Source organism: Hyaena hyaena, unplaced genomic scaffold, assembly GCF_003009895.1.
Source record: "Hyaena hyaena isolate Hyena2069 unplaced genomic scaffold, ASM300989v1 scaffold_88, whole genome shotgun sequence".
Taxonomy (NCBI): Eukaryota; Metazoa; Chordata; class Mammalia; order Carnivora; family Hyaenidae; genus Hyaena; species Hyaena hyaena.
In genome coordinates, this window is record NW_024080720.1 from 1,878,264 (window position 1) to 2,004,561 (window position 126,298).

At 45.5% G+C, this 126,298-nt stretch overlaps 5 protein-coding genes across 13 annotated transcripts; 2 read left to right on the top strand and 3 right to left on the bottom strand.

Moving 5' to 3' along the window:
- Window positions 1-5,112: 5,112 nt before the first annotated feature.
- EARS2 (glutamyl-tRNA synthetase 2, mitochondrial) lies at window positions 5,113-27,451 on the bottom strand. Of its 4 annotated transcripts, XR_005528771.1 has the most exons (10): window positions 27,249-27,425; window positions 24,334-24,489; window positions 21,222-21,411; window positions 17,457-17,929; window positions 15,975-16,083; window positions 13,393-13,546; window positions 13,148-13,278; window positions 7,046-7,181; window positions 6,305-6,589; window positions 5,113-5,360 (listed from the first exon to the last, which is right to left on the bottom strand). XR_005528771.1 is itself a non-coding variant. In XM_039234385.1 (9 exons), exons 1-9 carry the CDS (start codon window positions 27,385-27,387, stop codon window positions 6,506-6,508), a joined length of 1,569 nt encoding a protein of 522 aa, XP_039090316.1. In that variant the 5' UTR covers window positions 27,388-27,451; the 3' UTR covers window positions 5,113-6,505. The 4 variants fall into 4 exon arrangements, 3 of the variants coding, with proteins under 3 accessions (XP_039090316.1, XP_039090315.1, XP_039090317.1); XM_039234385.1 differs by having other exon boundaries at window positions 5,113-6,586; window positions 27,249-27,451; XM_039234384.1 differs by having other exon boundaries at window positions 5,113-6,589.
- Window positions 27,452-27,566: 115 nt separating this feature from the next.
- On the top strand, window positions 27,567-43,048 carry UBFD1 (ubiquitin family domain containing 1). Of its 2 annotated transcripts, none has more exons than XM_039234388.1 (7): window positions 27,567-27,813; window positions 28,005-28,337; window positions 29,273-29,481; window positions 32,220-32,285; window positions 32,442-32,547; window positions 36,404-36,486; window positions 41,495-43,048. In XM_039234388.1, exons 1-7 carry the CDS (start codon window positions 27,789-27,791, stop codon window positions 41,540-41,542), a joined length of 870 nt encoding a protein of 289 aa, XP_039090319.1. In that variant the 5' UTR covers window positions 27,567-27,788; the 3' UTR covers window positions 41,543-43,048. The 2 variants fall into 2 exon arrangements, with proteins under 2 accessions (XP_039090319.1, XP_039090318.1); XM_039234387.1 differs by lacking the exon at window positions 41,495-43,048 and adding an exon at window positions 39,181-39,578 and having other exon boundaries at window positions 27,572-27,813.
- Window positions 43,049-49,129: 6,081 nt separating this feature from the next.
- Window positions 49,130-60,159, bottom strand: NDUFAB1 (NADH:ubiquinone oxidoreductase subunit AB1). 2 transcript variants are annotated; one of them, XM_039234430.1, is made up of 5 exons: window positions 59,959-60,159; window positions 52,070-52,186; window positions 51,056-51,143; window positions 50,032-50,131; window positions 49,130-49,287 (listed from the first exon to the last, which is right to left on the bottom strand). In XM_039234430.1, the coding sequence occupies exons 1-4, from the start codon at window positions 60,124-60,126 to the stop codon at window positions 50,040-50,042; spliced, it is 465 nt and encodes a 154-aa protein (XP_039090361.1). In that variant the 5' UTR covers window positions 60,127-60,159; the 3' UTR covers window positions 49,130-49,287; window positions 50,032-50,039. The 2 variants fall into 2 exon arrangements, with proteins under 2 accessions (XP_039090361.1, XP_039090362.1); XM_039234431.1 differs by having other exon boundaries at window positions 49,130-49,901.
- Window positions 60,160-65,869: 5,710 nt separating this feature from the next.
- PALB2 (partner and localizer of BRCA2) lies at window positions 65,870-93,992 on the bottom strand. 4 transcript variants are annotated; one of them, XM_039234454.1, is made up of 13 exons: window positions 93,796-93,992; window positions 91,638-91,697; window positions 91,400-91,502; window positions 88,427-89,911; window positions 84,725-85,392; window positions 84,295-84,363; window positions 81,512-81,673; window positions 79,103-79,188; window positions 77,056-77,217; window positions 75,677-75,793; window positions 70,801-70,888; window positions 68,332-68,480; window positions 65,870-66,358 (listed from the first exon to the last, which is right to left on the bottom strand). In XM_039234454.1, the coding sequence occupies exons 1-13, from the start codon at window positions 93,841-93,843 to the stop codon at window positions 66,151-66,153; spliced, it is 3,405 nt and encodes a 1,134-aa protein (XP_039090385.1). In that variant the 5' UTR covers window positions 93,844-93,992; the 3' UTR covers window positions 65,870-66,150. The 4 variants fall into 4 exon arrangements, with proteins under 4 accessions (XP_039090385.1, XP_039090384.1, XP_039090387.1 ...); XM_039234453.1 differs by having other exon boundaries at window positions 84,725-85,539; XM_039234455.1 differs by lacking the exons at window positions 65,870-66,358; window positions 70,801-70,888 and having other exon boundaries at window positions 68,365-68,480; window positions 84,725-85,539.
- Window positions 93,993-94,124: 132 nt separating this feature from the next.
- DCTN5 (dynactin subunit 5) lies at window positions 94,125-114,459 on the top strand. Its single transcript, XM_039234452.1, has 6 exons — window positions 94,125-94,276; window positions 95,049-95,117; window positions 100,988-101,106; window positions 104,450-104,561; window positions 109,638-109,740; window positions 113,060-114,459. Exons 1-6 carry the CDS (start codon window positions 94,229-94,231, stop codon window positions 113,155-113,157), a joined length of 549 nt encoding a protein of 182 aa, XP_039090383.1. The 5' UTR covers window positions 94,125-94,228; the 3' UTR covers window positions 113,158-114,459.
- The last annotated feature ends 11,839 nt before the right edge of the window (window positions 114,460-126,298 follow it).

Genomic DNA, 126,298 nt, shown 5'->3' on the forward strand with positions numbered 1-126,298 from the left:
GTAAATAATTGGGGGTGAGAAATATCTGTGAACTGAGCATTTCTAATAAATGAGCCCCTATTATTCCTCTCCAATCTCCAGGCCTAACAGCATCTGGCACACAATGGCTATTTGTCAAATGAATGAATACAGGATTGAATGGATTCAGTTTAGAGGGGTTCTACAGGTAAAGGCGGCCTCCCTTCCTTGACTGGGCTGTCATGCTGCAATCAGGATTGGGGGAGGGGTGGCAGTGGGCAGAGCTGAGGGGACTCTGGCCCAGAGGGAAAGGCCATGACCCTAACATTTGGCCCAGCTATCCAGGATGAGCTGGAGATCCCCAGGGCATCATAATGAGCATGAGTGCCAAGACAAACTTGTACTGACTTCTAAATTAAAAAAAAAAAAAATTCATATCCTGTGATTCACTAATGAAAATAGTAACCACAAATGATGCGAAGTTCCTGCACGCTGCAAATCGGTATTCTAACTAAACATAGTGACTTTGGTAAAGCCAGCGCCTGTGCACTTGACTGCTCACCCTGACCATTCAACTCAATCAGAGGCAGATCTGGTCTTTTACTCAACAGTATCTGCTGAGCCCCGACTATGTGAACCAGCGCCATGCTCAGCACTAGGGGTACAATGGTGAAGACAGAAGAGGACCCTGTTCTCGTGGACTCTCTGGTCTGACACTAACAAATAAGTGCGGAACTGCTTATGTACACAATTACTTATGCGATCAATTCCTATCGTGTGGTTTGGAAAAGAATAGGCTGCTGCTGATTAATTACAACAGGAAGACCTTCTGGGAGGAAGTCAGAGGCTTCCCTGAGGTGACAGCGGGCTGGGACCCGAAGGCTAAGAAAGAGGTGACCAGGCAGAGCCAGAGGAGAGCAGGTGGACACGCCTTCCAGTCACAGAGAACAGTAGTTACTATGAAGGCAGGAAGGAGACGTGTTAGAGACCTTGGGGAGGCTTATGTGGCTGGAGACCAGACGAGCATAATGAGCACTGAACACCCACTGCTCCCCAACCCAGCCATGTACCTCATGGAAGAACTGGCCCTGCCCCCAGCTCTGGGTCTGACTGATCTGTGAGGATGCCTCTCCTACTTCCCCAGAAGTTCAAGAGTGGGGAAGCAGAGCCGGAAGGGTGCTTGGAGAAGTCCCCTTGCTTTTAGTGAGAGAGACACACGGAAAGCCACTATCACTGATAGGGCATGAAGGAGGAAGTGCAGAGAGGCCCAACCACTGAAGTCAGCCAATTAATTGCAAGCAGAATCAATCGACCCGAGGCTATTGGCTAGGGCCAACAGAGCAGAGATGGAAAGACCCTGGGTGCTTAACTGATGTCACTGAATGTTTAATTAACCAACCCTAGAGCCTGCCTTACCTCTGAACTTCCTGTTGCATGAAATTCTAAATCTTCCTTTAAGCCTGTTTTAATCTGATTTTTTTTTGTTGTTTTTTGGGTTTTTTTTTTGCATCAGATGGCACCCTGATGTCCTTAACCTGGCAAAGATGGGCCATTTGGAATTTCCCTCTGCCTGGTTTCTCGGCCACTTTGACGCCCCCTCAACTCCTACTCTTAGTTCCACTGGATCTTAGCCAAAAGGCCAAGAAGCGGTCCCCTACCCTTAGTTCCAATCATGCCCACCTTTGTGAAGTTCCCCTTCCTCCTTCTGCTTGGAATACCCTTCCAATCCCCACAGACCTGGGAAACTCCTAGGCATCCCTTAGGAGCCAGTTCAAAGGTCACTTTATCTGTGAGGCCTTCTGGCACCTCTGAACAGGTTAAAAGCCTCCCACTCTGGACCCTGCTATCACTCAGAGAGGCCTCACTTTCCAAGTATTCATCACTCTGGTCCCTGGGAACATAGGAATTGTGTCATAAGACAGATATATTAACTGATGAATACACCACATCCAATTTGAGTCCCCACTGTACATCCTTCTATATTGAACTATTCCATTTGTCCCCACCCTTTAGAGTCTTTGTCAAAAGTCAGTGTCTCATAGAGGGGTGCCTGGCTGGCTCAGTCAGTGAAGCATGCAACTCTTGACTTTGGGGTTGTGGGTTCAGGCCCCATGTTGGGTGCAGAGATTACTTAAAAATAAAATTTTTATTAAAATTTTTAATATATTTTTCATTTATTTTAGAGAGAGAGATACAGAGAGACAGTGACAGAATGCGAGACGGGAGGGGGAGAGAGAGAGACACACACACACACAGAATCTAGAGCAGGCTCCAGGCTCTGAGCTGTCAACACAGAGCCTGATGCGGGGCTCGAACCCACAAACTGTGAGATCATGACCTGAGCTGAAGTCAGATACTTAACCGACTGAGCCACCCAGGCACCCCAAAAATATTTTTAAAAAAGTCTATGTATCATAGATAGATGGATTCAAAGCAAGTTACAGGCAGTGGACCAGACTGTTAACTACAATTGCAAATCTTGCAGGAGAGAAGCTTGCAATGAAAGCGATGCTGGGAAACTAGGAGAATTTGGCAGAATTGGACCAGCTGATGCCTGTCACTTCTGAACACACTAGGCTGACTGATGGGGCCTAGTCAGCCCCATCATAAGATCTTCACTTGATTCCCTACTACGTGTCAGGCAATATGCCAGGTACCGCGGTTATAACCAAGAATGAGACAAACTTCTGCCTGTCTTAATCTTAGGTTCTTTAGCGTAGGACAGGCAGTAAACATGTGCAACTACACTAGATAAGTTCATGTAGTAAGAAGTATTACATATAAAACATATCAGGAGGATTAAGGCAATATGAATGAGAGTCCAAATTTGGCTACAGAACAATGGTAATTTTCAAGAAAAGATTCCAGCTGACCCAAGTGAGGCCAGTCAGATTGCTCCTGGGAATCTGGGCAAGGAATACTCGTTATCCAATTGTTGAAACAGGTCAGAGCGAGGATTCACTTTTAGGGCTGCAGCAGTTGCTGGCAGAGTGAGAGAAAGCCAGCCTGCAGGGGGAAGACAGAGCAGAAGACATGTTAGAAACTGCAGTCTCAGACGGACTCAGTGGGTTTACAGGTACAGATTCAGTTTCTTGTAAGGGTCAGCTGGAAGTACTCCCCTCTGGATCTCTGAGAGTCTTAACTCTTCCAATAAAGCCCTTTTGCAGCTTAAATTAGTCTGAGTGTGTTTCTAGGCTTTGCAACCAAGACTGCCATTTCTAAGAATGAAATTACTGGTGGTGGAGAAGACAGTAACAGACACCATAGAAATGAACTTTACATACATCATCTATTTTAATCCTTAGAACTCTGAGACACGAACAACTGTTACTCCATTTTGCAGACGAGGAAACTGAGGTAAAGAAGTTACAGTAAGTAGGCAGTAGAACTGGATTTTGAGTCTAGACAGTTGCCCTACGCAGCCTTTACCACTTCACCATGCTCTCAAAAGTGCTGGGGGATGGACTTGAGGTTATTTCAGCTGTGTGAAATCCCTTCACACACGCCCACGGTCCTGAGCAAAACCCCAAGTCTGAAGACCCAGGCTTCCTCCAATTGAGGAAGTGGCAGCAGCTTTATCGACTCACGAGTCAGAGTTTCTCGTAACTGTCCCGTGTGTCATAGAAACAGCAGCTCTGATATCACTCAGTGAAGAGTTGAACTTGGACTCTGGGTTGTCATAAGCCTGAGTTTAAATCCCTGCTTTGCCTCATATTATAACCTCAGAAGAGTTCATGAACTCTTCTGAGCCTCAGTTTCCCTACCTGTAACACAGATATGAGACTACCTCTCTCATGGGGTTCTGGAAATTGAATGAGGATGGACTACAGTGTTTACTGGCATAACGTGAAGCATAGCAGTGGTCGAGACTCACAGGCGTGCACAGTAAGCCCTAAGGATGAGTATCCTGCGTCTCCTTCTGTGGGAAATACGCGTGGTTCCTTCATTACCCCTTCTTCCGGAAAAAGTTTCCTACTTCTCCTTGGGAATGACTGCATTGGATATAATCCTTGCGGGTCTACCTATTCCTGGCTAACAAATGGCAACACAACCAGAGCTAGTGGTTCTCTTTAATCTCTGGTGTCTAAAAAGTCACTCTCTTTATAAAGTTTTTTTTTTTTTTACTTTATTTTTATTTATTTTGAGAGAGAGAGAGAGAGAGAGGAAGGGAGGGGCTGAGAGAGAGGGAGACAGAATCCCAAACAGGCTTTGTGCTGTCACAGCAGAGCCTAATGTGGGGCTCAAACTTGTGAACTGTGAGATCACGACCTGAGCTGAAATCAAGAGTCAGAGACTTAATTGAGCCACCCAGGCGCCCCAAGACACTCTCTTTTTAGACTCTAAATCTTTTATTTTATGTTTAAAAAAATTTTTTTAATGTTTTATTTATTTCTGAGAGAGACAGCGTGAGCAGGGTAGGGTGAGAGAGAGAGAGAGAGGGAGACACAGAATCTGAAACAGGCTCCAGGCTCCGAGCTAGCTGTCAGCACAGAGCCCAACGTGGGGCTCGAACCCACGAACCGTGAGATCATGACCTGAGCCAAAGTCGGACGCTCAACCGATTGAGCCACTCAGGCGGCCCTAGACCCTAAATCTTTTAGGGGTGCCTGGGTGGCTCAGTTGGAAGAGCATTTCAGTTCTTGATCTCCGGGTTGTGAGTTTGAGCCCCACCTTGAGGGTAGAGATTACTTAAATAAAATTAAAAAAAAGAAATCCAAATCTTTAGCTGCGACATCCAAAACTAAAAGGGAAAACACAAATGGGGAAACAACAGTTTTATTACAACAGTAATAGAAAAACCAGCTGGGGGTCAGAGGTCCCCGTTGAAGAACAAGACCGGCCATTGGCTCCTGCTGCCCTGACAACCAGAGCGTCCCTGGTTCCCGCCTTTCCCAAGCCCCGATTCTTCGGCTTTTCTCACAGATCCCCTGCCTCTCCCACAGACTTACACTCCCCATAAACTCACAGTCTCCAATCAACTTATGTTCGGCAGAGTTGGTTTCTATTGCTTGCAACCAAAGAATTTTTATCTAATGTATTTTTTCAAGCAAAGACTAGGACTCCGTAATAACAAACCCTTAATCTCCTTTCCCTAGTCCGCTGGGCAAAGGGCTCTCGATCGCTGGGTGACAAATCATCCTTAAACCAAGTGGCTTTAGACCATAAACATTTATTATCTTATAACCTCTGTGTGTCCGAAATTCAGGAGTGACTTTGCTAAGTGGTTCTGGCTCAGGATCCTTGATGAAGGATGGACTAACCACCTGACCGGGGCTGGAAGATCTGCTTCCAAGATGACTCGCTCACACTTCTGTGGGCAGGAGGTCTCAGTCCCTGTCCCACGGACGATCCAGAGGGCTGCCCGAGTGTCTCTGTGACGTGGAGGCTGGCTTCCCACAGAGCTAGCGATCCAAGAGGGCAAGAGTGAAGCCATGAGGCATCACAAGTCGCCCTACTCAATGTGCCTACTAGGATGGAGGAATGCCTGGGGGACATTTTGGAGGCTGGCTGCCACACAGGGAAAACGTAGAAGCCTCAGCAGGGTCTTTTATAAGTAAAAGTTAAAAAAAAACACATCTTATTTCAGAAACCCACAGACAACAACTTACAAGAATGGGCAGGACGGTATGAAGAAAAAGGTGTAAAACAGGCAGGACAAAGGTCTCATTTAAGGACCAGGTCTAGAGAACTAGAAGAGAGGAAGAGAGGACCTTTAGAGAAGGAGACACACAGTGCCCGGCGCAAGGACAAAGCACAGTGTATCAGAGTGGCACAGAGCGCAGTCTCACCCTCGGCAGACAGTCACGTCTCTTACAGGCACCAGAGAGTCTGCCACCCAGTTCAGCCCGCTTGTGTCACTCATCCTTACTGCTCCGCGTCCAAGCAGGGCCTGAGAACTGCCACCTGGGAGTCCTGGGAGCTCCGAGCTGTGAGGGGCTAAACTGCATCCCCTCAACACGCCTATGCCAAAGCCCTAACCCCCAGGACCTCAGAACGTGACAGTATGTGGAGACAGGACCTCTAAAGAGTACATTAAAACTGGGCCATGACGGTGGACCTTAATCCGATCTGACCTGGGTCCTTACAAGAAGAGGTCTGAACAACGAGAGACACCAAGAGCACACATGGACAAAGGACTGTGTCAGGACACAGGGAGGAGGAGGCCATCGGCAAGCCAAGGAGAGATGCCTCTGGGAAGCCACGTCTGCTCACACCTTGAACTTGGACTTCAGACTCCAGGACTGTGAGGAACTAGCTTTCCCTTGTTTAAGCCACCAGTATGGGAGCCTGAGCTGAATATGACACAAGCAAGCCCTCTGGACAGTTCCATGAACCAGCTCCTAACCTGTGCCGTGTAATGTGGTGTCAGAACCAAGGACGAGGTGAGAGGAAGCCATAAATGCACTGGATGCACCCAGAGACGGTTTCCACTCAGGGTCCTACTGTGAGCTTCCTGATGGGCCCCAGGCCCTTCCTGTTTTGCTCCAAAGGCTGTTTCCATGCATGTCCAGGCTTCTAGGGCCATCTCCATTGTCCTATCTTGTCTCTAGCTGGAAAGCACCTTCTGTATTCGTTCCCGTACTTCCTTTGCTCCCAAGGACACCATCATCTCAGCTACCGGGGGTCCCTGCTAAGAACAAAGAGAGGACACGTTGCCTTATCGCCTTACGCTGGGTAAAAACCAATGCCCAGCCTTGGTGTGCGGGTCATGTGCCCCAGGCCACGCCCAGTCCTGCTGCCTGCACCCGAAGGGGCACAGTCATCACTGTGGCAGTTTCCTTTTCATGGCCGAGGATGGCGCCCAAGAGCCTGTTTTCCCGTGGTGATGTCTACTGCCTCCCATTGACTGCCCGCTCCATGCAGGTAGGGAGAGTGCATGTTTCATTCACTACTGTGCCTACTGTACCCAGCACAGCGCTTGCACCTAGTAGGTGCTCTGTAAACACTATCTGCGGAAAGGCTGAAGGGAGTGATCATGTTCCGTTTGTCTTTGTACCTCCAAACCAGAACATGCCTGCCAGTGAATGTCAGCCAAACAGATAAATGAGAGGCTTCAGGGAACAGTCCAGCCCATCTACCCACTTACCCGCTGTCCACTGAGGGCCACTCGGAGGACTTGCATAACGTTACTGTGTTTGGTCCCTTCCAGACCTTCTGATACCTTCTTCAGTTTTCCATTCAGCACGTCCTGAGTTAGGTTTATACTGGATCCTTCTAAAAGCCTAGAAAAAAAAGAGGGGCACCTGGCTGGCTCAGTTGGAAGAGCATGTAACTCTTCATCTCAGGGTTGTGAGTCTGAGTCCCATGTTGGGTGCAGAGATTACTAAAAAAAAAAAAAAAGTAAACTTAATAAAGAAAGAAAGAAAAGCCTAGAAAAGAGCCAGTCTCTGGGGGGCTGCATGGGTCAGTGGTAAGTAGGTATGAGGGAGGATTTCTGAAAATTAACATTCACAACCAGTGTTCAAGCCTGCTTGGGTGAGAAGGGAAGGAAGGTTCATACTTCTCAATTTGAGGGACCACATACATACATAACCCAAGTACAATACAGGAAAACTCAGATGGTATCACAATAAGGGGATTTACTAATTTCTACCTCAAGGTCATGTGCTTTCTATGCCTCAGTTTTCTCATCTGTAAAGCAGGGATAATTGTGTCTGCTCCTCACAGGGCTATGGTAGGACTAAGTTCAAACTTGTTAGGCACTAAGTACATTGCTTGAATAGACAGTAAGTGCTCTGAAACATTAAATCTTGTATTTCACTTAGAAATTAAATATTAGCTAATATTTGTTATATGCAAGAGCTCAGAAACATTGCCAGAGAATCTAAAAACAAACTCAGGAATGGGGTAGACATAGGATGGAAGAATGAAGCCCACTAGGAAATTACTTGAAACACAACTTTAGGATCAGCAGAGGGGACACTCTTTGGATGGAGGTTGGGGGAGTGGGTGGGTTGTAGCACAGAAGGACAGAAAAAAGACACCAGGAGACCCCAGCTCCAGTAAGAGTACTGCCACCAACCTGCTACAAACGTTCTCTTATTTTAATTTTTTAAAATGTCATTTTTGAGAGAGAGAGAGAGAGCGCGCGCGCACAAGCAGGTGAGGGGCAGAGAGAGAGAAAGAGAGAGAGAGAGAATCAGAAGCAGGCTCCAGGCTCTGAGCTGTCAGCACAGAGCCTAATGTGGAGCTCAAACTCACAAACCGTGAGATCATGACATGAGCCAAAGTCAGATGCCTAACTGACTGAGCCCCACAGGCGCCCCTACAATCATTCTTTTAGAAAAATTTTTAGGACAACAACCATGATCCTGTACTCCCCACTTGTCTGCATTCTGGGACACGACAAAATTTAGGCCTTTCAAATCTGCCACATCCATGGTCACCTTTATGAACTCCCCAATAAAGTCATAGGCGCCACCTTCCCAGATGGGGAAAGGGTGGCCAGGAGCAGCACCTTGCACAGCTGCATGAAGATGGAGGTGACCCCAGCCTGTGTGCACTTCAGAAGGTCTTGCACTGGGACAGGCTGCTGCATCTGTAGGTGACAGAAGTCGGGGACGTCAGCCACCATGAAGCAGTTCTCAAAGTGGAAAAGGGTCACGGTGCCGCCTGCCCGGGCCCACCAGAGCACAGGTTGCTATGTCAGCTAGCCTGGCGCCTACCTCTTGCTACAGCCATTCCTTGCCCACAAGTTGAAGCACTTAAAGATCTAAAATCCAATAGGCCAGGGGCAGCTGGGTGGCTCAGTTGAGCATCTAACTGTTAATGTTGGCTCAGGTCATGATCTCATGGTTCGTGGGAGTTTGAGCCCCACATCGGGCTCCACGCTGGCAGTGTGGAGTCTACTTGGGATTCTCTCTCACTCCCTCTCTACTCCTCTCCAGCTTGTAGGCTCTTCCTCAAAATAATAAACTTAAAAACTTTTTTAAGAAACAAGCATAAATGTTTAAAAAAAATAACGATAAAATCCAATAGGCCAACAGCTGCTCTCTGCTTTGCTGGTAGCCAGCTGAGATCTCCTCTCACCAGTGTGTTTTGAGTGTCAAGAGAGATTCTCCAGCAAGAGCTGGACTTGCAAAAAAAAAAAAGAGAGAGAGAGAGAGAGAGAGAAATAAAATAAAATAAAAAATAAAAAATTTCTGAGCTCCTGGAGGGGCACCTGGGTGGCTCAGCTGGTTAAGCATCTGACTTCAGCTCAGGTCCTGATGTTGCAGTTTGTGAGTTCAAGCCCTACACTGGGCTCTGTGCTGAAAGCTTGGAGCCTGCTTCGGATTCTGTGTCTCCTTCTCTCTCTAACCCTCCCCTACTCACTCAGTTTCTCTCTCTCTCTCTCAAGTAAATAATAACTATTGAAAATTTTTTTAAATTTCTGAGCTGGAATAATGGACAAGAGCAGGATGGGTGGGTCTATTTTACAGCACCTTCCCAGTTCCCCTCAGCTATTATGGAGACTCCAAACTGGAAATGCTGCAGAGGGCCTGGAGAGCTTCACTGCTGCGGCTGGTCCACAATGCCAACTGAGGTACTGCCCGTGCACACTGGGGTCCAGACAGCCCCCTGCTGATGATGGGCTTCACGTGGAGGGAACTGTGTTCATAAGTCACGTGAAGAAACTGCCTCTTGGTACCGACAGATTCCCTTACTAACTCTGGTATCTGAGCCACTGAGTTTCAACGGGAGGCAAAAGTAACCATGCTTATTGCGTCATTGACTCAGCCACATGCTTACTGTTACTCTCACACCAGGAGACAAAATACAGAATACATAAAATTTAAGATGGAGGGGGCACTTGGCTGGCTCAGTCGGTTGAACGTCTGACTCTTGATCTCGGCTCAGTTCATGATCTCACCGTTCACAAGTTTCAGCCCCGCGTTGGGCTCCTCACTGACAGTGTGGAGCCTGTTTGGGATTCTCTCTCTCCCTCTCTCTGCCCCTCCCCAACTCACAGCCTTCCTCTCCCAAAATAAATACATAAACTTAAGAAAAAATAAAATTTAATGTGGGAAATGGGGTGCCTGGCTGGCTTAGTCAGTCGAGCATGCAACCCAATCTCAGGGCTGTGAGTTCAAGATCCACGCTGGGCACGGAACCTACTTAAGAAAAAGTTGTTAAATTTTACCTTGGGAAAACATAGAACTCTCCTCTATGCCTCTGGGGGGAAGTAGGCTGTAAGGAGCTGGTAGAAGAGGGACAGGCTGCAGGCGGCCAACAATGGCAGCTCAGGACACATTTGAGCTGGCCTAGAGCCTGGTGTGAGCACAGAAGGGACTTCTAGAAATCTGGCAGCTTCAGGACACTTGGGTGTCAGTTTTCCTGTCCTGACTGGGAGCCCCAGAGTGTCTCTGAAATCTAACCTCATGGCAGGGATGAGGAGTTAAGGTAATGGTCCCGGTGAATTAGAACTAAGAGCTCCTATTGTGGATTCCCCTAAATTAAAGGAGTATTAATAATAATGACTCGGGAATTTTTCCTAGAGATATAATTGCAAGCCTGCTTAATGTCTATACATGGCTATTCACTGTAGCATTGTTTGTAACACAAAATTTGGAAGCAATCCCAATGTCTATTGACAGGAAATGAGCTAAATAAATTATGGCAAAGTGGTATAATAATGGCATAAGTGCAGCTGTAGAAAAGAATGAGGATTCTCTCTAAGGACTGGGCAGATCTGCAGATATGTTAAGTGAAACAAATCAAAAGATGCAGAACAGTGATACTGCATTTTTGTGTAAAAAAAGAATAATTATTTAGATATAATTAAGAAGGGCAGTAGTGTGCAGACGGTTCTGGAACTGGGCAGATGGGGGACAAGGATAAAAACAGGTTTCCCAATGTCTACCTTTTTTACACTTTCTAGGTTAAAAATTTTTTAAAAAAATATTTGTTTATATTTGAGAGAGAGACAGAGGGTGAGCAGGGGAGGGGCAGAGAGATGGAGACAGAATCCAAAGCAGCTTCCAGGCTCTGAGTTGTGAGCACGGAGCCAACGTGGGGCTCGAACTCACAAACTGTGAGATCATGACCTGAGCTGAGGCTGGATGCTTAACTGAACGAGCCACGCAGGTGCCCCACACTTCCTAGGTTTTAAACTCAGGTTTAAGAGGTTTGAATGGGGGCACTCTCTCTCTCAAAAACAAAAAATGTTTGAATGTGTTCATAATCAAAATATCAAATTTCAAATTCTGAAAAGACAAGAACGGAGTTACACATCTGTATCACCGAATACTCAGCCATTACATTAAGGAAACTGCTAAGTGTGACTACATTTCTGTTGGGGGCTGGAACAGGAGGGAACACAAACTTTTTGCCATAGACCTTCTTGTACCATTTGTATCACACTGCACTTTTTGCCACATGATTGTTCTCTTATCATTGCCAAGTGTTTATTAGGACAGTATATGGAAGGTTTCTAGGTATCAGGCATTGTTCAAGCATATGGCCTCTAGGCCCAGCCTTGCCTGGGTTTGAATCCCTGCTCCTCCAACTTAGTATTATTTTAGACAAGTTACTTAGCCTCTCCGTGTCTTGATTTTCTCACCTATAAAATGGGGATAACATTGTAACCAGATGCTTTATTAGGTGGCTGTGAACTGAAGCACATACTCACATCCACACACACCCAGTGTACGTACGTATACAGACCTAACAAATAAAACACATAAAACAGCACGTTGCAGGCATGTGTAAGCAAACACTTAAGACCTACTTTAGTCTTCACACAAAGGTAGGAGGAAGGAAGTAAAACAGACATTGGGGTTTGCTGCCTAGAATCCATCTGCCTTTCTCCTGATACCCCAAATCTCCTTGAGGAATCACCTGGCTCCTTCTCAGCTCATGTGCCCTGGCTGGGGGTCCATTCAGGGCCCAGAAGCTGAGGAGCTAACCTACGCCGACTGGCACATCACATTCTCCATGCCTCATGGACTGGTTTGGAGAGGAAAATGTGGCTAATCGGGCTCCGTCAGAGTTCGTCTTCAGACACAACCGAGGCTCTGTGATGTTAGAGCTGTCTTACAAACAGGTCGCAGACACGAGATGCTGCTATCCTTTCTCCCTCTTGTATGTAGTGATAAAAATTTTTAACCAGCCTCATGGCTGCCAAGTTAAAAAAAAAATTATGTTTAGGGGCGCGTGGGTGGCTCAGTTGGTTAAGCGTCTGACTTTGGCTCAGGTTATAATCTCAGTTTGTGAGTTTAAGCCCTGTGTCAGGCTCTGTGCTGACAGCTCAGAGCCTGGAGCCTGCTTCGGATTCTGTGTCTCCCTCTCTCTCTGCCCCTCCCCTGCTTACTCTCTGTCTCTCTCTCTCAAAAATAAATAACATTAAAGTTAAAAAACAACAACAACACTACATTTTCCAGACTCCCTTGTAGCTTGGCATGGCCATAAGGCAAGTGTTCTGGCCAGCGAGCTACGGGTGGAAATGAAAGTATAACTTTTAAGTCAGGCCCGTAAGAAGGAGTGTCCCGTCCCCTTCCCTCTACCCTCCTTCCTCTTCTGGCTGAAGTGTGGATGGTCTATGAGCCACCGTGCACCATGTGGACAAGAGCAAAATCTAGGGACACCAGGACGCTTGAGATATGGGAAAAGCTCTTTAGCCCTGGACTGCCACCTCCATGTGGGATAAGCACTGTCATTTCTTTTGTCTGGTAGAGAGTCCCGCCCTCCATCTACTCGACACAGAGTCTCTGCAGAAAGAGTAGCCAGCATTGAGAAGCGTGGAACAGAAAGTCAAAGGGACAGAAAGAAAAATCAGGTCTTGGTGACATGATTTTGGCCCCTGCATTAGGCAGGGCTTAAGCCAGCTTTGGTCACATTTCTGTTCCTTACAGTTAAGACTGGAGTAGCATCTCTACCTTAGGGGTGAGGAAATGGAAGCTCAAAGAGGTGCAGTAACTTGGCCATGGTGACGCCAGCTGGGCAGGAGAAAGAACTAGGTTAAGTGGCAACACTGGGAAGGAATCAGGTAAGCCTGACCCCAAACACACTGCCCCCCTCTGTGGAGGGTCTGGCTCCTCTGGGAAAGCCCCCCCTGCCACAGAGAGCCAGTCAGTGATCATCTCGCCAAGACCCTCTCACTAGCCATGGGTTGTGCGGCAGGCCCCACAGCCAGGCCTGGAGGAAGGGGACCCTGGGAGCGAGAGGGAACTCAGGCGCGGAGCCTTGAGCTTGGCCTGTAGCAACTCACCCCAGCACACGCTCGGCAATCACGTCCACCTTCTCCGAGATGGCGCCCAGCTGCGCTCGGCTCACGGCAGGGCGAGTCCACAGGTAGGAATGTGCCGGGGAGACCAAATCCCGCAGGCGGCAGATGTGACCCTGGGGGAAGAGGCAGTTGCTGAAGACACTGCGGACGGGGCTCTGACACACTGGAACAGGGAAGAAGGGGCCGCCACCCACTCCCGCAGTCTCTGGGGCTCCCCGATGCCACACCTGCCTCAGCAGGATGATCCTCTCCACGTAGGCTGGGTCCAGGACATCCCTGTCTTGCAGCTGGCTGCCCAACGTCTCCTCCACCAGGGCCTGCAGCTTCCCCACCAGCTGGCGTCTCTGGGTCTCACTGCTCACCAACCGCCGCAGGTGCAGCCTATAAGAGAAGCCAAGGGACTGTCCTGCCACTGGCATTCCCAGCCGCCCCAAACCCTCTCCCGAGGGGAGCAGGCAGGGTCTGAAGAATGATACATCATATGAGCCGTACCTCCTGCAGCCCAGAAACAGATTATACAGGAAAGGGATCTGGCCAAGGTCTAAGTCAGCCCAAGAGCTCCAGGCAACTCAGATACCCTGTTGTCAGTGTTTCTAACATAGTAGCTAGCATTTTAAACTAGGAAGGAATCATATAAAAATAGAGATATCTGGTTTCTCTTGGGAAGTCAGAAGATCTGGCTGCAAAGGGCCCTCGTGCCCCACACTTCAATGACGGGAGCAGAGTGGAGGCTGCCTGGTTTGCAGGCACGGAGCGCTCCAGTTTGCCAGGGCCTCTGCTCCCCAGTGCCACTCCCCAGGCCTGCTGCCCTCCCCTGTGCTGGCTGCCTGGCCTCAACAGGTACTTGACTTTACAACGCATAATCTACAAGTGTCTGCTTCCTTGCAAAGCTTCAAGCATGAGGCTCTGGCAAAAAAAGGCAGAGATCAAGAACATGGATTTATAGAATCTGAAGTCCAGAGCGCAGAGCTGTTTGAATCCAGGGCTCACAGTCAAGAAGTTCAGATTTTCTTGTAGGTTCAATGTTCTTTCCGGAATTCTTCTAACTTCCTTTTTCCCTGTCTTTGGAAGTAGCAAAGCTTCTACCGAGTCCTCAGTCCCCTCCCTGTGCTGCCCTGGCATGGAAGGAAGGCAGGTGGCAGCAGTGGGGGCGTATCTTCTGGGCTCTGGAATTGGGACAAGCCTGAGAATCAGGCCAGCGCTGTGAGAGGAGGTCTGCGGCAAGTTACATGTTTGTCCAGAGCCTGAGGAGGCTCACATACACTGTAGGAACAAGTGGGGGCCTCTGTCACAGGGCGGGTGCTGTGCAGACTACATGAGAACTGTCTGGAAAGCACAGAGCAGAAGGCAGCTGGGGGCAGGCAGGGTGTCAGGACTGAGGCTTCCGCACATCAGGCGTGGAAGGATGGGACCCTCTGCGAAGCTCTCTGGAGCACTCACTGCCCCAAAACATAACAATTTTCTTAAAAAAGAATTAACAGCACGTGCTGAAAGTGTCCCCAGGCCTCCTCAGCAGCGAGGGGAGACAGTAAAGAGAAAGCGATCAGGAGACCCTAGTAGCCACATCTGAGATAATATGCAGAAGGTCCAGCGCCTGGGAGACAGGAAGCGCCAAATAAACATCACTTACCATCACTACTTCCACCACGCTCGTGGTGCTGCTCTGACAGCCACTACTGCTGCCTTTACTACTATTACTGAAATAATCACAGCAGTGGCTTGATGCCAGAAACACTCCAGTTAATTTAAACGTTAACTGCTTCAGCTGTGTTAGTGGCGGTCCCAATATTGCATCTCCTCTCGGATCCACACTGAGCAAAGCCCACCTCTGTCCTCCTCTGGCTACCCTCGTGCTTCGGGGAGGAGTGGAATGGGTCATAAAGTATTTCCCCGCCCTGCCCCATTTCCTTGATTCCCTATAATCAGAAAGGTAGGGTCCGAGTTGTGCTCGCTCGTGAGTACCCCTTTCAAGGGATGCCGGGCATTCGCTCTGTGAACAGGCCGGTTATGGAATACTGCCCTACGTGTTGGTTTCCTCCTATGCAAAATAGAGCAAAGTCAGACAACTAACATGATGTCTAATGCGAGATAAATGAAGTAACAACATTCAACACCTGTGGTCAATGCGAATTCTCTGGGCTCATGTAAGTAAAGCATAGAGGAGAGCCTGTCCCCTAACCAGTGCTCAAGAGACGGCATCAATGAGTCCCTTGTCCCTTAAGTACATATCTGTCTGCTGGCTTTACCACCAAGGCCCTTAGATGGAATGTCAACAGTGATCTAAACTGTAACTGGCTTTAGAGGTCTGAGTGAAGAGCTACGTGAAATGTAAAACAGGTGTCCTGAGACAGTGCCCAGTCACTGTGCTGGTTTGGGGTGGGGGGAGGTTAATTCCAAGGTGAAGATGCCCCATTTCTCCAGGTCATGGCTAACAAAATCCATGCAAGGGACAGCCAGGAATAATGGTGATGACAGAAACAGTACCTACCATTTACTGAACACTTTCTATGTGCCAGGGGGTGTGTACAGTACCTTGATGCAGCATTTAATTTAACTGAACTCCTACAACTATTGCACAGTGTAGGTACTGTTATTAGCTCCATTTTTGAGAGGAGAAAACACAGGCTCCAGGAGGTTAGGTGACTTACATGCTTTGCGTTCACAGACCATTAGGTACCTGAGCCCACAGTAAAAATCAGGTCTGTGTGACTTCAAAGCCCACTAGACCCTCTGCCATGGGCACCCATCATCAGCAAGAAAGCCCTTTTCTACCAGCACCGCTCCCCCCGCCCCCCAGGTCCCCACTCACCTATTGAATTCCGGGAGCTTCTCCAAGTCCAACAGGGCTGAGTGGCAGGTGACCCGGGTCAGGTCAAACTGTGTTATCAACTCTGGCAGGGTCCTGCCCATCTGGTTCTCTGCAAGGAGGCAGGCCCAGCCTCAGCCCTCTCCCTCACTTTTCAATCACAGAGGAGGCTGGGTGAGCACATTCTGGGTTCCCCATTCTAATCTGACCCAAAGGATTCAACTTCTAGATCTTTTATATAGATCAAGGGCCTGAAGGAGCTTTCCTTTGCAGAGAGGGTCCTGTCACTCAGGAAAAACAAGTTTGAAAAAAATCGGGCTGGGGCACCTGGGTGGCTCAGTTGATTGAGCGTCTGACTTCAGCTCAGGTCATGGTCTCACGGTTCGTGGGACCCCACATTGGGCTCTGTGCTGACAGCTCAGAGCCTGGAGCCTGCTTTGGATTCTGTGTCTCTGTCTCTCCTCCGCTCATGCTCTCAGTCTCTCTCAAAGTAAATAAATAAACATTAAAAAACTTTTTTGAAAACAATTGGGCTAAACCAACTCTCACTGCAGGAGGATTGCAGGGACAGCACGCTCACTGCCTGGCTGTGCCCCAGAAATTCTGACCCCACTAGTTTGGGATGGGGTCCAAGCATCAGCGTGCTTCCTAAGCTTCCCAGGTGGTTCCAAAGCTCAGGCAGCACTGAGAATCACTGGGCTTGGAGCCGCTTCTCCAGAACAGCAGCCCCGTACCATGTGGTGGGCAGGCATCATGGCCAAGCCTAGACCTAAAGGGAGCCTCTGCTATGTCTCTTACAGACTATGTGACTTTAGCAAGTCATCAAACCTGTCTGAGCCTCATAATCCTCTTATAAGCAGCAGGGATAAGTAATCCTCTTAAGGATACTTTAAGGAGTAAATGAGATAAGAGCAGAGTAAACAGTAAACACACTATCATTGCCACATTTCCAGAAATCCCCTCCATGAAGAGGTCATCCTAATTTGCTGCTTCTTTAAACTTTGGGCTCTAAGTCTTGGGCCAAGGATAAGGGCTCAGCTTGGAAGAAACTAGGGTCATAGCAGCTTTAATAATACTGTCGGAACCCACACTTGCCTTAGTGGGAGTAATATAATTGTAATAATCATAAGATCTACGGTTTTTGTGCGGAATGGCAGGCACTTTGCTGGGTGCCTCATACTCGTGAGCTCAGTGAATCCTAACTTAGCCCTAGACGCTTATCCCTGTTTTACAGAGAGACAGGTAAGGCTCAAAGACCGTAAGCTCCTTGAGTGCAGGGGTTACATCTAGCTTGTTCACTGTTATAACCCCAGCACTTAAACACAATGTCTGGCTCACTAAACTTCTCTTGGAAAAAGAATGAACTTATGCAAGGCCATGCAGCTGGTATATGGCACAGAGTGGGCTGAAGACCAGGTGGGCCTGAACCAAAGCCCCCGCTCCCACTGCTCTGGTCCCACTGTGACCTCCCAGGTGGGCGGGTACCTGCAAACCCCGAGCCACAGTTGGTGATGATGTCCAGCAAGGCGTCCGGCAGGAAGTCGGCAGCAGCAAAATGCTCCAGGAAGATGTCCCCTTGCCTCTTGGACAGCTTGCTGCCATCCTTGTTGAGGAGCAGGGGCAGGTGGGCAAAGCGAGGTGGCTGCCAGCCCAGGGCCTGGTAGAGAAGCAGATGCTTGGAGGTGGAGACGAGCCACTCGGAGCCCCGCAGCACGTGGCTGATGCCCATGTGGTGGTCGTCCACCACACAGGCCAGGTGGTATGTGGGGAAGCCGTCACTCTTCAGGATGACCGGGTCCCCCTCCACACTGGCCACTTCATGCCGATTCCAGCCATACACTAAGTCCTGGAAGGCTGGTGCCTCCCCCTCCAGGCGGAAGCGGATAGTGGGCTTGGGGCCTGTGGCTAGCTTCTGGGCCACTTGCCCCTGGCTCAGGTTCCGGCACCGATTATCATACCTGTTGGGAAGCAGAGCAGCGTAGGAGTTAGGAGTTCCGGAGACAGACTGAATTCCGTCTTTGTCTCTGCCAGGTGGATGATCTTGGCAGGTCACTTACTTCTCTAGCTCTGTTTCCAGTCCTGAACAGGGAGTGAAGCGATATATGGGGAAGCCCAGTGATTGGTAACAGTGTGGCAGACACTTGCGCCTGCTTCCCTGCCAGCCTCTCCCTCTTCTTGCTAAGGAGGAAATAGCAAAATGCCTATGAGTCCCGGAAGTTGAATCACAGCTGGTGTGGCCAATCATGCAGTCCCATTCCCCTGTGCCAGCAACTGGTCCAGGCCAGACCACTCCACTCACTGAGACTCAGAGCAAAGCACATGTGGGGGCCGGGGAGGCTTAGGCTCTGGGGAAAGATTTCCTTTCCAACTGAGAGCAAAGAGCCACAAGAGAAAAATTCCATTTTTATTCTCAGCCTTCCCCCTCCGTGCCCTTCAGATGCTGTCCTACGAGGGCAGAAGGCTTGGAGCCACCGCAGCCACTTGCAACTAACGTGAGGGGGTAGGACAGGGGAGGCACGGAAAAGCCACAATAAAGCGCTGAGATCTTAAAGCTGCTCGTTTTATCCTTGAGTCACCCACCTCCAGACTTGGGCAGAGTAAGTGACAAATGTCTGTGTGGTTTATGCCCTGGCTACTCCAAGTATGGTTTGTGGGCCCCCAGCAGCAGCCTCACCTGGGAGCCAGTCAGATATGCAGCATCTTGGGCCCCAGCCCAGACCTGCTGAATCTGAATCTGTGTGTTAACTAGATCCCCAGGTGAATGGTCTGCATAAAACATGAGAAGCTCGGATTTGTCCCCCACTCTTTTTTTAATTCTTTATTATTATTATTTTAAATTTATTTTTGAGAAAGAGAGAGCGAGCGCACACGCACATGTGCTGGTAAGGGACAGAATGAGAAAGGGACAAATCATTCTCTGCTGACAGCAGAGAGCCCAATGCAGGGCTCGAACTTGTGAATCGAGAGATCATGACCTGCGCCAAAGTCAGCCACTTAACCAACTGAGCCAGCCAGTCGCCTCTACTCTTTATTTTTTAAGTAAACTCTACCACCAATATAGAGCTTGAACTCACGATCCTAAGATTAAGAGTTGCATGCTTCACCCACTAAGCCAGCTGGTGCCCCTCTTAAAAGGGGTGCTCTGTTACTTACTCCCCCAAAGAATCCTGACACAAAAATGTAAAGCTTGAAAACATACTCCTTGACACAGAGCTAAGTGACCAATTAATAAATGGCTGCATGGATTCCACAACAGAACTTGACTGTAATTTTAAAAAATAACCTTCTACCAATGGACAAGTACATGGTTTATAATAAGAAAGTAAAGCTGCAGTGAATGCCATGACCTCATACAAACATCCAGTGCTTGTCCAAACAGCTCACTGAAATTGGAACTCAGCGGAGGGGGAGGGAGGCTATGAGAGTTTGATTCTTGACCTCAAGGATGGGAGTTCAAGCCCCACACGGGGCATGAAGCCTCTCTGAAAAAGGGACGGAGCACCTGGCTGGCTCACCTGGAAAAGCATGTGACTCTTGATCTTGTGGTCATGAGTTTGAGCCCCACGATGGGTGTAGAGATTCCTTAAATAAATGTATACATTTTTTGTTTTAATTTCTTTAAAAAATAAATAAGGAAGTAAGTAAACTGGAACTCAAGATGTCCTGATGGAAAGTACTGCCGATGGAAAGATGGTGGTCAAGGGCCACAGGGCAGTATTGATCTAAGCTCCAAACTGGTCCTGCAATTCCTCATCTGGGAAGATCTCCAACAAACGCCCTGCACACGTGCACAGCAACGTCTGTCAACACGATCCATCCCAGCTCTTTCGTTCTAACTACAGATTAGAAACGGCATCAAGTCTCATTAGTAAGAAGCTGGTTAAGGGGTGGTACATCTGTATGGTGGGAAACCATGCAAGCATAAGAAAAATGTGTGGGTTTGTACAGACATCCTCAAGATGGTAAGTGGGAGCAGTAAGCTGCACAATCTGTGTATCGTGTGCTGCCACTGGCTGGGGAAGAGAAACAGGATGCATTTATCAGGGTCTGCGTTGAGTGTCTCTGGAGAAGACCTAAGAAAATTCTAGGGGCACCTGGGTGGATCGGTCAGTTAAGCCTTTGACTTCAGCTCAGGTCACGATCTCACGGTTCATCAGTTTGAAGCCCACATTGAGGTCTCTACTGTAAACACAGGGCCTGCTTTGGATCCTCCGTCCCCTTCTCTCTCTGGCCCTCCCCATCTCGCTTGCGCGCTCTCTCTCTCTCTCTCTCAAAAATAAACATATGGGCGCCTGGGTGACTCAGCTGGTTAAGCATCCGACTTCGGTTCAGGTCATGATCTCACGGTTTGTGGGTTCGAGCCCCATGTTGGGCTCTGTGCTGACAGCATGGAGCCTGGAGCCTGCTTCGGATTCTGTGTGTCTCTCTCTCTGCCCCTTCCCTGCTTGTGCTCTGTCTCTGTCTCTCTCAAAAATAAACATTAAAAATTTTTAAAAATAAACATTAAAAAAAGAAAGAAAGAAAATTCTAAATGCTGTTATTTATGGAAAGGGAAATTGAGGGGCCAGAGTCAGTGTTAGGAGAGATCTTTGCATACATTATCTCTCTGGCCCTGAAAAAACTTTACTTACTCAGAATAACAAATACTTGAAATTACTTTACACGTTACTACTGCCCGAGAGCCAGCATGGTAGGCAGCTCTGACACGGCCCCGGTGATCCCAGCCTCTGGTGTTTCTGCCCGTGTCATCCCCTCCCTGGAGTGTGGGGCTGGACCTAGTGACTTTCTTCTTGGGAACAGAATGAGCAGAAGTGACAAGATGTTGCTTCCTCTATTCAGTTACAAAAAGACTGGCTTCTGTCTCGCTTGCCCTCTTTTGCTTTCTGTCCTCCTTGCCCACGGCGAGGCCAGCTGCTATGCCGTGAGCTGCGCTGTGGACAGGCCCACATGGCAAGAGCTGGTGTCTCTGGACAACAGCCGGCGCGGCCCAAGGTCTGCCAGCAGCCTCATGAGAGAAATGGAGGCGGATCCTCTGCAAGCCCAGCGCTGAGAAAGCCACGAGCCTGGCCCAGACCCCGACTGCAGCTTTGAGAGGCACTCTGAGCCGAGGGAGCCAGCCAAGCTGTGCCCAGACTCCTGACCACAGAGGCCGTGCAGGGACCATGGTTTGGGGGGAAACCTGTCACGCAGCAAGAGCTGAGGAACACACGCGACTCCGGGGAAGCAGCCGCGACGGGCTGGGGCTCTCACCGGGGCGTCTGGTGGTTCCTCAGGGCCTCCTTCTTCAGGAGCTCCAGGCGCTGCGGCGAGCAGAAGCAGCGGTAAGCGGCGCCGGACTCCAGCAGCGCCTCCGTGGCCTGGGCATACAGCTCCAGTCGCTGCGACTGCTGGTACGGCCCCGCCGGACCTCCCCGGCGGGGGCTCTCGTCAGGGCCGATGCCTGTGGCACAGCAGGAGAGAATGCTCACCAAATACCGATAAGGAACATGCTGACAGCACCGGCTCCCCTGCCCTGTTCTGTGTGCTTTATGCATGTGGTAAAGCTTTTAATCCTCACCACAATCCTCAAGGTCGTTCTCGATTTCCCTATTATAGGTGACAAGGTGAAAGAGAGGGTAAGTGCTCAAGGTTGTGAGGCCTGAAGGATAAGGACTCACGGGGCTGTACCGCCTCCATAGTCCACGCTCTCAACCGCACTTCCTCTCCAGCTGTCCTTTCCCTGGAAGAGCTGGCTCAAGGGAACGAAGTATGGTTCAGGGCATAGCCCTGGCTGGACGCCTGCTTCCGTGCCTGAGACGCTGTGACAAGGGATCCTGAAGACATCAGGGCTTCAGGGCCAAGCACCTGGCAGGCAGCTCTGATGTCCCATGACATCCCCCATGCCTCAGAACCGCCCTACCAGGTAGATGCCATTGTGACCCCCATTCGGTGTGGACACTGAGGCACAGAGGGTGTCTGTTACATCACTTGGCCAACACCAAGCGGTACAACCGCATTCAAACCCAGGCTAGCGGGCCAGAGAATCCATGCTTTTTGCCACTGATTGTACTGCCTCAGCTTCCTTCCCTACAAAGCGGAGCTATGCTCTATCACATGGAGCAGCTGCAAGAACGGGACCGGTTTGTACTTTCAAAGTGCTCTGCCCGAGGCGCGCACACACAGAACCACAGCAACGGGTGCTGCTAAATGAAATGGGCTCTGCTGCAAGCCACAGCTCCAACCCAAGGTCTGGCTTCCTCAGGTCACAAAGGACGGATCTGACCAACACACACTTCCCATAGAGACAGAGAGAGGGGACACGGAAGAGCCGGATGGTGGGGTTTCTGCCCTCAAATAGCTTTCAATAAAAACCACGGATATGTTGACTTCAAAATGGTGACTTTCGTATCAGGTGAATTATATGTCAATTACACACAAAGAGGGTGACTCCTAGATCAGGAAGCCACAGAAGCCAGCCACGGCTCTGCCTCCCCACCATGCCAGGGAGGAGGCTGCGCTGAGGGGCCGCAGGCCTCACTCATGCAATCGTGCCACACCAGGGGCTCCAAGGGTAGGACTCGTTCACCTCTGGACCTCTTGTTCAGACAGTGGCTGATATGTAGCAGGTGCTCCGTGAAATCCAAGTCCTCATCCCGGCCTGCCTGGCACTGCATGGTTCAGCTCCGGACAGCCTCTGTCGCTTAATCTCCAGTCCCTCCGCTTGTCACTGTGTTTGGGCCACAGTGGCCTCTTTGCTGCTCCTCTAATACACCCTATGCTTTCCTTCAGCAGGGCCTTCACATCTGCTATTCCCTCTTTTTTCTTTAAAAAAATTTTTTTTAACCTTTATTTTTGAGACAGAGACACACACACACAAAATGTGAATAGGGGAGGAACAGAGAGAGAAAGAGACACAGAATCCAAAGCAGGGTCCAGGCTCTGAGCTGTCTGCACAGAGCCAAACGCGGGGCTCAAACTCATGAACTGTGAGATCACGACCTGAGCCAAAGTCAGATGCTTAATCTATTGAGCCACCCAGGTACCCCGCATTTAAATTTTTTTAAGTTTATTTATTTTGAGAGAGACAAAGACAGCACAAGTAGGGGAAGGGCGGAGAGGGAGAGGGAGGGGGGTGAGGGAGAAAGAGAGAAAGAGAGAGAGAGAGAGAGAGAGAGAGAGAGAGAGAGAATCCCAAGCAGGCTCGAAGCTGCCAGGGCAGAGCCCTATGTGGGGTTTGAACTCATGAAACCATGAGATCATGACCTGAGCTGAAACCAAGAGTTGGATGCTTAACCTACTGAGCCACCCAGATGCCCTGCCTCAGCTTTGAACAGTCCGCACAAGTAACCACAGGGCTGGCCCCTCACTTTATGGGATCCCTGCTTTAATGTCACCTCCTCAGAGAAGACCATCCTGTCTAAAACAGCATCCCTCCGTGCCAGTTCCCTAACCTATTAACGTTTTCTCCACAGCACACATCAGCACTTAACATCAGGGGTGAACATGAGCTAATTTATCTATCTTCCAGTTACTGAGGACAGAGTCTCTGTTCGATGCTGAAACATGACCTAAATTATAATAAGTGAGCTCCTTGAATGAATTCCTTTGCTCAACTAATCGTCTGCCATAAAGTTCTACAATAGAAGGTGGAAATGAAATCAGTTTCTGCCCTTTGGGAACCCAGAGTCTAGTTAATACGTTACGAGGAATAAAATACACATCTCATAAAAGTCATGGTATTTTTGGTATTCTTCCTTGGAGAGCTTAACTGGTTCCACCTGTCCTGACAGGTAGGCAATTGCTGACCCAGGGAACACAAACACACGCCTCCTTGTCTTCTGGGGTTTAGCGGTCCTCCAAAGTAAACGTCCCACAAGGAGACTGACTTTAGAGGCTGTACACATTTTGTTTGGCTCACACAGTGTGGTTTAAAAAAAAAAAATCTGAGGTCACGTTTAACAATGACAAGCATTCATTAAAAAAAAAAAAAAGTAACAAAAACCTGAATTTCTGGCTCCTCTTGGAAGTCAGAAGGCTGGACAAGCCGGGCCAGCATTCCCACATGGGAACAAGGGGCTGGAGCTTTCTCCTGCTCGCCACAGGCCTAGCCTCTCCCACTCCATCTCATGCTTGGCCTGTGTTTCCCATCAGTTCCCAGTGGCACCTGACATTCTAAGATGAGAACACGAACCTCAAAACAGCCTCAGAGCTTTTCTTCAGCATCTTTCTGGAGGGGGAGGGCACATGCCTCCTGAGGCAGCACAAATATACCCATCCCTCCAGGAACTCCTCATTGTCCAGCTTGGGCCCCGTGAGACCTACTGGCTCCTTTCCCTGCTCCCACTCCCCCCTCGGAGAAGGGTTTCTTCCCTGCCCGCCTCACCTGCCCACTCTAGCATGTCCTCAATATTCTCCGCTGCTCCGGGCACAAGACGGGTCTGATCCGTGTCTTCGAGCCTGAGGATGAAGCTCCCCTGGTGCTTCCTGGCAAAGATGTAGTTGTATAAGGCAGTGCGCAGGCCACCCAGATGCAAGAAGCCTAGTGAAAGAAGAGAACGGTTCAGACAAGACGGGGAAGATGAAGTGACATGCCTCCACCAGGGGCAAGTGAGCCCCGCTTGTACCAGGATGTCCCAGCAAATATCAAAGCTTAGGACATAGCTACTCCCGTCCCATCCTTCCGGCCAGCACCAGGACACCCAGACTGCCACAAAATGTGTCAGGGGTGCTCAATCCGTTTAGGCCCCCATCCTGGAAATAGAAGACCACCCGTTTTAGAGCATGAAATTTTGTAAAGAAATAAAAAAATGGGGGCGCCTGGGTGGCTTAGTCGGTTAAGTGTCTGACTTTCACTTAGGTCATGATCTCGCGGTTTGTGGGTTCGAGCCCCGCGTCCGGCTCTGTGCTGACTGCCAGCCCAGAGCCCGGAGCCTATTTCAGAGTCTATCTCCCTCTCTCTCTGACCCTCCCCTGCTCACGCTGTCTCTCTCTCTCACTCTCCTAGAAATAAATAAAAATATTAAAAAAAAAAAACTTAAAAATAAATAAATAAATAAATGGAAAAAAAAGACTCCAACTCTTCCTAACTGTACCCACTGTTCTACTTAGATTTGCCTCAAGGCCAAGTTTTACCCAAACGAGGACAGAGGATTATCCACTGAAGCCATATCCAACATCCACTTAACATGTACAAATTCAATGATGTGCTTGGGTAAAAAAAAAGCAATAATTACACGTTAAAGATACTGTGCAATTACATTCTGCATATACTCTTATGGTTTTCCCCTTTTTAGCTTTAAATACTAATCACAAGTAATATTTGATTCCATTATTCTTTCTTTGCACCCAGGCTTAAACTCCAAAGGCTTTACCTTTCCATCATTCCTGACTGAAGGCTTAAAACGAAGCATTTTCCCATTTCCCCTTACCCTACCTTCATTGGTCCAGGCCATGGCCCTGTCTCCATAATGAGCTTTTCTGCATCTACAGGTTGAGGCAGAATGGGACACAAAAGACTCTTCGAGTCAGGCAGACTCCTTCAACACTGATTATGTGTGACCTTGAGCTAGTTATCACAAGGCCACCACAAAACCGGTGGTCCCCAAGACAGAAGACAGGGGTCCAGCAGTTGAAAGCAAGACCTAAATCAAATCAACCTGCATTTAAATTCTGCACCCACCATTTATCAGTTGCTATCCCTTGTGCACTTTACTTCATGTGTATGAGCTTCAATCCCCTTATCTGTTAGGATTAAAAAAAAAAAAGAAACCTTCCTTATAGGGTTGTTGTGACCTAAATGCTGATCAAAATATACCCTTCACTTAATTTTAGCTATTAGTGATCTATGTTGCCTGATAAATCTTTTATCTGTCTGTAGTCAGCAGCCCTTTTTCTGTATGGGCTTTTCCTGCAAATCAGAAAAGAAAGGAGAACTATAATCATAACGGGGAATGTTGTTTATTAAGCACTGAGTACCAGACCTTGCTAAGTGCCTCAGTTGCATCAGCTCAAACCCATGAGGCAGGAACTATTATTTGCCCTGTTTGACAGAGGGTAAAACTCAGAAGCTCAGAAAGGTTATGCAATTTGCCCATGTCACACAGCTAACAAGTGGCAAAGCTGGCAATCTGGACCCAGCCAACCTCAGACCCTGCCTCTCAACCACTATTTGAGCGCCGTGCAAAGCCAGGTGCAGACACTTGCTGGTCTGGAAACTGCTGCCAGTTCATAACCAATTAAGTACAGAAAGTGAGAATAAGTATTTAGAAACTTAACAATTTGACAGAATAATTTTGTATCTGGTAAATTCAATAGAAGTAGGCTCACATGTTGTATGGTTTTAATACCTGTTCTTTTTAGTAACTCATTCCTATTGGTTCTATAAAAATACTGATCCATAATCAATTGGAAATTAAAAACCAGTTCTGTCGCAATGGCTTCCGAGGCCCGCTCTACACTCTGCTGCCTGCCAGGAAAGACGCTGTCACTGTGCAGCTGGGATCTTACCACAAAAGCTTACATGTGGACCCAAAGGTTCTGACTGAGAGGCATGCTCAGGGTGGAGAGGGCAGAAGTTAGCCTCCATGAGAGGAAAAACAAAAAAAACACAAAAAACACAAAAACAGGAAATACAGGGGACACCCTGACAAAGCTCTCCACGAGGGTATAAGGAAGAGCCTCTGCCTAACTCTCTGGCTTGCCGAGCGCCAACACTAACCACAGGGCCTCTGTACCTGCCATCTCCTCTGCCTAAAATCCTCATACAGACTTTATATATAGACTTCACATACGTAGCGAGCTGCTTCTTGTGTTCTGGTTCTCAACTCAAACGCTCCGTCCTCAACAAGACCTTTCTCGAGCTTCCTAATAATCCCCAGGTCCCTTCTCTACTTCACCTGTCTTGTGGCACATGTGACTCAATCTACAGTTATTTTTACACGTGTTTGTCCCGATTATAACGTATACTATAGGGCAGGCTTCTTGAGAACAGGACCCAAACGTTCCTGGGGACCACGGCATTCAATGCCTAGAACAGCACCTGACACACAGTTTGTACCCGATACACGTTTATTAAATACATGAAAAACGGGCCGAAAGAAATGATACAGTACAATAAACACAAAAAACTTCCCGACAAAGTGAATAAGTTTCGCTCGTGGGCCTACTCCTGCCCCTGTAAAATAAGGTCGCGCTGCCTGCCCAGTCTGACTCGACCGGAAGGGATTCGTTCGGGAATATTCGGGGGGCGGGCACGGTACGGTGGACCTCGACCTGCAGCGTCACGTCCGCCCAGGTTACCTGTGGGGCTGGGGGCGAACCGCACCCGCACTGCAGCCCCGGGATCAATGCCCAGGCTGGCCTCGCGCCGTCCCACGGAGCGGCCCAAGGCCGCGACGGGCCTCGCGGACGGCAGCAGCCTCTTCAGGAGAACCGCCATGTGAGCTGGAACCGCACACGTGGGCTTCTCGGTGCATCACTTCCGGGGACCCTTCCCAGCCAATCCGCGTCTGCCACAGAGGGAGCATCCCCGCCCCTTAAAGGCGCAGGCCTCCTAGCTTTCAAGCCCATACTCCCCAACGCCTCTCCAGCCCCATGTGGCCTCTAGGGGGCAGAGCCCATCGAGGGGGCGATTTCCCGGACCCGCCCCCCTCGGCTCCCGAAAGCTAAAGCGTGGCAGGGGCCGGGCTGGGGAAGCGGAGGAGGCGGGTCTCCATAGAAACGTCCACCTGTTTCCGGCCAGGCTGTGCGAGATTAGGGGCTGCTGCGGGGGCCAATCTCAGCTAGCTAGTCTTTTCCCGGCGGCCTCTGCGGGAGCGGTGGGTGTTGTACACAATCATCATGGCGGCTGCCGGAGCCCCGGATGGTGAGTGTGGCGGGGGTGGCGGGGGTGGCGGGCGCCCGGGTTGGGCCCAAGTGAAGCGGGCCTCCGGGAGGGATGCGCCCCGGTCCGGTGCGGAGTAGTCTGGCTTGGGAGCGGAGGTCCGGCAGCGCCCGAGCACGGTTCGGTCCCAGGCCCAGACTGCGGCGAGCGCCCACCCCCTAACCCCCTTGCAGGCATGGAGGAACCTGGCATGGACACGGAGGCCGAGACGGTGGCGACCGAGGCCCCCGCGCGGCCCCTAAACTGTTTGGAGGCCGAAGTCGCGGCGGGGGCGGCGGCGGCCGAGGAGTCCTGCGCCGCGCGAGGCAGCTTGCAGCCGGCCCCGGCCCAGCCCCCTGGGGACCCCGCGGCCCAGGCCTCGGTCAGCAACGGCGAGGACGCGGGCGGTGGCGTGGGCAAGGAGCTGGTGGACCTGAAGATCATCTGGAACAAGACTAAGCACGACGTGAAGTTCCCCCTGGATAGCACAGGCTCCGAGCTAAAACAGAAGATTCACTCGATTACAGGTAATCGTCGTGGCACTCACTGTCAGCGACAGCCAGCCTCCCTCATCCCGCCTGCCGATTCCTAGTGCTTGCACTGTGCTAAACCCAGGGCTAGCCACTCTTTCTGCATCTGGATCTCCCTCTATGCTTAGAATAGTTATCCAGAGCAGGTACTAATATGCCCATTGTTAAGATGGGGGAAAATGGGACCCACAATCGTAGAGCTAGAAAGTATTTGAGCTGAGATTCAGGCCCAGGTCTGACCCTTAGGCCCAAGCTTCCAAGCAGTGTTGCTGGAAACATCTCTTATGAAAATCGTCTGAGGTACATGTTAAATTTATAGCTCCTAGGCCTTTTCCCCTAGAGGGTTTGATTCAGTGGATCTGGAATGCGTCCAGAAGTTTATTTTTAGCAAATACCTTGGGTAATTCTCACAAGGGAAATTTAGGAAACATTGCTATTCACTATCAATGCTGGCCTCTTTATAGATCTCATTTAGATTTTAGTTTTGTCTTGTTTACAGCACTTTGTCAATAGAAATGATTTCTTTTTCAAAGTTTTCTCCAATAGCCTGAAGTTTCTAAAAACGACTTAGTCCTTGTTGGTTTCTGTATCTCAAAGGCCTATAGTCTTTCACTTAGTATTTGTGTGAGTAGAAGGGTTGGGGAAAAGGTTGGAATGAATGATAGCTAATACTCGATTGAACAATTATTGAATATCAGAGGATGCAATAAATGTTCTGTTTGTTTTACTTTTAATTCTTAAAAGAAGTCCAGGCAGAAGGAACTACTGCCATCACAATTATAAACTTTGGGAAACAGACTCAGAGAGGTTGTGAGTTGCCTGAGCGCACAAAGATGGTGGAGTATTCATTTCCAGGTCTGTTGCCACACAGCCCTGGTCCAGGTACATTTTTCATCCCTTCCTTTCACTTTCTCCTCCTACCTTTTCCCAAGGTCTCCCTCCTGCCATGCAAAAAGTCATGTACAAGGGACTCGTCCCTGAGGATAAGACGTTGAGAGAAATAAAAGTGACCAGCGGAGCCAAGATCATGGTGGTTGGCTCCACGATAAATGATGTTTTAGCCGTAAACACACCCAAAGATGCTGCCCAGCAAGACGCAAAGGCTGAAGAGAACAAGAAGGAGCCGCTCTGCAGGCAGAAAGTGAGTGTGTTATGTGATTGCTCGTCCTGGGAAGTTTGAGGCTTTGTCCTCTGGAGCCTTGGCTGGTGATATTCTCCCTAGAATAAGCTCCTTTTCGGACAGGGCCCATGATGGAAATTTATGGCAGCAGTTGGGTGCCGCTGGCTGTTGAGTGGAGGTGACAACCACCTGAGATTTGCAACTTTGTCTCATCTGGCGGGTCAGTGTGTCTCAAGTCTACTTACTTTAGGATAAGGCCTTTGGAAGGCCAGGTATTGAAAGGAATCAGTTGTGGGTTTCTCTTCTCTATTCAGTGCCAGAGAAAAATGCCACTGTTGGAATGAACCCCCTGTTTTGTATAAGTGCTTACATTTGTTTTTTGGTTTGTGGCTTCCCTCAAGTCAACAAGCCGTTTCTGGATAGGCGCAGAACTCAACAGAGGTTCCTCTAAAACTGACTTTTTCAGGAAGCCAAACAAAGCTGACTAGGAACATAACTACATTGGCTTTGGGTTTTTTCCCTCCTGGGCCATGAAACGGGGGCCTGATTTTTTACTTTCTTTGTTGCCCATGTTCGTTGGAAGAGATCCAGCCTTGTTTTGTGCTCATTGTAGCCACTAAAATTCTTTTTGTAATTAGGGAGAGTGAGAGTATTTCCCTGGAGAGGGGGTTGGGTGGAAGAACCGTCACTTGCAGCCTTACTGTCCAGCAAACCCACTCATTGTCCTGATTGTCCTGGAGCCTCTTGGCCACTCGTCCCAGCAAAACAGATATTCTCAACTTAACCCGTGTCCTGAGTAGAGTAGACCAGTTTGAACCAAGATTAGTTTTAGCGACCATGCACCAAGGCATGTGGATCATAGTGTGAGGAGACAATTTTGTGTACCAGATCCCTAATCCTCTGTATGTGCTTCTAAAAGCTGACCAGGCATCTAAACTAGACCAGAATTACTGTGAACATTCATGTTTTGCCATAGAAATATTCATGTGTTCGGTGACCAGCTGCTGCCTCAGATCCTACAGAGGATAACGTAACACACAAAAAAAATTTTTTTAATGCTTATTTAATTTTGAGAGAGAGAGAGTGGGGGAGGGGCCGAGAGAGAGAGGGAGACCTAGAATCCAAAGCAGTCTCCAGGCTCTGAGCTGTCAGCGCAGAGCCCGACGAACTCATGAATTCTGAGTTCATGACCTGAGCTGAAACCAAGAGTCAGTCAGACACTTAACCACCTGAGCTACCCAGGCATCCCCTGTGTAACATATTTTTAAATTATATTGCTTTTATAAAGCCTGTTAGACTTTTGGGTTTATAAAAATTTAAAACACCTGTCTATGGGGTTTTAGCTAAGGAGTCGTAAATCTGTGTTTACACTTAAATGGTGTTTGCTTGGACGTTTTCACCCTCAAATATGAGATCAAAATGTAACCAATTGAGTTCTTTTCCGATTGTCTGTCTTCCTCTCCCACATACATGAAATTGTCAAATGGGAGCATGTCAGAAGTGGGTGTTCCCACTGGTTACACCCTTGGAGCATTACACGCTTCTTAAACATAGGTTTTGAGTTACTCATGGTAGTTTAACAGCCTTAGAAGTGTTTTCCTCAGTACACGGAAAATTCTTCCAAAAGGTGCTTATGAGGTAGGAGTCGAATTAAGCTGTTAATCTCTGCTGCTTTGTTCTGCTGATGCTAATTATGAAGCCTGACGTGGCCTAATGAGAGGGAGGGACCCATTCTCCTGGCTTTTTATCAGCTTGTTGAGGAATCTGAGGCCAATTTGTACAGGGACCCTCTGCTAGCAGTCTGGCACTGTTGAGTTTAATCCCTGCAGAGGGTCTCTGCCATGTCAGGGAGGCTTCGAAGTGGCCACCTGGTGCTTCACTTTGGTGGTATTATTTCCCTTCACCCACTTGCTGCTCCACCGTTGCAGCTTTTCCAAATAGTGAGCAAATGACAGCCTATAAAGTCCCAGGTGGAGCGGAAACAAGCTTGGGCATTGGGCTGGTTGAGAGCTGCTTTAGAGAGCCATGAGCCTAAGGAGAACCCTTAACAGGCTGCCTGAAACACCCTGGGGGGCAGGGTCAGGGACTTCTTAATGTCAGTCTGTAGAGCCATCAGCATTTCTCTGGGAAAGGTGGCTCTCCAGGCTTTCTGTTTAGTTGGGGTTAGGGTGGGACAGCCAGGCAGATGCAGGACGCTGAGTTTCCATTTGTTGCAGAAATGCCCGTCTAGGCAGGTAGCTGACTGGTCACCAGTCTCCTGATCAGTTTCTTTGGGAGGTTAAGTTGACAGACATGGCTGTCATTTTGTACTTAACGAGGAGAACACCACCCTTTGTGGTTCTCTCTAGCTTGGTGTTTATTCCTTTCAGTGGCAGTGTTTTTGTCAGAGAAGGGGAGTAGAGTTCACTTGAATTAGCAATCTGGAAACCCTCGTGCTCCAGAGCTCTGGTGGGTAATATATAGCAGCTGCGTAAAATTGATTAAAATTGAGAATTCAGTTCCTCATGTCTACTAGCCACATGTCAAGTGCTTAATAGCCACAAATGTCCTGTGGCTGCTGTTTCAGACCGCACAGATACAGGACATTTCTATCGGAGACATTCCTGCCTCTGCTCTTTAATGTCAAAAGACCCATGATCTGTACGTTAAAAGCTTTTGAGCCAAAATGTCAAGGTTTTTTTTTTTTTTTTTCTCAGAAAGGTAGTGAGATGACTAAATGTAGTCAACTGTTTCATTTAATTATTTCTTCTGACTTATAGCAACACAGGAAAGTGTTGGATAAAGGAAAACCCGAAGATGTGATGCCATCTGTTAAGGGTGCCCAGGTAAGCCAGACTCCTTTGTGAGCATTCCGAGAACGAACCAGGCCCACCTTCTGACTTCCTGAGGTTCCTGTGATCACATCCTCACATCCCGCCCCTTGTCCTCCTGTGTCGCGCCGTGTTTCTGGTCCGTCTCTCACTGTGCTCCCGTGCCTCCAGGAGCGCCTGCCCACGGTACCGTTATCCGGCATGTACAATAAGTCTGGAGGCAAAGTGAGACTCACCTTCAAGCTAGAACAAGACCAGCTGTGGATCGGCACTAAAGGTAGGTTCCTGCTCACGGCCTCCTCCTGGCTCGCCGCCGTGGGCCCTCGGCGGCGCTCGCTCTTGGGTGCGACTGTGCTCCTCCTGAGATCTCTCTCTCTCTCCACTGTGCTTTGCGTGCCCCTGGCTTTTGTCTTTGCTTTTAGATGCTCACCTTCTGTTTGGACCGTTTTCCCTCATTCTTTTCAGTCTTCTGTCAGGGCCAGTCCTTCAACAGTGGCTCTTCCCATGCCCCCAAAACCAGAGGTCCCAAATGTGCGGTCTGAGGGCTGGGCCTGGTCCACAGACCAGGGTTTTTTGGATTTACATATGTTCTGTAAAAATCAAGAGATTTCACTTGATCTCATGTGGGGGTTTTTGGACTTCTCTTGAAAAAAAAAAAAACAAAAAAACAAAAGATGTAGCCATTCTGGACCTGCATTCTCACCTGGCAGCCATCAGCTGGAGACAAATGGTAGTTTCAGATGAGCCTCCGTCCTCACTGCCCCATGTGCCTCCTGTAGAGCCAGCTTTGTTCATGTTTGTCACCTGCCTGGCCCCTGGAGGTCAGCGTTTGTCCCCGCACCAGGTGCATTTCCCTAGTACCGTGGACCTGTCCCCACCCCCCTCACCTGTTTGTGCTCTGCCTGCCTCCACCTCCCCCTGCCTGTGCCTGGTGGGGCGGACTTGCTGCTTGCTGTTGGCTGGGAATTGTTTCTGACTGTCCTCCCCCTGAGTTCCCCCAGATGGTTCAAAGTCTTGTCAGTTACGCTCCAGGATGATCTGTGTCCCTCCCCCCTTTTTTGCCACTCTGTTGTGCCAGTTAGAACTCCTAGCGTCTTTAAACTTGGTTTGTTAAAGCAAGTTCACCTTTCCCTTCCCTGTCTGTGTTCTGTTCTGTCCTGCCCATCTTCCTCACTGGTTCCCATGCTCAAAAACCTATGGCTCTTTCAGGCCAAGTTCAAATGCTTAAACATAGTGTCCAGTGTTGTCCTATTCTGGATCTCGCCTTCTGTCCCGCTTGCCCCATTAATATGCTGAGGGTTTCAGCTGCACCAGCCTGCACTTTCCACCATGCTCTGCACAGCCCTGCGTCTTTGCTCCTAGGGGGCCCTTACCTGGAATGCCTTCTTCCCATTCCTTATTATTAATAACATCTTCTGAGGCCCAGTGAAATGTCCTCCCCTAATGAAGCCTCCCCTGGTGCCCAAACGAATTGCTGCCGCTTCTGTTCATAGAGCGCTCCGTTTACATCCCCAGAGCACTCATTACTCTCTGACTTGTCTGTCCCCGTTAGATTCCTGGAGGGAACCGAACATGCCTAATTCACCTGTTTCTGGCCAGCACTGTAGGTATTCAGTGTTCGAGGTAAATGCTAAAGAGAAGTTTAGGGGTCCCATCACCTGAGGTTACCTGGTTTCAGGGACAGGCCATTTAGTATGACTGCTTAACGTGGGACCACAGCTTAATGAAAATAATCAGCGGGGCGATGGGGAGTGAGGTGTGTTCCCCTTCAGAATGTCAAAACACGTTTTCTTGTTTGTAATCCTGTCCTGGTTCTTAAGGCGAACAAAGACCGAAATGCCAAATGCTTGAGTTTTCTAACAATTTTATGATAGCTTGCTATATATTCTTTATTTCACATTCAACTCTAACTGCATGGTCAAAAGCAGGTTTTGCAGAATACATAAGGGCTCCCCAGTTTTCCCAAGGGCCTCTGGATCCTCTTTAATAGATCCTGCCCTTCCTCCAGAGCCTGTCACAGCATCGGTTTTCTTCCATTGTGAGCTGCCCTGCCTCTGTCACATCCTTACTTGTTCATGACTTAGTAGGTGGTTTTGCTTAGTTCTCCATCATGTGTTGTTGACTTGCCCAGATCCTGCCTCTTCCTCGATTTCCCCTTTCTCTTCTGGGCAGTCCGATTGAAGCAGTTGCTAAGGCTGATGCAGAAAGTCCCTGACAGCCAGGAGGACAGGTGCTGGCAGGGGAGGCTGGCGGAGAACTAAGTCTGCAGGTGCCTGTCGGTGCCTTGGGGAACCCGTGTGAAGAGGCTGTGTAGGAAGGCTGTCCTCACTGGGCCCCTAAGCAGGATGCCTGTACCTGTGTTGGAGGTTTTATATCCGCTCGTAGGAGCAGCTGCTTTCCTGCTTTGTCATGAAGGCAGCACTCTAGAAGAATCTCGGTATGTTGGGGCTTCAGAGCTGTTGGAAGCCTCCTTATTCACCAGCCTGATTTAAGAGTGTGGCCAAGACCCCTGTTTTCACAGGGTGACCAGGGCTCAGCTTTTTACTCTCACCCAGACCACTGCATCGATGTATGTCACGCAGTGTCCTCACTTGCCCAAGAGTCTTGTCATCTGAGTGTCATAAGCAGCCTCCCCTCAGGACAGCTTGTTCTGGGAGTTGGCTACCAGCCGCCGGCTTCATCTTTCCACTGGCGAGCAGCCACCGTGGAGTGACCGTCCCAGCAGCTGGTTGGCCTCTTTGTTGATGGGGTTCGTTCCAGAGTGACGCTCAGGGGCCCCTACGTGCAGCTTAAACTCTCTCTGCGGAAGCCCGTGTAGGAGGCGGTCCTCACGGCTCTGGCCCAGTGGCGGGAAGGATGAGCTTCAGGAAGGAGACATGGGTGGGTGAAGTCGCCAGGGGGGGTGTGTGCCCTGGCCGTAGGGGAGGCCAGTGGGATCGAGCTCATTGCTGTCACTAGGAATGTGGGCCCAGGCTTGACTTTTCAAGAGAAGCCAGAAATGTATCTTTTTGTGTGAAATCTCTGGACATTTCAAGATGGCTGGCATTTGAAAAAGTTTCAGTCTTAAAGACTGCTGCTGGTCAGGTCCTGCCTGTGGGTCACTGTTTTAGGACCACTGAAAGTCCCAATGTGAATGGACTGTCTTCACATCCGTTCTCCCCACCCCCCATTTTTCGGCCCACAGAATGGAAATAAAATGCCTCCAGTCACCAGCCATCTGAGAACCCGGGTCCCTAAATTCTAGATCTGTTTTGTCAACTCATCTGTTTGCAGGTTCTGCCTTTTCCAGTTTTTCCTTTCTGCAAAGGCTGTAATGAGTTTTTTCCAACTTGATATAACTTTGCTGAGAACTTGCCCATCCCGCGCTGTGTCTGCTGCTCCGAGAGGGTGGGTTCTTGTGCAGGACTCTGCCCCTCCTGCCTCCAGGCCCCACCCTGCGGCTCGTGGCTCACTTCCTGCAAACTCCTCACTCCTGGCATCCCTCACTGCCTTCTCTTTCTTACCCGCCACCCTTAAACTTGCTGCAGAATGTCTCAGCCTCCTGGGATAAGTGATGTCTTGAGGGTTAACCATGAAATGTCATAAATGTTTTAAGGGAACTTCTTCAGGTGTGTGTATGGAGGGTTGGGGGGCCGGGAGAGGGAACGGGGGTGGGAGGACAAGTGACAAGGCGGATGGGATAGAAACTAGTCTGACACCCCCGAGCACGCCTCGCCCACGTGAGCCACAGGGGCATGCTGTTGCCTCTCTTCTTGTTCCTCTTGACTGTCCCTCCCCCAGGTGCCTAAGACCTTAGCCGTTGCTGGGCTTGGGCAAGAACATTGCAGTGGGAATCCTTGGGTGTTTATAAATTGCCAGGCTTTTAAAGATAACACCAGGAAAGCACTGTCTCTGCTCCTGGGACCTTTAATATGTCATTGCAAGTCCCATCCCCCGTTTGCTCCCAAGAAGTTCCCAGCTGCAAAGCAAAGCTCTGGGAGTGCTGGTCGGAAGACTGTCCCATCGTCCCTAGAGCACATGGGAGACTTGAGATGACAGTAGATCCCAGAGCCACCAGCCCTGATGAGGGACTGCAGAGTCACAGGAGTGGACAGGAGGGCCTTTGAGTAATCACTGTAATCCCTCTCAACTAGAGCGGACTGAGAAATTGCCCATGGGCTCCATTAAAAATGTGGTCAGTGAACCTATCGAAGGACACGAAGACTACCACATGATGGTAAGTAACCCGGCGTGGGTTGGCCTCTCACTACACTTCTCGTCTAGCAGGGAATGGGCTCTAGCTGAGCTTTCTTAACTGAAGAAGCAAACTTAGTATTCAGAAGACGCACAGTTTTAAGACCCTCACGTTTTCTTCACCTACCTAGAACTTAATCTATTCCTGAGTTTATTTTGCACCCCCCACCAGTTTAAAGGGAATATGTTTAATACCTTTACCTTTACCTTCCTCTTATTTGTAATATTTTGTCTTTAGACCAGGAAAATAAATACAGAGAGGAGGATTGGCTTGTGGGTTTTCATTTTAACTTTTGTCCTGCGTATTAAAACAAAATCTCCCACCATCTTGGGCGTTGGTGAGGACGCCAGGCAGTCCCCTTCTGTGATGGTGTCGCTCTCAGGTGGCAGCTGTCAGGTGGCTGAGGGCCCTGTGAGGAGGATGGGGTCTGTGGTCATCATTCTGCATGGAGGTTTACTCTCGAGAGCAGGCTCTTCTCTCCTGGATGACATTTGGAGGCCTTCCCCGAGTTTGTGCAGAACAAGCCAAGAATCCAGTGATGCGGTAAACGGGGCAGCTCGGGCAGACCCCTGAATTCTCCCAGCGCTGTTATGAGGGGCCACTTTAGAAGTGAAGTTTGATTACCAGAACTTGTAAGTTACTAGGCCCGGGACCTTACCTGAGCCAATAGTAGGTAGGGACAGGGCTGCCTGCCATTCTCCCATCAGAGGAAGACGATGTTTTAGTTTCCTGCTAATAGCACTGTAGCTGTGTCAGCCCCATGGGGATAAGGAGCAGCTATGGCTTGACCTGCGAGGTGGTGTTACAGAATCCCCTGCAGAGGGAGGTGTGAGAAGATCCCAGAAAAAGGGGGTTCTGGTGTTCCAGAAGTTCTCTCTGGGCAGAGGGCAAGTCCACTGGCTCTGGGGGAAGTCAGTCCTGTCCCCTCTCTTGGCTTGTTGGTGCCTGTCCGCTCCGAGGCACTGAAACCAGGCCACCATTGGGGTTGCAGTCCCTGGGCCACAGGGCTTCTGGGTGACCTGGGAGTGACCTCGTTACTGGGGCTGCTGTCAGGCCCTCTGGCAGCCCTTCCTTAAAGGATTGCAGACACATTTGTTCTGCCTACTCAGCTGTTTTTTCCATTTACAAAGTTGGATTCTAGGTTTTTTCAGCTGGGCCCCTTCACTCCCTTTTGAAATTTTCATCTTTCCCATTTTGCCTGGTAGCATTTACAGCTCTGGTTTTTAAGCAGCCTGGTGAGAGGGATTTCAGACAAGTTGAGTGGTCCTTTCAGAAGTTGGTTTGGGTTTTTTTTTTTGTTTTTTTCTTTACTGTTTATTTCTTTTTGAGAGAGAGAGAGAGAGAGAGAGAAACAGAGCATGAGCAAGGGAGGGGCAGAGAGAGAGGGAGACACAGAATCCAAAGCAGGCTCCAGGCTCCCAGCTGTCAGCACAGAGCCCCACGCGGGGCTCAAACCCACAAACCGTGAGATCATGACCTTAGCCAAAGTCAGACGCTGAACCGACTGAGCCACCTGGGCGCCCCTCAGAAGCTGGCTTGGATGACCAATGCCTTCTTAACTCGGTTTAAGTGTTTGTTTCTCTCTCAGGTCATCTCTGGCAGAGAGTAGTGCTCCTAGCCCCTTCTCGTCACTAAACACCATTAAGTGGCATCCTCACCTCTAAGTGAAAGGACTTTCCTCATTTTTTAGATGCCATATCAGTAGCTAGATTGATAGTATCATAGTTCACATCAGAGAAGGATGGCTGTGCTTTTGTTCCCAGAGAAATGTTTAAAAAGGCAGAAAAGAACAGAGAGTACCATAACAAACCCATATATCCGTCACAAAGAAATGATCACTGTGAATGGCTTTAAACTTTTTTTTTTTTAAATAAAATCTACCAACAGTGAACACGTCCCCAGTGTCTCCCCCTCCCCCATGACCACGAGCATGATTTATCATGTGGATCCTTCCCAGCTCTCTACGCTTCTATGTTCGTATAAATCCATGGACAAGATACAGTACTGTTTTGTGTTTTTTCAGTTTTCATAAATGGTCTCATGGTATGTATCGTTCTGCAACTTGATGTTTTTGGTTCGACATCGTGATCTGTTTGTATTAACTGTAGATCCAGTTCGTACCTTTGAAAAATGATCCCGCATTCATACGAGTAGGCCATCACGTCACTTTTAGTTTTGCGTTCCCTTACCGATGGACATGTAGGTTGTTCCCGGGTTGTCCTCAGTTCTGACAGTGCTGCTTTGAACCTTCAGACCTATCTTCTTGTGCATGTGTGACAGTTTCTCTAGGGCAGTGGTTGTCAGACTGGTCTCTGGATCAGTAGTATGACATCACCTGGGATCTTGTTAGAAATGCAGATTCTCAGGCCCTGGACCTCCCAGAATCAGAAACTCTGGGCGGGGGGGTGGAGCCCACCAGTCTGTTCTAATAAGCCTTCAGATGGTTCTGATGCACACTCAAGTTTGGGAGCCACTGCTTTAGGATCGGCTATGCTTAACTCGCCCACCACTTTTTGTTTTTTTATTTTGTTTTCGGACAGGAGAATGCTCCCCGTGTGCACAGTTTTCCCCTTCCCGTAATGAATTCACTTCTCAGCCCTCCCCCGTGTGTGTCGTGCTGCTTGCCTAGTCTCCCGACCTCTGAAGTACCGCTTGGTTTTCCTTTTTCCCTTCCAGGCGTTTCAGTTGGGCCCCACGGAAGCCTCTTACTACTGGGTGTACTGGGTCCCAACTCAATATGTGGATGCAATCAAAGACACTGTGCTGGGGAAGTGGCAGTATTTTTGAAAGCACTTTCACCTCTGGCCCAGGAGACTGACCCAAAGTGAAGGACATTGCTGGGAGAGGCCTGCAGCATCCCTGGATTTCAGAGTTCTGGGACTTTGTTCAAAAAAAAAAAAAAAAAAAAAAGCTATATCCAATCTAAGGCGATGTGGTGACTGAAGCCAGAGGTGATGTACTTTCACCATTAGCTTAATTTTAACTTAAAATCACCGGTTCCCTTTTCTTGCAGTCAGCTTCATACCATTTTTAAAGTTGATACGGTGGAAATCAATAAATCTGAATTCCGAACATGTTGTGTGGAATACTCTTAAGTGTGTTTGAGAGTAGATCTACCAATTTTGTTTAGAAAAGAATGATATAAAAAGCTTGCTGGATTCCTTTTTTTGTTTTTTGTTTTTTTTTTAAGGTGACTTCAACTGAAATATTTTCATAACTCTTTGGTTGCAAACATTTGGACTGCGTTGTGATGAGCTGGGCTTTTTCTTTTTCATATAAAATTGTATGCAAAACAAGGGGGGTTAGTAAGCCATATTTTTCTGTCCATCGATTCAGATTGAATTCTTTTCCCATTTTTATGTTCTCGCTTCCTAGATTTGAGTTTTTGTTTTAAAACCCAAAGATGTCAGTTCCTGTTTTTGTACCTCATCAGGGCTTCCTCTCCTGGCCTCCCTCCCACGGTGCTGCTGCTTGAGAACGCGCGGTGGGAGAGGAAGAGCTGTTTGGTTGAGGGCAGGGAGCTCTCGCACTGGGCCCCGATCTCTGGGGAGTTCCGCTGCTGGTGCCGTGGTTGTCTGGCGGCCTCACTGATTTGGCCTCGAGGCCCAGCCCGGCGTGAGTGCACACCTGGGCTGCGCTGCTCAAAAGCCACAGCTCCCAGGCCAACCAAGGCCTCTTCGAGGAGGATCTGGAAGACGGTTTCCACAGCCATACAGCCACAGGCCCAGATCCTTCTTTCTTTCAGATTTCCAAGAAATTCTTAAGCAGTCCAACAATTATTTCAATTATGCTTCTCCATTTGGTCCTTCTGCTCATGCGTTATGTTCAAGTGTCCTTCATCCCAGGGCCAGAGATGCTACCTTTCTCAATAAAAGACATGTTGACCTGGTGGGTTGGCCGATGTATTTAACATCGAAAATGGGATAAATCGCTTTTGTGAATTAGCTCACCCTCTTCTGGTTTTAGCCCTTATGTTCTTGGTACACGTGAGCTTCTGTTGTCTCCTTATGGCTTGATGGACTCTGACACGAGGGCAAGTCTCTTGGTGAATGATCCCCTCTGTGCTCTTTGCTTTTCCCCTGCTGGCTGTCTTCGCCGCTCTCTTCTCCCTGGCTGCAGGCTCTCATCGTAAGGTTTGGCGAGAGATTTTCCGGACTTCACATTTTGGATTCTAGGCTGTTCCCCCTCATTCTGTGAAACGTAATTAGCATGTGTTCGCCTAAGATGACTATTCCTTGTGAGCCAGTTAATGATGATACTCTACACCCTTCCCTTCCAAGCTGTAGTTCAGGCATCCAGTCCATGTAGACAGACTCGTGCTTCTCACGGTATAGCCCGTGCCTGGTTACGCATCTGGGCAGGGAAATCTACTCTTGCTTTTTTGGGGGGCGGGGGCATACGTACATTAAGTGAAGTGTCGCATCCAAGAAACTGCCTGTTTGTCATCCCTTGAAGAAGGAGCAGTTGCTGCAGCATTTCTGTCCTTGTTGGCCTGTGGTGCCTGGAGCAAAGGGCTTTTTTGCTACTTGTCAGAGCCTCCCTCTGCGATGGACGGGTCTCTGCAGAGGAAATGATCACGTAGAGAGTGGGGTGGCCTCTCGGTGTGAATACTGCCCTCTTCGTTGGCCAGCGCCCCTGTCCTGGAGACGTGTCCTGACAGGGCCACACGCCCACTTCTGTTCCCGCAGAGCCGGTGTCTCCATCCCCAGACTGGCCTCACAGTGCTGCTCTCCGAGGCCCTTCCCGCCAGCTCTCCTGTGTGGCCTGTTTGGTGGCTGCCCGTGCCGTCTGTCCTCCTTCCCTCCCACTGAGAGTGTGCGTCCCTTCGTCTCCCTGCTCCCCAAGGGCCAAACTGCTTCTCACTCAGGCTGCTGTCATTTCTAGGCAGGACCAAAGCCTGCGTGAGCCTTTTTGTTTTACGTAAAATGGTGCTTTTTTCCTTACTTCGAGATACTATATATAATAACGTCAACGACATCTTTTCATACAGAGCCGTTGGAGTATTGCTTTATGGAGCTCAGTAAATTTGCTAGAATGATCTTGAGCTCTGGCTCCTGACCCTGTCTGCATGGAGACCTTGCTGGGAGCGCTCGGGAGAGCAGAGGTGGACAGCATCAGAAGCCGCTGGGAGAAGTATTTGATTTAGATCCGTGTCTGGGTCACAGCAGTATTTACGGGTTTGTCACTCGGTCCCATGAGCGGTCTCTCCTAACCTTGTTTATGGTCCAGAATATACTAAGTCTGTGTTAGCAAAATGAAGTACTCATCCCCCTTGGTGGCATCAGTGTTCATTTTTCCTCAGGACTATTTCTGTGCAGCACCTTCCCTGTTGGAGGGGACTAGTTCCTTCCCTGGGGCGTGTCCTGCCTCCCCGTGGCAGGGGACTTGCAGTCAGGTGGCCTCAGAAGGAGCTGGTTCCAAGGAGGGGCCCGGTGGGCAGGGAGCAGGCTGCGGAGTCGCCATCTCTTCCGTGCCGGGCGCCTCCCGGGCCTCCAGAGGGGCTGCTTCCCCAGTGGGTCTTTGCCACAGACATCAGATCTCTCTTCCCTCCCCGAGGCCACTTGGCCGAGTAGTGGTAGGGTCACTGCTGCCAGGGCTCCGGCCCTCGCAGCTCTGTTTCTGTCAGTCTGGTCAGAGAACTTAGAAAAGCAAACTGGCGAATTGCTGGAAGTCTCTGGTGTGAAGTATTTTAATTGAAGCTGGGCCTTTCGCGAGTAGCGTTTGCTCTTTGCAGATGGGATTGCACTAAGGATGCCCTTGCGGACACAGTAGGGGCCGCTGAGGCTTCCGTAGGTTCCTTCAGCGGCTGCTCTGCCTGACGAGGGCCAAAGAGACCAACTCTGCCACTTTGCCACATCTCAGAAAAGTTGCCATGTTTCAGCCAGAAGGGACTCGCTTTCCTCTTCTTCCTTTAACCATGTGCCTGGAGGAGCCGTCCTGGGCTCTTGCACTTGGCCCACCCTTGCTTTGCTGGGGCAGCGAAGGGGAAGGGATGGACTCTGCGTGCCAGGGCCGTGCGAGGGCAGGCCTGCTTTTCACCCCATCTTCTGAGGGAGACCTCTCTCTTGCTCCTTGCTGCTCTGTTCACGCCTGTTGTCTTGGAAAAAGGACAGTCCCTTTGTCTTAAGGCTTTGTGAGGAAGACCTCTCCAGTTAGGATTGGCACCTGTTTGCTTCCGAGTAGGGCCGCAAGGCCTCTCTGAAGTTACAGGCGGTCAGGAGCCCTCCGGAGTGCAGAACATCTGGCACATCTCCCTGCCAGGCTGGGTGGTTCTACTGCTTTCTAAATTTCTAAAAATCTCTTTCCTTTTCTTTCTTAAAGAGTTCTGCACAATTATTTGACAATATACGTAAGTACCATGTTTCCTTGTGGTGTGCGCTCTGTTCTGGTTTCTGTTTTTAAATCAAATGCCTGTTTGGGAGGAGTTGAACGTATTTAGTCTATTAGATTTGCGCTGCTGGATTTTTTTTAAAGTGTAACCTTGACTAGCTGTCTTATTGTTTATCCTGTAAGATTAGTCTATCAATTAAAGTTTGATAATTAATTGCGTCTCTTCCTTCCAGTTTTTCATGCGCCTAATCCATGCTGGGGATTGACCAACATTTGGGACTGGGCCCAGGGCCTTTTTTTTTTTTGCCATAGAATTCTCTTATTTATTTGGTTTTAAATATATCCATATTTGTTCCTGTGAAAAAGAGTCAATACAGAGATCTCGGTCTGTTTACTATGTTAGCCAAAATGACCTACTTGTCAGACATGCTTGGGGTAAAGCGGCCCACCTTCTGTGCTCTGGCCCCCCAGGTGTCGGAGGAAAGCTGCCTCCCTGTCCGTGTGCCTTCTGACTCGTGCCTCGGGTGACTTCAGCTGGGCATGTTTAATAAAACACTGAGATGGAATGCGGCGGTGGCGGGGAGGGGGGTTGGGAGGGGAAGAGAAGATATAGTTCCAAAAACAGGACAAAAACAGGACAAAAACAGTCCTTGGCATGAATGAAGAGTCGTGACAGTTTGTCAAAACTGATTTTGACCCAGTACCACCCATGGGACCCTCTCTCATCTGCCCACTGTGTAAATGTTCTGGAAGGTTCTGGTCTCATTGTGCCGCGCCCCCTCCCACCCCCCTTTTTCCTGCATTTTCCCAGCATCTCAATCCTGAAGCAGTGCTGTCAGGCTCTTAAGGATCTGTTGTATGGGAGAGAGGTAGACTGGGGCTGTGCATGTGCTGCACAGGGGCTGATGCCCACCTGGAGAATCTATACAGAGGGTGCTTCTGGATTTTATCCCAGTTTGGAACGGTTATTCCAGGCACCTTCAAACTAATAGGATGAGCGACTGTCCTCAAATGGAGAATGAGATAAATTCCAGCTGGACTGTCTACAGTAGGAACCCCATGAACTAGTCATTGGAGCAGGAGGCAAGGTCTTCCTACTCTTGGCTCAAGACGTGCTCTGCTTGGCCCGGCCGTGCTGTGGGAGGCTGAGCTCCATCCTGCCCATGAGCTCTCTGCCAACACCACTTGCCTACTTTGAGCCAAATTAACCCCTCCAGCTTTCTTTCCCTAGTTTATCAAGGCTAGTTTTGATCTGAAGCCTTCATTAGCCTATCTGAGTCTCCTGATAGAAGTTTTCCTACTGTTCACCCCATTTCATAACTTATAATTCTTGAGTTTCTTCTGTTTTACCCCTTCCCCCTTATCTAATGTTAATCCCTCACTGTTCTCCCTTTTTTTTAGTTTTGGAAATTTTCAAACCTACAGAAAATTGCACTTTTCACCGAGGTTCACCAATTGTTAAAATATCAACACCACTGCTTGCTTTCTTCTACAGACACACATGCACTTTATTTTGCTGGAACACTGGACAGACATTCAGACCTAATGACACTGAGCACTCACCTCCTAAGAATCACACTGCTGTACCTGAGCACAACACCATTGTCTCATCCAAGAGAGTTCCTATCAATTCAGCAGTATCTGACATACAGACCAAAATATCTTCTAGAGCTTTATTTTCCCAACTCCTAATCCTTATGTTTTTGCTGCTTTACCCCCGGTCTTGTGTTTCTTCGGTACCCACTTAGCTTTTCTGCTGTTGCTAATCTTGGTTTTTCTCTCCCACCTTAATTTCCCCCATAGATTTCTTTCATCTTCATCTTCACTGTGATCCCTGATCTCTAACTTTCTTGCCTGAGCCTTGCACTACTTTATGTCGTGGGTTTGTCAACAGTTGGCCAGAGCAGGGCTCTGGAGGAGGTGTGCTCAGGGCAGCAGCACCTCACAGAGCAGAGTCCTCTCGGCCACTGTTCCCGTTCCCTTCCTCCATCTAAGACTTACAGACTCTAGGGGTCCAGGAATCAGAACTCTTGGTTTTTGGTGACAAACCTGATTCACATGACATAGGCACTGTGATTCGGCTTGTGTAAATGGAAAACCCAGGGTCTCCCACCTATGGCCCAATGCACGCACTCAAGTCAGGCTGTCAGGTGTCTGACCTACTAACTCCCAACTCTGCTTTGCCAGATAGCGCTCTCACTGGGGGCTTGTTGCTCTGCCCTCCACAAACACACAAACGTGGTAACTTTGGCGTGGAAATCCGAGGCATGTGCTAGTTGACTTCATTCATTGTGAGTCTGGGGCTTTCACATACTCCAACCTGTAGAAAACAGAGCAGCTTTGGCAGACCACCAAGCAAGGTTTTGATCTCTTGCTAAATAAATGTCAGGCCAGTGCTACTTGGAAAGGGACTCACTCCAGACTGCCTTCTGGTCCTGTGACATTGGCTTCTTCGAGTCTTACCATGTGCCAGGCAATGGGTCAAATTATTTATGTGTGTTATAGTCAACACTTGACTACATCCCTCATCTTCCCAACTTTACCCATTAGAGGAGACAGGTGCAGCCAAGCTAAGTGGCTTAGCCAAGGTTGTGTGCCCACCAGTGAGGGAAGCTACCATCCAGAACCCAGTTTTGCCGGTCACCAAAGTCTGAGCTCTAGATACGCACCTTATTGTTGAGAACCCAGGCAGGTCCTCTGCTACTTTTTCTTTCATAGATTTTCTTCTTTCCCCAGCTTCGCTAGATATCTTAAGAGCACTAACTTGCGGCTTAGCTAAATACCTTAAGGGCACTAACTTGCGTCTGTAAATTCTATTTTTAAACTTTGAACCCTGACATTTGCTTTTTAATTGGCTACTATGTAAAAAATCAAAACAGTAAGTAATCCAGTACTTGATAAAATTCCAAGTGGTAGGTAGTCTCTCAGTTCTCAGTTCCGATCCATCCTTCACTTAAGGTTTACACATGGAAGCATCCATTCCCGAACTGAGAGTCAGTCATTGCCACTTAAAACCCTTAAGGCTGGGGGGTTTAACTCAATGGGGGACTTTGCAGCTGGAGGGAACCAGCATGGTGGGGAGGGGGGAGCACCTTGCAAACTCAGACTCTAGCCCCGTGACTCCAGTCCGGAGTTTTTCTTGAGCCCTGCTGGTTACTGGTCATTTGCTTGGGTATCCCACAAACAAATCCAACACAGTCCTCAACTGAAATTCTATCCCCCTTCAAGCTGATCCTCCTCCATTCCCTATTTGAGGCAGCAACTCCAACAGCACTCAAGCCAGACACTTCAGGCAGACCATAGGCTGGCTGCCTTTTTCATCTGACCAAGTGTTGCCATTTTTATTCCCACAAGATCTTTCCAGTCCATCCCTCTTTATCCCGTCCCCCAAATCTGCATTCTTCTCATGGGCCCTTCCAGTAACTACCTTGTCCATGCCCTCAGCCCACCCTTTGCGTAGCCGCCAGCATCTGAGGCCAAGTGTATCTGTGTCCTCTGCAGAAGATGCACCCACTGCCACCGAGTTCCTTAACCAGGCTAAGGCCCTCTTTAGGGACACAATCCCCGCCAGGGTCAGGAGCTGCAGGCAGCCCCACCCTGCAGCAAAGTCCCACACTGAGCAAATTGATGTCCCACCTGCCTTGGTACATGCCGCTCGCCTGCCTGCCTGGCCAGCTCCTGCAGAACGTTAGGAACTCTGCTCAGGCTTCACTGCCCGCCGGTGCCCGTCCCAAGTATCGTGCCCCCGCTTCTGCTCCGCTCCTCCCAGTTTCCACAGACTGTTAAATATCACTTTTATATTTTCATTTATTACACAATATGTGGTATTTATAATTAAAGAAATACTGATTGACAGAATTAAGCCCATGTATTCCTACCACTTGGTAATCATTAACATTTCAGTATGTGTTTTAAAGAAATGGGATCATGATAAACATCGATCTTCCCATATAGCTGTGTAAAATTACTATTGAGCTAGTCTTCTATATGTTACACGTAGCATGAATTTTTTTTTTTTTTTAGTTTGTCAGATTTCAAACTGAACTGTGGAAAGAATAGTACAGTGAACAGGCATGCACGCACGCACACTCCTGTCACCTGGCCACCAGTTGTAAACATGCTGTGTCACTCTTTTTTCTCTTCTTGTGCTGAACCATCTACAAGTTAGCCGGGGACATCTTGATGCTCTACCCGCAGGTGTCAGCAAATGTCTGTTCCCTAAGAATAAGTTCAGTCTACTACATAAGGCTGTTAATAGACCTGACAAATTGAACATTGTTTTGTCACCTATATCCAGTCCAGTTGTCCCCTGAACATCTTGATCTTTCCCCCAGTCCTTTCAAGCTTCACATTTCATGAAGCTGCTGTATCTCTGGTCCCCTTTAATTTAGGATAGTTGCTTTTTTTTCCCCCAGGACACTGATTTTTTTTTTTTAAGTCCCACCTTCTCAATTGATTTCCTGGTGATGAGATTCAGGTTGATGATTCCAACAAAACCTGGAGGTGACGTCTCTCAGTTCATCAGCTAGGAGCAGCGGCGCTTGTTGGCACACCGCTGGTCCCGAACAGGACGGATCACACGGATTCTGTCTGTCTGTCTGATGAGATGGGTAGCTGAGGGCGGGGAGCGTGCCCAGGCCCCACCTGGCAAAGTGTGTCCCATCCATGGCAGGGCCATCACTGCTTCGCTGGCTGAATGGGCGCACGTGCTGCCTGGAGGACACACAAGACTGAGGAGTGACATGGCAGAACTGGAGACGGAACGAGAAGCAGGTTAAGACCAGCCTCACAGCCATCATCCTCTCATCAAAGAAACTGCCCACAACAGATGCACAGATCCTCAAAGATATTTGCAGGAGGCCGTTAAAGCAAAATGCACACAATCCAGTTGATGCTGTTTTAATTCACACACTCTGGAATACATTTAGCCAGTTCACTGCTTACCTGTGGTGGCACACGAGTCTCTCAAAGAATTTTCCAGCCAAGTTCTTAGAGTAGAAACATCTTTGCTGTTCACACCTAGATCCTAAAGTAGCATTACCAAGGAATTATCTATGCATGACTCAGTGAGCTTTTTTCCCTGATTCTGGCGCTTTGGAGACTTCCCACAGCCCCAGAAGGACGTGAACGGGCACTGGTGGTGTATGGTGAAGACGGCAGCAAAGCATTCAGTGCCAGCCCCGCTAGACTTCGTGACCTCAAGCAGAAACAACCACAGATGTGTTTTTTGGCAAAATGTGCAGCTGCCGAGGGGCTGACATAACCGGAAGAACGATCTACCCCAGATGTTAAAACTGTGGTTCATCCCAATCAAACTAGCCGCCTGCAGCCTGTTTTCTTCCCTTCCAGCTCTCCAGCACCCAGTAAGCAGGCAGTCTCTTCCCTGATCAAATGTTGCTGTTAACAGTGAGGATGCTCCTTATGCTCCAATCTGGCATTTCTCCAAAACTCGTAAAGTATTAAAACATACATATACGGTGCGGTGTGATGACGAATGCCTGCCTCCTGTTCCTGAAAAAGCAGGCCTGTCTGCCAAATATACTGAGAGCGGCAGCACAGAAGGCACTGGTGGCACTGGGTGCCCCAAGGAAGGAACCAGGCCCAGCCAGGACTCAAGCTGCCTCCTCTCTCAGCCAAAAGATTCTCTCCCAGCTGAGGGTCCCTCAGCCTGTACGCTTCTTACACTACTTCCTATCTGCCACAAGATCTCACTTCCCCCACCTACAAACAAAACGTTCTGTTAAAAGTGGAGCAGTTACTTTGGCAGGTCTCACACGAAATCTCATCAAGAGCCAGGCGACTGCTGGCTTCAACCCCAAGGACCTCGCACAGTGTTGTTAAGAATAAAAGGAACAGCACTGGTACTTACTGATACAGGACTTACAGACTGACTTCTGTGTCACTCTGACCTTCCAGGAGGAAAGAGAACTTTCTATCCTCCCAAAGTATTAAATTCTATTCATTTGGAAAGAGATCCACAGGACAGGGAGAGAAAATTAGTCACACACGCTGGTGTCAGCCGATACATCTGATAATCAAACTGATGGAGGCCAAAAAAATTTTTTCTGAGGCAAAAAGTACTTTTATCACTAATGCTCATTCCTTAAATTACTCATTAAAATTAAATTACTCATTAAAAGTAATGGGAAAGAAACTTATTTCAAGTACAATGCTAAAGTTTTCTTTAATGCATGAATGCCAAGGACTAGCCAGACACACCTTTAAACTATTAAGCAAATTCAGTATACACAAGTACTTTTTATAGACACTGAAAAACTGAAGACTGAGAAAAATGTTGGTTTTACAGATTTATTTTCAAAGGGAAAAACACACAATTTAAATACAAGTCTAAACAGAATTATTCTGTCAAAGGTGGCAATGGCCAAAGCACGTTCTCACTTCCAGACACTTGCCAGCATCTTCTGAGTCTTCTCTCAATGAAAAAAAAGGGGTCTGGCAAAAACAAAGCAAATTCAATGTTTCTTTTTGGTGCACTGACTTTCAGGGACTTTGAGGTGCTCAATCCAGGGTAACTAAAGTTACATATAGTCAATCACTTGATTATCCTAGAGTCTAAATAACAATAGCTAACATCTACAGACAGGCTTCTTTACCATAAAGCAGGGTTGCAAGGGGCTTGCACACACCACCAAATTTCTCCATAACAAAAGCCTCAGGTAGGTCCTATCCTTATCCCTATTTTACATATGAGGAAACAGGCTCAGAGGCTAGACAGCCTGCCCAAGGTCACCAGGTTTACAGACCCGGACAAAGCTGAGAATCAGGTCCAGTGTCTGACTCCAGAGTCCATCCTCTCACCCAGGAGGCCTCTCCTGCCTGATTAAGCGTCAGGCCATCTCACAGCTTCTGGGACAGCAGGCTGGGCTGGCTTCGGGTGGGTAACTCCGCTTCTGGGTTACCTTACTCAGTGTTTTGTACAAGTCTGCTTTTATGAGGAGCGCTGACAAGGAAGTCCTGTCCAAGAATGAATTGTTCACGGCCCGTCTCAAGGATAAAGATGATCACTAAGGCCGGCCCCCTTTGAGTGGGAGATAACCAGAAGGGACCTGTGTTTTATAACCAGTGAAAATCTGTCAAGCGTTTCCAATTTTTCCATTTTCCCCCAAGTCTTTACTAAAGAACTACAGACAGATTAATTCTATGGGAGAAAAACGTTCTGTAAGTCAAATCATTTACCTGATATTTTATTCATACACATCCTTCTTATCTGCAATGTAATCTACAATTTCTTGTGGACACATTAACTTCTCAGCATCTGTATCAGGGATTTCAAACCCTACAATGAAAATGTACAATGCATGAGTGTAGAAAAAATCCTTTAAAATTAAAAGCATCTAATGCTTCCTTACCACCCACAAGTGCATCAAAATTTCCCGGCAACCCTGAATCCCATTTAAGTTATGGGTCAGTTATGTTCTAGACAACAGTCATATAATATTGTGTATAACAGCTGGTTATTTTTTTTAAAAGATATAATTCATATGATAGGAAATCCACCATTTAAGGTGTGTATAATTCAATGGTTTTTAGTATAGTCACTGTACAACCATCAGCATTATCTAATCCTAGAACATCTCCATTACCATGTTCCCATCCTACCCCTGATCTGATCCCACCAGTGAGCATAATCTGTGAGGAGTTTTAATTGAGTTCTCTGCAGGACAGCACAGAAGCCCCGTGGCTTCATTCAGGCAACTTAGCCAAACACTGTGCTGTGGAGCCTTAAAAGATCTCATGTGCACAACTGTCTGAGAAAGTCGCATGACCTGGGAGCGTGCATGCAGGACACCAGGCCTGTGCGTGTGCGTGTTCTGGGCACACCTACTTACTGATCTGGGCACGGCCACTTGGCCCTAGCTCATGGGAGGTGCCAAAGGTGTGTTCACCTTCTCCACAGGTGAGGTTCTGCTTGAGGTTGAGCCCCCACCTCAACCACCCAAGTCCATCCTCCCCCATCCCTTTCCTGGTCACTCAGCCCTTGGCACCACACCAGGCACCCTGTAGGCCCTGCACCAAGTGTGTTCTAATTGAGGACACTATCCCTAGCACTGACTTCACCTGATGCTAGGTAAGCAGGCGTGCATGTTGGGGGGTGCTATTTCTATTTCTGTATTTGATTGAAATCCCAATTCAGACTCCCAGCGTTTTCTCCACCTAAATCAAAAATTACACTGTGCAGACCCCAGACTTAGCCTTTTACCAAATTCGTCCTCCATGGCCATGATGATCTCCACTTGGTCCAAACTGTCTAAGCCCAGGTCTTTCATAAAGTGGGAATTTACCGAGAGCTGCAAGAAAGGAACACCAAATGCAAAATTCAGTCCGTGATGACATTTGTTTCCCAAGATAACATGTTATCTTGTACCAGGGAGGTGACAATGTCACTTAGTCATTAGAAGAGGTTTCTTAACATAAAGAGGCCATATTTTAAGTAGTAATAACTAGCATTTTATGTTTAACCTGTGCCAGCATTATATCTTAACTTATTCAACCTTGTTTTCAAATGTCAGCAATATATACAAGGTTAACGATGGATTTCACTTTATGTATTTTACTAAGATCTTTGATTTTTTTTCTGAAAACCTATCCTGGAAATGTATGTACAAAATGGTGTCTCTAATAACACTGCACTACATATCTGAAAATTGCTAGGAAAGTAGATCTTAAAAACTGTCATCATAAAAAAATTTCTATAACTCTGTGTGGTGATGGATGTTAACCAGACTTAACTGTGATCAATTCAAGATATATATCATGATGTTGTACGCTTGAAACTAACATAATGTTGTAAGTCAATCAGACCTCAATAATAAAAACCCCACTATCCTACCTATACAGCATATTCAATTTATTAAAGAGGGAATTTATGTACCACTGTGAGAAGAAACGCTAGCGGCTAAATTAAAAAAGCAAGGTGCAAAACAGTGTTTACAATATTCTACCGCTTGGATTTTTTAAAAAGGGTAGGAGATAAGGATCACATAGTACATAAAGTATACATACATGTACATACACGTGCACACTTCCTTGTGTATGTACTGAGTATCTCTGGAAAGATACACAAGAAGCCGGCTCCAGTGGCTGCCTCCCAGAAAGGGAGCCATGTGGCTGGGAGTCAGGGAGACTTTTTACTGAATATCCCTTTGGACCCTCTGAATTCTGTACCATTGATTAAATGCTCATTTAAAGAAAAACATTAAGCCACATCAATTACCTTTTCGGGGTCAATCTTGTCATAGAGTTTCAAGACATAAAGAACACGGTCCTTGATTCCCTCTAACGTCAAAGGGGGCGCATCGCTATACTGGCGGCATAACTGCGTGACTGGAACCTAAAGCAAGGGCAGGAAGAAAGCAGTCTTGAGAACCTAACACGCCTCAGGTCAGTGCACTGGCTCACAGATGCCTTCCATGGGGTTTTCAGTGCTTCAGAGAGCCGCACAGTCTGATTCTAACTCTGGCCATTAGGCCACTCAGGGTCACAATGCTGGGTCGTTGCAGAAGCCCTAGCAGTTCAGCAGCATACAAATGGGCCTCCTTTCCCCTCAGAGCCAGGACTTCCCTCTTGTCTGGCCCAGGGAGACTGCCTGCCACTAAAACCAGGTAGGGTCTGCAGGTAAGTGGAAGTCTTCTTGTGGCCTCTTCTGCAGGCCCACCCCCACCCCCCAGGCACTGCCACCTTTAACAGGCATGCCTGAGGTAAAGTAAGCCACCTGGGGGCGTCTGGGTGGCTTAGTCGGTTAAGCGTCTGACTTTCGCTTAGGTCATGATCTCGCGGTTCGTGGGTCCGAGCCCCGCGTCGGGCTCTGTGCTGACTGCCAGCTCGGAGCCTGGAGCCTGTTTCAGATTCTGTGACTCCCTCTCTCTCTCTGACCCTCCCCTGTTCACACTGTCTCTCTCTCTCTCCTAGAAATAAATAAAACATTAAAAAAAAAAATTTAAAGTAAGCCACCTGGAAAGAGCTGTCATGGTAAATGGAGAGGCAGCTCACTCTGAGGGCCACAGAGCGGAAGGTCTAAAATGGCCCTGGCAGTGATTACTCTGACATCGGCCAGAGCAAATGAACCAGCCACCAACCCAAAGGAGGTGAGGGAGCCCGACAGTCCCTATAGTCCAGTCTGTTTCTGTTTCAGGGTCGGCTTGCCTTACTGCCACCTGTAAAACCATGAGGCTTTCTGGTTTCTGCCATGATGGGAGTGGTAGCTCAAATGTCTTTGGTACTAGCCTACTTGATATTCAGCTAGGTATCAGTGTCTTGGATGGATTCTTTCACCAAATCTGAAAAGAAGTCCAACTCACAGCTCAGCAGGCTTAATGCTGGGGAAGGTACTATGCAGAACAAGAGACACAAAACAGCTGTCTGACACTTCTGTCCACGATGGAAGTCCCTAACCTGAACTACTGTGTTTACCTTTTATTTTTTCACCTTTTCCTTTATGTTTTTTATTTATTTCTGAGAAGGAGAGACAGACAGCGTCAGGGGAGGGTCAGAGAGAGAGGGAGACACAGAATCCGAAGCAGGCTCCAGGCTCTGAGCTGGCTGTCAGCACAGAACCCTATGCGGGGCTCGAACCCACAAACCGTGAGATCATGACCTGAGCCAAAGTCGGACGCTTAACTGACTGAGCCACCCAGGCACCCCTGTGTTTACCTTTTAAAGTTTATTTTATTTTTATTTTTTAAAATATTTTTATTTATTTCTAGGAGAGAGAGAGCGTGAGCAGGGGAGGGTCAGAGAGAGAGAGAGAGAGAGACACAGACTCCAAAATAGGCTCCAGGCTCTGAGCTGGCAGTCAGCACAGAGCCCGATGCGGGGCTCGAACCCACAAACTATGAGATCATGACCTAAGCGAAAGTCGGACACCTAATCGACTAAGCCACCCAGGCGCCCCTAAAGTTGACTTTAAATCAGCAGTTTGGAGTTCTTAGGCAATTTTCCAAAGAAAGTGGGTTTGCGTGTTGGGGCTCAGGTCCCGGAGACTGACGGAGGTCTATGAAAATCACAATTAAAAATGCTGCTGAATGAACCAAACCCATATATGCCTCTGAATAAGAGTATCTATCTTGCAAAAAAAAAAAAAAGAAAAAGAAAAAAATCGCGTATTGAAATCAGGTTTAATCAGCAAGCTATAAAGAAATTAGATGACTTAACGGAGGACCATGGGGGAGAAGAAGGGGGGTAATGGTGGGGGAGGGAGGCAAACCATGAGAGACTCTTAAATGATGAGAACAGAGGACTGATGGGTGTGGGGGGTGAGGGGGAGATGGGCATGGAGGAGGGCACTTGTGGGGATGAGCACTGGGTGTTATATGGAAACGAACTTGACAATAAACTATTTGTAAAAAAAAAAAAAAAAAAAGAGATGAAGAGCTTTACCGCTATTCACTCTAAGGTATTTCTGAGTACTTTCAGAGTTTAAGAACACTTACTAGTTTTGGCTAAATGTGTATAGTGTCCTTTCCTTTACGACTGCAGTGTGGGTTAAGGAGACCGCTGCTATGGGACCATCTCTGGGCATACTTGTCCACAATCACTAGAAGTCTCCACAAGCCACAAGTAAAAGGAAGCAGCAGAAAGGACTGAAGAGACAGAAAGGAGTTAATGGTGGTGATGACAGGAAATAACTTTGAGGGGGAAGGATCTGGCAGAGGTCTTGTCTGTGCACATCAAGAAGTGGTTTGAGGGGGGATTATTGCTGAGGAGGAAGGGAAATGGGAAGCTATGCAGCAGAGCCCATGAGGGAGGAGGTGGCCGGTGAACGGCACATCTGTACACAACTACGCAAGTGGCCCACTAGGTGTCAGCACCGTCCCCAGCAGCACTGGCAGGTGCCCAGGCACCACGTGATGGTGATGAAAATAAAAGGGTCTCCACCTGGAGAGCACACACTAGTCCAAACTGGGGGGCTACCGTGGGCCCGGCACAGGGCAGGCGGGTGCAGTGGGGGACAGCTCAGACTCTGGAATAAGACGGCCTACATTTGTACCCTGGCACTAGCTCTTTCTTACTAGCTGTGTAGCCTTGGGCTCCATTTCCCTCTGTAGAATGAGGACAAGTAGCAGTACAAAGCTCACAGCACTGCTGTGCGATGTCATTGAGAAAGCATACAGGGCTCAGAACCGCCCAGCATGTCCACAGTGAGTGCTCCCGGGGCCTGTCTAGGGGGATCGGGGTAATGACCTGCAGTCTGAGGCTCTGGTGGTAGTGTGGCCCCTAAGTACTTGATCCCACTCCTTACCTCTCATTTCCCACCCCACCCCGCACCCCGGTCTCTTTACGGACTTCTTACCCTAGGTTAGACTATGGTGCTGCGCTAGGCACTTTACAACCATCATCTCCTTCATTCTGACAACAGTCCCATTTTACAACAGGAAACTGAGACAAAGAAAAGTTAGGAATCCAGCCCCAGGTCTCCCAGCTTGGCCTCCTGAAAGGAGGCCTCCTTCCTGCTGGACTCAGCTATTAAAAAAAAGAGGGGGGGCGGTGTGGAGGTTCCTCAGGAAAATAACAATAGAACTCCGCTATGACCCAGCAATAGCACTGCTAGGAATTTACCCAAGGGATACAGAAATGCTGATGCATAGGAGCACGTGTACCCCAATGTTCATAGCAGTACTCTCCACAATAGCTAAAACATGGAAAGAGCCTCAGTGTCCATCAACGGACGAATGGATCAAGAAGATGTGGTCTGGGGCACCTGGGTGGCTCAGTCGGTTAAGCGTCTGACTTCGGCTCAGCTCATGATCTCACGGTTCGTGCGTTTGAGCGACGCATTGGGCTCTATGCTGACAGCCAGCTCAGAGCCTGGAGCCTGCTTCAGATTCTGTGTCTCCCTGTCTCTGACCCTCTCCTGCTCACACTGTCTCTCTCTCTCTCAGAAATAAATAAAACATTAAAATTAAAAAAAAAAAAAAGATGTGGTTTATCTATACAATGGAATACTACACGGCAATGAGAAAAAAATGAAATCTGGCCATGTGTAGCAACATGGATGGACCTTGAGGGTGTTATGCTGAGCGAAATAAGTCAGGCAGAGAAGGACAAATATCATATGTTTGCACATATAGGAGGATTGGGAGGAACTTAACGGAGGACCATTGGGGAGTAGAAGGGGGAAATGGTGGGGGAAAGAGAGGGAGGCAAACCATGAGAGACTCTTAAATGCTGAGAACAAACTGAGGACTGATGGGTGTGGGAGGGAGGGAGGGGGGAGATGGGCATGGAGGGGGGCACTTGTGGGGATGAGCACTGGGTGTTATATGGAAACCAACTTGACAATAAACTATTTGTAAGGAAAAAAAAAAAAAAAAAAGAGGAGGGGGGCACAGATACCTCTGCAATGTCCCCAACAACGAACAATGTTTTTGGTGGTGTTTTCCCCAAGATCAACACTAAACAATTCTATGTGACCTAAGTCACCTCCCACAGCCATCAGAGAAGGCACTGTTTGCAGGAAAAGAGTGACTACCCTGTAGACTAGTAGAAACGAATTACCTGGTTCATTTCCCTCAAAATCCATCAGTCTCCACTCGGGTGCATCTCTAAGGGAACTGAGGAACCTCAGTTTAAAGCACAGAAGACAATTTTGAAGGCCATCTCTTCCAACTGCCCCCACCTGGACAGCTCCAACCAGGTCACAGACATCCTGACATTGGTTTGGAAATCCTTACCTGTCTCCAGAACACGTGCTCATGGACTTCTAACTCCTTGTTCACCACCTGGCACTCTGGCCAGAGACCTGAGAGCCAACCTCCGCTCTTCCTTCTGTCTCACCGTCATGTTTACTGGGCCACCCAGCCTGGCCAACTGGGAGGAAAGATCTCCCTTATTCAACACACCTTGTTTCACATTTACTCCCTGCAACCCAGAGAACATCCACATGCCTTAGTGCCCTTCACAACATGCCTACATCTACCTCAACTCGGGTGTCCCCTCCATTCCACTGGTGCCTGAGGGTCAACTGTAAGAGTGCCAGGCTCCTCCTCGCCTCTGCATGTGCTGTCGCACCATGACTTGAGTGCATGAAAAACTGCAGCCCTTTGGGGCGCTTGGGTGGCTTAGTCGGTTAAGCGTCCGACTTTCGCTTAGGTCATGATCTCGCGGTTCGTGGGTTCGAGCCCCGCGTCGGGCTCTGTGCAGACTGCCAGCTCAGAGCCTGGAGCCTGTTTCAGTCTGTAACTCCCTCTCTCTCTGACCCTCCCCTGCTCACGCTGTCTCTCTCCTAGAAATTAATAAAAACATTAAAAAAAATGTTAAAAAAAAAAGAAAGAAAAACTGCAGCCTTTGAGACCTTGCTCATGGGGGGAGGGCGGCGGGGAGGCCGCTAGGTAGGTCCCTCTTCTGTGCTGTACACGCTCCATCCTCACACATGGCTATGTCTTATCTTCACACACGGGACTGTCTCAGCAGCCTGCGAGCTTTACCTCCTATGCCTAGCACTGTCCTGTAAGCTGGAACTAGAGATCAATGAAATATGACCTCTACCCTGAGAGAAGCTTATGGTCTAATGGAAAAGACCAACCTAAAGAAATTATTTCAGTTGTAATAAAAATTTAGCAAGAGCCATGACAGATATATTTGTAGGCTGCTTCAGGAACAAAAGTCGTCATTCAGTCTTTGACAGGCAAGGAAGAAACAGATATCAAACCTGGAGTTAGCCCTGAAAGGACAGGGACATTCAAGGAGGGAAGGTCAGGCCAAGAAAAAGAACTGAGGCCTGAAGGTGTGGCGGGTCTATGTGGGAAGAAACCAGTTCATGCTGCTGGAGACTGAAGGGTAAGGTGGTTCAGACAGGCTCTGAGGCTGAAGAGGCAGGGCAGAGGGCTGTAGAAACCTGAGTAAGACACAATAGCTGAGCTTTCCTGCACGAGCATTTTGCCTCCATCTGGGTACCATGCCCCACAGCATGCTTTAGAAGTCCTCTTTGTGCTCTGGCTTTGAAACAGTTCAGATTTGAGGCCTCCCTGGGTCAAGTATAAGACTTCCAGGTTCCATTTTAGGCCACCACCCTGTTTTTCTTACCTTCTGTTTTATACGGTCATATTTTTACATCCAGGAGAACCGCTTTATAGCTCATTTTAGGGGTCAGGGATGAGTCAGAATATAAATGAATAACTAGTCCCCCTGGAGCCGGCATAGTGGATGGATTTAAGGAGAAAAAATCTATTGGAAAAGAATGGGTGGAATAAGCAATAAGCCAGATGAAATGAGCTGGATGTGGAAGTTTGCGGTAACTGGGAAATAGGCAGTAACAAACCAAGAGAATGAAGAGACAGACCAGGAAGGGAGTGTGGTAAGAGATCTTTGAAACTTACCAACATTAACGATTATAAATGTCCCAACAGGGTAGGAGCAGAGAGACGGAGAAAGAAAGGACGAACCATGACAAACAGTGTAGAACATCTAAAGACCAGCGTCAGGAAATGAGCTGGCAAGTGTACCTTGAGGCCACAGAATGTCCAATGAGATATTAACTACTGTCTTTCCTTTGTATCTATCTCTCCACCCTTCAACAGCTAGAATAAGGTCTGGCCCATAGCTATCCTGTTCCTTTGAACAAACAAATCTTTTCTCTCTCTCCAATCTGCAAAGGATGTAAGGTGGTTAAATGGGAGCACTTGGTCAAAATCACTTTGTATATATAAATAAAATAGTTCTTTTGCTGTATATGTGAACCAAGCAGAGGTAGTGGGACATCCCTGAGCACCCTGCCATTCAAGGTGTGGTCCAAGGAGCAGAGGTACCAGGATCTTCAGGTCTTCAGGAAGCCCACTGGAAATGAAGACTCTTGGACCGTTTCCCAGAATCTATATTTTAACCCAACTGATCTGTAACAGTCAAGTCTGCAAATTGGTGCTCTATGAATAGGGGCAATCGTTTTGCATTTTAGCCTACAATGGAAATCCATCTCAGGAAGAAAACACTCAACTCTACATACTGCCCTTTACCTCTTAACTTCAAGGTGACACTTTCAACCTTTTGATTTAGGCAACAGGACCAATGCCTTATGAATTAATCCATCACATGGTCAATAAATCTCAACCCTAGCCACAGGAAAACAGACACTAAGGCCCCAACTCTAGAGATGACTGATTTGGCCTGGGCATCTTTATCCTTATATTCTAATATATAGTCAATATTGAAATATTGAAACCACTATTATATTAAGTGCACTGCTTTGGGGGGGCGGGGGGGGGGGTCTCAACTTGACCTTGAGAGTCTATTCTACCTCAAGGCAGTAGTTCTTGATCTTGGCCTAAACCCTTTAGTCACCTGGAGAACTAAAATGAAAACCCATGTCAGGGCCTCATCTCAGATAAGTAAATCAAAAAGCACAGTGGTGGGGAGGAGTGGGTAAGGGATTTTTTCCCCTTCTTTTAAGCTGCTCAGGTGATCTGAATGTGCAGCAAGGGTTGAGGGTTGAAAACTACTGCCCTAAAGAGCTTTTCTGCCTCACAAAGGTTTCATCCGACAGAAAGGCTACATACTACTTTTTTTCCTATCTTTACTTCAAGGAAGCGAGTGTACAGGCAAAAGGCACTACAGGGAGAAATCCCAACAAGAAATGCTCTGGAGAAGAGGCTAGAGGCCAGTGTGGCTTCCTTTTTGCACCTTGTCATTAGCTCTCCCCTAGAAAGCTATCACGGTATTTGTCATTATCACTACAACTAACGGAGACCAGTATTTTGAGAGCTCACCATGCACCACAACTAGGTGCTTTACCTACTCTTCCTCTCAAAACCTCGGTGCAACTGCACAAAGTAGAGACTAGTACCCCAAATCTGCCGCTCCGACTGATCTTAGGAAGGTCACGGACTTGCTCAAAGTTTCGGAAAGTGGGAGCCAGCCTTCAAACCCAGGGGCGTTTGGAGGGTCTGTGCTCCGGCTCGTAAGCACTAGGTCACCCGGGCTCCCGGCAGGGGTCAACCAAACACCATGAGGGAGTGGGACAGGCGTAGAGGCAATGTCCCCCGGTCACCCTCGCCTCGGCTGGCGTGGCCCCGCTCCCTGACCCCTCCCCCCACAACCCCGCTCCCTGACCCCTCCCCCCCAACCCCGCTCCCTGACCCCTGCCAAGCGCGAAGCAAAGTCACCACGAGTCACCTGCGCGAGCACCGAAGCAGGATGCAGAGCCCCAGGCCTCGCCCGGGCCCCCGCGGGGCACAGGGTGACGCTGAGAGGCCGGGCTGCGGCCAGCGTGGGGACCCGGGGGAGCGGCGCAAAGGCCGCAGGCAGTCGGCGGACACAAGCGGAAAGGACACGAGCCGCCATGGCTACGCCGACCCAGGATGCACTGCGCCGCGCCCTCCCGCCCAGTTTCCTCTCCGCCCCGCGCAGGGGACGCACAGAGCGGCGCAGCCGGCTGCCACTGGCCGTAGCGGCCCCTGGCGGCTCCTGGCGGCACTGCGCCCTCCTGGAGTGCGGTCTAGCTGTCCAGGGCGGGAGATGACCAGCTGCTAGCGCCAGAGCTAGAACCTCGTACTTACTGTCTTTCCCTAAACGCTAAGCATTGACACAAGAAAGGAACTTAGTTTTGGGGCGCCTGGGTGGCTTAGTCGGTTGAGCGTCCAACTTTCGCTTAGGTCATGATCTCGCGGTTCGTGGGTTCGAGCCCCGTTTCGGGCTCTGTGCTGACTGCCAGCTCAGAGCCTGGAGCCTGTTTCAGAGTCTGTATCTCCCTCTCTCTCTGACCCTCCCCTGCTCACGCTGTCTCTCTCTCTCTCTCTCTCTCCTAGAAATAAATAAAACATTAAAAAAAGAAAGGAACTTAGTTTTATTTATTCTCTGAAAGGTCTGATATACGTTTGTTTAGTTTTTTTAAAATATTTATTTATTTTGGGGGAGAGAGAGAGAGCGCGAGCGCAAGCAAGGAAAGGGCAGATAGAGGGGGAAAGAGAATTCCGAGCAGGCTCTGCGCTGTCAGAGCCGAGCAGCAGGCGCGGGGCTCAAACCACGAACTGTGAGATCACCACCAGGGTGGAAACCAAAAGTCCGACGCTTAACTGACCGAGCCACCCGGGCCCCTTTTTAAAAAAGTTTTGATGCCGCAGTTATTCCACAGGTTTAATAGGTCAAAACAATATAAAATAAAATGTGAAAAAAATCAGAATCAATTTAAATGTATGTTGGCTAATAAATGTGGGAATTACAATAAAACAATACACAAGTTTTAAAACTTAATGCATAAATAATATAGTTCACAAAAATGGAGTTAAGTGTGAAAAATTGTAACGTGCTAATCTCATACTTTCTTAATAAGTAAATTGAAATGCAGAAGAATGACTCCAAACTCTGAAAACTGCCTGGATGAACAGTCCAATAGCGTCTTCAGTGTTGTTGTTGGTTTTTTTTTAAAGGTTTTTATTTTTATTTATTTTGAGAGTGATAGCGAGTGGGGGAGGGATAGAGAGAGGGAGTGAGAGAGAATCTCAAGTAGGTTCCTTGATGTCAGCACAGAGCCCAAAGTAGGGTTCAGACCCACAAACCATGAGATCATGACCCAAGCCAAGAGTCAGTCACTCAACCAACTAAGCCACCCAGGGGCCTGTTTCTTACTTTTGTTAAATTCAAATAGTAACACGTTGTACCTTTAATTTAAAATAGACTGCATAGGGGCTCAGTCAGAAGAACATGCAACTCTTGACCTCTGGTTCCTGAGTTCCAGCCCAATAGTGGGTGTAAAGATTACTTAAAAAAATAAACTTAAAAATAAGTAAATAAAAATAAAATAGACTGTTGTAAAATTATTTCTATTTATGTGTTCATTAAGATATTGAGTATCTGTTATATGTTAGTTGTAATGTGCTAGTTGCTACAGCAGTGAGCAAGCCAGGCAGTCTATTCTCATAGACTTTACATTCTAGTGGGAAGATAGAAAATAAGTAAAATTAAACACCTCCGCCCACCAACAAACAAAAAACCTGGGAAGCAGTGATAAGTACAATGAAGAACAATAAAGTAGGAAGAGGGATAGTGAGGGAGGATAGGGGGTATGTTATTCTATTTTATTTTTACAAATATATTTGTTTGTTTAGAGAGCAAGCAAAGAAGAAGAGAGAGAGAGAGAGAGAGAGAGAATCTTAATTAGGCTCCACTCTCAGCATGGAGCCTGACACAGCGCTCTATCCCACTACCCTGGGATCATGACCTGAGCTGAAATCAAGAGTCCATGCTTAACCAACCGAGCCACCCAAGGGCCCCTGGAGGCCTGTTATTTTAGATAGCATGGTCCCTGAAGGCTTCTTAGGAGGTGATATCTGAGCTGAGGGGAGGGAAACAGAGACTTGGGATCACCCTGCTGCTGGTGATGCTGACCAGAGTGTCTGTGGCAGTGTAGGCAGCGGACACCAGGCTTCTCCAGCATCCTGACTCCATCACCATCACATTACTGCTTATGAGGCAGCCTTCTATTTCTGCAGAAAACTGGACCAGAAAATCTGGTTGGAGTCTGAGGAGCAGGGCCCATGAGATCTGCTTAAGCCACCAGTGACACACCAGACTGATTACTCATTCCTGGTGGCACTCTGGGACAGACCCACAGGACAGACCTGTGTTGTGACCGTGCAGCATTCACAGAAGGGGGAGCACTCAAGAAGAGCCTGATAACGTACTAAGCCCACAATTGGAACCCTCTCTTCCTATGACCTGTATTTCTGTGTTACAGTTCATCCTTTTGGCCAAAAATAATAAATCATCTCTTATTTAGACGATGTGCTTTGAGAGACCTCCTTCTTTCTTCAGCAAACACCAAAAGAGAAAATGTCAGCCTCCATGGTTTGTAGGGTGAAAGGTTGAATATTGAGATTGGAATCAAATCCTCAGCAGCTGGGAAGATTTCAGAGAGGGCACGGGCGCCTTCCAGTAGCAGCCCCATCAAAGGATGTATTAGCATCAACTATGTCAGGTTCCTCCATACATCAGCCCCCAACCCTCCAGGTGTCCCTCCTCCCTTCCAGCCCTTTACACTACTGTCTCGTCTTCTCCTGTTCCCCGGGACCTGTACCGACCGCCACTTCTCTCATCTCCCCTATGTCTTCAACCTCCTGCTTTCTCCTGGCTCTTTCCCTTAAGCCCATAAACATACCGGTTTCTCCTTGTCTAAAAACAAGGCCAGGGGCCTCCTCCACTGACCTCTTGTATAGCCCTAACATTACACTCCTTTCTTCCTAGTTCAGCTTTTAGAAAAAAAATCATCTACACCTTCAGCCTTTATTTATTAAAATTTTCTTTAATGTTTTATTTTAGGGAGAGAAAGAGAGAGTGAAAGCAGAGGAGGGGCCCAGAGAGAGAAAGGGAGACAAAGAATCTGAAGCAGGCTCCAGACTCCAAGCTGTCAGCACAGGGCCCCATGCGGGACTCAAACTCACAAGCTGTGAGATCATGACCCGAGCCGAAGTCGGACGCCTACCTGACTGATCCACCCAGGTGCCCCTATTTTATTTATTTTGAGAGAGAGCACACATGGGCAGGGGAGAGGTAGAGAGAGAATCCCAAGCAGAACCCAACTTGGGGCTCGAACTCATGAACCGTGAGATCATGACTTGAACCAAAATCAAGAGTCGGATACTTAACTGACTGAGCCACCCAGGTGCCCCCCAAGGCTCACGTTTTCGGAATGGATGCACTCCAGAGGTTTTCATTCCCACCTGCATCCAGCCCTGGCCTCTTCTCTGAGCTTCCTTGTCCTATACCCAACTGCCTGTTACCAGATGATCTAGAAGCACTGGAATGAACTATCATCTTCCCTCTCGTGTCTTCTGTTTCAACTGCTGACACCATTACCTGTTAAGTCAAAAATCTAAGACTCCTTCCTCTCCTAATCTAATCATACATTCACTTAGCCCTGCTCCTTTCTTTTCCCTTCTAAATCTCTCTGCAGTTCAGGTCTTTCATTCCTACAGCCCCTGCCTAGGTCAGGCCCTCTGGCCACTGTCACACCCCCACCCTTGTCCTCTGTTGCTAGAGTGGGGCCTTATCACTCCCCTGGTCAAACCCTTCATCAGTCTGTACACCCGCAGAATAGTCTGGGTCTTCTGACGCACGTCACAAGCTCCCTGCCCACCTTTCTAGCTTCCTGACTCCATTCTCCACAGCATGATCAATACTCTTGCCATGAGTTGTTTCTATAGTTTATGCCAAACTGTCCCATCTGCCTGGAATAGACTTGCTTCCACTCTGATCTACTTACCCTGCTAATTTGTCAGACCCCATGGAGCATTTCCGTATTGTGCTCACTGTCCACCTTTTGAGCACTCTGAACGCACCCTCTAAATTTGAGACACAGTATTTAATGTATTCCTTAGTGTCACAGTCCCCTTATTAGCCTGTGTACATCTGAAGGGCAGGGGCCTCACAGTAATCCTCTTCATACTTACTAAGACAAGTATGTGCTCAGTATTCATTCAACCATTACTGAAATGGAATTACTGCTTAGCTCTACTGTTTTCTTGACTCTTAAATTTTATAGATAGCATGTTTTTTCAGGCTTCCTGAGTAAATTAAATCTTTGTGAAAAGCCCTTTATTATCTCTATGTGCTAGCAAATAAAAGTATCTCATTTACACTAGAGACACTGGGAAAAGAATGAGTGTAATAAAGTTAAATCTCTGATGCAAATGTATCAGAGGGAAATCATGAAATTAGCAAAAACCACTCTAGTAAACACCATAAAAAGGTATCTTTAAAAGATAAGTAATTGTGGCACCTGTGTGGCTCAGTCCGTTAAGTGTTCAACTTCAGCTCAGGTCATGATCTCATGGTTTATGAGTTCGAGCCCCATGTCGGGCTCTGTGCTGACAGCTCAGAGCCTGAAGCCGGCTTCAGATTCTGTGTCTCCCTCTCTGCCCCTTGTTCTGCTCGCACTCTGTCTTTGTCTCAAAAATAAATCAACATTAAAAAAAAAAGAGTAGTAAAAATAAGTTATATGGATCATGAATATACACTCTCAGTAAGAATGCTGAGCAAATAAATACTTCTCATGGGACAAAATTTCCAACGATATCACCAGATTGGGCCTGTAAACATCTCTGTCTCTCAAAGTCACATAGGCAAAAGTGAAGATGACAGGCTCAGGACATACCACTGTGTTGATTCAAAGTGACTCTAGGGGCACCTGCGTGGCTCAGTTAAATGTTCGACTCTTGATTTCAACTCAGGTCATGATCTCATGGTTTGTGAGTTTAAGCCCCGCAATGGGCTTCACGGTTGGGATTCTCTCTCTCCCTCTCTTGCTCTTTGTCTCTCAAAACAAATAAAAAAAAAAACTTAAAAAAACATTCAAAATGACTTTAGTGATACCACAGGCACTGAGAATCAAGGATGTAAAAGAACAATGGCATTTCTAGGTTAGCATATTTTAATAGGTTTTGTATTACCTTTAGTAGGTATGTAAAAGTAAGAGCATTGAGAAGCTTTTACAATAGCATGAGAAGTATATTGCATGTTAGTATACTAAGTTAACTGAAATTTACTCCTTTTCAGAGAGATTTTTTTTTTTCTAAATAAAGCTTTTTTACTTTGAGAGACAGACAGACAGAGAGCATAAGCAGGAAAGGGACAGAAAAAAAGAGGAGAGAGAGAATCTCAAGCAGGCTGTCAATGTAGAGTCTGATGCGGGGCTCAAACCCATGAACTGTGAGATCATGACCTGAGCTGAGATCAAGAGTCAGACGCTTAACTGACTGAACCACCCAGATGCCCCAGAGAGAGAGAGAAAGAGAGGGAGAGGGAGAGAGAGAGAGAGAGAGAGAGAGAGAGGGAGGGAGGGAGGGAGAGAGAGAATCTTAAGCAGTCCTCACGCCCAGCATAAAGCTCCACACAGGGCTTGATCTCACGACTGTGAGATCATGATCTGAGCCGAAACCACAAGCTGGACACTTAAATGACTGAGCCACCCAGTCACCCCTGAAATTTACTTGTCATGCAAGCATCACTGACTAAATATTCTAGTTACAAAATAGTTGTTCTGAGAAAGATCTTAAAAGGAGAGGAAAAAAATAACAGGCCAAGCAAAAGGTATCAAAATAAATATTTATTAAGACTGAAGCTGTATATACACCTTTAAAAGCAAATGTGCAGATGTGAGGAATTACAAAAATCAACCTTAGATCCTTTCTCCCAAAGTAAGTATAAATGAACATTCAAGATCAGTAGTGCCACTTACATTCAGCATTTTAAAAACTGTGTCTGAATGGAATACAAGTAATTATTTTAAATGTCACTCAGATATTCTTTACAGTTACAACCCTCCAAAGTACTAAGTGGTCAAAAAACTCAGAGCACTGTGTTTTCATCTTATTAGTAGCTGTACACAAATATATTTCCATCTTTTTGTCCGGCCAACAAATGAGAATGTGTACCTGACCATTTAACGAAAGACCACTGTTGGTCAGAGATGGGTGGGAGGAGGGCGGTACAATGACCTAGAAGTAAGTCCCAGATGGCAATTGTTCCAGAAGTCAATACTGCTGCCGCAAAATGATCTTTCACATCACCTTCCAGGAACCTAATAGCAAGCAGAGAAGAAACAATTCAAATCACACACCAAAATAATTTTTGAGTTAAGCCAAAGTCATGTTCCCCGAAGAAACAAAAACAAAAATACCTGTAAATGTGATGCCTGTCTTTGAAATCCCAGGGCTGCTGGCTGGTGTGTTGTCATTCTGGACACAATGGTGTGTCCAGGCCCTGGCTGTGCCTGACGTATCCTGTACCGCCTGCACCCCAGCTCCCAGGAGCCTGCCTTCCACTCTTCAAGCTGGCCATACTCAGTCTGCCTCGGTGTCAGCTCTTGCTATTCCCTCTCTCATGTGCTAACTCAGCATGGCTGGGATTCTGCCATCATGCGGGCATGGTGCTTCTGTAGAAAGAAGTCATCCCTAATCTCCTGTCTAGTATAGTGCACACGTGTCCTCTGCTCCCTATCATGCTATCGGTTTTATTTTCATAGCACTTTTCCCTTGTGAGGAAAACAAGCATGGCTTGTTGTACACATTGTAAAGCAGAAATCTGGTTGTCTTTTAGAGATAGGGGCACTGCAGTCAGCTGCCTGGGTTTGAATTCTAACAAAGTAAGATCTGTGTGACCCTGGGCAGGTTATTTCACTTCATCAGTAAAATAGGAATATGATATGAGGGGATATAAAAAGCTCAGCAAAGTACTTAATACAGGTTAAAGGCTTAATATAATTAGTTGTTATTCCTCACTGCCATATAACCAGCACCTCGAAGAGTCAACCCTCAGTGAACGTTCTGGATGAACTGAATGGTATTTTTTATCCCAGTCTCCCACCCAACTTTGTGTGGCTGACTCCTGACACATCTTTTGAAACTCCACAAAGTCTTCCTTGATAGTCTCTCCCTAACCCTCCACTGTCAGTAAAGAACCCCTCTATCTTTTGTGCTCCCCAACACTGCAAGTCTCACGGTATTTTGTGTATTGAACATTAGTCTCTACTTGTCTCCTATTTCCATGAGATTAGAAACAGTAGTGCTCTCTACGGAACTGGGACCAGACAGGTATCAAGGTTTGCTGAACAAATGGGTTTGAAGAGTGATGAAGGAAATGCTTGATTGAATAGTTCTTTACCCTAAATTTCTAGACCAGTGACTACGGTTCTTTCTTCAAATCCAAAGAAACAAGTTCTATACGTAAACAAGTACTGCAGATGATAGTCCTGAGCTTCTTGGTGAGCTAAGAACACTTGCAGAAATGCCATAGCTGGCTAAGTGCACAGGGAGCGAGACCACCTTTTAGAACCATGATGCAGCAAGCTCTGCACAAGATCCAAAAAAACACAGAAACATACATTGTACCTACCAAGATTCCTTATCCTTGTAAACTGTTCAAGCTAGACTTTGTGATCTTGATTTGCTACATCTGTTCTAGGTCTCTGCTGTGGATTTCAAACATTAATAAAGGAAATCTCAAGGAATGACACTTTCAGGTGTGGCTGGGTTGGCCTAACAATACCAGCACTGCTTTAAAGCACTAGAGAGCTCACATAACATCTAGGATGCCAATAACTGTATCACTGATAAACAGATCTTCTCATCAGTCAGTAGATAAATATCAATTCCTTGCATGATGCAGACTCATCAGGTTTCAAAGTAAAAGAAGCCTTCCAACAGTAATACTTAAAACTTTCTTAATTTAGGTTTTATGGAAAGGACATTTTTGTAGAGAATATTAACTATTTAATTTGCATTTGAAATTTTTTGTTATGGAAAAAACAGGGTTTGAATACACATAAGATACCTATCCAACCCCATAATGGTGGGGATCAGAATGTGGGGAATTTGGGGTTTCACTCAACTCTACTAAACTTTACACTTCTTCCTACTTCTTAACATTATTACCATGTCTGGAGCATTTCATGTTTACCATTTGTCTAAGTGACACAAGAACATCTGGTTTTTGTATTTGCACAACACATGTCTTCCAAAATGTCATACTCCGTGAACAGCAGCACACACTTGCCTTCCAGCCTGCCCTTGAGGAAGACAGTAGAGCATCACACCCACACTCAGGGTTGTCTTAGGGTTAATCACAATCAGCTGAAACACGGGGCTTCCCAACGGCTCACTCTCTTTGGCACAAGGATGGCTCAGAACAACAAACAGGAGCCCCTAATTTAAGAGAGAAATGAACAACCAAATAAATCAGCAAGAGTATGCTGGGGAAAAGAAAGGGTTGGCAGAGACAAAATCAAAGAATTACAAGAATGATCAAGAGTCTCAAGTATCCAGGATTTAATCACTAGCTCAGTTTTTTTTCCCCCCAGGCAGAAACTGTTGAGATTATCACTGAACTGGCCTTCTGGCTTCTCTAGGACAGGGCTCAGCCAGTCTTGCAGGTGGGAACATAGCCAACTGATCAGTTTCCTCCACCTCAGACACTACTAACATCTCATGCCATCCATTTGGGAAAACGCCATCATAGGGAAAGAGGGCACATAAACATGCGGACAGAGTCCTCAAACTAAAGATATCCACTGGTAAATTGGTTTTTGAAAATTCAGAACACATTTTCCCATAAAAGTAATCTTGTAAGTGGTGACTCGATTCTTAGGCCAGTCTGCATTGCCTACTTACACTTATAGAATAAGAGTGACAAAAAAACCCACACCATCACCTATCGCTGTTTCCATGGGAAAATGTGTTACAGACCTCTCTCAGCTTTAAAATTATATGATCTAATAATAACATTATTGTGTGTGGAGGCATATGCATCACACAGACACACACATACACTCATGACTGTATATGTATATGTTATATATTGAAAGTAATTCTCTTTGGGGGTAAAATGGAGAAAATTAATTATAAACCATCTTAGGGTTAGTAACATTCATTTCCACTTCATGCATTTTCTAGAATGACTGCATTTTTATAATGAAAATGACTTTTATAACTAGAAAACCAAGCCAAGAAATGTTTAGGGACAACCGGGTGGCTTAGTCAGTTAAGCACCCGACTTTGGCTCAGGTTATGATCTCGCAGTTCGTAAGTTCGAGCCCCGTGTCTGGCTCTACGCTGACAGCTTGGAACCTGGAGCCTGCTTTGGTTCTGTGTCTTCCTCTCTGTCTGCCCCTCCCCCACTCTTACTCTGTCTCTCTCTCAAAATAAACATTAAAAAATTTTCAAATACAACTGGAAAGGAAGAAAAGGTTAGATGTCATATACTTAACTAGCGGTTGGCAAACTATGGCCCACAGGCCAAATCAGGCTCACTGCTTATTTCTGTATGACCCACAAGCTAAGAATGATTCCTGCACTTTGAAATGGTTGAAATGAAGACAGGAGAAAAATATATCATGATATATGAAAAATCATAGGAATTCAAGTTCTAGAAGGTTTTAACATCCAAAAATTTTATGCAGAACATGGCCAGGCCCATGCGTTTTCATTTTATCTAAGGCAGACTTTGTGCTACAGCAGGAGAGCAGAGCACTTACAACAGAGACCCATGTGGCCTGCAGACCTGAAGATATTTACCATCTGGTCTTTTTACACAAAAACTGCCGATTCCTGCACTAAACTGTTAACTTATTACCGGAGGTTGGCTTCATGGAGTTTTATCTACTATCTTACACATTTCTGTGTTAAATGTTTTAGTATCAAATAGGTAGTAATGTTATAATAACAAAGATACAAAGTTATTTCAATGCCTAGCAGGTAAATGTAATAATTTCGGAGATGAATTCAACCCTCTTATTTTAAAGATGTGAAAAGGTAGCCTCAAGATAATGTGACAGATTATATAAGATCACACATCTTCTGAGTTCAATTCCGCAGACCCTGCCAAGCCAGGGATAGGTATATCCAGTGTATTCCAAGCCCGTGGTACTGATGTGCATGGGGTTGTTAGTGAGGCTGGGAAATTCAGTCTCCACACAAGCGTGAAGCCACCTGCTCCGGCCTCTGCCTGTGGCTCCATGGTGGGTACTTAAGAGTTACCTCTGACTCCTAGAGAGCAGCCTGTTCAGATGTCCAAACCAGACTGTAAGCCAAGTCTATGAACACAGTGGCTCAGCAGCTGTGTTCGCTTCTATGTGAGAACACTTAAGGCCTGAGGGAAAACACATCTAGGACCTTTTAACCATCTTCTCTAAGGGTATGCATTCACATCATAAATCATTCACGGCAATGCGGGTAAGAGCCAAGTCTGGTAACAGGCATGGCATTCTTAGTACAAACTCACAGCTAGAAATAAATGTTTGCTCTTAGGTCATACAGCCAGAAAACTTAGCAAGCTGTCACACTATACCAATACTTATTTTCATCCATGTATTTCAAGAAAGAACAAACCCTGTTATCCAATTTTTAAAAAGACACACATCAGAGAGCGTCTGTTAATTACTTCTTACTAAGTTATTGCTCTTACTCAGTGAGACCAGTAGCCACAGACACAGCAGACACAAAGTGGTCCCAACAGATCACTACTTACCATTTCAGAATAGGCTTTGTGACAGACTGAAGCTTGGTAGGAATCACCAATGTGCATCTTTTTCAGGAGCTGACCAGTTTTTAAATTCCTTAGACACCAAAAATAAATAAGCTGATAACATTCTTCCAGCAAACTGGTTTTCACATTATACTCTATTATTTATCACAGTATCCTTTCGGAGGTGACCGAGGGAGAAACTAAGGGACACAGTACCTTAGTTTTTTAGTTACATTTGTGTAGTTATATATATTTAGTTACAAGACTAGGCTACAGGTAGAGACTACAGGTTGACATTGTCAGTAGTTGAACTCGACAGTTCCACCTGAAACTGAATCTGCTACATCACTAGGAATAAATCTCTCCAGACTGCATGAGAAAACTTTTCCTTTATCTCATTTGACTGAGTATTGAAATTAGGCACATGGTATGACTCCAACATTATGATTTTGTCACATTTCTGAATATGCCTAAATTTTCCTTGGAAAACAATGGTCAGGAAGCCAAATTTGTTTAGATGGGAGACTATACCTAAAATAGATTCAGAATTCTTTTTTTTTTTTTTTTTTTTTACAAATAGTTTATTGTCAAATTAGTTTCTACATAACACTCAGTGCTCATCCCCAAAGTGCCCTCCTCCATGCCCATCTCCCCCTCCCCCCCACATCCATCAGTCCTCAGTTTTTGTCAGCATTCAAGAGTCTCTCATGGTTTGCCTCTCTCCCTTTCCCCCACCATTTCCGCCCTTCTTCTCCCCCTTGTTCCTCCGTCAAGTTCCTCCTAATCCTCCTATACGTGCAAACATATGATATTTGTCCTTCTCTGCCTCAGAATTCTCTTTCTATTAACGTGTTTATACTAGAGCTAGACCAAGGTTAACGAAGAAAGATGGGAAGACTGAAGTGGGGTAAGAAATGGAAAAAAGGAAGAGGAGAAAAAAGAAGAAACAGTCTGGGGCGCCTGGGTGGCTCAGTCGGTTAAAGCATCTGACTTCAGCCCAGGTCATAACCTCACAGTTCTTGAGTTCGAGCCCCGCACCGGGCTCTGTGCTGACAGCTCGGAACATGGAGGCTGCTTCAGATTCTGTGTCTCCATCTCTCTGTGCCCCTCACCTGATTGTGCTCTGTCTCTCTCTCAAAAAAAAAAAAAAAATTTAATAAAATAAATAAAATAAAAATAAAAATAAAAAGATAAAAAAAGAAGAAACAGCCTGTTGGAACCACTCCTTAACGTTACTGAGCATTTGTGACGTTGCTAACTGCTCTATCATGAAACTCTACTGATGAAAACTCTCAGCAGGCTTCCCCTTAGCCACAAGATAGTCCATAATCTTTTTTGTGGTATCTCTAATCCTCATGAATCCTGTGCTACGATCCTACATTACTGCTCCCTATCATGCATATTCCTGGCTCTGTACCTTTGCTCAAGCTATCCTCCTAATGCCCTCTCCATTACTGACCAATTCCCATCCCTGTTACTGACCAATGAATGTCCTTCCATTCTTTATGGCCTCGATTATGTCCTGCCTCCAATCAGCAGCAGGAGCTCAACTTAGACTCTCTCATTTCTCCCTGCCTACACCAACCAACAGAAATCTCCTCTCCTCCACTTCCCTTCATTACTGTCCTTATGCCTCATTTTTAATTTATTATATACTGTAACAGGGTGAATGGAATACATTCAACAAGTATTTCTGAACCTTCTGTGGACCAGGTTCTGTGTATAAACACTAAAGAAGGAAATCTCAATGCTCATGTACATATGCAAGGTTTTCCTCGCCAGGGACACCAATGGGTTTATCCCCTAGAGGTTAGTACATGCTCTATATTTAGTGACTGCTCTTTCCTCAAGTCCCAAAGCACTCTGTCCAAATTCCTTCGACCTTGTCCTGAATTGTAAAGGAATTGTACTGGAATTGTATGCTTTGAATTGTAAATTGAATTGTAAAGCAATCTTATTTACTGACTAGATTTTAGAAGCCCCGGAACCAGGATTCATATATACATCTCTCACAAAAAAACGGTATATAAGTAGAGATTCAAATATCCATTAATGATTGAAAGATGGGGGCTCAGTTAGTATAGCTTAACCAAGAGGGGTGCCTGGGTGGCTCAGTTGATTAAGCGTCCAACTTTGGCTAAGGTCATGATCTTGTGGTTCAGTGAGTTCTAGCCCTGCGTTGGGCTCTGTACTGACAGCCTGGAACCTGGAGCCTGCTTAAGATTCTGTGTCTCCCTGTCTCTCTGCCCCTCCCCAACTTGCACTCTGTCTCTGTCTCAAAAATAAATAAAATTTAAAAAGATTAAAAAACATATAGTCTAACCAAGATTAAATATTTAAAGTTTCACCAAGTTTCAAAAAGGGTCACTTGAACTTTGAGTATAACATGAATTGCTTTAGACATTTAACACATTAAGAGTTAAACAGGAAAGGTGACCAACTACTGTGTGTATATATGAAAGTACATAGAGCCCAAAAGGTAAATGAGAGCTTTTGATAGACAATATGCAACTCCTACACAAGGAGTTAAGGCAGGCCCTGAGAATAAACAGAAGGTATGTACTTATCTTCAAGGACTTCCATAACACAAAGTAGCATATGCTAAGTTAAAAACAAAGGCAATACTGGGGCACCTGGATGGCTCAGTCGGGTAAGTGTCCAACTCTTGGTTTGGGCTCAGGTCACGGTCTCACAGTTTGTGAGTTCAAACTCCACACTGACAGCATGGAGCCTGCTTGGGATTCTCTCTCTCTGCTCCTTCCTCCACTCGTGTTCTCTCTCTCTCTCTCTCAAAAATAAGTAAATAAACTTAAAAAAAAATTAAGGGCAATACTTAAAACAAAAAAAAGGCAATATGAATTCAGAGAGGGAAATCTCAATGAAGGCTGAGGTATTACAACAGACCTTAAAGGAAGTATGGGACTGAAGATACCCATTGAACTTAGAACTTACACTTAAAAGCTAAGTATAAACGTCCCTCTTCAACCTCAAATTCTGTTGTGATCCATTATGTATAAAATGCTAAAAAAAATTACTATTAGAAAAAGGGGAGAATTGAAGGATGGGAAGAAAATAGGAAGCTGAGGGCTATGGACTAGCTGGAGAGAAATTTTTGCACCAAAGCGTTGGGGAAGTAGAAACTGAAGAAAAGCAAAACATGAGGGGAGAGGGGAGGGCTGGGAGAAAGAATGTTAATACAGTAAGAGTATAAAAGAAGATCTGGAGGTAGGATATTGACTGACGACAAGGAGACCAATTACTAGATTATATTAATAGTTGAGGAACCAAATAATGAAGGTCCAGACTATCGAAATACCAGAAAGAATAGAAAAAGACAACTTTAAGGAATATTTGTTTCCCAAATTAGACCTCCAGGCACAAACACTGAGCAAAGTGCCAGAAGTGGAAACCTGCTGCTCTAGACAGTAGGGCCATCTGAAAACAGGGTCTCCTGGCAGATTAGAACATGGTCATATTTCAGAGGCTCCCTGGTGGGGACGGGACTCTCTCAAGGACCATGCTTTCCTGGTTTATTCCTAGAGAGTTAGGGTTGGACAGGGCAGAAGAGGTGACACTAATATCACAATTTCCTCTTACCAAGACCCATCCTGGCCCTAAGGAACCAGTTAAAGGAGAGGGCTTCTGAGGGAAAAAAAAATTAATTTATTCTCTTAATACAAATTAACCTTGAAAGTACCTTTGGCTGGGTAAGGTTCTCCCAGGTTAGGAAAGAGAAGTGGCTGAGGACCAAATTTGTTAATCTGGTTCCTCTAGTCACATGTATTTTATACTTTTGGATTGTATTGTAGACAGTATGAACAACACATCACATAAACTCTGGATTCTGTTAGATTCCTCTAAAGAAAATATATATTTTCTCCCAGTAAACAGTTAACTTGGTTCACCTAATATTCCAAATGCTGAAAACCCAATTCAGTTCTTTCTGCCTTATCTGGGTTGCTTCAAGTCTGCCCTGTGCACGTGTAGTTTAAAGTCCAGCCAGATTACTAGGTAAGGATTACAGCTAGGAATTTGGGGCTTATTCTTCAGTTCTCTTTACAGGGATTTCTCTCCCCTTCTTCACTTTCTAGCTGCTGTGGTCACCCTGAACTATGTCCTTTGGTTCTTTAAGCCAAAAGGATAGAAGGTTTTCTATCAGGCTTTTAGTTCCCCTGTGCACAGACTAGAGCTTGCCCTCTGGCTAAAACCTGTAGAAACAGGAACCTTGCCCACTGATATTTCCTGTTGAACACTCTCCAGTATCTTTCTTCTTTTTCTCATTCCCCAGTGCCTTCAGATAGTTGTTTATACTTTGTCTGAGTTTACAGTTATTTGAGGTAGGAGAGTTCATTTGATAAAAGCCAATAACCAGAAGCAGAAACAACTGTACATTTTTGACAACGGTGAAATTTCATTTACTTTAAAATAGTCTACTTGGGGGCGCCTGGGTGGCTTAGTCGGTTAGGCGTCCGACTTTCGCTTAGGTCATGATCTCGCGGTTCGTGGGTTCGGGCCTCGCGTCGGGCTCTGTGCTGACTGCCAGCTCAGAGCCTGGAGCCTGTTTCGGAGTCTGTGTCTCCCTCTCTCTCTGACCCTCCCCTGCTCACGCTGTCTCTCTCTCTCTCTCTCCTAGAAATAAATAAAATATTTAAAAAAAATAAATAAATAAAATAAAATAGTCTACTTGGACTGATCTTTTTCAGAAAGTCTGAATTAATATGATGTTCTTGTTGAGACAAGTATATGTCATCTGACCATAAAAAAAAGTAAAAACACAATCATATTTACAATGTGTCTTATCTAACCTTAACAACCCTGTGAAAGTAGAGGTATACGTCATATAACAGAAGAAGAAAGAGGCCCTCGAGAGAAAGCTTACCAAATAACGATGTTGTTCATTACAGTGGCACCAAGCAGAGCTTCCTGCATCCCTTGCACCTCAGCAAAAGTTAGTACAGTCTCTTCAGGGGACATCAAAAACTGTTTTTCTTTGCTTCTGCATTTAAAACAGTATTAAAAATTAGCACCTTATACCAAAGCAGTTTCTATGCAGCCCTTCTACATATTACAGAGCTATGTATCATACACACTAATCTAATATCAGAAAAAATTTCAACTAGAAATCATGTATTCAAACCTTTCTACAATAAGATATACTACTTTCATATCATCTACCTGGATATATTTGCAAGCACCTCAAATTCATCATATCCAAAATTAAACTTGCCGGGGGCGGGGGAGGAGGAGGTCTGGGTGCCTAACTGACCCAGTAAATAAAGCATCCTGTCTAACTCTTGATTTTGGCTCAGGTCATGATCTCATGGTCATGAGATCAAACCTTGCATGGGACTCCGTGCTGGGTGGAGCTTAAGATTCTCTCTCTTCATCTCCCTCTGCCCCTCCCCTGGACATATGAACTCTCTCTCTCTCAGAGAGACAAAACAAAACAAAAAACTTGCCAGCTCTCTCTTTAAACCTTATGTTTCTTTCCGCATTCCCACCTCAGTGAATTGTACCACTATATGACCACGTGACAAATGTAGAAACCTGGGTTAAGTTATCTTTGTCTCCTTCCTCTCTACCTACTCAATCACCAAACCCTAATGACTTTAGTCTCCTCTTTCTCAAATCTGTCTGCTTCTTCCTGTATCCATTAATACTTTACTAATATAAGCATGCAATTATTTGTCTCTTGCCGAGATTACTACAGATCGTGAATTAGTAAGAAAGAAGGTTCGTGACCTCTGTTATTATGAAACACAGGTAAATAGTCACAATAAGGCATAACAAACACAGAGGATGCTATGAATTCCATTTTCAATATGTTGAATCTAACATACCCATGAGATGTCTAATAAATAGGCAGGCAGGTATAGAGGCTAAGAAAGGGTTCAGAGCTAGAAATACATGTTTGTAAATAGTCAGCATCTAAATGGTAACTGAAGGATTCAAAAACAAGTGCAGACCAAAAAAAGGGTCTAGGATCTGGAGGCACTTATGATATTTGAGGGGCACACAGAGATTTCAAAGACTGAAGAAAGAACAAACTATGTTTGCTGAGCCTCTCCACTTCACTGGCTTCCTCCCTGCTACATCCAGCTTCCTCCTTTCTAAACTGCATCCATGAAACAGCCAAGTGTTGAGGCAGACCCTGCTTACAACACCTGCCGCCCACAAAGACAAGAGGCTAGCGATCCAACCTTCTCTGAAAGCCCGTGATAAAAAGCATTCGTTAATAATGAAAATCAACCATCTTACCCTCCATCTTCTGCAAATGTCATGATTTCTACTCGTTGGTCACAAAGGGTCCCGCTGCTACTGACTAGCCTCCTCTCTGTCAGGCCAAGCACAGCTTTTATATTCCCAGAACTCAGTAGCATTTGCTTTTCACATCCACCATCAGAGGAACAAAGTAATGACCTAAACCAAGTATAAAAGAAAATTGGAGAAGTTAAGAGTAAGCCTTTTTCTTTTCTTTTCTTTTTTAAACATTTCTTATTGAGGGGGCACCTGGGTGGCTCAGTCAGTTAGGCATCTGACTTCAGCTCAGGTCATGATCTCATGGTTCGTGGGTTCGAGCCCTGCATCAGGCTCTGTGCTGACAGGTAGCTCAGAACCTGGAGCCTGCTTTGGATTCTGTATCTCCCTCTCTCTCTGACCCTCCCCTGCTCACGCTGTCTCTTTCTCTCTCTCAGAAACAAATAAAACATTAAATAAAATTAAGAAAAAACCTTTCTACAATACAGATATACTGCTTTTATATTATCTAGCTGGACATATTCGCAAGCACCTCAAATTCATCATATCTGAAGTTAAATTTGCCGGGGGCATCTGGATGCCCAAGTGACCCAGTAAAGCATCCTGTCCAACTCTTGATTTTGGCTCAGGTCATGATCTCATATGGCGAAAGCTCAGAGCCTGGAGCCTGCTTCTGAATCTGTGACTCCCTTGCTCTCTCCCCCTCCCCTGCTCATACTCTGTCTCTCCCTATCTCTCAAAAAATAAATGTTTAAAAAAAATTTTTTTTTTAATTTGCTTTTGAGAAAGAGAGTGTATATACACATGGAGAAGGGGCAGAGAAAGAAGGAGACCAAGAATCCCAAGCAGGCTCCAACCACACTATTAAAAAGCACCTAATGAAGGACCTGAACCCACAAATTGTGAGATCATAACGGGAGCTGAAATCAAGAGTGGGACACTTAACTGACTGAGTCATCCAGGCGCCTCTAGGAGTTAGCCTTTAATATGAAAGGACTAAAGGGGCACCTGGGTGGCTCAGTCAAAGTGGACTGTCAGTGTCCAACTTCGACTCAGGTCATGATCTCAACAGTTTGTGGGTTCTCTGTGCTGACAGTGTGGAGTCTGATGCCTGCTCTGGAATCTGTGTCTTCCTCTCTCTTCCCCTTCCCTGCTCACACTCTGTCTCTCTCTGTCTCTCAAAAGTAAAAAAAACATTGGGGGCGCCTGGGTGGCTTAGTCGGTTAAGCGTCCGACTTTCGCTTAGGTCATGATCTCGCGGTTCGTGGGTTCGGGCCCCGCGTCGGGCTCTGTGCTGACTGCCAGCTCAGAGCCTGGAGCCTGTTTCAGTCTGTGACTCCCTCTCTCTCTGACCCTCCCCAGCTCACGCTCTCTCTCTCTCTTTATCCTAGAAATAAAAAAAATAAAAAAAAAAGTAAAAAAACATTGAAAAAATTTCTTAAAAAATTGAAAAGACTAAGGTCCAATTTTATTTATCTTTTTTAATATTTATTTTTGAGAGAGAGCACATGAGGGAGGGGCAGAGAGAAAGGGAGATGGAAAATACTAATGCAAGCCGAGATCAAGAGTTAGACGGACATGCGGCGCCTGGGTGGCTCAGTCAGTTAAGCGTGGGACTTCAGCTCAGGTCATGATCTCACAGTTTGTGGGTTCGAACCCGGCACTGGGGTCTGTGCTGACAGCTAGCTCAGAGCCTGGAGCCTGTTTCGGATTCTGTGTCTCCCTCTCTCTCTGACCCTCCCCTGCTCACGCTTGTCTCTTTCTCAGAAATAAATAAAACATTAAAAAAAAAAAAAAAAAAGAGTCAGACACTTAACTGAATGAGCCACCCAGGTGCTCCTCCTAAGGTCTAATTTTAAATGGAAACTTCAGTCAGGGATAGCATTCTAGCGTTTTTGTTTTTGTTTTTGTTTTTTTGTTTTTTTAAACAAATACCTTCTGGGTCTAGATTTGAAAGATTCAAGCCTAGGTTACAACTTGCACTCAAAACAGGCTGACAGGGACAAATATAAAAGGAAAAAAAAATTACTCCTTGAGAGTTACATACCTTATTTCCCTGATTTCCAAATTTCCCAAAGCCACACACACAAGGTTACAAACATCAGGTACTGGAACTATCTGTAACACTGGAACCTAGATAAAACAAAACAAGCCAAAAATTGTGTTTGGTTGCTTCATTTTTTTTAAACACTGTAGTTTTTTATTTTAAAAAATACTTTTTAAAACTTTATTTTTGAGAGCGAAAGAGACAGACTGTGAGCAGGGGAGGATTAGACAAAGAGGGAGACACAGAATCTGAAGCAGACTCCAGGCTCTGAGCTGTCAGCACAGAGCCTGATGCAGGGCTCCAACCCACGAACCATGAGATCATGACCTGAGTCGAAGTCAGATACTTAACTGACTGAGCCACCAAGGTGCCCCTGGTTTTTTCATATAAAAAAAAATTTTTTTTATGTTTTATTTTATTTTTGAGAGAGAGACAGAAAGAGACACAGTACAAGTAGGGGAGGGAGAGAGAGAGAGAGAAAGAGAGACAGAATCTGAAGCAGGCTCCAGCCTCCGTGCTGTCAGCAGAGAGTCCAACATAGGGCTTGAACTCACAAACCATGAGATCATGACCTGAGCCGAAGTCGGACACTAACCAACTGAGCCACTCAGGGGCCTCCCTTTTTAAAAAATTTTATTTTGTATTTTATTTTATTTTTGAGAGAGAGACAGAGACAAAGTGCAAGCAGGGAAGGGGTAGAGAGAGAGAGGGAGACAGAGAATCTGAAGCAGGTTCCAGGCTCTGAGCTGTCAACACAGAGCCCATGTTTCATTTTTAATTAATCTAAATTTTCCAAAACCCATCACATCCCCTTCTATTCTCACTGTATTAGGATAGCTTTGAACATTGAACAAATGTGAGAAGTTCAGCAAACACATACTTTTTATAAGCTGTAAATCCAAAAAAGTCATATGCAAAACTGTGTGTACAGCAGCACTTACTTCTAACAATAAAGGAAAAATTAAATAAATTCTGGCACAAGTGGACAAAGGGAATATCATGTAGTTATTTAAGTTTATTCACATAAATAAATACTTATTGACCACCACTCTGCAAAGAATTAAATTTGCTAAGAGTAGATCATAAGTGTTCTCACTAAAAACAAACAAAAACTATGTGAGCTGATGCATGTTAATGAACCTGATTGTTGTGGGAGTTCTTTCTATGTATATCAAATCATCACATTATACACCTTAAATATATTACAATTTTGTCAATTCTACTTCAATAAATCTGGAGAAATAAATAAAACTCAAAATAAAGTATGAAGAATATGTAGAGGGCCGCCTGGGTGGCTCAGGTCATGATCTCATGGTTTGTGGGTTCGAGCCCCACCTCGAGTTCTGTGCTAATAGCCCAGAGCCTAGAGCCTGCTTCAGACTCTGTGTCTCCCTCTTTCTCTGGTGCCCCCCACTTGTACTCTGTCTCTCTCTCTCTCAAAAATAAACATTAAAAAAATTTTTTTAATTAAAACTTTAAAAAAGAATATGTAGAAACAAGGAAAATGTTTATATAAGTGAGAAAAGGCAGATTTAAAAATTTTAAGCACATTAGGACTGCAAGCATGTAAGATATATATGAAGGTGTACAAAGACTAGAAGAAAATACATTAAGGAAGCAAGAGGGGTGCCTGGGTGGGTCAGTCAAATATCCGACTTTGGCTCAGGTTATGATCTCAAGGTTCATGGGTTTGAGCCACACATCGGGCTCTGTGCTGACAGCTCTGAGCCTGGAGCCTGCTTCAGAGTCTTGGTTTCCCTCTGTTCCTCCCCCACTCTCACTCTCTCTCCCTCTCTCAAAAACAAAAAAAGACTGGGGTGCTTGGATGGCTCAGTCGGTTAAATGTCCGACTTCGGCTCAGGTCATGATCTCACACTTTGTTGGTTCGAGCCCCGCATTGGGCTCTGTGCTGACAGCTAGCTCAGAGCCTGGAACCTGTTTCGGATTCTGTGTCGCTCTCTCTCTCTGACCCTCCCCTGCTCAGGCTGTCTCTCTCTCTCTCTCTCTCTCTCTCAGAAATAAATAAAACAATTAAAAAATAATTAAAAAAAAAAAAGGAAGCAAGAACAATGTTTGGTGAGGGGTAAGGAGTACAAGTATCAGCAACTTTAGAAGTCAGAAAAGACAAAATTCTAAGCTTCTCCAACAGGTCTAGTATAAAAATCCATTTACTGAAAAACAGGTGATAAACCAGAGCACAATGTTAGAGTCCAGATGGTGGGCTTATGGGTGCTCACTGTACAACTTTTCTCTATGTTTGATAATTCACATAATGAAATGTTGGAAAAAATTAGCGATCCCTCTGTTCTGTCTTACAGGGTTGTAGGTCCCATTCTTGGTAAGCTGCCAATCTATATTACCATGTAAATACTTGCAAAGACCTCTCCCAGCTCTAAGATTCTGACTTACCTCTGTGAAGTGCCAGGAATAAAGTTTTTCCCACTGCCAAGTATCCAGAGGTTTCCAAAGAGAAACTACGTATTCACAGGCAGTTATGATACATGGCTCTTTGAAACCAGCTATTTCCCACCACATGGCACTCACATCCACGGAACAGGAACCGGAAGGATTCTGAAATAAACAGCAACATCAGTTATGTTAAAGGGATACTTGGGGTCTGTTTTATGAAAAGAATAAGTACAAAAAGTACTGGGTTCCAAGGATTAAACAAAATACCAATTAAATGTAATTAAAGTTTTATATAGGTCAAAACTGGCTTAGTTGGTGGAGCAAATGACTCTTGATCATGGGGTTTTGAGACTGAGCCCAACATTGGGTGGAGAGATTACTTAAAAATAAAATCTTAAGGGGCACATGGGTGGCTCAGTTGATTAAGCATCTGACTTTGGCTCAGGTCATGATCTCATGGCTCCTGAGTTCAAGCTCACATCAGGCTCTGTGCTGACAGCTCAGAGCCTGGAGCCTGCTTCAGATTCTTTGTCTCCTTCTCTCTCTGCCCCTCCCTTGCTTGCACTGTCTCTCTCTATCTCTCCCAAAAGTAAACACTAGAAGTATTTACAAAATAATAAAATAAAATCTTAAAAAGAAAGAAAAAAGCTTTGTGAGTCTTATGTAACTAAAAAATTGCCCCCATGCACTTATATCATGATAGATCTAAAAATGTATAGCTCCAGAATGGAACAGATTCAGATTTAATCACAAAACGTGGCTAATAAGAACTTGCCCATTTGGAAATGAAACATCCTGATGAACCACCCACAGGATGAAGAGGGAATAAAATTGAAATAATGTGGGGGTTAAGGGCACCAACTTCCCGCATAGTCAAAAATCTGCATAACTTTGGATTTCCCAAAAACTTACCTACATAATAGCCTACTGTTGACAGGAAGCATTACTGATAACAAATAGTCGATCAACACATATTTGTATGTTATATGTATTATATACTATGTATAATAATAAAGTACAGAAAAAAGAAAATGTTATTAAGAAAATCATAAGGAAGATGGGGCGCCTGGGTGGCTCAGTCGGTTGGGCATCTGACTCTTGATGTTAGCTTAGGCCATGATCTCACGAGTTCGAGCCTCACATCAGGCTCTGTGCTGGCAGTGTAGAGCCTGCTTCGGATTCTCTTTCTCTTCTCTCTCTTCCCCTCCCCAACTTGTCTTTTTTCCTCTCTCAAAATAAATAAAGAAACTTAAAAAAAATGAAAATCATAAGGAAGAGAATATACATTTGTAATTCTGTACTGTGTTTACTGAAAAAGGATCTGTCCAGTTCAAACACATGTTTTTCAACAGTCAACTATATTTCCACATGAGCAAGGAGAGCACTGTGTATCCAAACACACAGAGCATGGCAAAGTAGTATTTCCAGAAGAAATTTATAATCATAAAGGCACTTATCAGAAAAGACAAAAATAAAAGTAAACTAAGAAAACAGCTCAAAAAGTTAGTAACAACACAGAAGTAATAACCACAATGAAAAAGAGAAAAATTATTAAGGATAAAAACAGAAATAAATGAGATAGGAAACAAATGGACCTAATTAGCAATCAACACAACCAAAAGCATTTATTTTGGAAGACCAACAGAATGGAAAAATCTCTTAAGTCTGATGCAGGAAGAAAAGTACTTTAGAAAATGGGAAACGGGGAGAGGTTTAACTGAACATACACAGACAAAAAAACCTACAAATTAGGAATTTGAATTTTCTAATTAGGAATTAGAATTTTCACCTACAAATTAGGAAATACAAATTAAATGGTTGATTCTTTAAGAAACCAAGTCACTGAAACTGATTCAGGAATAACTTTGAAATGATTATTACTATGTATCTCTTATACCAAAGGAATATGGGGCTCAAAGGGTAAATAATTTGCCCAAGGTCACACAGTCAGTAGTTGGCAGAAACAGTTTATGTGGATTTGAACCTCTTTCTTTTACATCAGTTGTTCTCAATTGGGAGCGATTTTGTAACCTTTCCGTGGCGGGTGTCTAGCCATGCCTGTACACATTTTTGGTTATAACTGAGGATGAGGTGCTTCTGGCTCTACAGATAGATACAGGGGCATTGCTAAATGTCCTATGATGCACAGGACTGTCCCTGCAACAAAGAATTACCCAGCCCCAAATGTCGAGATTGCTCAGATCGAGAAACCCTGCTCTGTACCATGCTACTTCAAGTACCACATACAAAGAATTGTATGTAGGACATAGGTCCAATCCACTTCTCCAGATTTATTAAATATCATTAACAGAATATTGTAATTTACATTTCTCAGAAATACACACACAGACACACACACACACGTGCGCAGCGTATGAAAGATTAACCATTCATTATAATCTGGAACCACTACCAATTTCTCATAAATCACAAGCGATCCTTCTAGAGACATTACACATTTGGAAAGGAGGATCATGAATGACTTTCTCTCTGTCAAGATGCCTGATTTAAATTTAGATACAAAGTTGAGTTAACTTAGCTTAAGTTGTTCTTGGCAATCACTTGACATATAAACTTCTGGAGATCTCAAAATATAAACACAGCTAAATATTGTGAAAAACAGAGTTTAAAGGTTTTTCTGAATCTGTTTCACCAAGTTTGTTTAACAGTACTAAATTAAGAATAAGAAGATACAGATTAAATTCATCCTAATTTTCCTATGAATTCATTAAATTTTTTACACGTAAGACACAAGACACACCAAAAGGGAATAGTCTTCTGACCTTTAACTTCGAAACCAATTGTAAGTGGCCTGGGATTAAGTCATTACAAGCAGGGTCTGCTACTTCAGTCTGTGGAAATAAAAGTCACACTGTTAACCTATGCTTTATAGATGATGTCTGCCCGCACTGCTCCTTCATCATAACGTCTACACGATATGTTATTTTCTCTAACGGCAGAAAAGCCCCATATGCAAACACCTCCTTGATGACAAAGAAAATCAGATCCCCCACATTTAAAAAACACATTTTTAAATTAACCTTAATTTCCCCTAACTGAATTTAATGGTTACAGTGAAATCATAACAAAGAAGCATGTATAACTATTCCTAAATACTGAGGAGCCGATGTATCAGAAAGTCACACTGCCCATATTCACTAAGATCTTACATTCTGTCAGAAAAATCTCACCAGGGATGTAGGCTGACTATACCTGCTCAATGGATTGTTTCCATGACTCCACGTGTGTATTTCCACACAGCTGATTTTCTTCGAAAGTGACTGACTCAGTGGGAAGAAGTTTTGCTTGGGGACCCGAATCACTGTCATGGGAAGGGTGTTCTTCCCTGCCTGACAAAACCAGACTGCCATCTGATTTTGATGGGCTGGCCCAATCATCACCTTGCTTCCAATCACCGTCTTTCAAGTGAGGAAGTTGGGGTGCAGAGCAAGTTGGTCCAACCACCTCCATGGACGCTCTTTCACAGCGTGCCTGGGAGCCGAAAGCTGGGGTAGTGCCTAAGATGGGGAAAGCGGGCGAGCACACATCTGCCGTCAGTCTGTCATTATCCTTGGGGGTGACAGTATTTAAAGGAGTGAAAAGTAATATGGATGAAGAAAGGCCCTTCTTCTGAGGCTGGCTTGTTGGGTTTGGCGTTTTAGGTTGTGCTTTTTCTGGGAGAACAAGAATTTCCTCTTCCAAGTCCTCCATTTCAATATCAATTTGTTTAGGTGTCATTTCTTCCAAAACAACACAGTTTCCCTCCTTAAGGAGCTTATCCCCATATATTTTTGATACAAAAGGCTCCACTGGCTTTTCTGAGTGGTACTTCAGTTTCTCAAGCTTAAGAGGTCCAAAGTCTTCATCAGGTAACTGAAAGTCTGTGGTTTTGAGAAAAGAGAACAGTTGCTTTAAACTTAGCATCTCATTCTTAGGAAATGAAGCCCTGAAAGCAGCAGAATCCAAAGCCAAATAAGCATTATTTCTGGAAGAAAGGGAGTCCTCGTTTTGACAACCATCTTCCTTCCCTAAAATAGAAAGGAACAGTGGTAAAAACAAATAACCCAATACCCAACCAAGAGTGCGCTTCTGAACTCCAAGACAGTGCAAAACTTTCATTACTCTTCCCACCCATGACTCTGAAACCTGGAAACGGTTCAAATGGCAGCCACAGGTTGGTTAACTAGCAGCTCACCTTCTGTACCATCAAAAACACTATGGTGCTGATGGCATTAGCTGGGAGAAAGAAGATCAGGGTCTAGTCCCTGCTCTGCCACTGATCTGCCATGACCCTGGGCAAGTCAACTCACTTCATTTTCCCTTGTCTCTCAAAAGGGAACTGAATTAAGAATCCCTAAAGTCCCTTCTGCTCTAACTATGATTCCAAAAGGCTACCAGAGCACAGTCTATAAAATGCTGGCCTTTCTCACTGAAGAAAACTTAAGTCTCACTTTCAAGTAGGGTAGTTTACTACTTTTTTTTTTTTTAATGTTTACCTAGTTTTGAGAAAAAGACAGAGTGTGAGCAGGGTAGGGGCAGAGAGAGAGATGGAGACATAGAATCTGAAGTAGTCTCCAGGCTCTGAGCTGGAACCCATGAACCACAGGATCATAACCTGAACTGAAGTCGGATGCTTAACCAACTGAGCCACCCAGGTGTCCCAGTAATTTACTACATTTAAAAGCAGCTGGAATTCTGTTATCATTCAAAATGTAGAACCAGTTGGCCCAACCATCTCTGCCGACACTTTTTTGGAGTATGTTTGGGACCCAAAGGCTAGAGTAGTGCCTAAGCTTGGGGAAGCTATCTCCACCAACTAATAAATGAATAAACTGTGGCACATACTTACAGCGGAATATTATTCAGCCATAAAAAAGGACCAAATATAGATACATGCTGTAACATGGATGAACCTCAAAAATCAGCTCAGTGAGGGGCGCTTGGGTGGCTCAGTTGGTTAAGTGTCCGACTTCAGCTCAGGTCATGATCTCATAGTCTGTGGGTTCAAGCCCCATGTCAGGCTCTATGCTGACAACTCAGAGCCTGGAGCCTGCTTTAGATTCTGTGTCTCCCTCATTCTCTGACCCTTCCCCGCTTGCTCTCTGTCTCTCAAAATAAAATAAAGACATTGAAAAAAAAATTTTTTTAAATCAGCTAAGTGAAAGCATCCAGACACAAAAAGTCACATTTAATATGAAATATCCAAAACAAGCAAATTCAGAGAATACAGATTGGTGGCTGCCAGGCACTAGGGTGGAAAGGAAATAGAGGGCAACTGCTTAATGGGCATAGTGTCCTTTTGGAGTGATGAACATGTTTTGGAACTAGGTAGGGGGCATGGCGGCACCACACTGTGAATGTACTAAATGCCAGTACTGTCCACTTGATTGAAAATGGTTCATTTTATGTTAAGAACACTTCAAGAAAAACAATGTTTTTTAAGGTTATTTTTCACTTTTGAGAGAGAGAGACAAAACAAGCAGGGGTGGGGGGTGGGGGGTGGGGGGCAGAGAGAGAGGAGACACAGAATCAGAAACAGGCTCCAGGCTCTGAGCTGTCAGCACAGAGCCCAATGTGGGGCTCAAATCCATGAACTGTGAGATCATGACCTGAGCTGAAGTTGGACGCTTAATTGACTGAGCCACCTAGGCACCCCAAGAAAAAATGTTTAATGTAGCAACAGGTTACTAAAATTACAGCAGAGTATTTCAAAGTATACAAAAAAATGTTTGTAGATTATTACAAGATTGCCCTGATTGCTTTGTAATTTGTTGACTTGAAGAGGACAATAAAAAAAGTCATAATGATTATAGGTTTTTAATCAATTAAAAAAAAGTTATGTAATTAATTGTAGCTCATAGACTGTGTTCAATGGTATAGAGCAGTTGGCTCCCAGTTTTGCAAATAGTTTTACTGGAACACATTTATATACTGTCTGTAGCTACACTGCCACCATCCTGGACTAGCTATGACAGAGCACAAAGACAAATACTATTTGGCCCTTTACAGAAGTTTGCTGATGTCTAGTATAGAACCAGAGTGAATTATCTAGTTGTTATGCTCAGTTCATCATATGTGATAATTCCTGAGTAAATGAATAAAAAAGTTTCAATTACGTCACTTGTCGTTCTCCAATATTTTGTATCCCACAGATCTCCCAAGAGGCTATATTACATACTTTACCCAAATATTTGTTTGGATGTATTACATTTTATTATTCAGTCATTCTTTTTTTTTTTTTTAATTTTTTAAAATGTTTATATTTATTTCTGAGAGAGAGAGAGACATTGTGAGCAGGGGAGGGTCAGAGAGAGAGGGAGACAGAATCAGAAGCAGGCTCCAGGCTCTGAGCTGTCAGCACAGAGCCCGATGCAGGGCTCGAACCCACAAATTGTGAGATCATGACCTGAGCGAATGTTGGACGCTCAACTGACTGAGCCACCCAGGCACCCCTACTCAGTCATTCTTAAGAAAATCTGCCAGAGGACTCCTACTTGGACACACATTTTACTTCAAAAACACTTCCTCTGTAGGTTATAAAACTTCCCTCTATGGATAAAGACTGTGTTGTACCTGAATAAATACTAATTTTAGGTGAAAATCTCACATATTTTCCTTTTCAGTGTCAACTTTTCAACCACATTAGTGAATTCTGGCATTAGAGACAGGTTTGAATCCCAGCTCTGTAATTTTCATGAATTAAAGCTACTTTCATGAATTAAAGTCACCTTAATCTCCTTGTGTCTTAAGTTTCCTCGTCTTTACAGACGAGGGTAGAGGGTAAAAACAGACTCTACCCCACACAGGGCTGCTGTGATGATGCAAAGAGTTAGTATTTGCACAACATTTAGAAAATACCAGGCACACAATTAAATGTTGGCTACCATCATCATCATCATCTATGCTTTGATTTACCTTTAATTCTCTTCTTACCATGAATCATTGCCTTTCCATTCTGCTCTTTGTTCAAGGAAACTTCTTCCTTAGATCTATTACCACCCAATGTGCCAAAAGTTGGCAAAAGGAGTTTATGATGATCTAATACAGGGGGGCAGATTGACTTTGTTTTTCTTCCATGTCTCCTACCAGATGGCTGGGTAACTGCCTTTCTGGAAAGGTTATCTTTAGGGAGCCCAGTAGGAGAGTTGACTTCAGTTAAAGAGGGACGTTTCTGAGAACTTCTTGAACTTGGTTTTCTTGTGCACGTATCAGACGTCCTAATTCCACTCTGGTCAGTTTCTTCACTGGGAAGGTTTAAATTCTTAGTTGCCTCCTTACTTTTATTTTTACACCCTTTCTTTCTGACACCCAAATGATTTTGAATTACAGCTTCCAGGGCTACTTTTCTCTGGTAACTTGACATGCGTCGTGTTGTTCTAACATAATATTCTGCAGGAAATGGAAGGCCTTCAAGCACTGTGCAAGAATGTGTCTGATTTTCTGCAGAAGCAGGAGAGATTATTTCTGGGCTAAGACTCTTAGATGGACTTACAACTTCATTTTCCTGAGGACTTTCATTTCTATCATCAAGAGGGTTATGGGGAGATTTTAAACACTCCTCTGTGTGATTCTGTCCTTCCAAATTTTGGTTTCCATTTGCTGGTAAGTGATTATAAGTGAATTTATTTAGAGAGCACAAATTATCTGCCTCTAAGTCAGGACTTGTAGGCAGCTGGCCACTTGCACTTAGAGATTTATTTACCTCTGGGTTAGCTGTAGAGACAGTCATTTTTTGGTCTTGTACCTGTAGGTTTACAGGTGAAGCAGGGCTAATGTTTTTTAAACCGTGAGTAAGGAGTTCACAGTGGCCTTCAAGAGGCTTACGTTCAAGGTGCTGACTGCTACTGTTATTTGACGGAGTAAATGAAGCAAGTACGGGCACCGTGGGGAAATGATTTCCTCTTACGAGTGCATCAACAACGCTTTGTGGTTTGGCGGTCGGTGGAGTTAATACACCTCTTATATTAGCTTCTGTCACTGGTGCTGGAGAATCCAGAATGTCAGACGTAGAACTTGAAAGGCAAATTCTTCCAGTTACAGGTGTCCAAGGATTTTCTCTATTGATTTCTTCCTGTTCTTTTAATCTTTTTCCAGAGAGTCTGAGTGAATCCATGTCAAAGGAAGATTCTCTTGCCTGTGAGGTGAATGTTCTCCGCTGCTGTTTTCTTCTCCCTGGCAACTTACTTTGCCTTTTCTCACCACCAGGGCCATTGACCTGGTAGGGAAAATGTTCTTGGGTACCACCTGCTCTTTGTATATGTAATCCTTCCATGGCGCCATGTTCAAGGTTGAAGGACTCAGGCTCAATGTCAAGTGTGATAGGTGTCTTTTCTCCAGTTTCTTCATCCAGATAAGTACTGATTTGTGATGTCTCACAAAGAGATACTTTATTTTTAGATTCTGAAGAGAAAAAAATTATACATTTAATATTTTCCTTTTTAATTAAAAAAACTTTTTTTTGAAGTTGATTTATTTTGATAGACAGCAGGAGCAGGGGAGGAGCAGAGAGAGAAGGAGACATAGAAAATCCCAAGCAGGCTCTGCACTGCCAATGCAGAGCCTGACACAGGGCTCAAGCTCATGGGACATGAGATCATGACCTGAGCTGAACTCAGACCAGAAGCTTAACCAACTGAGCCACCCAAGCGCCCCTGGGCTCAAGTAATTTAATACCACCTTTCTATTTCAATAGCCTCCAATTTTATGATTATAAATTACCTATTAACGTGAGTAATGATCATTGTTTATTTTAGAATACTTCCAGCTAGATTTTTTCACTGTACATATATAAGTGCTTAATTAAAAATCACCTTTTCAATATTCACACAATAATTTCTAAAAGTTGAGAGGGGAAAGAGCAACTAAATAATCCAACCAAAAAAACTCAGTTCATTGCTTACAGAATGGGAGAAAATTTACTAAGCATGTATACAACAAGGATCATAGAATATATTACGAACATTTACAACTGAACAATAAAAACACAAATAACCTAATTAAAATATTGGCAAAGGACTTGAGTAGATATTTCTCTAAAGAAGATATACAAATGGCCAACAAGCCATAAGATGTTCCATATCATTAGTCACTAGGAAACACAAATCCAAACCACCATGAGATACCACTTCACACCCACCAGGATGGTTATAATTTTAAAAATGGAAAATGACAAATGCTGGTGAGGATGTGTAGAAACAGGAATCCTTGTGCATCATGGTGGGAATGTGAAATGGTATTGATGTTGTAGAAAACAGTTTGGCAGTTTCTCAAAAAGTTAAACAGAATTACCATATTACCCAGCATTTCCGCTCCTAAGTTTTACCCGAAAGAACTGAAAACATACATCTACACAAACACTTGCATGTGTATGTTCATAGCAGCATAACAGCCAAAATTCATTAACCAGAAAGTAGAAACAACCCATATGCCCTTCAACTGATGAATGGTTATATAAATTGTGGCACAACATTAATCCAATGGAATAGTATCCATGTGCACAAAGGAGTGAAGTACTGATGCAAGCTTGGATGTATGTACGGAGAAATGATTGCTGGAAACATCACGCTAAGTGAAAGAAGTCAATCACAAAAGGTCACAGAATATATGGCTCCATTCATATGAAATGTCCAGAATAGGTAAATCCACAAAGTAGATTAGTAGCTACCAGGGGTTATGGGCAGGATGGCTACAGGGCTTCTTTTGGGGGTGGTGAAAACGTTCTGAAATTAGATGGTGTCTTGTGAGTATACAAAGAATCAGTGAATTATACATACACTTTAAAAAGAGTCTACGGCTAGTCTTTATCTTTTGGCTGTGAGAAAAAGAACCACAACCAAATATACCTGGAAGATGAAACAGAGCAAGCATAAGTAAACGGGCTAGCTGTACCTGAGTGGGTTAGCTGTGGTGCAATGTCCGGCTGGAACAAGCAATCATGTTCTTCCACTGTTTTCTTAACAGAATTCCTAACCTTCTCAGCTCTTTGGGCACGCTAGAGAAAACAAAAGCAGCTTAAGGAACAAATTTAAGACAAAGAGGATTTATTTTAAAGCTTTATTATTAGGAAGAATTGTTTGTATATAGTTCATACTTAATACCTCAATTTGAGAGAGTAAGGTTCACTTACCTGGAGGCGGGCCAGCGTCTTGCTGTATTCCCTTTTCAAGAATGCTAATTTTTCCTTCAACTGGAAGAAGAAAAACAGCAAACAATGGTGAGCAGGTGGAAAGAAAGAGGCAGAGAAGGGACACAGTGTCTATGACACTCGAGTGTGTAGTGCTCAGCAGGTCCCTAGCAAGACGGTCGAGGGAGTAGCAGGCACTCACATTACTTTCACTTCTCACAAAGCACCAAGCTCTCCAATATCTCAGCACCTTTACATAAACCATTCCTACCACCTGAACCATTTCCTCCCCAACTCCTTTTGCTAAGTCCTACTGATCCCTCAAGCCTCAATTTTTTTTTACTTCCCTGGGATAGACTTCTAGGTCCCTCCTGAAATAAAGGTTAGACATTCCACCTCTCTGCTGTGCTTCCTTTATCACAGTACTTATTATATCCACTATGTTGTCTGTTTACTTGTTTCCCCTTCTCGCTGTGAGAACCCTACCAGCAGAAGCTGGCATCCTTAGACACTCAATTGACAAATCTCTCGTCAGTTATAAACACTGTGTGTCAGTTACTGCTTCATGTGCTAAACACAGAGAGGTCAAGCTTAGCACAGTGAGGGGCACAGATAATTAACAAGAAAACAAATACACAGATAAGATGATATCACATGGTAATCAGTACTCAGATCAACAGGGAAATGTGAGAGTGCCTGAGCCACTTTTAGGGTGGCCAGAGGGGCACTTCTGAGGACTGCCATTTGAGCCCAAACCCAAAGGAGCTACCTTTAAGAAGATCCAAGAAAGGAGCACGTGGGCAGCTCAGTCCCTTAAGCGTTCTCTCTTGGTCTTGGCTCAGGTCATGATCTCACAGTTCATGAGTTCCAGCTCTGCACTGACAGCGTGGAGCCTGCTTGAAGCTCTCTTTCCCTCTCTCTCTGCCCCTACCCCACTCGTGCTCTCTCTCAAAATAAATAAATTAAAAAAAAAAAAAAAGAATATCCAAGAGAAAGCAATTCACCCATGATCACATAGTTTATAAATGGCATGATCCAAAACCATACAGTTGAATTCTAGAATCTGTGCTCTTTTTTAAGTTTATTTATTTTGAGACAGAGGCAGAGCAAAAATGGGGGACGGGCAGAGAGAGAGAGAGGGAGAGAGAGAGAATCCCAAGCAGGCTCCGTGCTTCAGCGTAGAGCCGGTCGCAGGACTTGAATCCAGGAACCGTTAGATCATACCTGAACCAAACGAAGAGTCCAGCGCTTATCCGACTGAGCCCCCAGGCACCCCTAGAATCTGTGCCCGTAACTCTGTGCTACACTGCTTCTCACAGGGTCCTCTTTATCACCAACCTTATCATCATCTGAGAATTATCTTGTAGACTTGTAAATGACCTATCTCACCCCCCCACGGGGACGTAAACTGAGAGGACTGAGGAGTTAACGTGAATGAAGAGTTTAGCAGGATGCCTGAAACAGCCAGCACAAGATACATTCAAGCTAACGTCATCAAAGGTGGCATGGATAAGGACAGAGCAGCTGTGGTAGAAGCAAAAGCTGGAAACAACCTCAAAGTCTCTCCTAAAGACAAGAAGGCACTTCCATTACTACCTAACACCGTAAAGAACTTTTAGAAGCAAGCCTGATTAACATGGACTGACATGGATGAAACACGGAGAAGTAAAAAGGAAGTTGCAGCACCATTCAGATCGTACCATTTATGAACAAAAAACACACATCACTTTTTGGTGGCGAAGGACTACAACCTCTTCCCTCCAAACCCCCCACCTCCGTCCGCTGCGCGCGCGCGCGCACACACACACACACACACACACACTTCCGAAAAAAATCTGAGGCACCGGCTGTCGAGAGATTTCCTTAAGGGAGCGGATGGGAGAAGCCAATATTGAGAGAGTGTGGGGGTGGAGAGGATGTCAAAGGGGACTCTGGCTTTATCCGGAGTTTTACATTTCTTATTTAGGCATTACTGCTGTAAGAAAATTTGTTCTTTAAAATGCCACCACGTGAGCTCAGCAGTCTTCCATACTTCACTCCCGCTGGGTCCAGAGGTCAGAGGTCACGGACTACCCCGGACAGCTGAGGAAACAAACACACTCCTAAAGCCTGGGCAAGGGGTCAGAGTTCCGACTCAGCCCCTCCCGCACACCCACGGCACCTTTTCCTTCTCCTCATAGCTGAGAGGCTTCCCGGGAGGCTCTTCCATTGGGCCGCGGCCGAACGGAAGGAACAGCCGTCGCCGGCCCGGGGCCTGCAGACACCAGGATCCCGACTGGCCTTGGGCCCCGGAGGCGCCAGGGAAGGAAACTCAGCGCCTGGGACCGTGCCCCGCGCGCTACTAGGTTGCACATGCGAGCTTGGCGCGCCGTCACCCCCCGCCAATTGCATCCACCGCTTGGGCTGCGCATGCGCAGCCGGAGACGGCCGAGTAAAGGAGCGGGGCCGCCTAGCGGAGAGCCGAGCTGCGGATGAGAGCGCCGGACGCCCAAGGCGGAAGTGGAGGAGCAGCCGGAAGTATCCCGATTCCCAGCCAGACTGATCGTGTGACAGGCTTTGACAGGAGCGGGAGCTGCGGAAAGGAATCGGTGGCAATGGAGTTGGGCGAGCTGCTTTATAACAAGTCGGAGTACATCGAGACGGTGCGCTTGTCCAGGCATCAGATCTCCTCTTTCCAAGCCTGCGTCCCTTTGAGGCTGGTGTCGCCCTACTGCCCCACCCCGGGTCGCTTTGGCGTTTAGTCCGAGATTACACAGGATCACTCCGTGAATGGCTCAGCTTTGTTATTTATTCCCTGCATGGCCAGTTTAGGCTTTTTACATTTATTCCTGATTTCATCATAGAGATAAAATGCCTTCCAGAAAGCAGGATACGTCTCATCCACCTTAATACTAATAATAATTACAGGCTTCGGGCCTTTCAGAAGTTTTGGGGGGTTTTTTGTTTTGTTTTGTTTTTGTTTTGTTTGTTTTAAACTAACGGGTCGTAATTTGTTACTATGTGTTAAAAGATGGTTAAGTTTTTGGAATCAATACATGATGCGTGTAAATTGCTGGAGGTAGGTAAGTGCTCAGTCGGCGTTGCTATTATTATTTCTTTACTGAATTCTTGTACCTCAGATATGGGTAAAGTCATTATCCTGGAGTTAGGGCTATAAGTACAGAACTGAGACTTGAATCAATGTCTCTAACGTTAATAGGCTCTAGACCTACCACATCCAAATTCTCGATCCATTCCTGGAGTCTCTAGTTTCCTAATCCATCATTGCCTTGTTCATATGCTAGACTCATTCCATTGAGGATTACACCCCATTTTAAGTTCTTTTCTGCCCAATACGAGAGTTTTCTGGATGGAGACTTGTAGCCCAGAATCCACTCAATTTGTTCACCTCTGTGTTCTGCTCTTTCTTTTCAGGCATCTGGAAACAAAGTTAGTCGCCAGTCTGTGTTGTGTGGAAGTCAAAACATCGTTCTCAATGGCAAGGTAAGGGAGAAAGCCAGCTCCAGGATGCATACTTTTGCTTTCTCTTCACTAATTATCACATTAGCAGGGCAGATAATATGTTACCACGTCTCCCATTTATTGCTATGCATTTAAAAATTCTCTTTTTGGGGGGCGCCTGGTGGCTCAGTCAGTTAAGCCTCTGACTTCTGCTCAGGTCATGATCTCACAGTGTGTGGGTTCGAGCCCTGCATCTGACTCTGTACTGACATCAAGAGCTTGGAGCCTGCTTCAGATTCTCTGTCTGTCTGTCTGTCTCTCTGCCCTCCCCTGTCTCTCTCTCAAAAATAAACATTTAAAAAAACATACTAAAAATTCTCTTTTTCTATTCTCCAAATTTTATTGAATACAAAAAAGATTCCATAAAAGGAGGCAACAGAAAACCTTTTTTCTTTACGCCAGGAACAAAATACAGTGGCACCCAGAACTGAAGTTATTCTAAAGTGCTGTAGTGTACCTTAACTACTAGACACAAATATATATAGGCAACAAAATATTTTAGTGTAAAACTATAAAGTAAGGGCTCCTGGATGGCTCAGTCGGTTTAGCATCCGACCTCCGCTCAGGTCATGATCTCATGGTTTATAAGTTGAGTTCGAGCATTGGGCTCTGCATTGGTGGTACAGAGCCCGCTGGGATTCTCTCTCCCTCTCTTTCTCTGCCCCTTCCTCACTTGCATTCTCTCTCTCTCTCTCTCTCTCTCTCAAAGAAAATAAACTTAAAAAAAAAGAAACTAGAAAGTAGTAGTAATAAAATTAACTGTTTACTAATAATGATTCAGTATTAACTGAAACTCTTAAAATTGATTTGACACTCAGAAAAGACACTAAACTATGAAACAAATTTGCAAAATGGAATATGAAAGGCTGAGAATCTTGTCTGAATAAATTGAAACAGCAGAGAATGAAACATGGGAATAATATTATGACATTTCAGAACCAGAGAAAATATCCAGATACATTTGAGCTTGACATTGAAGTCCACAGTTGTTTCCTGCCAGTTTCCTTTGAAATTTTACATCTCTAACTTACAGACAGAAAGTAGTCTCACTGTAATCAAGCAATCACAATTTTTTTCAGTAGAGACTCAATTACTGTCTCCATTAGCTCATCATACTCTGAGATTTAATAGAAATATAGTTCAGTAATTAGGTGTGATTAGCCGTTATAGACACGCTGTTTCCGCACAGAATTAGAAAACTCATGTGGAAGATTTTTAGAAATCCCTTAGCTAATTTCAGAACAATTTTCTGTGATTTTGTAGGGAAGGTTTGTTTTTTAAATTGTGATATTTACAATCACTGTGCCATCATCACCACTATCTATTTCCAAAACTTTCATCACTCAAATAGAGGCTCTCTGCCCATTAAGGAATAATTCCCCATTCCCTCCTCACTACCAGTACCTAGTAACCTCAATCCACATTCATATAATATTTATCTTTTTTTAAAAAAATGTTTATTTTGGGGCTCCTGGGTGGCTTAGTCGGTTAAGCATCCGACTTTTGCTTAGGTCATGATCTCGCGGTTCGTGCCCTGCATCGGGCTCTGTGCTGACTGCCAGCTCAGAGCCTGGAGCCTGTTTCAGTCTGTGACTCCCTCTCTCTGACCCTCCCCTGCTCACGCTGTCTCTCTCTCTCTCTCCTAGAAATAAATAAAACATTAAAAAAAATTAATAAAAATGTTTATTTATTCTTGAGAGAGAGACAGAGGATGAGCAGGGGAGGGGCAGAGAGAGAGGGAGACACAGAATCTGAAGCAGGCTCCAGGCTCTGAGCTGTCAGCACAGAGCCCGATGTGGGGCTCAAACCCACGAACTGTGAGATCATGACCTGAGTTGAAGTCAGGCACTCAACCGCCTGAGCCACCCAGGCATTCCTGTCCTCTTTTCGTCTAGTTTATTCACAGCATAATGTCTTCAAGGCTCATCCATGTTACAGGATGTAAATTAATACCATATATATATGTTTACATCCGTGTAAACTATCTATTTATCTAGTTGTCTGTATTGTGTAGCCTTATTTGTCTTTCTGTTGCTTACTTTTTTTAAAAATCAGTCATTATAATAATCACAGTAGGAAACACGTATCACACTAAGTACCACTGTTCTCAGTTCTGTTTCTAAGATTCACTGTGGTTTGTGTATTTTCGCTGCTGTGTGCAGTTCCATTTATCCCCTGTCCTATGGCCGTTTTGTTTCCAGTTCTTTGTTTTGTCCCTTTCAGAATTTTGAAATTTCCGTTTCCCGAAACCCTTATATCAAGTGTCACAGTGCCTGCAGGAGTAGACAGGGACCAGATGAGTAAAGACTGGGTGCCAACAATAGTGTTGGGACCTGGTGAAGTGGTGAATCCAGGTCCTACCTAAGTCAAGGTGATTGTTGCCTGTGGGAATATAGGCCTATATTTCTAGAGCTTCTGATTTTCTCAGAAGAAACTGGAACTCTGTGGGTTTTTTAAATTTTTATTGTATTTATTTATTTATTTATTCTTGAGAGAGAGAGAGAGAGAGTGCGAGCGAGTGGAAGAGAGGGGCAGTGGGAGAGAGAGAGAAAATCTTAAGCCCCCCATGTTGGGGCTCGATCCCTCAACCCCACGACCCTGAGACCATGACCTGAGCTGAAGTCAAGAGTCAGATGCTTAACTGACTGAGCTACCCAGGCGCCCCCATATAGTGGAACGTTTTAAAAATTATCTTTATTAGAGTCCAAATATCCATTAGCTGATGAATGGATAAAGAAAATGTGGTTTATATATACAATGGAATACTACTTGGCAATGAGAAAGAATGAAATCCTGCCATTTGCAACAATGTGGATGGAACTGGAGCGTATTATGCTGAGTGGAATAAGTCAGTTGGAGAAAGACAGATATCATATGTTTTCACTCATATGTGGGATTTGAGAAACTTAACAGAAGACCATGGGGGAAGGGAAGGGGAAAAAATAGTTTCAAATAGAGAGAGAGGCAAACCATGAGACTCTTAAATACAGAGAACAAACTGAGGGTTAATGGGGGCAGGGGAAAATGGGTGATGGGCATTGAGGCGGGTACTTGTTGGGAGGAGCACTGGGTGTTGTATGGAAGCGATGAATCATGGGAATCTACTCCTGACGCCAAGAGTACACTGTATACACTGTATGTTAGCTAGCTTGGCAATAAATTATATTTAGGAAAAAATATATAATAAAAAATAAAAATGATCTTTATTGAGGTATAATTTACATACAATAAAGCATACCCATTTTAAGTGTGTAGTTTGACATGTTTTGATTGATGCATACACCTATGCAGCCACTACCACAGCTAAGATGTAAAATGTTTCCATCACCCTCATTTTCCTTGGACCCCTCTGTAGTCAATCCTCCTCCTACCCTTGGCCCCAGGTAACCATTGGTGTAAAGCTAATATAGATTAGCTTTGCATTTTCTAGAGTTTCTTATAATGGCAATTATGTACTCTGTCATCAGGCTTCTTTCACTCAGCATAATTTTTTGGGGTTTTTTGTTTTTGCTTTTGTTTTTTTATTTTTTTTTAATGTTTTTATTTATTTCTGAGAGAGAGAGAGAGAGAGAGACAGACAGCGTGAGCAGGGGAGGGTCAGAGAGAGAGGGAGACACAGAATCTGAAACAGACTCCAAGCTCTGAGCTAGCCATCAGCACAGAGCCCAATGCGGGGCTCAGACCCACGAACCACGAGATCATGACCTGAGCCAAAATCGGACGCTTAACTGACTGAGCCATCCAGGCGCCCCACAGCATGTTTTTGAGATGTATCCATGTTGTTGTGTATGTTAGTGGATTTATAGCTCACTGCTTTTTGTAGATGAGTAGTATCATTATGGAACTTTAAGACATACAAAAGTGGGGAGAACATATAATGAATCTCCATATATTCATTCACCAGCTTCTGCAATTAGCAATATTCTGACTTTTTTTTTTTTTTTTTTTAAATTTAAGAGAGAGAGAGAGACAGTGTGAGCAGGGGAGGGTCAGAAAGAGAGGAAGATACAGAATCTGAAGCAGGCTCCAGGCCCTGAGCTAGCTGTCAGCACAGAGCCCGATACAGGGCTCGAACCCATGAACCGTGAGATCCTGACCTGAGCTGAAGTTGGACGCATAACCGACTGAGCCACCCAGGAGCCCCACAATATTTTGACATTCTGTTTCACCAATACCCGCCCTGTAAACCCATACTTATTTTGACTGACATGAGGGCAGGGAGCTGGGTATTTTTAAAGGAAAGTGCACACGTCGTATTATTTCATCCATAAATACTTCAATATGTATTAGTAAGATTTAAAAACTTTAAAAATGACGAACACTCTTATTATATTTTTTAAGAAGCCAGTAATTTCCTAATATCATCTAACCCTTGGTCTATGTTCAGTCTTTCTAGTGTCTTAATATTAAGTCTTTTTACAGTTGGTTTCTTTGAATCAGGATCCAAATAAGGTCAAGTACACATTGTTTCTGGTTGATATATCTCTCAGGGCCCTTTAAATCTATAACAGTTCTCTTCCCCCATCCCATATTTTCTCCCTTTGCTACTTATATGTTGAGGAAACTGGCTCACTGTTGTAGAATTTTCAGATTTGGATTTGGCCAACTCTATTTGCATGAGCCATTGAATGGGGTCTCTATGCCCCTCTCCTGCCTCTTAATTAGTAGAGCTGAAGGCTTGATCAGATTCCTCTATCTCATGTTTATTTCTCTTTCTCTCACTCACAGCTGTTGTCATAGAGAAGGCTCATTCTTTCATTTTACCTTGATCCCCTGGAGTCATCTAAAGGGTCACTTTTCCTCCAGTCTTACCTGCCTCCTCCATTTAGACTCTAGGCTGCTTTCAGAGTAATATTTCTAAACTAAAGATTCAGTGTGTTAATCCTCTGCTTAAAAACTCTGATTACTTGGGGCGCCTGGGTGGCTTAGTCGGTTAAGCGTCCGACTTTCGCTTAGGTCATGATCTCGCGGTTCGTGGGTTCGAGCCCCGCGTTGGGCTCTGTGCTGACTGCCAGCTCAGAGCCTAGAGCCTGTTTCAGTCTGTGACTCCCTCTCTCTCTGACCCTCCCCTGCTCACGCTGTCTCTCTCTCTCTCCTTGAAATAAATAAAAAACATTAAAAAAAAAACAAAACTCTGATTACTTATATCCTCTAGGGCTATAAGCCTAAGCTTCTGTGCTCAGCATACATAAGGCCTGGTCGCTTGCTTACTTTTCTGGCTAGAACCACAGCCATATGCACTTTTTTTTTTTTTACCCCATTTATTCATTTATTCAAAAGACATTTCAAGAATGCCTACTCTTTACCAAGCATGGGGCATTAATCCCTCCACCCCACCCCAAACTTCTGATCACAGTATCCACACTGCAGCCCAAGCAGACAATCTTTGGGGAAGCCAGATACCATACCCTGCAGCATAGCACTTCATCTGAGTCTAGAATTGGGAAGAGGAACCAGAAACTCATTAGGTCCACCTGTGGGATTACAAGGTTGAAGGTAGTCGTGTTAGGAGGTCGGACAAAGGCAGGAGCAGCCTGGACTCTCACTGAGCTAAGGCTTGGGGGCAGGTGGAAGTGAGTAAACCTGAGGAGGTGAGTGAACTTGGGGTACCACATTCTCAGTGAACGTCTGTTTATTCAGTGAGTCCTATTTGTGGAATATACTGGGAACCTCTTCCACTGAGTCAGTGTTACAAGGCCCATTCTCTTTACCTTACAAGTCATCCCTTTTCCCAGAACATATGACTCTGTAGGTCAAAGCATAACTTCAGTAAGTGTCTTGTTACCTACTCTTTTCTGTTTTGTTTTCAGCTGTGCTGGTAGTTATTTTTTTAAATGTGCTTTGTTTTGTAGACCATTGTGATGAATGACTGTATTATCCGAGGGGACCTGGCAAATGTGAGAGTTGGACGTCATTGTGTTGTGAAAAGTCGGAGTGTCATAAGGCCACCATTCAAGAAATTCAGCAAAGGGTATGTAATTTAATTACCTTGTTTGGGTCTTGGGTGGGTTGCTGCTGCTGGTGGTGTGTTCCGTGTGTTGAGGTGTGGTGTAAGGAGCAGGTCTGTGCTATTGTTTGGGACACGGAAGAAGAATTCACTATAATGAACACAGCTCTAGTGGTGGTGGTCTTAGTCTGGTTGTTGGTTGGTTACCAGAAATAGAATCCACTTAAACTAGGGGAAAAAAGCAAAGGGGATTCTGATGAAACAGACAGGGACATATTTAATGGACTCTCAGAGTAGGAGAAGGTGCCAGGCCTCACAAGGGACTAGCGCCTAGAACTGGAGAGCTAGCCAGAATCACGACAACTAGTCTGTTGCTCTGTCACTGAGATTATACCGCTTCTCATATGTCCTTGTCTCTGCGTTTCTACTTCCCTCCCCTCTCTTATACATGGTCTTTGCCTTCCCCCATTTCTCATGGAGCCTTCCTGAGCCCCCTAATTTATATCAATTCTCTGTTTAAGCTTCAACAGATACCGACCAAGGATTTTTAGGTCTTATTTACAGAATCTTGGGAGAGGAAATCTGATTGGCTCACCTTGACTTGAGTGCCCACCCCTCTCTTAACAGTTGTGACCCAGAGGGCAGGGTCAAGTCAGGCCCACTGTTCTCACAGTGGGAATAAGGATTGCCCAAGAAAGGACATGGACAGGGCAGGAAAACTGTCCCCTATGCCTCATGTGCTGGTTTTGGGGTTTGATTTATTTTTGGGATTATTTTGTTTGGTTTTGGTTTTGGTTTTTTGGTGGGTTTTCTTTTTTGTTTTTTGTGTTTTTTTTGCCTCTCCCTCTTTTCCCACCTAGCTTCTACCTCTGGCACTGTCTGCATGTCATTGAGTAAGTCAGCAAGCATTTACTGAGTGCTTTTTTTAGGTCAGTCACTAGGTTATATGCTGGGTACATAAAGATGGATGAAATTGCATTCTGCCTCAAAGTTCTCAAAACCTAGTGGTAGAAACAATTACACAAGTAGATAGCTACTATAAAATACGGTAGTATAATGTGGTAGCCACTGTATAATGTCACACTTCTGTCATAGGGCTATGAACATGGTTTAGGGAGGAACAGAGAACAGAGCAACCAACTGAGACTGTAATACCTAGGAACGCGCAGAAATGATCCTGCATTTCTCAGAATGAGGTCAGATTCCAGACTTTCTATTACATACAGGAACTGGAGCAGGGAGTCTGTAAGTCATTCACATGAAAACATTTGCTCATTAGCTCAGAAGGCAATTGGGGGAAAACTAGAAAACCTCATGGTAGCCTTTTGTGGTTACATACTGTAACAGGTACTCTGCTAGAGTTGTTGACTCTCCCTTCTGATAATGGCATTGCTGGGCTGGGTATGGTCTCAGCAAAGCACTAAGAATAAATAATAAATATGGGGTTTATTGGTGAATTGGGAGGATATATAAGTGAGAATAGTTCACATGAGAAATATAGAAGTATAAAAGTGTAAATAGCAACACATGCATAGCAAGTGACTTTAGGAGCACCTGGGGGGCCCAGTCATTTGGGTGTCCGACTCTTGATTTCGGCTCAGGTCGTGATCTCATGGTTCATGAGATCAAGCCTCATGTCAGATTCTATGCTGAGCACGTAACCTGCTTGGAATTCTCTCTCTCCATCTCTGTCTGCCCCTAACCAGCTTGTGTGTGTTCTCTCTCTCTCAAAATAAAAAAACATTAAAAAAAGGGAGTGTGTGCATTTCTACCTACCCTCGTCCCACATATGTCAATATCAGAACCAGGCAGTGGAAAATAGAACCAGATCAGAATATCAGGTTTGGAGGGGCTCCTGGGTGGCTCAGTTGGTTAAGCATCTGGCTTCGGCTCAGGTCATGATCTCATGGTTTGTGGGTTCAAGCCCCGCGTCGGGCTCTGTGCTGACAGCTAGCTCAGAGCCTGGAGCCTGCTTCAGATTCTGTATCTCCCTCTCTCTCTGATCCTCCCCTGCTCATGCTGTCTCTATCTCTCTCTCAAAAATAAATTTTAAAAAAACATTTAAAAATTAAAAAAAAAGAATATCAGGTTTGGAATTTTAATTAATTAATTTTTAAGTTTTTTTATTTAGAGAGAGAAAAAACGCAAGTCGGGGAGGGACAGAGAGAGAGAGGGAGAGAATCCCAAGCAGGCTCCACACTGTCAGGGCAGAGCCTGACACAGGGCTCATGAGATCATAACCTGAGCTGAAATCAAGAGTCGGACACTTAAGTGACTATGCCACCCCAAGCATCCCTGGAATTTTTAATTTAAAAGTAAAGGACTGATGGTGCTGCTGTAGGCTGTGATAAGATTAAGGAATTCATTGTCACATGAGGGGTGCAGATCAAAAATATGAATGGATTAAGGAAGATTTAAATAAATTTTAGGCCCTCAAAGGACAGATATGATCTCCAACAAAATATTCCTGACAAAATAGAACACAGGACTAGAAAGAGCCAATGAGCATCCAGCTAATTTATTTTACTTCCAGTCCAAATATTTTACATCCCAGTGTTTTGAAATTACTTGTAAATATGATCCTAGAACCACTGTCCATGACATTTGAAGATTCATGGAGAATGGGAATGATGTAAGAAGTCTGGAGAAAGCCCCCTCACTCGTACTCATCCTTCAAGTCTTGGCTTACATATCACTTTCAATTAAACTTTTACCAAACTGCAAATCTAGGTAAAGTCTCCTCATTATATACTCTCATATCTTGGTGCTTTTCATCTGTAGCACTAATCACAGTTGTAATTAATTACTTACATAATCATTTATTTAACCTCTCTTCTCTTGATTGCAAGCTCCTCACTGGCAGGGTTGTGTGCCTTTTGCTTGCCATTATGTCTCCAGTTCCTAGCATAGAATCTGGCATATAGTAGGCACTCAAGAAAATCATTGAATATACAAATGTTTAGAATGTTGAATGCTAGAAAATACATCCCCAAAATCTGATGTCAGTTCCTTAAAGCCCTGTAGAGCAGATTACTGAAAATGTGACCTATGAGCATTTTCAAGGAGACAGGAATGAACAAAAGCTTCATTCATTTGGTACCAGCTCTTTTAGATTGGAGGGTCTCTGCTCCTGCTTTGCTGTTTCCTTACACACTGCTTGTCTAATATTTCTGATTTTGAGCTAGTCATCACCTTCATCTTCAACATTATAGAATTCCCCTAGCCCGAGGATTCTTGCCTTGCTAGGAGTAGTCTTGTTCAGATACAATGATAAAGTTGAGAATACGGTCTAGAGTTCTATAAACCTCGACCAAAAGCACATCACCTTGACATGTTTTTGTTTGTTCATTTTCTTTTCCTTCTCTAGCGTTGCATTTTTTCCTTTACATATTGGGGACCATGTCTTTATTGAGGAAGATTGTGTGGTCAACGCAGCTCAGATTGGCTCTTACGTTCATGTCGGCAAGAACTGTGTGATTGTGAGTATGGTGTCCTGGCTGGCTAAATGGCCTTTCTTCCCTCAAGCTCACGTCCCTCCCATCAGTGGACCTCCACTTTTTTTTTTTTTAATGTTTTCTTTCTTTCTTTTTTTTTTTTTTAATATTTTTATTTATTTCTAGGAGAGAGAGAGAGAGAGCGTGAGCAGGGGAGGGTCAGAGAGAGAGGGAGTCACAGACTGAAACAGGCTCCAGGCTCTGAGCTGGCAGTCAGCACAGAGCCCGACGCGGGGCTCGAACCCACGAACCGCGAGATCATGACCTAAGCAAAAGTCGGATGCTTAACCGACTAAGCCACCCAGGCGCCCCTGTGGGCCTCCACTTTTGTTACCAAGCAGGGTAAAAGTAGTTTCTGGCCTACTGGAATTATTATTGGATTTGGAGGTTTTTAGGCATTAATAATCATGGCTAAACTTTATCAGACCTCTTCTATATGATGTTAAACTCTTTCCTTTGATGATCTTATTTGACCTTCATAACCATCCAAGGGTGATAGGTACTATTATTATTGCTATTTGTGGGTAAGAAGCCTGAAGACCTTAGATATTAGAGGATTTGACAGGGTTATTAAGTGGTAGAGCTGGGATTCAAACCCAGGCAGCACAAATGACCATGCCCCCACATGCCTACTTGTTGCCTTACCTCCAGGAGCATACAGTGTACGTACAAAGGGGATGACATTAGGGAAACTGCAAGTAGTTCAGAGTGATGGGTGTGCAGGGTACAAGCGAGCCCTTCCTCAGTGGAACCTATAGGACCCTGGCCCACAGGAGCCTTAGCATCCACTTGTTTCATCCGGCCAGGGCTTTACAAATTTGGGCTTCTTAGTATTTCATAGATAAAGAGATTGGTTTCAGTTGGAATTTATGAAAACATCCTGGGTGAGAATATTAATGACACTAGGTGAATTGCCTTAAGGTTTAGGGAAGATGCTTCCTATATTTTAAATCTGTACCCACATTCTAGAGTCTTGGAAAAGGCAAGAACTTTCCATGTTTTTAAATGGCTGTTCCCAATAATGCAGAGGCAACTCTCTGCTCTGGATAAGATTCAGGTATCAAGGGGCGCCTGGGTGGCTTAGTCGGTTAAGCGTCCGACTTTCGCTTAGGTCATGATCTCGCGGTTCGTGGGTTCGAGCCCCGCATCGGGCTCTGTGCTGACTGCCAGCTCAGAGCCTGGAGCCTGTTTCAGTCTGTGACTCCCTCTCTCTCTGACCCTCCCCTGCTCACGCTGTCTCTCTCTATCTCCTAGAAATAAATTAAAAAAAAAAAAATTTAAAAAAAAAAAAAAAAGATTCAGGTATCAAAATACTTGCCGAATCTGGGGTCCCTGGGTGACTCAGTCGGTTAAGCATCTGACTCTTGATTTTGGCTCAGGTCATGATCTCATGGTTCATGAGTTCGAGCCCCACATTGGGCTCTGCACTGATAGCATGGAGCCTGCTTGGGATTCCCTCTCTTTCTCTTTCTCTCTCTCTCTCTCTCTCTCTCTGTCCCTCCGCTGCTTATGCTCTCTCTCTCTCAAAATAAATAAATAAACTTAAAATAAAAAATACATCCTGAAACCATGCAGTCATATTCCACAAGCGAAGATGGACCATGCAATGGAGAGCCATGTGGCTGTGGAAATCTGACTTCTTAGTTATAATTAAGGGAAGTTGTTTTGCCAGATATTCTGCAAAGGAGTCCCTCTGTATGTATCAGAGACAGAGAGTCTTTAGTTTGGCATGATGTTGAAGAAAGGGGGAAAACAGTGAAACTCATTCTGTTCAACAAAAGCTGGCTTTCTAAGTCACAGCTAGGTTTTTCTTTTTCTTTCTTTTTTTTTTTTTTTAAGTTTATTTATTTATTTTCAGAAAGAGAGAGAAAGTGAGAATCCGGGAGGGGCAGAGAGAAAGGGAGAATCCCAAGCAGACTCTGCACTGCTCGGGGCTAAAACCCCCAAACCATGAGATCATCACCTGAGCCAAAGTCAGATGCTTAACTGACTGAGCCACCCAGGCGCCCACAGCTGGATTTTTTTGACACTTTCTGCAGCAAAATGATGACATCCTTATACTAGCCTAGGTGTTAGTCCTGTCCTTTATCCCCAGAGCAAAATGTCTGAAACGTTAAAATCCAAATGCTCTTCCTGGTACTGAGGGAATTCTAGTCTTCTTGTCCTGTGTTCTGCTTTTTGTGCCACTTAAAAAAAAATTTTTTTAAACATTTGTTTATTTTTGAGAGAGAAAGAGAAACAGAGCATGAGACAGAGAGGGAGACACAGAATCTGAAGCAGGCTCTAGGCTCTGAGCTGTCAGCACAGAGCCCAATGCGGGTCTCGAACTCGGGAACAGTGACACTTAACTGACTGAGCCACCCAGGCACCCCTTTAACACTTTCCAATACATCAGTTCATGGCATAGTCATTGTTGAGCATTGGCAGTATTTATTCAAATCCTCAAGGTAATCTCAAGAGAAAAATTCTTTTAGAATTCTAGAATCTCGGAGCTAGCAGGACTTCTTTTAGAGTCCAGCTGTCCCTGTGACCCACAGATCCTTCCTCTAGCACTCATTTTGGAAGTGTGAAGACATGGGTGTCAATCAGAACTGCCTGAATGCCTACAGGAAAAGCCTAACAGGCAGTCTTAACAGTCATTGTTATTGCACTGTGAGCTTTGCCTTTATTATCTCTAATCCTCACAGCATCCGGAAGGTTTGGTTTTATGTTCTGTTTCACAGATGAGGAAACCAAGGCTCAGAGATGCTAAATAACTTGTATAAGGAGATGTAAGTAGCTGTAATACTGGCAACATGTAGTTCTTCACTCCTCCTTGGAAAGTTCGCCACAAAAGAATAAAGAAGTAGTTTCAGCTTTTAACCTCCTCACCTATTGCCAATCTACTCATGCCTAAGAAGTACTGGCATTTTTACTTTTGCTTCTATTTAATTGATCAGTTTGCCCAGAATGCTCTGAAAGCTGATTAAGCATCATTTGTCTGAGTGGGCAAAATGGCTAACTAGTGGACACGATAGGTACCTACTACAGCAGTTCTGGTGGCTGGTGGGACACAGAGCAAAGTTTTATTCACGTTGCTCTTCCTTTCTAAGGCCCTTTGTCTGCAGATGCCCTGTATGTGAATGTAGCATGCCTGATGCAGCATATTCAGTTTCATTTCACTCAGTGCCTCGTGTCCTTAGTCTGTATTATTAGGGGCTTAGGTGCCATAGGGTATCTTTGAGTTAATTTGGGACTCACCAGGGGAGCTGGCCATCTGCTGTATATTTGGCCAATAGGGGCACCTGGGTGGCTCAGGTGGTTAAGCATCCAAGTTTCAATTTCAGCTCAGATCATGATCGCACAGTTCATGAGATTGAGCCCCCACATCAGGCTCTATGCTGACAGCACAAAGCCTGCTTGGGATTCTCGCTCTCCCCTCCCCTGCTTGTGCATGCATATCTATGCTCTCTCTTTCTCAAAAATAAAGAAAGAAATGAATAAAAAAGAAATTGCCAGTAGTAGGTAATTATGGGAGAGAACTTTCTAAGAGTGAACGAGAAGCTGCAGTTATAACTTGTTTCTGAGCTGCAGATACTGTCAAGCATTGCCAAGGCTATTATCCATTAGCCACAGACAGCTTAGCAGTCACTTAAAAAATTCAGACTGAGAAGTATAAACTTTGTAAAAAATTCTTTTGGCAATTTACTTGGAAATTCCTAGAAATACATAATGATGTGGGTATTTATGTTTAATGTTTTGTTTATTTTTGAGAGAGAGCACACAAGTTGGGGAGGGACAGAGAGAGAGGGGAATAGAAGATCTGAAGCAGGCTTTATGCTGTCAGCGGCAAGCCTGATGCAGGGCTCAAACTCACAAACTGTGAGATCATGACCTGAGCTGATATCAGACGCTCAGTCACCTGAGCCACCCAGGTGCCTGATTTGGGTATTTAATAATGGGGAAATTTTTAATACGGCTTTCATATCCCTTAGTAAAATCTGAGATCTGGATAAGTTAGCATTGTTCTGATGTTGTTAGGAATTCCCATTGTCAGCCAAATGTGCTTTATCAGACCAACTGACCAAAACACAAGTGAACTCACGGGGTCTGGTGATGTAAATGCAGTCAATAAAGACCAAATCTTTCATTTAGTTTGCAGGTAGTCTGAGGCACAATGTTAATCTGTATATAGAAGCCTCTCCTTCGCCTTAACCCATGAAACAATGAATCTATCAGACCTTTTTTCTTGCCCTCAAAATGCTGTCGGTGATAGCAGAATTGAAAAGTGAAGGCAGTGGATGAAGTCAAGCACAAGGCTTGGCTGAAACCTTCAAAATGAACATGTTGGCTAATATGAACCAAGAGTACAAAAGTAGATCCTAATTCTATGCACAAAATGGCTCCAGGGGTTCAATTGATGTCATGAGAATTAGTCTCCTTCTCTTCCCCACTTTTCTCTATGAGACTGTCAGGCAGGTTCTTCCTTCACGGAAACAAGACAGCTGGTCCAGGTGTCCATCCTAGCCATGGAAAGAGCTTCTTTTCCCAGTAGTCCAGCAGAAGCTCTGATGTTGAGATTCATCAGACTGATCTGGCTCATTCCCTAAACCAGTTGCCATGTCCAGGCTTAGAGTTTGGGGTTAGGACGGGAACTGTGATGGGCAGGGGGTGGTAACCAAGGGCAATATGGGTCCTGTTGCCAGAAGAAAGGAGAATGAATGTTGAACAAGCAAAATAATAGATGTCCACTAAATAACAAAAAAAAAAAGGAAATTGTACAACTTTTGGAAGACTGCATTTCACTCTGTAATGCTTAAGATAACCTGAACTGTCCCTAGCATACAACCCCCTCCCTGAGTTCACATACACACACACTCACACTCGCACACAAGCACACTCCTACCTCCTTCTGCTTGTGAGATGCCACCCAAAGTAGAGAACTGTGGCCAAACCTCTTGTCATTGTCCCTGCCGTATGATATCAGGAATGGAGAATATATAAAATAGCATCCTACACAGCAGACCAGACAACTTTTACTCCATTTCCTGATCTGTTTCCTAGTGACGATTTTCATTTCAGGGACGCCGGTGTGTGTTGAAAGATTGCTGCAAAATTCTTGACAACACGGTTTTACCCCCAGAAACTGTGGTACCACCATTCACTGTCTTCTCTGGCTGCCCAGGTAAGCTTGGGTGTTGATTATCAAAGCTCAAGTTGTTTTTCCATCACAAAAGTAATGGGTACATCTTCTGTCTCTGACAATATATTGATCTAGCTAATTTAAAAGCTTCTCCTGTGACGGAGTCCCTCGAAATGCTATCTGAAACGTAACCAGTATCTTTTTAAATGTATAATTGGGTTCACAAGGAAATTTCAAGCAAAGAGGAAACTAAATCCACACTATAAGGATGTTTAAGTTTATGTATCTTCATAATAGAGTGGTTTAGGGTTTGATACTCCTGCGGGGATGAGAGATAGAGCCTTGCATCCACACATGGCAGAGAGATCTTCCTGAAGGGTGATCTCTTGATAAAAAGTTGATATAGAATAAACCTACCACTAGCACAGGAAAAGCACAAAGAAGCAAGTCTCTCTTGGCCTGGGCTCTGGGTGGAAAAAGAAAAAGTTTGTCCAGAGAATTCTAACAATGGCTTCACATTGACTGGGAGTTTATACTTCCCACACTGCCCAGGAAAGCCCAACTGAAAAGTTGACATAATATATAGTCTAGGACCAATGATACCTATAGGACCTGAGAAGAGCAAATATATTGCCTCTTGACCTTGGCTGATGGAATGCCCTCAAGTAAAGCCCTCATGAACTCAAGAGTTCCAAATGGTCAAACATGTGAGCAAACAAAAGTCATACATGCTCATCCTAGAAAACTTGGAAAACACTGGAAAGCAGAAGGAAAAAGAAAACCTCAAGTCCCATGCTCTCAGCCCAAGACGGTCTCTTTTCTTTTCTGTGTTGTTTTATATGGTTGAAGTCATGCAGCATGTACAGAAGCTCCCCAGAGATGCACAGATGGAAGATGCTATGTAGAGAGAGATTTGACAGTAGATGAGATCTACCACTGGGTGGTTTAGTTGTTTTTCCAATTAAAAAACTCATTACTTAGATCATTAACTGTGAGTTTCAAAGATGTACAGAATCATCCACTCAGACTCTTTGGGGAAGAAATTGACCAATCTGCTGTTTGATGCACCTTTGCCTTTGCAGAGGAGGAAGGAGAGCCCTGCTGAGTCATCCTCCCTTATGGCAGAATTCAACTGTGGAAAGTTGAATCATTCTTAGCAAGTGCAGATCAGAACAGCCCTTACAGTTGTTTTAGTTTGATTGTTAAACAGGTACCTGATCTGAGGTGAGAAGTATATTGCCAGAGAAGTATCCTTTTTTTTTTTTTCAATGTTTATTTATTGTTGAGAGAGAGAGCAGGGGAAGGGCAGAGAGAGAGGGAGACAGAATCCAAAGCAGGCTGTGCTGTCAGTGTAAAGCCTGACTTGGGGCTTGAACCCATGAATCATGATATCATGACCTGAGCAGAAGTTGGACACTCAACCGACTGAGCCACCCAGGCGCCCCCACCAGAGAAATATCTTGATCACTTTTAACTTTTTAAAGGTCCTTAGAACCAACTATGGTCTTTGGGCACCGAGGGCAGAGGCAGGGAGGCACCACTTTGTATTTGAAATCCAAATAAGTGGTTTAGAGGTTCTGATGTGTTCAGAGGTTCTGATGGAGGATTTAAGCTGCCTGAGACCTTAGAGATCATTGCATAGACGGGGGGAACTAGAGAGGTGTGGGGTGTGTACAGGGTCAGAGCTGGCTCATGGGAAAGCCTTGACTAGCACCTAAGACCCCTTATTTAGAATCCAGTACTTTCTAAGGGCCCCACCTCTTGAAACTGAGCAGTGGAACAAAATGAAAGGCAAACCATCTGGAAAGAATTTTGGCCAAAATTGCGTACAGGAGTCAGACAGAAGTGATTGAAGGAATAGCCTGGCATAACTGTCTAAGAATACAGGCCTAACATGATGAGATCCGATGTTTCATGAGGAGCTGAAAATCTGAATTTTTATGTGATATCCCTGGACTTTTAAATATTGGCTGCTAACTTTTTAAAAAGATTAAATACTATGCAGACCAAACATAGGTTTATGAATCTAACACGGGCTGCTCATTCGTAAAAGGTTCCTGTGTGAATTTTGTATTTTTAAGACCTTTTTTCCATCAGACCTGTTATTTTCTCTCTCTGTAATATGCATGTATTTGTTCTTGTACGTATGTTAATGTGTAGGTATGTGTATTCACATGTATATATACATACTTGGGTATATAATACAGGTGTATGAAACTGTTTACACCTGTATAAACAGACTCTCACTCTCTTTTTTTTTTTTTTTTTTTAAATGTTTTATTTATTTCTAGGAGAGAGATAGAGACAGCATGAGCAGGGGAGGGTCAGAGAGAGAGGGAGTCACAGACTGAAACAGGCTCCAGGCTCTGAGCTGGCAGTCAGCACAGAGCCCGATGCAGGGCTCGAACCCACGAACCGCGAGATCATGACCCAAGCGAAAGTCGGACGCTTAACCGACTAAGCCACCCAGGCGCCCCCAGACTCTCACTCTCTATTCTGTTTGGAAACTTGCTTTCTTAACAGTGTATCTTGGGCATCTTTTCTTATCAGTATGTAAAGAGATATATTCCTTTTAATGGTTATGTGTTTTTCATTCCATAAATGTACCTACCACAGTGTAACTCATCAATTCCCAGGTATAATGGATCATTAGACATTGCCTTTGGTTTTTCACTATTAGAAACTTTGCTGCCGTTAATATTCTTGTACACATACTGTTCAGTTGGGCTAGGTTATTTGTAGGATAGATTCTTAGAAGTTGGATTGTCAGGTCACAGGGTATGAACTTTTAAAAATTTGCTAGATTTTCCAAAATCGCTCTTCAAAACAGTTGTACAAATGTATACTCCCCACCCCCCCCATAATGTATGAGAGTGACTTTTCCTGGAAATCCTTAAATACAATTTTTTGCCTTTGTATAGGATATTTCTGTTCTACTTCCATCCATGACTTGTATGTAGTGGGTTTGGGGACTGCATTCAGTTTCACTGTATGAACAGCAGAGCAGTTTCTTACCTCCACGGTGCTCCCCTTGGCTTGTCCGGGAGATATCACACCAGAATTCAGGGGATGGACAAACCCATCCTGGAACAGCCTCCAGTGGAGTCAAAGGTGCCTTAATAATCTCTTTTACCTGGAATTTATGTATCCATTCAGGGAATTGTATTATTTGTCTCCCCCCCACACACAAATTCCATCTCAGAGATGTGGTCAGTAAAAATACTCTGCTAGCATTGAAGATGGAAGACTTGGAGTTAGATGTTCATAAGTACAGAAAAGAGGCCTCTAGGGGTTTAAACCGAAATCAGAGCTGCTGTCCTCCCTCGGCTCCTGTTGGTTGACTAGGTCTTTCTTTCCCCAGGACTGTTTTCAGGGGAGCTCCCAGAATGTACCCAGGAGCTGATGATTGACGTCACCAAGAGCTACTACCAGAAGTTTTTGCCCTTGACGCAGGTCTAATGTCCCTGCCTCGTGTATCGAATTTGCTTGAGCTCTAAGATGAACTTGGGGACAAAGTGAGCCAGCCAGCATCTACAGAGAGCTCTTGTGTCTCTGATACCTTCCACCCTCTTTTTTTGTTTGTCTGGTTTTGTTTAATTCTTTAGAATTTCTCAATCCTTCCAGGCTCTAAGCTCTTAAGACTTTAATAACAGAATGCCTGGAGGAGTTGTGTCCAAATGCTGTGCTTAAACCTTATCTATTAACAGTCACTCCATACCATTATCTGTGGAACACAGAATCATCTGTTCCCAACACTCCTACCCCTCGGTCCTGTGGATGACTGGATCCTGCCGAAACAGGCCCGCCGAGCACAGCCCTGTCCCAGCGTGGAGGTCACAGAGCTGGTGTGCTGCTCTCGGCCATTAGCTGCTCACATGGAGCGCTCTCAGCTTTCCTGAGCTAACACATTTGCCAGTTGCCACAATTGCTCATGGTCTTGGCAGGGGGAAAGTGTGACTTTTCAGAGCCCAGATTCCTGTTTGCTACTGAAACTTGAAGGGAGAGGTGGTTAGCATTTCTCTCCTTCCCAAAATGACCTTAACTGTCCTTTTAACCCAGGGTGATTAATAAAAGACTTTCTAGCATTCTGTTCTAGGGCCTTTGGCTTTTGCTAGAGGGGAGGCCCTCAGCACCCAGGTTTTATTTTTGCAAAGACCCAGGTTTGAGCCTCCCGTGTGGACGGGCTAGTCTGGCAGTCACTCCTTGCCTCATGGTATTTAGAGGCAACAACATATGCCTTATTTCCTTGAAGACATAGTATTTGTGACAATTATTCTCTAGCCTAGAACCATTCATCCATTCTGTATTTGCCATAAACCTCACAGTTCAGACCAAAATATCTGTACCTGGACCCAATCGTATACATGGGCCTCTTACAGTCATATACGGGCACCTCTTAAATCACTCTGTGGGCACAGAGCCCCAAGGAGTAAATGAAGTTACCAGTGCTGTTCTTACCTCCTCCTGGGTAATAACACAACCCTGCCTGGTTCTGCTCTGACCTCTTGGTCTAAAAGGAAGAGTTAGAAGGGAAGGCCTGAGAAGCTTACCTTTGCTCAGTGCTCTGATTCTGCTGTGAACAGGGTAGGAAGTTTAGCCTTGAAGATTAAGGATCTAGCAGGAGCTATCCCGACTTAATATCTGGTTGTGGGGTTAAAATGGCTCCATGTGATGATCTCTACTACGCCGATATAAAACCATATTCTGGTTTGTCTTTTTTTTTTTGTTTGTTTGTGCATTAAAAGATTGACACATAAATCATTTGAAAGTGATCCCTCTCTATCTCCAGTGAGGCTACTTTACTGCACACCTGGTGCCCTGCTGCAGACTTGACATTCACTAGTTGGCTTACGGCTCACAACAACCCAGTAGGGTGGATGTTATTCCCATTTTACAGATGAGAAAAAACCTCAAAGATCTTAGATAACTGGTCCAGTTCATACAATGAAGAAGTGACTGACCCAGGTAGTCACAGGACACCCGTCTGGCAGTGTAGCCGTGTTATTCAGCTCTGCCCTGGTAAGATGAGACTAGGCTTGCCCTTGGAGCACATCTGCTGTGCGTCCCACGTGGTACCAGTAGTCTGTGAGGGTTGCAATTTTTTTTGTTGTTTTTATGTAAGTATGTATGTATATGTATCATTTCCTGGTATCTCCCCCAGCTCCCTTCTCCTTCTGTGCCACCATAAAGGCGGATCTTGGAACTGGCAGAGCTTCGATGCTGTCTAACCTGCCTCTTGTCAGCCAGTGAAACCCTGCAGGGCGTGTCTAACAGATTACCATCCAGCCTGTGTTTGAATGCCTCCAGAAGGAAGCTTACCACTTTATGCAACTGACTGTCCATTTTCTTTTTCAGTTTATTTCTTCCAACTTCGTGGAAATGTAATTGACATATAATTTTTTTTGACTGCCCACTTTTGTGAAAATTAAGAGAAAGTGGGATCTTTTAAAAGCTTCCTCAACACGATTTTAAAAGCCTTGAGTAACTCAGGTACGAGATTCCAAAAAGCCAATCCAGCTAGTAGAGAAGGAACATGCAGTGAAGTAGAACTGAGAACCCCTGTTACACATTCTGCTGCCCCGGGGCAACTGCTCTGAATGGGTTTTGGTCTGTCCTACCAGAAACCATCGGCATGCAGCAGCACATACATATGTGTACTGCAGCCTCTGTATACGTACAGCTGCAAGCACATAGTAGGTGTGCAGGTCTCTACCTTGTTCCTTTTACTTAACGATATGCCTTAGAGGCAGTTCCACCTTTGGCACATACAGGTGATAAAATGGCAATCACTAACACTTACAGAGTGTTCACCCATGTACCACGTACTCTTCTTCTGACTTCTGTACTTTATTAACTTCTTCAGTCCTTACCACCACCAGGGGTAGGTACAGTTACTCTCCCCTAGGAACAGAGGTTAAGTAAAATGCCCAAATGTATACAGCTGATGGGGTAGTGAGTCAAGGCTGTCTCCGTGGAGAGCCCATACTTTCCTTCACTATGCTGGAATTCCTCCCTGTTCTAATACCTTTCATTGCCCGAAATTGTATCATCCGGCCACCCCTCACTGTTCAGAAAGCTGAGAAAGTATTTTGGTTCTTCAGGCAGGCAAGGGAAAGGGAGTTGGGAGTGGGTGTGGGCTGAGCCATCCAGCAGTGGCTGCCCCAGGCCGGAAGCCCAGTGAACCCCTGAGAAGACGGTCTCCTCACAATGTGCCCTGCTGTCTTGTGGCTGCAATGGTCGTTTAAAATTTTCTTTTATTTTTAAAATTTTTAAAAATGTTTTATTTATTTCTTTTTTATTTTTTTTTAAATGTTTTATTTATTTTTGAGAGAGAGATAGAGACAACATGAGCAGGGGAGGGTCACAGAATCTGAAGACAGGCTCCAGGCTCTGAGCTAGCTGTCAGCACCAAGCCCGACGCGGGGCTCGAACCCACAAACTGTGAGATCATGACCTTAGCCGAAGTTGGATGCTTAACCGACTGAGCCACCCAGGCGCCCCTGCAATGGTCGTTTAAGAAGCTAAAGTGGAGCAGGTTTTATGGGACCTGTGTCTTGCTTGCAGTCAATAAATAGTGTCTCAAAATTCTATACCATATGGTTGGCACTATAGAGAGGAATCTGCAAGCTAGATTAGATAAAAATCTAGTTCGATATGGAAACCAATTTGACAATAAACTATTTGTAAAAAAAAAAAAATCTAGTTTTGTTGCAAGTGACAGAAATCCAGCTTGAACCAGTATAAGTAAGAAAAGGGTTTTATTGGCTTACACAACCTATCATGGAGAAGATTAGCTTCGGAGGCAATGTAATATGAACGTTAGGCAAGTTATTTAATCTCTCTGCCCTGCACCCTAATCTGTACAATGAGAATGACAATGGCACCCCTGTAGAATTGGTTAGGATTAAATAAGGTACTAGATGTAAACATTAAAGATCATTCCCGCACTCCATAAGTAATAATATTATCATTGCAGGGATAATTATATCCAGAGATTTAAACTCAATATGGCTTTGTTTTCTATATCTTTTCCATCCATATGTTAGTAAAGGTACAGACTGGGCTGCTGTAACCAAGAGACCATTGAATTACAGTGGCTCTCTCTCACCTAGCAGTGTAGAAATAGGTTGTTCAGGGCAGATAGGTGGCTGGGCTCCAGGAAGCCATCCAATACCCAAGTTCCTACTATCTTGTCACATGGCCTTATATAGGTAAAAGGGAGGCTTCAAATTTAGTCACTGGCGGGGTAGCTAAAACTCTGAGGAAGGAGATTCTAACTGTAAAAGGGAGAGGGGGAGATTGGACATAGAGAAACAGTAAGAAAGCTCTCCCAGGTCTGTGTTGGCTTCCTTTTCTCCCATTGTAAGCGGGCTTTCTTGTGCACTGGGGCCCGTGGCAGCTGACAGCTCCAGATTCTACCCTCCCAGCTTACTAGCCCTGAGAGAAAGGCTGCCTCCCTCCAGTTCTAATTTGGTAAATCCTACATAAAAGTCCTCAGTGGTTTCTGGAGAGTCCCATACCCTCTTGGATTAATCACTGCCCAAGGGAGTGCAACCCTATGATAAACCTACTCTGGGTCCTGAGCTTTCCTCCATCCTCCCATGGCTAAGGAAAAGCGAAGCCCATCACCAAACCGAAATGCTGGGTAGACATTAGCTATTAGCTATTAGAAACATTAGCTATTAGAAACAATAGCTACTACAAACAGTAAACAGGTCTATAATTACTCATTACTGATACTGTTGGAAAGGATGTTGATGGTCATATGTGTCCTGGGCAAGGCCAGCTGGACTCTGTCTCCATGGTGGCTCTCACCCCAGGGACAATCTGTCACCAGATAATTACCTTTAAAACCCCAGAGAAGAAAGTCTCCTTATCATCACAGTACTCCCAGAAGAGCAGACAGATGGGAGAGACCTTGGCTAGGACCCTTTCCAGTTGGCTTAGGGTAGAGGGGGATTAATTGGCTCGTCTAGCTGATAAAGCCAGGGCCAGGTTAGGCTTCAGGCCACATTCTAAGACTCACAACAGCATCATCAGAGATCTGTCTCTTCAGCCCTTGACTCTGCTTTCCTTTGAGCTGGCTTCATTCTCAGGCTTCACGGGCGACCCTGTAGCTCGTTATTGGTAAAAACAGCTCCCCTTTCCTTAGAAAACCCCTGGACCTGTCCATCATTGGTCCAAACCTGGGGTGTATGCAGCCTCAAGTAATCACTGTGGCCAGGAAGGTGGAATGCACTGATTGCCTAGACCTGGGACACACCTCTACATGGTCCGAGAGTTGGCACCTGTTGGCTATGGTGCGGGGTGATGTTGCCAGAGGGGGGATGGATGAATGCTGGGCAGGAAAAATCACCTGCTCTCCAGTTCAGGCCTCTTCCTTTTCTCCAGTTGTCTTCCCTGTCCTCTGTCTCCCTGCCTACTCTTCCTGCCTGTCCAATCTCTCATTACTCTTGGTCTTGGGGGTGGGATAGGTACCTGGGCCTGGCACAGGGAAGATGTAGCTTAGCCCAAGTGAAGTGTTGATAAGAGCCATTTAGGGGCACCTGGGTGGTTCAGTTGGCTAAGCCTCCGACTCTCGATCTCAGCTCAGGTCTTTTTTTTTTATGTTTATTTATTTTTGAGAGAGAGACAGAAAGAGTGTGAGCAGAGGAAGGGCAGAGAGAGAGGAAGATACAGAATCTGAAGCAGGCTTCAGACTCTGAACTGTCGGCACAGAGCCAATGTGGGGCTTGAACTCATGAACCACAAGATCATGACCTGAGCCAAAGTCAGTGCTTAACCAACCAAACCACCCAGGTGCCCCTCTTTTTTTTAATGTTCATTTATTTATTTTGAGGCGGAGAGATCATGAGCAGGGGTGGGGTAGAAAAAGAGGAAGAGAGAGAATCCCAAGCAGGCTCTGCACTGTCAGCACAGAGCCTGATGCACCGTGGCTTGATCCCAAAAACAGTGAGATCACAACCTGAGCCAAAATCAAGAGTTAGGCACCCAACCAACTGAGCCACCTTCATCTCAGGTCTTGATCTCAGGAAGTGAATTCCAGCTCCATGTGGGGAGCTCAAGCCTCCATGTCCAGCATGGAGCCAACTTAAAAAAAAAAAAAATAATAATAATAATAATAATAATAAAGAGCCATTTAGAGGATGCTCTTCTGCCTGGAACTGCTTCCTTGTGGACCCCATAGCACCTTGTAGAGGGGCCCTTGTCAAGGTCTAGGTAGAATTCTAGTTATGTACTTGTGTTCTTGTCTGAGCCCACACTAGCTGTGAGCTCCTGAGGAGTCAGGTGTGAGCCTCTGGGCATCTGGCACATACTTAATGGAATGAGTCCCTCTTCCCCTGAGTCTCAACCCAGCCTAGATCCCAGGTACAGGGGACAAGGTTAAATGACTGACTCGTGTGCCTTCTGTTGACTGATTCTGTTGCATGTGGTTGCACAGGGTTGCTGTGGTGGTTTGGGATGTGCGGTAGCTTCAGAATTAGTCACTTCTGCCTGGGCCATTTCACTCAGAGCCTGAGGCCACGCTTCCTTTCTTAGTCACTCTGTCCCATGTGGGTGATGGCAGATTTGAAGTGAATCAGACAAACATTGCTTCTATTTAAGACATCCTTGGAAGTTTCTCAGCTATGAAGAAGGGATCTTGGTGGCTAGGGAGGTCTTTCAGGGTGTACTGATGTGGCCAGCGAGAGCCCACACGAGTCTAGAACATGGAGCCTAGACACGTTCTGACTTGCCCTCAGCCGTTCTCTAGGACACACTGACTTTAATGGACCTGGGTGGTTGCCTTGGGTGATCCGAGCTAGCTGGCTGATCCCCAGGGGGTAGCTTCTATGGAGTCGCAAGGCCCCTGTACCGACATTGACAGTGTTGAGACAATGTATTAAGGCCTGTTATTTCAAAACAGTTGTCAACAAAGTGTCCTGACAACTTGGACCAGTTTCTACAAGTCTGTGATCACTGAAACACTTCTAGAGCCTGGACTAATGTGCTTTTCTAGAATATGCACTTGATACCTTTAAGGCTTGGAAGGTGTGGCCCTGACCACACGCTATATCACTCATGTACTCATTTAACCGGCTGAGTGCCAGGCTGTGCCCCAGCTCCTGGAGATACAGCGGAGAAGATGGAGCCAGACCCTGTCTGTAGGATGTTATAGCTTAGTGGGGGAGAGAAAGCCAAGGAAACAGACTTCTCTGATGGAGGCCTGGGGGCCCTTTTTCAGGTCATAGTGGTGAAGAGTGTGGGCACTGGAGGCAGGCAGATCAAACCCCAGCCCTGCTGTGTACTAGCCTCGTGACTTTGGGCAACTTATCTCCCCTTGTGAAACCTCAGATTTCTCATCAGTAAAACAGGGACAATGCATTGGAGTTGCTATGAGGATTTAAATGCACTCATATGTGTAAAGCAGGAGCCTGGCTCAGGGTAAGTGCTCAGTGACTGGTAGTTTCTAACAGCTATTATTAGTAAGTGAACAATCTTGAGTAAAATCCCTCATAGAGTAAGGTACAACATTCTTACATATTTTTAAATTTAGAAAGAACATCAGCTCATTTAGAATCAATCCACCACAAAGAAGAGATGGGAAACAGAGATCACCCTTCCTTGCTTTGCACTTAAGGGATGCTGGGCACTTTATTAGAAACATTTAATTTTCCTGGCTGTCAAAAAAGTAGGGATTTTTAGAACTCATTATACAGAGGAGGAAACTGATCTTCAGAGGGGTTAAATCAGCTTTCCCAGTGTCACACAGCTAACTAATGACTGAGCTAGAATCAAAGCCAGGTCTTACCTGGTTACAAAGTCCATGTTTTATGCAGTCCCCCCAGTATGCTGGGCCACCAGAGTACTCGGGGCTGAGGACTGTCCTTGCTGCCCGGCCCCTGAATCCTTTGCTTTCCTGAAGATTGTGCTGGTGACTTGGCCACACCTACTTTTCATTAGGCACTCTGACCCAGACTCTGGAGCAAGAAGAGTTAGCACAGTACGACCTGCTTCCCCGAGGGGAGGAGACGCCTTGTTCTATATCTTTGAGTCCACTGGGCATCACACGCATGGTGGATGGATAAGAAAATCAAGCAAGAGAAGAGACACAAGAATGGAGTCCATACCCTCTCTGGCTTTCAGACCTTGGGTCTAGACATCCGGCCGTGGTCTTTCTGGGCCCTACCAACATACCTCTTTTCAGCTGTATTCATCTCAGCGTCTGGTGTCTGCCAGATGTACTTTCTGACTTGGCATGGGAACAGCGAGAGCCTGCGAAAGCAGTAGGGCCAGAGGGGGAGAATAAGGAGATCTGAAACTCAGGGACTGTTGGAGTCCCTGAGCTCCCTGGGAGTAGGTACAGGTTCTTTTTATTTCAATAATAATAGCAAACTGACATGACTATGCATCTAGTGTGTTTGAAGTGCCATCCTCATAGAATCTCTTCACAAGAACCTTTGGAGATGGGCTCATCACAGATAGAATCCTAGGAGATGGGCACTATAAATATCCCCATTTTATAGACATGGAAATAGAGGCACAGAGAGGTTAAGTAACTTGCCCAATGTCACACAGCTAGTAAGGAAGAGGGACTGGTGTTTGAACCCAGAGTTTTTCAGTTTAACCAATATATCATATTGCTTGTTGGTAAGGAGGGAGGGAGGGAGTGAACAAGTGAGTCTGGGATTTGCAGCTGGCCAGATGGACAATGCCCCCAGAGGCAGGATGAGGTGTACTCTGGAGGCAGCCAAGTTGGGTTGCAGTTCCCTGGCTATAGGACCTCAGGCAATAACCTCATCTGGAAGTGCCCATCTCTTCCTCTTCAAAATGGGAATAAGGTCTTTTTGAGGATCCAGTGAGATCATCTCTGTAAAGCTCTTAGTCCCATGCCTGGTATATACGAAGTGCTCATGGGGGTTCACTGTTAGTATCCCTGACGCTCTGCAGATAGATTGTATTAATGTGGCATAACTGCAGCTGTATCAATGGAAACTCCATGTGACAAGAGCTAGAAAGGAATATGAAAAAGAAAACAGTTGCTAAAAGTCAAAAGGGAATTACTGATATTTCAATACATTGTCATTTCTTTTTTTTAATGTTTATTCATTTTTGACACAGAGAGACAGACAGAGACCGAGTATGTGCGGGGTAGGGTCAGAGAGAGAGGGAGACACAGAACCCGAAGCAGGCTCCAGGCTCTGAGCTCTGAGCTATCAGCACAGAGCCTGACATGGGGCTTGAACTCATGAGCCATAAGATCATGACCTGAGCTGAAGTTGGATGCTTAACTGACTGAGCCACCCAGGCGCCCCAGTGCTTTGTCATTTCTTAATGAATGTTCCTAAATGGAATAAATAAAATATACATGCAGTGGGGGCTCAGTGGCCTTCAAATGTATTATTGGTTGATTCCATTTCTTAAAAGTCTTCTCTTATGGGAGTTGTTTCTGCCTCTACAGAAGAGTTAGCACTTCGGGCCTGTAATTCTAATTCTCTTGATGCTGAGTTTACTGCTAGGGGTTTGAGTAAATGTGCAATGAGGGAAAAAGGGAAATTTTTAAAAATGACTTTGTATTTTGTGGCTCTTGTATCTGGAAATATAAAATTGATGTAAAATGTCACATACTTCACAGTTTCATAAATGCTAGAGGGATCATCTCAATCAAAGAAAGATGCAAAAAAAATATTAAGAAGGTGTTGGTGAGATACAGCTTCTGGCGGGTGTGTTGGAGTTTAAATTCTTTGAGTGCTGGAACCAGAACAAGTTCTCATGTAACTGATGATTTTTGCTATGGTTTGTGCCTGTTGGAACCTCTGGAAGAGGAGACATCCTGAAAAGAGAGGAAGTTTCTGGATGGAAACGCACATTTGGGATTTGGGAAAGCAGTTGCATGGCCAGTGAGCCCCAGGTGAAATGTCTGACACCCAGAGGTGTCAGGGCAGGCCTGCCTGATGTGCGTGGTTTTGAGTGGGTCAGTTTGGACTCCAAGACTGACAACATGAAAAGGCAACCTTGCTCGTCTCTTGGCCTTGGACCATGGCTGTCTGGTACTGCGGGATGTCTTTCTGCAACAAGCCAAAGAAAAGTAGCTGGCTGTCTTGGAATCCCAAACTCACTGATTGTGAATGTCCGGATGTGACTACGCTGAAAACTGGCCGCCGTGAGCTGTTTCAGCCCCAGCAAGAGCTATGCTGGCCTGGAAGCAGACACGGGCTCCGTGAATAGGACTCAGACCCTGGGACCGCTGGAGGGTTAGGACCCCTTGTGTGGAGCTCTGATTATGGAAACCTGCATCGTGGATGCTGGCCAGACCATCCGGCCACACGCACATGCCCACACGAGGGGCCTTATTCTCTGACGGGACCATCTACAATCAAGCTGCCGGTCAGCTCTTTATCACTAATGCGGAGGCTACCTGCACCCTGATTTGTGATCCCTGCCAGTGTTGGGGGAGGGCGCATCACAGGGACTGTGACCTCTCCACCCGCTGTTGACAGATCAGACTCTAGGCCTTCTCAGCAGGGACGTCTCACTGGTGTTGACTTGTGTCCAGCTTTCTAGACTAGTTGCAACTTACCAGAGTGGGCTGATAGCCCGACTCTACCTCCTTACTGCACCCCCCTCCCCCATACACACCTAGTAAGGTAGGTCATTCTTTGAATATAGCTGTCTCGAGAGAGGGATTGGTCTAGGCTGTTCACTGAATAAAAGGAATGGAGATGATGTTACACCCATTTGGAAACTTTTGAAAACTCAAGCTCTCATCCTCCATTAGTCTGCCAGGGCTGCCAGCACAAAATACCTTAGACTGGGGGGCTTAAATTAGAGGAAGTTGTGCTCTCACAGTTCTAGAGCCCCAAAAACCGAGACCAAGGTGTTGGCAGGTTTGATGTCTCTCGAGCCCTCTGTCCTTGGCTTGTAGATTCTCACCGTGTCTTGACATAGTTGCCCTTCTGTGCTGTGTCCTGATCTTCTCTCCTTTTAAGGACATCAGTGAGATTGGATGGGGGCCCACCCTAGTGATTCCATTTTAATTGTATCCCCTCTTTGAAAGTCCCGTCTCCCAGGAGAGTCACATTCGGAGGTCCTGGGGGCTAAGGCTTCAGCATAGGAATGCCGGAGCGGTCACAGTTGAACCCCTTAACACATCCTGACCAATGCCTGAATTTGTGTTTCTGGTTAAGTTAGATAAAAATGTTTATCTGCAAGAAATGTATTTGTGCCTCTTGCATACAGCCCTTGCAGATAAAAGGCCTAGAGGAGAATAAGAAGGGATTGAAAGAATGTTGTTGGGTCGCTCAACAACGGGGCCTACAGATTTTGTAGCAATGAAAAGGCAAAGTCCTGGCACCTGGGGAGCCTGGGGGCACTAGGGGAGCATCTGTGATCTTGGTTTTTCAGAACTCTGCGTGGAAACTTTCCCCTCTTCCTCACGGAGAGCTCCAGTGCTACCTTTCCATGTGCTGGATGCTTTGAGTTCAGACCACTGAGCCTGTGATCACACCAGGCAGCACTGACTCTGGGCCCCTGCACCTCCACACAGAATGCACACTCATGATATGGGTAAACTTGTATCATGGACAAACAAAATTGTTGGGAACTGACTGCCTTCAGGCAGCCCTTCCGATACCAAGGGCTGGTTGGACCTTCCAGACTAGACTGGAAGCCCTAGCACAGGAGAACCATGGTAAGAGATTTACACTGGGGACCCTGTTACCCTCCATCGCCTAGCATATGTCCTGCTTGGAGTACCCTAACATTGCAAAGTCATTTCCAGGGGGACAATGTGCCCTCTGGGATTGTACTTCTGTCTTGGTGCACTGTCACCACACTGCCTCAGTCCTGGAAGGCTTCAGATCAGCTTAAACTTACTGGCCACAGCTGTGCTGTACCTGAATTGGTGCCTGGGGCCAGGTAAAAATGAATCATACGGAAGTTTATGGAGGAAGCCACTTGCCTTTCTAAGATAGACTGTTGTTTCTTTTATTAATTGAGATATAGTTGACCTATAACATGATATCTAAGGTAGACTTTGATGGTTAATGGGACCCCCAGCAGGCATAACAGAGATGAGCACTGCAGTTTGGTCTCGTCCTTTTCCGTGGGGTCCTATTGATAATTCATTTGCTGCAAAGAAGCATGGCCACGGCCAAGGGTCAAGGGGATGGACAGTGCAGAAGGGAGTTAACACAGTAGGCCCGAGACTGCTTTCGTTTGCAAGGCTAATCCTTGGTTGGCATCCAGGTTAACTGGATTTCGAGCAGGTTCTCACCAGTCCCTAAATGGTTAAGAATGGTTCACTGTGCCTAAACCATGCAAACAATATGGTTTATGTTAAATGCCTGCTTTTCTCCCAGGAATCCAACATCTTGGTATGTGTCAGGCAGAGGGTGTCTACTTGGCCAGTCTATTTGGCCAGCAGTATAAAACCCTGGGCACTGAGCCTCTGAGGAACGTCCCTAGCAAACAGCACTTCACACTTGCTGTCACAGCTCACTGCTGGAGGAATTAAGTGTGTTCTGTGTGTCTCCACTGGGAGAGGGCTCTCGGAAGCTTGCGCCTTGTTTCCTCGGCTTTGTTCTATGTGCCGTTTTCCCTTTGCTGATTTTGCTCTGTAGCCTCTCGCTGTAATAAATTATGGCTGGCTGGCAGTAAGACTATATGCTGGGTCCTGTGAGTCTCGTAACAAGTCATCAAACTGGGGCGCCTCTTTGGGGACTCCCAAAACAGGGAACAAGGGGGACTTCTGGGGGGTTGGTCGTGTTCTCTTTCTCAGTCTGGGTGTTGTTTATGGGGGGTGGGTTCAAGCTGTGAAAATTCATTGAGCTGTACAGTTATGATATGTATACTTTCTACATATCTTAAACTTCAATAAAGAGAAGATTATACACCACCAGCATAAAAATAAAAAACCTTCCTTTCATTCAGCAAACCTTTCAGTTACCCCTTTTTACCAGGCATTGCTCTGGGAGCTTGGGACATAGGCTAAGAAAGATGTCATCATTTCTTCTCCATTTAGTGGGAGGCAGGTAAAGAGATACAATACGGCTGATATTTGCTGGGCTCTATCAGAGACATCATAGGGTGCCAAGGGGCACATAGAAAGCACTTCTAACCTGGGTATTTTGCCTTTCTAGGGTTGCTACTCTAGTACTTGTGAAAGTCAGGCAAATGGGCAGAGGGAGATGGCTGAGAACAATGGCAAACAGGGAAGGGATGTGGGTAGAGGGCTGTCAGAGCTTCTAGTTTTCTTTTGCTTTTTTTTTTATTTTGGAAAAGCCACAAATCTAGATTTTTATGTGAGCTTTCTTGAGTTCTAAGTACTGTAAATGAATCCAGATTTTCAAAAGCAGGAGGCCAAACACAACACGCCTGCAGGACGACTTTGGCCTTGGCCTACCAGCTTGCCGGGCATTCTGCCAAACAGCCATCCTTCCTCAGACCAAAGACCCGAGGGTCCACTCTTTCAGGCCCTGGGAAATCTAGCAGTGAATGAGCCAGACGACTTTCTTGGATTGTCGACTTTCTTGCATGGGGGGTGGGGGTGCCTGGCTGGCACCATGCTTCTCAAACATCAGGATGTGTGGGAATCACCTGGCACTCACACCCAAAGGCA

Excerpts from the sequence above, each read along its gene's own strand:
- NDUFAB1 (XM_039234430.1), bottom strand. The coding sequence starts at position 60,126 with ATGGCGGCTCGTGTCCTTTCCGCTTGTGTCCGCCGACTGCCTGCGGCC. Across the intron at positions 52,187-59,958 it reads CTGCTTCGGTGCTCGCGCAG|GTTCCAGTCACGCAGTTATG; the intron begins GTGACTCGTGGT and ends CCCTTGCTTTAG. Across the intron at positions 51,144-52,069 it reads ACAAGATTGACCCCGAAAAG|CTCTCGGTAAATTCCCACTT; the intron begins GTAATTGATGTG and ends CCTTTCTTGCAG.
- UBFD1 (XM_039234387.1), top strand. The coding sequence starts at position 27,789 with ATGGCGGCTGCCGGAGCCCCGGATG. Across the intron at positions 32,286-32,441 it reads CATCTGTTAAGGGTGCCCAG|GAGCGCCTGCCCACGGTACC; the intron begins GTAAGCCAGACT and ends CCGTGCCTCCAG. Across the intron at positions 32,548-36,403 it reads GCTGTGGATCGGCACTAAAG|AGCGGACTGAGAAATTGCCC; the intron begins GTAGGTTCCTGC and ends CCTCTCAACTAG.
- DCTN5 (XM_039234452.1), top strand. The coding sequence starts at position 94,229 with ATGGAGTTGGGCGAGCTGCTTTATAACAAGTCGGAGTACATCGAGACG. Across the intron at positions 94,277-95,048 it reads AGTCGGAGTACATCGAGACG|GCATCTGGAAACAAAGTTAG; the intron begins GTGCGCTTGTCC and ends CTTTCTTTTCAG. Across the intron at positions 101,107-104,449 it reads TTCAAGAAATTCAGCAAAGG|CGTTGCATTTTTTCCTTTAC; the intron begins GTATGTAATTTA and ends TTCCTTCTCTAG.
- PALB2 (XM_039234453.1), bottom strand. The coding sequence starts at position 93,843 with ATGGAAGAGCCTCCCGGGAAGCCTCTCAGCTATGAGGAGAAGGAAAAG. Across the intron at positions 79,189-81,511 it reads ATTCCTGGCACTTCACAGAG|GTTCCAGTGTTACAGATAGT; the intron begins GTAAGTCAGAAT and ends TGTTTTATCTAG. Across the intron at positions 77,218-79,102 it reads TTGGAAATCAGGGAAATAAG|GTCATTACTTTGTTCCTCTG; the intron begins GTATGTAACTCT and ends TACTTGGTTTAG.
- EARS2 (XM_039234384.1), bottom strand. The coding sequence starts at position 27,387 with ATGGCGGTTCTCCTGAAGAGGCTGCTGCCGTCCGCGAGGCCCGTCGCG. Across the intron at positions 21,412-24,333 it reads GGACATGCTAGAGTGGGCAG|GCATCGGCCCTGACGAGAGC; the intron begins GTGAGGCGGGCA and ends GCTGTGCCACAG. Across the intron at positions 13,547-15,974 it reads AAGCTCCCGGAATTCAATAG|GCTGCACCTGCGGCGGTTGG; the intron begins GTGAGTGGGGAC and ends CTTCTCTTATAG.